Source organism: Sceloporus occidentalis, unplaced genomic scaffold (assembly GCF_023333645.1).
Source record: "Sceloporus occidentalis isolate IW3139 unplaced genomic scaffold, rSceOcc1.0.p SCAF_1, whole genome shotgun sequence".
NCBI lineage: Eukaryota > Metazoa > Chordata > Lepidosauria > Squamata > Phrynosomatidae > Sceloporus > Sceloporus occidentalis.
In genome coordinates, this window is record NW_028316981.1 from 90,323,948 (window position 1) to 90,468,126 (window position 144,179).

Below are 144,179 nucleotides of genomic sequence, written 5' to 3' on the forward strand. Positions count from 1 at the left end.
TAATGGGATGGAAAGGGATAATAATAACTGAATGAATACTGAATTACAGGTTAGATATCCATAAACTTTAGCACTCAAGAAAAAGATCCAGATTATCACACTGGAGCAATTTCAAAAAGAATTAAGCCAGATAGAACTGCGCTGTGCAAAGGAACACCAGCTTCTAGTTAGAAAGGTAAGAGCGAGGTCTTCAAAGAGACAAACCTGGCTGCAAATGTCTCCCCACTCCCTTGGTCAACCCTAGCAAGTAGGCTTCTGCCTTAAAGTAGTTCTGAAGCATGACATACAGTAGTAGTTTCACCATCACACATTCAAGGTGTAACATGGGTATAGTGAACTAGGATTACCATGATGTTTATCACACAGAGGTTTTTGCAGCTCAGATCCGGGGTGACTCCTGGTTCAGCTATGCGAATTCACGTCATAACGTGAATGTTTTATCACACCTGGTTGCCCCTTCCAAATCGAGGGGGAACTGAATCCAAGCCAAGTCACGTGATGCGGATTCACGCAAAGCGGAGTGAGTGCAAATTGCATTACCACACTGGTGCATACCATACGGATTCAACAATTTAAATTGGCACCCTTGCGCATGCTCAGTGGGAGTCTGAATGCATCGAGACCTTGTACGTTTCTGGGGTGAAAAGGGGTGCAAGCTCTTGCGTGATTGCGTGAATATTTGTCTCGTGAATATTTGTGTCTTCTTCATGCCCTTTTTTATTTTCCCTTCCATTTCAGCAATTTCAACACAGACAGACAGACAGACAGATCTGTATATTCACATTCACATACACATTCACATACACACATGTATATATTTCAAAAAAATGAGTTGCCCTGAAAGTTGCCCTGAAAGTTGCCCTGAAAGTGAAAGGATCTCTGAAAGGAAATGGGGGGAAATTGCAGTGCCGTATCATGGGATATTTGCAACCCGGGGGGGGGGTGCAGTGGTGTACCAGAGCAGAAGCAAAGTTGCATTCCACACCAGACCAATTCGGAGTGAAACTGAAGTGAACTTGGAAGCGATTTCTGTGAATTCGCTTGTTACCAATTTCACCAAAATGAGGTGTCACTTTGGAATCACTGTGGAAGCGCCACGGAAGGAGCCCCCATAGAAAGGAATTGCGTGTGATAACACCATGTTATCGGGTGAATTCACATTGTTGGACCCACAGTCACATTGGATTTCAGCCGCAAAAACCTCCGTGTGATAAACACCCATGTCTTTGAATCCTGGAAAAGTTCTCTGCTCCCCCCTTTGTTTTTTTGTTTTGTTTTTTTACTAAAACTCCCACAACCACCCCTAGCTGGGAAAGCCAAAAAAAACAGTGTTTCCAAACTCCAGTTTCCATGTCAGTGGCACATGGTCTGAGAGGGATGAGGCATCACAAAGTGGGCATGGGAAGATAAGGCAACACTTCCCACCTGCTCAGGACAACAGGTTGCCATGCCAGCCTTGTGGCATGCTACAAGAACACCTGTTCCCTTTCCCCCTTTGTTGCTCTAAGACAAGGACCATTCACCATAGTTAATCAAAGGCCAACAACCAAAAAAGTGAAGTGCAAGAGATGTGGAGATGGCAAGTACTTGGATTCCCAATTTCTATAGCATCCTATCAGATCATTGCGCCTAGTGGTGAAGTAGATGATGGCAGCATAACTCCCGCATGTTAAAAATGTACACATGTTCAGTACAATTTAGTGATTCAGATACTTCAACTGTTTAGATTCTCCCCACCCATATGTTTTATGCAAGGTAACCTTCCTGTAGGTTGTTTGCCCTCCAACTTCAAACTGTGGAAATTACAAATTTATGATAGTTTAAGAAAGGATGAAAAAAATAACCAGTTTCTAAAAGATCATTTTTTAATTTTTAAAGAGTCTTTTAAAAATATTTCCTTAAATAAAAAAAACAGCCTAAGCCATGAAAAATTACAAACATCAATATTATGTCCCAAAGTACCACAGGTACTAGTGCCAGAAAAAAGGACTTAGGTGCCTTATTATAAGGAGAGGAGAACTACTAATTGAAAGTCAAATATGCATCAGAGATGTGGACTGAACCATTTAGAGTTGATGCTCAGCCACCTGCTCTTCAACAAAAGAGAAATGAACTTTTCTTCTACCTTTCTGTTTTGCTTTCTAGATTAACATATGACATTTAACACCAAATCATACAAACCGAATGGCTTACATTCAATTGGGAAGATAAGGAAAATGTCCGTGAAGCTTGGTGGCATGTCAAAGGAGAAAATGTAGTCAAAAATGAAAAAGGGAAATTTCAATTTCCCTAAAATATTTTTATTTGCTTCTGTTAGTGCTGCAAATTGGAGACATGCATGCTCCAAATACCCTTTCCAATTCCATTTAGAGTGGATCTTGTTTCCGTGTCCTTTTCTGTTCTTTTTTTAACAGATTAATCCTTTCATTTGTTCTTTCTTTTTCACTCTTCCTTCCCATTTTCAACCACTGAAGAGCAGAAGCACTGAGATTGTGGTAAACTGAAGTGCAGGTGGTCAGTCTCCAGAGCTACACCCCAAAGAAGAGTCCAAATTTGGGTAGTTGAAAGTTATGGAATATCTACTATCCACCTCTCATTCCCAGCCACTGTGAGCATTGCAGCTAAACTCAGAGAGAACAGGGAAGCCTGGCAAAGGGTAGGGTGATAGGTAATATCTGGCACTTTCTTGGTAAGTCCTGACTCTATCATGACAGTTTGCAGAAAGGACATAGGTAGAACAGTGGTAAAACATGTATTTCGAACACAGAACAACCCAGGTTTGGCTGTTGCCATATCTGGGTAAAAAGGTCAGATATTAGGTGATGTATGTTCACAGTACCAGTTACACCCTGTGAGTGTATTTCTAGTCTGTGTGGCTGACACAATACGTGCATTGCTAACTATGCACTTAATGGCCATGTACAAGAAAAACCACTAATCATGGTTAGGGTTTCTAACCCTCTCTCCCTCCCAAGGCAGGGGTTCTCAGCCTTCATATGTTTTGAACCTCATTTCCTAGAATCTCTAAACATTGACCATGGTGGCTGGCAGGTATGAAAAGTTAAAAACTGAGGTTATTATTACTGCTCACCTGAATTCTTTGAAAATAAGTGTATATATATCAAAATCAAATATAGGCTAATAAAGTAAATCAAGATGGAATAAACAAATACCTTGTTGGGTCAGAATCTCATCAGTGTTTTAAACATCCTGGAAAAGCCATATTAGGAAATTACTGGATTGTTTTCCTAAATTCTACTGTTCCACATCTAGGAGCCAGTTGAAATGATCATTCTGGCTATGGGATTCTGGAAGCTATAGTCCAAAAAAGTAATGTGTCCAAATTCTTACAGAATGTGTTTCATGTTACTACTGGGGTCGACAAAAATATGATCCTGTGTGGTATATATGGACTCTTAAATCTCTTTTTTGAATTTTCTCTAAGAAACCATGCTGTCAGCCCACTTCCTTTCCCACCTGCTTTATTGTCTGATTCAGGGCTCCCTGCTTTCCCTTATACCTTGCATATAGTTGGGGCTTGGACATCTCTGTTCTGTTTTGCTCTTACCTACATTATTGTCTTTTTGAATGACTTTAATTCCTAGTGCTACAAATACCAAACAGAGCAACTGAAGCTTGGCCTCTTATGCAATCCAGCCAAGCTTCCATCATGGCTTGGATTTGGCCTCACAAACTCAATCCTGGCTCTTCCCTTCTGCGGCAGTTCTGCCCCAGTTCTGAGTGCTCAGTGTGGCCCAGGCTAGAGGCTGAGGAATAATCCTGGAACATTTCTTGCATACCCTCATTCTCTATTTCTTCCTGCTTCCTCCTGTGACCAAGCATTCAAGCAGGAAGTCTTTTCTTTAGATAAAAAATAAAATTAAGCCTTAAGAATGAGCCCATTAAATTTGTCCAGTGATATCATATAAAATAACATACTGGGTGTAAGGCAAGTGACTTTGGTTTAGCAGTGACAGCATTCCAGCTGGATAAGTCTCAAGAATCTGCCAACTAGTTTGGTTCTCATAGTTAATCCATATTTTTTTTCTACATAAGTTTATTTGCAGGTCAAAAGGAAGGAATGGACTTAAGGCATAAATTCTTCCTTGATAGTCATTGGTGATGAGGAAACCAGGTTGGTGGTACTGCTGCAGATGCCTCCAATTGGACCTGGAGTGCCAACAGCTGGAGGGGTGGGAGTGGTTGTACTGGCAGGCTGTGTTTGCTGCTGCATCTTCTTCTTGTTCACTTTCCTCTCCTTTGCTCTCCGATTCTGGAACCAGATTTTCACCTGCAGAAACAAAGGCAGGAAGAACCAAGCAGAAAAAAAATAGGCATGAACAAGAGGGAAAAAGTGAGAGGACAGAAAAACAAAAAGGGAAGAGTGTTTAAGGTGAGCTCACTCAAGTAAAAGAAAGATGGGAAGAGAGATGAAGCATACAATGGCCCAGAAAAGGCATGGATGAGAGAATTGGGGGTAAGAATGGGCAAAGCAAGATGCAGAATAAAAGTGGGTTTTGTCAAGGGCAGGGCAGGGCAAGAAGAAAAACCAGACACAGGGGCTGTACAGATAGCCCAAAAGGAGTGGCTCTGTGCCACCCCTGGATGCATGGGGTTGAAGACATGGCAACCGGATGCCACACCCCCAACCCGCTTGGAAAAGAAGCTCCAAAAAGGAACTTATTTTGCCAGAGCTACAGGAGTGCCATAAGGGTCACGTTGCACCCTCATGACACTCCCTGTGCATGGTGCCGTTTGTGCGCCATGCATGAGCGACATCATCATGGTGCACTCCATGTAAATGACGGCGTGCCAAGATGGCACCCACGGTGCCTGGTAGGCCTCGGGAGCATGCGGACACTCCACTCTACCAAGCCCTATTTTCGGCCCCAGGCTGGTGCAAAGCACCAGTCTGTACCAGGCCACAGTAACTGTTAGATTTTATTAGGCTGGGTTCTTTTTCGTGATACCTGCCTTCTGTAATCGGCCTTTCCAGGTACAGTGAGTTCTTATGCTTTCTATCTACTGTGTTGGCTCTCAGTTTCATATAAAATTTCATATAAAAGACTCAGCACTATGTTGGTCCTCAGTTTCATATAAAACTCAATTGCAGAGAAATAATAAATGTGTAGTCAGGTACATCACTTTCCCCCCTTTGCTTTATCCACAGTCTTTTATTTTGTTATTGTAACTATCACTCCCATAATTTGAAATATACCAAGGGGGGAGGAAATTGAGAACCAGTCTTGCTATACTTTTAGTATGCATATTTGTACAAAAGGAAGGCCACCATGTTCAGTGAGGCCACGTCATAAGTAAATATGTAAGCAGGGCTATGATCCATGCCTCTGACATTTGCACTGGTATAGGCCTGAGATGCCTGTGCAGCAGCCACTTTTAAGCTGTAATGATTTGCAACCCTGCCACACCACCAGACCCTGCAGCACCAACCTGTCGCTCAGTGAGTCCTAACGTTGCTGCCAGCTCTGCTTTCCGCCGGATGGTGATGTAGCGGCTGTAGTGAAATTCCTTCTCTAATTCCAAACGTTGGTGGTCTGTATACACAACACGATACTTGTCTTTTGTTCTGGTCTTCCCTAATAAACAATAAACAGGTACTGAATTAAAAGCCTGAGTGTGAAATATCTGGAACACATAGGCCCCATACAGACAGGCCAAAATAAAGCTGTTTCGGGTCACTTTGGAGGTATGCTGTTTAAATGATGCATGCGTACTAAGAGTGCAGAAGCCGTGCCAAAGCCACGATCTAGTAATAAGGATTGGAGTGCAGCTTTGGTGCAGCTTCTGAACTCTTAGTACGCATGCATCATTTAAACAGCATACCTCCAAAGTGACCCGAAGCAGCTTTATTTTGGCCTGTCTGTATGGGGCCATAGTATGATGGACTGCCATAGAAACATAGAAGACTGGAGTGATGGGGAAAGGAAGGACATGGGGTGGGCAAAGAATAGTGGCACACTCTCTGATTCCTGGTACTGACTTTTTCATCTTTGTGTTCAATTTCTATGAGACATTCAGGCTTCCATCTTAATACCTACAATTTTTAATTGCTCTGCAGCTCACTCGGTTCATCCTGTGCACATTTCAGCTCCATTACACAGTTGGATGTTTGACAATGATAACGATTAGCATTAGAAGTATTATTTCCATGGCCAGATTTAGTTTTAGAAAGAGCCTGCATCTATGAATCCCACGTAATTTGTGCAAGACAACACATACTTTCCTTAGAATCATAGAATCATAGAATTGGAAGAGACAGCAAGGGCCATCTAGTCCAACCCCCTGCCATGCAGGAAATCCAAACCAAATCATCCCCGACAGATGGCCATCTATCCTCTGTTTAAGGACCTCCACTACACTCCGAGGGAGTGTGTTCCACTGTCGGACAGCCCTTACTGTCAGGAAGCTCTTCCTAATGTTGAGGTGGAATCTCTTTTCTTGTAGCTTGCATCCATTGCTCCGGGTCCTAGTCTCTGGAGCAAGTGAAAACAAGTCAGCTCCCTCCTCAGTATGGCATCCCTTCAAGTATTTAAACAGGGCTATCATATCACGTCTTAATCTTCTCTTCTCCAGGCTAAACAGCCCCAGCTCCTTAAGTCGTTCCTCATAGAACATGGTTTCTAGACCTTCCACCATTTTACTTGCCCTCCTTTGGACATGTTCCAGTTTTTCAACATCCTTTTTAAATTGTGGCGCCCAGAACTGCACACAATATTCCAGGTGGGGCCTGACCAAAGCAGAATAGAGTGGCACAATTACTTCCCTTGATCTAGATACGATACTTGTACTGATGCAGCCTAAAATTGCATTGGCCTTTTTAGCTGCTGCATCACACTGTTCACTCATGTTCAGCTTGTGGTCTACTTGGACTCCCAGATCCCTTTCACACGTAGTCTCGTTCAGCCATGTGTCTCCCATCCTATATCTGTGCATTTTATTTTTCCACCCTAAGTGTGGTACCTTGCATTTCTCCCTGTTGAAGTTCATTTTGTTAGCTCTGGCTCAACTTTCTAGTTTATTCAGGTCATTTTGAATGTTGATCCTGTCCTCTGGAGTGTTAGCTATTCCTCCTAATTTGGTGTCATCTGCAAATTTGATAAGAATGCTCCCAATTCTGTCATCCAAGTCTTTGATAAAGATGTTGAATAGCACTGGGCCCAGGACAGAGCCCTGTGGGACCCCACTGGTCACTTCTCTCCAGAATGAAAAAGAGCCATTGTTGAAAACCCTTTGGGTTCGGCCAGTCAACCAATTACTAATCTATGTAACAGTTGCCTTGTCTAGTCCACATTTTACAAGCTTGTTTGCAAGAATGTCATGGGGAACTTTGTCAAAGGCCTTACTGAAATCAAGATATACTATATCCACAGCATTCCCTTCATCTATCAAGCTAGTAATTTTATCAAAGAAAGAGATTAGATTTGTCTGGCATGACTTCTTTCTCTGAAACCCATGTTCACTTTTTGTGATTATGGAATTAGCTTCTAGATGTTCACAGACTCTCTTTTTAATGATCTGCTCTAGAATCTTTCCTGGTATTGATGTCAGACTAACCGGACGATAATTGTTTGGATCCTCTCTTTTCCCCTTTTTGAAGATGGGGACAACGTTTGCCCTCCTCCAGTCTGCTGGCACTTCTCCTATTCTCCAGGAGTTCTCAAAGATTATTGCCAATGGCTCCAGTTCTTTTAATATCCTTGGATGTAGTTCATCTGGTCCTGGAGATTTATATTCGTTTAGATTAACAAAGTAGTCCTGTACTATCGCCTTACTTATTCTGTACTGAAATTCCCCTATTCTGTCCTCTGCTCCATTATGAAGTAAAGAAGGTGTTGAGTAATTCTGCCTTTTCTCTGCCTTCTGTTAGCATTTTGCCATCTTCTCCACGCAGTGGCCCTACCGTTTCCTTCTTCCTTTTGCTGCGGACATATCCAAAAAAGCCCTTTTTGTTGTTCTTAACCTCTCTAGCAAGCCTGAGTTCATTCTGCGCTTTAGCTTTTCTGACTTTACCCCTACATGTGCTTGCTATTTGTTTGAATTCCTCTTTAGTGATTTCCCCATTTTTCCATGTCTTATACATGTTCCGTTTCAAACTTAGTTCAGTTGAAGGTTGCTTAGTCATCCATTCTGGTTTCTTGAGACATCTCCCCTTTTTCTTTCTCACTGGAACTGTTTGAAATTGTGCCTTCAGTATTTCTCCTTTGAGAAACTCCCATCCATCCTAACTCCCTTCTCTTTTATAGGGACAGGATATGCCTAAGGTTGTAAACTTGTCTGCCCAGCTGTGTATTATCTCTGCTCTGTGTATTTTTCCTTATTCACAGGTTAGGGTTTTTCTATACAATTAAATTAAATATACCCCAATCACACTTTATCCCTTACAGGATGCTCTTTTCAGTCTCTCTCTCTGTTGGGGTGGGGGTTTAGAGTGGTGTGAAGCTAGCTTCAAGAGACAGATTCTGTTATTGTTGGGGACATCATCATGGACAGTGCTTATTTTTAAAAGTCTGAATGGGATTGGGCATTCCTTTGTAGGAATATGCTGCACTTAGACTATACTCCCTGCATTTAATTTATCTCTGGCATCACTGTCTACAGCACTATCCTAGATTACTAGAAATTACTGGATAACTATGCATCTGATAATGTGGTCTCAGTCCATGAAAGTACATGCTACAGTGCAGCAATTACAACAGTCAACAGTATTATTCCTCTCATGCAAAAGATGTTGCATTCATGGACACTTAGGCCTGGACTAACCCCAAGGAGAGAATGCAACAGTTTCTGGTTGCACAACCATTGCAGAACTGGTTGCACAAGGATCACAACCTATGCTTCTGCAACTGGAAAAACCAACAGAACTCTGCTTGTACACTGTTTTCCTTGGATAATACTGTGTTGGATTTAGGCCTCAGACTTTAGGGTTCCGCAGGCTTTTTTTCCCACAATAGGGAAGACCAAACAAAGCTAAATCTGACATGAGGCTTCTCCAGATCATACTTAATAACCTTCCTGCATAAACCAGCAAAACCTGTTTCCCTTCTATCCACATATCCACTGTCCCTAGTGATCTTATTAAAATAGGATTGCCAAGTGAAAACTGGAAAAGGTGCCTATGGTGGGTTACACACCACCAAAAAGTACATGCTCGGCACATACTAGGGTTAGGAAGGGGTGTCCTTTCCGGGCGCCCCTAACCCTAGTACGTGCTGAGCACGCACAAAATGGCAGCGCCCTATACACATGGGCGCCGCCATCTTGACGTCGCGGATGCTTAGCATCCGCATGTCGCGATGCAGAAATGATGCCGCAAGTGTGCCATTGGCGCCTTGCAGCGTCATTTCCATGCCACAAAAAGAACCCGCTATTTGTGGGTTCTTTTTGCTGTGCTGGGGTACCACAAGGTTTGTCCACTGTGGTTCCCTGGTGCAGCAAACACGGGCACTGGCAGAGCGCCCTTTTTGGGCGCTCTGTAAAGCGCCAATATTAAACAACCAAGTAATAATCAACACTTGCTAAACTTTGTAGTCTTGGACACCTGGCTGAACAAGACAACATGTGAAAGGGATCTAGGAGTCCAAGTAGACCATAAGTCGAACATGAGTCAACAGTGTGATGCGGCAGCTAACAAGGCCAATGCGATTTTAGGCTGCATCAATAGTAGTGTCTAGATCAAATGAATAACAGTGCCACTCTATTCTGCTTTGGTCAGGCCCTACCTGGAATACTGTGTCCAGCTCTGTGCACCACAATTTAAAAAGGACATTGAGAAACTGGAGTGTGTCCAAAGGAGGGCGACTAAAATGGTGAAGCGTCTGGAAACCATGCCCTATGAGGAACGACAAAGGGAGCTGGGGATGTTTAGCCTGGAGAAGAGAAGGTTTAGAGGTGATATGATAGCCCTGTTTAAATATTTGAAGGGATGTCATGTTGAGGAGGGAGCAAGCTTGTTTTCTGCTGTTCCAGAGACTAAAACGTGGAACAATGGGTGCAAACTATAGGAAAAGAGATTCCACCTGAACATTAGGAGGAACTTCCTGACAGTAAGGGCTGTTCGACAGTAGCACAAACTTCCTTGGAGTGTAGTGGAGTCTCCTTCCTTAAAGGTCTTCAAACAGAGGCTGGATGGCCATCTGTCGGGGATGCTTTGATTGTGATTTCCTGCATGGCAGGGGTTGGACTGGATGGTCCTTGTGGTCTCTTCCAACTCTACAATTCTATGATTTGCTTTTCCATACAACCATTAAACACACAGCTACCCTTTCCAGTCTTCATTCTGGCAACCCTAATTTAAAGATACACCAAACGAATCCAGAAATGCACTCTCATATACAGTCAGCCTTCCATATTGATGGATTCTTTTCCCACAAATTAAACTATCCATGACTTGAAAAATATTCCAAAAATACATAAATTCTAAAAATCAAGCCTTGTTTTTGCCATTTTATATAAGGGGTACCATTTTACTACTCATTGTATTTAATGGGATTTGAGCATCCACAGGTTTTGGTATGCATGGAGGATCCTGGAATCAAACCCCGAGGGTACAAGGGCCTACTGTAACTAGAATGAAATGACATGCAGCCTGTTTGCTATTTTTTTCACCCAAAGCTCCTTAACACATGGGGAGAATGGTGCTTTTCTACAGCATGGAGTCCTCTCTAGTTGTGTAGCCAACCCACAGAACCCAAATCCCAATAACAACCAACATGCTGAACATGAAAAACTATCTGCATATCATGCCATAGGTATTTTTAAAATCTTTTTAATGAAGAACCAGGTCACTGAGTCAAAGCTGCTGATTTTGATGGGATAAAGTAAACACTTCCATTTAAACGACTTCTAATGTCTTAATTTTAGCTATGGTGTTTAATTATTAGTATCATTGTGTTAAGAACACTCCTGTGAATTTAGAAATAGACTTGATTTCAAGCAGGCATACTCTTTTAATCTCTGAGATAGCCTCTTGATTTTTTGTGTGAGTCATTATTCTTTTAAATTAGGAAAGGCAGGAATGAGGAATGGGGAAAAAAGAAAACCTGAACATGGTTCCATCTGCATTCTGTTTCTCAGTTCTGTCTTGAATTCCATTTACAGACATATTGGATGGGATCTAAGAAATGCTTTCATACAGCAGCAACACAGCTAGAGTGAACTAGACCCGTATAATCCTTTTTGTCATCAGCATGACTGCCTCACAGATGTACAATATATGCTTTAATCCAATTGTTATTTCCATGGAAAGCAGACCTATCAAAGCAAAGTGATTTACATAAGTGTTGATTTACAGTCAAAAATTTATTCAGTGGTTTTACTTGGGTAGGAATAGCATTTGAATTTAGGCCATCCTGTACAGGCTCTGTCACACTCCCTTCTTCTTGAAGTTGACTAAAACAGACTAACACAGTGTCTCTCTGAAAGCTCATCTCCTCCATTGTGACAGCTCACAGTTACTTTGTTGGATTTGTTAGCATTTAAGACAAATTCACTTTAAATCCCCCACAAATGAACTGAACGAAGCTCTGAGTATAATCCTATATTAGCAACCTGGGTCCCAGCGTATTAATTGTGAGCCATGCACAGTATAAATCTTGTTAATGGCTAGATAGGGAACAAATACAAACGAAGCCTTATAAGCACCATGCAGCCACCCTTGCATTTAATTTTAAAATAATTTCCAATATTATATTTGCATCTTTTTATTCAAAAGAAATCACATGAAGAAAATAGAGGTTTATAAAGAATCAAGACAGCTCACAGAATAGGAACTGGTCCAAAGTAGAGCAAATGTCTTTGAGGTGGCTTTTCCTTACCCCCCACATGCATAAGATTGAAAGTTAAACAGTACACTCACCTCTCCACGTTTGTTGGGGTTAGGGGCACAGGACCCCTGTGAATGTGGAAAACTGACAAATAACAATAACATTATGTTTTTACCTTTAAGAACACCTCTCTAGGAATCTCTAGGTCCTCCAGTGCAACTCTGGCAGTCAACATCTGCCAGACACTGACCACAGAACTGTGCTGGAGGAGCCACTAATGCCTAGTGGAGTGTTCTCTCTAGGAATCTCTAGGTCCTTCAGTGACACTTTTGGTTAAAGTTGACCACAGATTTGTGCTGGAGGACCTAGATATTCCTAGAGAGAACATATTAATAAAATCCATGAATAATCAAAGATGCAAAAGTCAAAGCTCCAAATGTGGAGGGATGAATGTAATTCAACACATTCATCTCATTCATTTTGGTACTCTCTGTATTTAATTAAAATAAGTACAGTGGGCTCTTGGTTTCTGCTGGGGTTTGGTTCCAGGACCTCTTGTGGATGCCAAAATCCATGGATTGCCAAATCCCACTATATACAGTGACATAGTAAAATGGTGCTGCTTATATAAAATGACAAAATCAAGGTTTGCTTTTAAAGGCTGTGTGTGAATATTTTCAAGCTGTGGATAGAGGAATCTGTGGGTGCAAAATCCATGGATATGAAGGGCTGACTGTATAAAGTACTATAATCTTCACAAAATATAGTTCAGTTTTTAAGTCACTAAATAGTTACATAAAACAATGATAAAAAAAGCAATTAAAACAGTAAAATAAAAGCATAAGAACATAGGCAAATAAGAAAATTGTTGTCTGCATCTGAAAGAATCATGGCAGCTAATGTGGATAAGGCCGCCTTCTGCCTCTCCTTCTTTTGCAACCCTTCCATTCTTTCCCCCATTTTTCTTCTTTCCTCAGATGTTTTAAAGCAGTGGTCCCCAAACTGTGCCCTTTAAGAGATTTGGGACTTCAGCTCCCAGAAGCCTCAGCCATGTTGGCCAATAGTCTGGGATTCTGGGAGCTGAAGTCCAAAATTCACTTAAAGGCACAATTTGGGGACCACTGCTTTAAAGCCTGGGCCTTCTTCCTCATCATTGCCAGCAGAAACATTAAGGCACTGATGATTGTGGTACAAAAATCCACAAAGGGCTATGACAAGAAATTCCTCTCCCCAATTGTTGCCCGTAACATTTCAGATGGAATATACACTGAGTGGAGGAAAAAGTTAGTCAGTGGACAGGCAGGTTATTCCAAGAAAAAGCATTCGTTCAAGCATCTGTTTTCTCAAAACTCAAAGGGGAAGCACAAAAGGAACAGAAGCCACAGAATCTGTTTGAGCATCAGCAGTGTATGTTCCCAACACTGATCTGTTAATACAATCCGCTGGGTTTTGGTTCCAGAACTCCCCATGGATACCAAAATCAGTGAATGCTCCAGTCGCATTATATATAATGGCATAGTAAAATGGTGATCCTTATATAAAATGACAAAAATCAAGGTCCACTTTTTGGATTTTGTATATATTTTTAATATTTTCAAACTGTGGATGCTTGAATCCGTGGATAAAAGAATCAGTAGATATGGAGGGACCACTGTATCTTAGCAACTACAGTTTCTACAGACCACCCAAATGTACTGTGCTGGTGTTGATTTTAGGGTTAGGGGCTGCGCAGCAACCACACAGACCCTAACCCCAGTACGGCACGGTGGCATAATAATGACAGCGTCCCGTGTACAAGTGTCTATCCTGCACCTAACAGCATGAATAACCCACTTTTTATCTGGTGGCACTTTAATCTGTTGGAAGGTGCTCCACCGCCCTAAGATAACATGGCTCTAGTGACACAGCACATCCCCTGATTGTAAACCTGATCCTTCAGAAGGAATTTAGCTCTAACTAGAACAGGTTAAACAATATTAGTTTGGCCTCCACTCAGTGTCAGGAAAGTTACATATTTGGACTGTAGCTTCACGAATCAGACAGTTAACATGCATTCACTCAAAAAAGTAATCTTTCCAAGCTCTGTTGCTCCTCACAAAAGCTCTTTCAGGACCCTTATTCTGTATGCTTTATGCATTAAAGATCCCAGCTATAACCCCAGCATTTCAAGTTAAAAGGATCAGATAGAAAAAAATGGGAAAGGTCCCTGCTTGAGATCCTAAAGAGGCAATACCAGTCATAGCAGGTGTCATTGAACCATATATGGAACCAACAGTCTGACTCGGGAAATCATAATTTCTTACGAGATTAACTATTTTATGTACATTAACTACATTATTTCTGTGCTAAGAGGCATAACTCCACATGAGCCAACCTCACAAATACTTGAGAGACAACAAGAGACTTGTATCATTTGCTATTCTTACTTCCACAGCAGGAAATAAAACTATGTTATTTTAGGTTAAGAAAGCTTATCAGACCATTAAAGCTCATGATATGCTATTTAATACAAAGTATTTTGTGTAGGATATGTAAAAGTTATTAGTGGAGAAACGACCTCCATTCTTATTATTTGATTCACTCGGATTTAGGTGGATACATTTAGGTCAGTAATTTTGGAAGGTGCCAAAAGGCAGATGCTTGAGGAGCAGTGGTGTCACCTGGTGCAGCCCACATCCCCAGCACCCTTCAATGATGCCTTGGATATAGGTGGATACATTTCACTAGGGATTTGCAAAGGAGCATGCAAGGCTTTAAGCGTCTCCCAAAATCACTGACCTAAATAGAGTTGCACTACTGACGCAGGCTGTGTCATTATATTTTAAGCTGTACATTTCTCAAACAGGGGGATTCATTATTTTTCAGAGTTGACAGTCTTGGGCTTTTCCAGTAGTAGATACATTTTAAGCTACAAACCTAAAACTATTGTTCTGTGAGACAGCCCATGGATATTCAGTAGGACTTAATCCTGCAAATACTGTCTGTGTTATTCATATTTAAAAGTGAACTCAGAGTCCAAATACCCACTTCTTCTAACCTCAAGCTGAGCGCTCCTAAACAGGAACAGACTTGGTAGAGGCAATGAGGGAGAATTATCACTTCATCTGCTGCCCTGTCAGCTCCACTGGGTGAGATGAACATACTCTGAACAGCCATGTCCTATGTTCCTGTTCTGATAGACTATAATCCAATTTTCTGGGTAGGGCTATGAAACAATTCTATCTAAAACCTGGGAGAGACACTGCCAATTGACAATATTGAGCTAGCTAATCAATGGTCTAAATTTTTATTAATGTCCCTACAATGCCCCATCTACAATGCTATTTGTAAGCCGCCCTGAGATCTCCTGAAATAGGGCAGGGTAGAAGTATTTTAATGGATAAATAAATCTTGAAGTTTTATGGGAAAACTGCTGAGTGGGAAAACTGCTAAGGATGCAGAGAAGGTCTTCACCATAGCAAATCTCCTCCCCACACCAGGACTTCTCTATGTCAGAAGAGCATGTCCACTAGGCCATAACCAACCACATTGCACTCTGTCCTTCAGGCCATGGTGGTGCTGACTAGTTTTAGAGGAAATGGTTCTGGTAAAATATCGTGAAAGTATTGTATTGTGATAGTGATTAGTAATTCTTTACATTTTAGGAGAGGAGAAAGTCATGTAGAAAAACATTGGATACTTACTATTGAATCTCAAGGTCAATACAATAACTTTTCGAGGGTGAAATGATCAAGCCTCCTCCTAGTTGTCAGCATCACCATAATAAATATAAATGTCATTGGTATCCCTTATCTGGAATTCTCAAATCCAAAATGCTACAAAATCCAAAACTGTCCACATGGGTAGTTGAGATAGTGACACATTTACTATCTGGTTTAGTGTACAGAAACTTTGTTTCATTCGTAAAATTATTTAAAATATTGTGTATAATATTACCTTCATTATTATTATTATTATAGTTTATTTTTATAGTGCTATAAATGTATGTGTATAAGGTGTGCATTAAACATAAATTAATTTCATGTTTAAATTTATGTCCAATCTCCAAGATTTCTAATTATGTATATGCAAATATTCCTAAATCTGAAAAAAATTGAAAATCCCAACCATGTTGACATCTGGCATCCCTCAGGGTGCCATTCTGTCTCCCATGCTGTTTAACATTTACATGAAGCCGCTGGGAGAGGTCATCCAGAGACATGGGGCGGGGTGTTATCAGTACGCTGATGGCACCCAAATCTACTTCTCTATGTCTCCGACTGCTGCAGTGACCAAGGATGGCATCTCTCCTCTAAATGCCTGTCTTGCGTCGGTAATGGGCTGGATGAGGGAAAACAAACTCAAGTTGAATCCAGAGAAAACGGAGGTGCTTGCAATAGGTACTCCTGGTCCAGGGATGGAGATTTGTCAACCAGTCCTGGACGGGGTCACACTTTCCCTAAAGGACAAAGTTTGCAGTTTGGGAGTGCTCCTGGTCTTGTCTCTACAGCTGTCATCTCATGTGGAGGCGGTGGCCAGGAGCGCTTGGTACCAACTTTGGTTGATACGCAACTGCACCCCTACCTGGCCCAGAGGGACCTTGAAGCAGTAGTACATGTTCTGGTATCCTCTCGCTTAGACTTCTGTAATGCACTCTACATGGGGTTACCTTTGTACCAAGTTTGGAAGCTTCATTTAATTCAAAATGCTGTAGCCAGATTGGTCACAGGAACATCTAGATCAGACCATATCACTCTAATATTAAAATCTTTACATTGGCTGCCGTTCAGCTTCCAGGCGCAATACAAAGTGTTGGTCATTACCTTTAAAGCCCTACATGGCTTGGGTCCGAGTTACTTAGGGGAATGCCTCTCCCTTAAGTAACACAATCTGCCCCACACTCTTAGAATATCAGGGAAGAAACTACTGGAGTACATGAAAACCAGATTAGTTTTCCCATAAAGCTTTCACAGCCACAGCCCCTGAACTATGGAACAACTTGCCGGAAGAGATCCACCTTATTACTACACTGGAAGACTTTAAGAAGGCACTTAAGATGGATCTCGGTGTGCCTATCCATTTGATCTGCCATAATTGATCCTAAAGAACACCCCCTCAGCTGCTGGGGTCCAACAACCACTGTCAGCAACTCAAATGAGTCCTGTGGTTAAATCAGACCTTTGAGCAGAGCTAGCAATTTTCAGCAGAACCTTGGTTCCAAAGGTAGTTGAGATAACAGCAGCTGGATGTCTTCCAGGAACTGAAGCAATGCAGGAACCTCCGGAGACACTCAGCAAACCGATGCCAGACTTCTTCTGATAAACCACCAGAGAAGCTAAGTCTCCTGAAGTGCTCTTTATTCACAGTGCTATAATACAAATACAGATCTCTCCAAACCATACCAAACCAACTCCTACTACAAACCCACAAGCTATCAATTGAAACCCCTGGGTTTATATAGACTCCAGACCAGGGGTAGGCAACCTGCGGCCCGGCGAGGCCTTGGGACCGTCCCCAGCCTGGTCCTGCCGCCGATTGCCTCCGGGGCCTTTGGCCGCTCGCGCACAGGGGCAATTGTCTATATAAGCCTCAGAAACATGCATTTATATTAACATTTTTTAAAAATCAGCAAATTTTTTCGTGTGTCCTCCACTTATTTAAAAAAAGTGTCCACCATTTGAAAATTTTGTCCTACATTTGTCCCGGTTTATTTATTTATTTAAAAAAAATTAAATTATTTAATTATTTATTTTTTGGCTTCGGCCCCCCAGTTGTCTGAGGGACAGCAGCCCGGCCCCTGGCTCAAAAGGGTTGCCTACCCCTGCTCCAGACCATGTGGTCTCCCAAACCCAGTGAGTTCAGGTGTGTAACCATGACATGTGTCCCCTGTGTAATCCAGACACATGTTTCATCATCCATGGCTACGTGCACTTAGACACCAAAGTGTCCTTGAGCCAATGAGCATCAGCTGTGCTAATCAACCTTGTCCTTCTGCTGAATGCTCATGGTCAAACACACACACATCAAGCATTTCCCTGTGTGCTGTGTTTTAACCCTTGACACTCTGACACTTCCGACTCAATAGTATGGGAGCAGACGACGATTGGATATTTTAATGATTGGTAGCAGTATTGCTGACCATTTTATTGTTTGTATTTTTAGATAACATTGTATTTACATTTTGTATTGTTGAATTTTTTTGCTGTAATCCTGCCTCAATCCACAGGGAGAGGTGGAAAATATAAATAAAATTATTATTATTATTATTATTATTATTATTATTATTATTATTATTCTGTCTGGTCTCAAGCATTTTAGATATGGGAGACTCAACCTGTCCAAGCCTTGTTATGTAATTATTTAAAATATTTACTAGTACATCTCAAGAAATTGCTAGTAACTGAAAGGAATAGGTCAGTCTCATTTCATTTACCGATAAATGTCAGCATTTAAGGAAACAAACTGGATAATGCCTAAAACTGGGATGATATACCAGTATTTTAAAACATTTTTCTGCATAAATTGTGATTTCATTCAGTACCATTAATAAAAGAAGCAAAAGACCCCTTTAACAACAACTCGATTTAAATGTCAGTGAACTATCTGAATAACACAGTCTTTGCAGGTCAGTAGAAGGACAACAGAGAGCCTAACTTTCTTGACAGGAGGTTCTAAAGCTTGGGGAAGCTAGTAACAAATGCCCCTTTCTCCACTTACATCCTCACTGAACATGCCTCTATACTGGTGTTGGTCCAAGAAGATCTTAAAACCCAGGGATGCTCAAAAGGGAGAAAATAGTCTTTCAAAGCCTGGTAATCGAGGCTTTAAAAGCCCATAGTTAACACTTTGCATCATCCCAGAAATAGACAAGTAGCCAAGGTCCTGTCCTGGGGTCAGTGTTTTTCACTACATTGATGATGATGATGATGATGATGATGATGATGATGATGATGATGATGATACTTTTATTTGTATCCCACTTTTCTGCTGCAGGGCAATCAAAGCAGCTTACATGTTAAAACAGCACAAATATACAATACATGATATGTATACAATACAGTATCTAACCCCCCCCCCCTTGAAAAAGACACACATGTATGCATGAGAACAAAATGCAACCTCTTGTCTAGATTTCTGTAATGCGCTCTACATGGGGCTACCCTTGTACCAAGCCCGGAAGCTTCAGCTAGTGCAAAATATTGCAGCCAGATTGGTCACCGGAGCATCCAGGTTTGACCATATAACACCTATTCTGAAAGATCTTCACTGGCTGCCTATTTGCTTCTGAGCACAATACAAGGTGTTGGTTATCACCTATAAAGCCCTACATGGCTTGGGCCCGAGTTACTTGAGGGACCACATCTCCCCATATAATCCGCTCCGCACACTTAGGACATCTGGGAAGAACCTGTTGGAAATTCCATCTTCCAAATACGTTGTTACATCCCAGATGGCCTTTCCAGTGGCGGCCCCACAAATCTGGAATGGTCTTCCCGAGGAGCTCCGTCTTGTGACCCCCCTGGAAACATTTAAAAAGAGGCTTAAAACCTTCCTCTTCTGTCTAGCTTTCCCCACTGAAAAATAAAGTTGTGCACTCCCAATCCCATTGACTCTCTGTTTTACTCTCTTGAATGATTGTTTTTTAGATTTTATATAATTTGTATTTTGCATTTTATCTATTTTATGAAATGTTGTAATGGTTTTATTGGTCTGTAAACCGCTTTGATCTAAGGAAAAGTGGTATACAAATAAAAATTTATTATTATATTATTATTAAAATAAGAGGGCATGTTTCTTAGATTTGACACCAAACTGGGAGGACTACCTAATATCCCCAAGGTATTCAAAATGACTTCAACATATGGGAATACTGAGTCAAAAGTAACAAAATGTCATATGTTTCACTTAGCCAAGATGAATCAAATATATAATGGGTAACACCTGATTGTCAGCAGCATGCATGAATAGGATCTAGGGATCTTTGATTATCACAGTGGCTTTTATTCCCACACTAGGCACAGGATGTAAACCCATAAGGATGGATTCTATAGCATAGCTCCATCCCTGGGCAATACTTATTCCATACCTGATCCATGGTAGTAAAAGTGCTATACTATACATGGTACTTGCATTGTGTGATAGGGTTTCAGCACTATTTTCAGAATTTACCCCTGCAGAAAGGACCAGAGCTCCCTTTCAAAAAGTTGTCATTTAGCTGTGGGTTTTATACACTAAAACCATGTACTTGACCTTCATTATTTGAGCTTAGCCCATATTATAGCTTCAGATTTTCAATTTTCTCCTCACAGATCAGAAAATGGACAGGACTGAGAAAGTGCAATAACAAAAAACCAAAAGAGATCAGTATCAAATGTTGCTATTATTATTATTATCCCATGTTTCTGCCAAAACTGGAACACAAAGTGGCTTACATAACAATTTAAAAACATACAAAGGTGATACATTAAAATAGAATTAAATGATTACAATATTAAAACAGATTGCTCATTACAAGAATAATGCTAGGAACCAGCATGGTGTTTGTGGTTTGAGTGTTGGACTAGGACTCAGAGAAATCAGGATTCAAATCCCTGTTCAGCAATGGAAACCCACTTAGTGACCTCAGAAAGTCACACTTTTTTGGCTTTAGAGGCATGCAATGGTAAACCATTGAACAAATCTTGACAAGAAAACCCCAACATAGAGTCGCTTTAGGTTCATGATAATTCAAAAGCAACTTGGAGGCACACAACAACAGCAAGGTCAAAAAGCCATCTCTGCACTACATCAGGTTAGATAGTAGCTCAGAATCTACCTACTAATTAGAAAGGAAGTTCTCAGTATTTTAAGGTGCTGATTTAGATGCTGTCTTTCTTGAAAACCCCAAATCCCCATGATCTGTCTCATGGTATGTGAAGCAAGTTGTTCCTTCAACCTATGGAGCAATATGCTGCCCTTCAAATATGATTTCTCTGCCATGGGATATGGCAGAGTATGAAGATGACAGGCAAGGAACGAATCATGGCACAGCAAAGAAAAGGAGATTGAAAGAGTAAGAAGCTACTTTAGGAAGAAGCAAAATATTAGATGTTATTGGTGAGATGCTGTTTAATAGGTGTTATCTGTTGAAGACTAGGAGGTGAGATAGCTAGATGCATGAGAGATTCAAACCTCCAAAACTCTGGACTACCTATGGAAAGGATGAGCTCTGTATTTTCTATTCTGCTTGTCCGAGGTCTTGACCACTGTCTTTCTGGCACTCTTCTGGACTCTGCAGGCCGCATACTATACTCACAGAAGTTTCACTTTTTTGCCCTCCCTGCAAATTCTGTAAGTCAAAGGTTTTTGTGCTGTAAACCAGAAGGGGTTTTTCCTTCTATTCTTTTTTTTTTTTTGGATATCATTAAAGAAAACAAAATAAACAAGGGAGGGGTGCAATTAAATGTAAGAATGTCAATGACCCAGCTCTTTGTGCTAGCTTGTGCCCTGGTACAGAACTCTAGAAGGAGTGGGAAACTATGTGCCTACAGGAGAGCTAGAGTAGGTTGCCACACTGAGTGATTTATGATGAGCCCATGGGTGATAAAAACTTCAACAACAACAGGTGGCATGTAAGCACCTAGAAAAAACCCCAGAGTTACTTTCTAATTAACAACCAAGCCCAAGAGCCTACATTTGTATTTTCACTTCTGATCAATATGTGTGTGTGTGTGTGTGTGTGTGTGTGTATAAACTCATGCAGTATAAAGATTTATGTGTGACTCTGGTGTATACACACACACACACACACACACACACACACACACACATAGTGCATGTAAAATATCAAATGTCACCAAGACATGACTGTGTTGAGCTGGGGGTTTATCTCAACATATACATTTTCTGATTTGACTGGAGAATTTCTAATGCATAACAAATTACTGTTACATCCTCTTTTGCACTCTCAAACAAAAAAATACTATTAAAGAACACCTGGGGCAGACACACACTGACAGCTTGTTATTGTGCATCTTCAAGTCGTTTCCGATTTATGATTACTCTAAGGCAAATTTATTTTGGGTTTTCTTGGGAAGACATTCAGAGGAGGTTTCCATTGCCTTCCCCTGAAGCTGAGAGAGTGTGACTTGCTCAAGGTCCCCTAGTGGGTTTCATACCCAAACTGGGAATTGAACCCTGGTCTCCAGAATCATAACCACAACTCAAACCACTAAGCCACATTGGCTCTCTGAGATAGATAGATATATTTCAGTGCATGCATATTGCTTACTGGACATGTATGTCACATATTAGGCATCTCATATATACGTTTTCTGTATATATGCACATTGGATGCATATACCCATTTACATCAGGGTAAACACCACTGTAATAGACCTAAGTAGACTTGTGCAGAATTAGGTTAAGTGTTGCAAGTGTGTAGCTATGTTAGCCTGTTGCAGTAAACTAAATACAGAATCCTTCAGCAGCTTAGAGATCTAAATTGTGCACTGCACCTGCAGTCCATTAAAGCTTAATCACTTATTTATTCCAAAGAAAAGTTACTCATTATTATGTGTCATAAGTCATATTGGGTTTTTTACTGAAATTGTATAAACCATATAATTATTAACTCCCCAAGTACCTTCATTCTTTAAACAGATCCACTTCTCTTTTTGAGAGATCACTACATAAAATATTCTATTACCCATTTGTTTCTCAAGGTATGTATTGAGCAATAAATAACACATACAGTATAAATCAACCTGAATTTATTTATACATGCTACTGCTCCTTGAGGTTTCAGGGTAAGTCATGAATCCAGGGATGTAGACTGACTGACAATCCACAATGAACAACTGAACCAAACAACTGAAAGGTTTCCACTTTCAGATTTGAACAGCTGAACAGCAAATAGATTTTTAGACTGAATAAAGATGCATTCTTCTATTTCTAGTGCACACTCATCCTCTTTTCCGCAGCTTTTCATAGAATTAAGGGTTTACAAAATTTCATAAAATCATTGTGAAAACAACACCTGTGGTATTTGTTCTTGTTTGTGATGTTGTTAATGACACAACCAACCCATCAGAAAAAAAGGGGGAAAAAGGCATATCGAAAGAAACACAAGAAAAGAAAGGGGTCAAAACCTTGAGCTGAAAACAGGAAAACTATGTTTAGGTCAATATTTTCTGTCAGAAAACATTGTTTAGGTCAATGTTTTCTGACACCCACCTACCCTCTCAAGATGCTTGCAAATTGCAAAATTAATGGTGTTTGAGACTGCTTTAACTCTCATGGCCCCATCCTATGGAATCCTGGGATTTGAGGAATGTTGTGGCACCAGAGCACTCTGGCAGAAAAAGCTAAATATCTCATGTATCTATAAATCCCAGAATTCCATAGCATTGAGCCATGGCAGTTAAAAAGGAGTCAAAATGTACTGATTCTGCAGTATAGCTGCAGCCTCCGATACAGTCTGTCTATATGAACATGCTCTGAAAAATATCTGTTCCAACTTAAAGGTTATCTAACATGTTCCTAATGACATCATTTTCATTTCAAATGTTTCACGACCATTCCCCTTCACCCCCTAGTTCCCAGAAAATCCAGTTTGTTTTGCTAAACGATGTGCTTGATTTGTCATCAGTGACTCATCATTGTTAATTTGTTATCTGTTAGATTTGTTTTATCAGCCAACCAATTAAGAAGATGATAAACAGCTCCATCCCATGCAAATTTAGGCAGACCTAACCCTATTGGAATCAAGCTGCTTAAGGATCTCTTAACTGAAAACTGGATCAGGGCAGGCACACTTTAGAGATAAGAACCCACAAAAATACAGGCTTTAATGTTGATTAGCTGAATTGCTCATGCAGTTCTGACTACTATCAAATATACATGTAGAATTCAGAAGTGCAAGTGATTCCTGAAACAGAAGGAAGAAAAACAACATAATCTAAGGAGACAATGCTCACAAAGTTTTGTGCATCTTTTTGTCCTTCACAGGAGTTTGCAGGGTGGGGAGAGAGCTACTCAAAATAAAATAAAATGGAAAATGTCACACATAGATAGTTAATATGTGACATTTTCTGACATACTTGTTAAATATACAGATGTTGACCAGGGGAAAAAACAACTGGGGGGGGGGGGCGGAATTAGACATTATTTTCCAGCATGGCCCTCTATTGTCCATTAACCATGGGTTTTGTTATCATGGGATATTTTTTTTATTGATATACCAGTGATCCTGATAATGCCCTTTACTGGCTACTACTCGATTAAAAGCTCTGTTTGTCACCTATAAGTGAAACCCACATGACTTGGGTCTAGTCCAGTGATTCCCAAGCTCAGGTCCTCCAGGTTTTTTGGAGTTCAGCACCCAAAAGACTCAGGGGCTGTACAGTCTACAGACCATCCCTAAGGGGCAGCCTGCAACTCCCTGTATCTGCACCAGTCTGGGGCCGTGGCAACTGCATCCCGTGGCCCCAATCTCTCCTTTCCACAGCGCAAAAAGGAGCCACAAAAAAGCTGTTCCTTTTTTAACCCTGGCAAGGGTGCCATAGCCACCGGTGACCAACTTATCCATACTCCTTTGCCACTGCGTCATGTAGATGTTGAGCCAGTGTTGTGACTCTTTGTGCCGTGTGGAATGGCATGCATCATCACACCAGCCTGGGACAAAGTTGGGGCATGCATCATGTGGACACCACACCCTGCCTCAATTTTGGCCAATGGTATGGGATTCTGTGAACTGAAGTTCCAAACACCTGGGCCAGAGTTTGGGAATCACTGGTCTAGGCCATTTGACAGACCATACCTCCTACACATGCATGCCCACATGAGATATATGGGGAGGTCCTTGTCATGGTCCTGCCACCCCATGCTGGTACATTTGATGGAGGCATGCAACAGCTTTCTTAAGGGTTGTTCCATGTTCTGGAACCTCACTCCATGGGAGGCTAATCTGATACACACCCCTCCCTGATGTCCATCCACTACTAGACAAAAACCTTTTCATCCTGGCAGTAGTAGCTACCTGGCTTTTAAAGCAGGTCAACTGTGTTGTAATGTTGTCAGAATGAATACTAGAGATGGTTCCTGTACCATTAATTACTGCACACTAGGAATTTTAACAGGTATTGGTTGTTACCTTGTTCTATGACAAGCAACACCTGTTGAAGTTCCCTCTTTTATACAACTATATAAGGGAGCTCTCTCAAATTATCACTCTGGCAACAATGGTTATAGTATCTTATTGAATGTTAGCTGTATCTGAATTTTAACTATGCAGTGATGTACACTAAGTCCCAGTCTTGGGAGGAAGACAAGATATAGTATTCATGTTAAATACCTACCTATACCATCTAACTGATTAAATGAGCAAGTCAACTCCTACTAAGTATTCAAGAACCCCTACTAAAGGCAAATAAAGAGTATGGGCCCAGAAAACTATTTCATGTATTTTTGAAAAACATATATCAAATCAAATTTAAATCAAATTTAAACAATGGTCAACATTTTTAAATATATGTATTTTAAATATGTGACTATCTGAGTTAACAATTGCATGTGGTCATTTCTTCCTGTGATGCAAGGAATAGTGAAGGCAGTAGACCTGCTCCTCAAATCCTGTTGTTTCTTGTTGATAACTGCCTTCAAGTTGATCTCGACTCATAGTGACCCTGTGAATGAGACACCTCCAAGACACCCTGTTCTCAACAGTTCTGCTCTGCCCTTGCAGACTTAGGCCCATGTCCTCTTATGGAGTCTATCTATCTGGTGTGTGGTCTTCCTACTGCCTTCTAACTTTCCAAGCACTATCATCTTTTCTGGTAAGTTATGTCTTCCCATGATGTGGCCAAAGTATAATGCCCTGTTTAGTCGTCTTGGTTTCTAGGGAGAATTCTGACTTGATTTTTTCCATGACCCATTTGTTTGTCTTTTTAGCCATCCACAGTACCCACAGAACTCTTCTCCAGCACCACGTCTCAAATGAATTGATTTTCTTTCTATCTGCTTTCTTCATCCTACATATAATTTGTTCTCTGAACAAAGCTGCAGGTACACTGATCACAACGACAAGTTCAGGACTTTACAAATATTTTTGAAAGGAAGCAAACCTTAAGAAGTGTTTGCTACCATTTTACTATTGCTTGTTCTTTTTTGTAGATGTCTGAAATACCATCAGAATTAAATTGCTTTCTGAACACTTTTAACAAATGAGTCTGCTGGTTCAAGTTGGAACTCATAACTAGATGCTTAAGGACATGAACTACCTTGTGTTCATGACTTCAAAGACAGCCTCCTACTATATTTGTTTTCGATTTAAATCCTGTTCTTTATTCATTAAACCAGTCTTTCCTGAGAGCAAGTCTCAAGCCTGTCATTGTTTTAATATTTGAAAACTTTATTACCAGTTATCTTCAGATAAGTCAGGCTCGCTTATTTGATCCCCCATCCCATCTTGTCACACATATGAGGTACATGACCTCCTTGATCAGCCCAAGTAAACCCACCGATGAGGCCAAAAGCAAGGAGTTCAAATTGAGGAATAATGTCACTATGGAGGGAAGCTATCTCTGCCTTTGTTAATGAGTAACCCTAATTAGTGCTCAACTTAGCTATCATTAGATAAGGGAGCTGCTTTAATATGCTGAATGAACTACAAAAGGAATCACCTCTGAGTATATGCAGAGGTATGGGTGCACACTGGTACCCATTCAAGTTCTTTTACCTATGGCAATTCATGACGAAGTACTGATATGTGCCAAGGTCAAAGGTATATTCTACTGTTCTGAGCCCACAACTTATTCCAGTTAAGAGATCTGAAATAAATTACCCTTCACTGTACCCGTGCCTTTAAAAACTAAACAGATCAAATTCATGGCTCTTTGATGACACATCAGGGTACAAGTCAATAATATCAAAACCAGAACAGATCATGGCAGTCCAAAGAAACTGACTATAATTGTGCTGATCCAAATATTTTCACTCTAGTTAAATGCTCTGACCTGTCATTCTGTTTGCATTCACATTTAACTAGGAGCAAAAATGTTTGAATTTCTCCAGACCAGTTTCTTTGGATCTCTGTGATCTATTCAATTATCTGAGTGATTGCTCCCATGGAGAAGATGGAACATCTTTTCCCTCCCTTCTCCCAATTCAATTGTGTACAGTTGACTAGATGAGTCAGGATGTGCATAGAGAAGCATGTCTGGATGCTCCAAGTGTACATTCCATTAAATGTAATGTAGTGTACACAAATGACATCCCCATTTACATGGACACTCCCCATAAGTGAGTCAGGCCTTTAAAAACTACTTTGGTGGATATAACTCCTAGCATGGCCAGTACTATGAAAACTGCCAGCACAATTTAGCACGGCACTAGTTCATATAATGTAAATTGGGAATAAAATGTCCAAAATGTGACATTTTCAGTCTGAAAATGGTCCTTGGTAAATACAAATTCGTGGCAACAAGATGCAAGGCATATCAGTTAGAGAATATATGACTACAACTGCACATCTTTCTAAAACAGAATTAGGGAAATTTTTACCCTTTAAATGCTTTGGACATTGTCCCCCATAACCTCTGGCCACAGGTTAGGCAGGTCTGATAGAAGCTGATGTCAAAAACATGAGGGCCATAGCTTCTCTACCTGTCCCAAAAGTTAGCAATACCAATATGAAAAAAATACACTGACAAAGACTGCAAGTAGGGTTGCCATATCCCGCCTGGGGGCGGGACTTTCCCGGTTTGGGGCGAGTCCGCACGTTCCCGCCCCGGTTTGGCCCCGCCCCCGGGATTCCCCCCCCCAGCGAGGCTCTGGAGGCGGCTCCGCGATCGCGGAGTCCTCCGAGGCCTGGCTGGGGCTTGGGAGACGCTGTCTCCCAGGCCCCAGCCAGGCCCGGGCAGCGGCTCCGCGATCACGGAGTCCTCCAAGGCCTTGCTGGGGCTTGGGAGACGCTGTCTCCCAGGCCCCAGCGAGGCCTTGGACAAGGTTTAAAAACGTAGGACCATTTTTTTTTTGCCAGGGGGGAAAAAGGTCCTACATTTTTAAACCTTGTCCTACATTTTTCCCGGTTTGGAGGTCCTCAGGGATGGCAACCCTAATGCAAGTCAATGAGATTTTTTTTCTCCTCGAAGCAGCTTAAGGATCTTTAACCCCCACCCCCACCCCACCCCCCACACACACAGTGTTTCAAAAGTCATTTGCCTTGTGGCATGGGACTAAGCAGGCAGATAAGGAGTCCTTTTACTTCTTGGTCATCTACTCACAGTTCCGGGTAGTTAGCAAAACAGTGTCACATGCATGTGAGTTCATCATCTCTGACCAAAAATAAAAGCTGTACAGCAGTGGCATCCCTAGGGCTGGTGTCACCCGGTTCGGGAACCCATGGTTTCAAACACACACACCACCACCACCATTGACCTCCTCCCATTTCACAGCATACAGAATCCTTAGCAATGCTTTTTTGCACAAATGTTATCCATAAATTTGCTAGACAGATTAGTTCACCCAACACCTGAAATTAATGCTAGGTAAAGGTGTGTGGAATAGAATTGATTTGGAAACAAAGAGAGAAAAAAGAGCAAATTCTCAGCTAAAATAGTCATTAATCAGAGTATGCAACAAAAGGGATGGCATTGTGAGTTGGCAGGGTGGGGAACAAGGACAAAGAAAGTGGGATCACTGATAAGTGTTGTTGTGTACCTTCAAGTCATTTCTGACTTATGATGACTCTAAGGCAGACCTATCATGGAGTTTCCTTGGCAGGGTTTGTTCAGATAGGGTTTTCCCATTGCCTCCCCCTGAAACTGAGAGATTGTGACTTGCTCAAGGCCACCCAGACTGTTTTCGTGATTGAGGCAGGATTCGAACCCTGATCTCCAGAGTCATAGTCTAACACTCAATTCACTACACCACTATGGAAAATATGCAAGGTCTGTTCCCTGTGCCTTTGAAGTGATCACAACTCAAACCACTACAAATTTCCCCATATTACATAACAGAGGAAAAACAGCCATCTTCTCAGTTGTGAATTCTAAAATACATAGTAAAGCTGTCTGGTATAATGAGCAGTATTAGCATGCTTTAATCTGTATTGTGCTGCAACAGAACTCGATCAGAGGGGCTAGGGAAAGTATAGGTTCTTTAATTCCTGAATCCACAGGGCCAGACAGGAGACTAGAGCGTAGGCTCATTTACTGTAGCCTTGCAAGCCACTATTGGCCTATGAGCTCCCTTCAGTAGAGACTAAGTAAGTATGCAGTAAGTAAAAAAAAAAATCTAATTATGGAATGTGAGACCATTTTGATCAGGTTGACCATGATGTATTCTGTACTGAAAACCAACACGTTGTTTATCATTTATCATTGTTTATCATGTTTATCATTGTGGAAAACCCACAATGAAATAAAATGTAAGGATATACAGATGAAAAATCAGCCTATTAAATAATCCACTCATACTTTGAGATGAACTATGCAGCAGCATTTGGATACTAACACATTCCCATCTGCCAAGATCTGAATGAAATTTGCACAGAAACATAGCACGAAAATGTGTCTGAGAATATTAATTTGGATTCTAATCAAATGTTTTCTTCATGAGAACATTGGTTTGTCCCTAATCTTCAAACTCTCCATTGCTTAGCAACAGCAAAATTAGAATCAGATGATTATAACTCTACCCCTAAGCAATGTAAAAGAAGAGGAAGAAAAGCATTCTTCAAAAGCTAAAGACTACTATACAAACCAAGTTTCTTAAAAGCAAAAGGCAAGGTGCAATATACTGTTTTAATGGCCCATAGGAAACTCCACAGAGATGAAGCCAGCCTACCTGGTTTCTTTTCACAGAGAGGTTCACCATTGTAGTGCTGCTAAAGAGAAAAACCTGTTTCATATATTCACCTAGATTCAGTCTGGTGAGACAGAGCAGGGACTCTGTTGCAGTTCTCCACTTCCAAACAGGATCACACAGAGGGAGGCAATATCATGGCCCCAACTGGTTTAGGGCTTTGTAAGTCAACACTGGCACCTTCAATTGAGTTCAGAAACAAATGGAAAGCCAGTGCAGTTGGTTCAAGACCAGGGATGTAGGCTTTCTAAAGTATGTCTAGAACACACAGTCTAGTCACCACATTTTGCACTGTAGCATCTGGAGATTTATTCAGTCTCATCACTTACAGCCTCATCTACAACAGATTATAGTAGTTAGATCAAATAACAAAACGTGTTCATGTATGTGCCGTCAGGTTACCTGTTGACCTATGATGACTCCATTAATTTCATAGGGCTTGCTTTGGGGAATAATACCTAGAGGTGGTTTGCAAAATTGCCATCGTCTTCCTCTGAAATATAGACTACAGCACCTGGTATTCTTTCTAAGTGCTAACCAGGACTGAGCCTGATTAGTTTCCAAGATGAGATGGGTCTGGTGTCCTCAGGGTATTTAGGATCAATAACAAAGGACCAGAGGTCATTCTTTTTGAAAAATTACCTGAATGATAGAGCCAAAAGTATTCAATGGAATTAATATAACAAGAGCCAGCATGATGTAGTGGTTGGAGCACTGGGCTATGACTCTGGAGATCAGAGTTCAAACCCTTGCTTGACCATGGAGACCCACTGGATGACCTTGGCAAGTCACATTCTCTCAGCCTCAGAAGAAAGAAAAGGCAAAAATCCCTCTGAACAAATTTTGCAAGTAAACTCTCAACTTAAGAGTTACCATAAGTCAGGATCAATTTGGAGGCATACAAGAAGATCATAATGTATGTAACTACCCAAAGATTAGTGAGTGTCAAAGCTTAAACATGCAACAAATTATTCATGGTCTATTTATAAAGGTGGGGGGGGGGGGGGGGAGCCAGAAGGAAATCTGTCAAAAATGGCAAATAGGAACTTTTAAACAAAGTTACGGAAATTCTATATACATTAAAAAGCAAATACGAAACAATAATTGCAGAAATGTATTTTGTTCCTTCAGTTCAACATTTATATATGTGCAATCCAGTAAAAGTTGGTTGCAGCTAAATCTTCTGGTTGGTAATGGCGCCTCATTGAGATGGACTCCGGAGGGCTCCGATGAGACGTCTTTTAGGTGCGGGAGATCTGGCCTCTGAAGTGCTTTCAGAGGTCAGAAAATCCCTCCTAGGCATAGGGGGTTAGAGGAGGCTCAGTGGAGGATCCAAACCTGTACCCAGGGCTGAGAACTCAGAAGTATTTTTGACCTGGTTAAAGGATCAAGAAGAAACGCTAGAACCGGGGGTCCGGAGAGCAATCCACACCCGTTCCAAAGAGCAGTGAGGATTTGTTCATACAGAAGCACCACCAGCAATTTTAATTTGTAAGTGGAAAGATTATTAAAGAAGAAGGGCTATAGACATTCCTAAAATAACTACAATAATCTTTAAAATCGGGAAGAAAAGGTGGTCAGGATTGTGTTGGAATAAAGAAGAGGTTTGATGAAATAAAAGGGGAATTAACCTTAACAAAGGAAAATAAGGACTATTACTGTATTTCGGGACTACTAGTAGTGAATTAAGAAGTATATTCTGGTCTGATTTGGATTTGGACAAAATTAAATATAATTGCTCCCATTTTCCCACTTCCTCAGAGGAAAGAAATTAGAAATTATAAGCTTCTTCCTCGCTTTATACTTGGACAATTGGATCCTACTTTGGAAAATACTTTAGCTTTTCTAAAAATATGGCAAAAGGTGAGAGTGAGTTAGTTTTAGTCATGAAACTCCTATCCATACATATCCTATCACACACTATTGCATGTAGAATTGCAACAGGGGTGCAATTAAAATATTAAAAAGTTCAGCTACTTTTCTTCTTCCTGTTTCCTGCCCTTAGCTGATATATCAAGCTTTTAAAATCTCCAAACTGATGTTTTCTTCCTTAATTATGAATTACCAACGGGGAGGAAAGAGAATTTGAATTTAGGGGTGATCTCACTGGGAAAGGAGGAACTCTGTTTCCCTCTTTCAGATACTTCCCCCAAGTTGCTATTTGCTTTGCATGACAAGTAGCATACATAAGGGCAGGGTGATTTCAACTGGGAAAAATAGCAGGAAATGGGTTAAAATCTCTAAATTCTCCTCCCTTAGCACCATAGTCCTAATCTAGATCATTATTAACATTAAAAAAAAAACCTGCAGGAGTTAATTTTCACAGATCTCCCACATTGTATCTACTTTAGCCCTGATGTGCAATTTTTCAAGTGTGAAAAAGAACACCACAATTTTAAAAAGACGTTTTATACTGATCTCATTTATTTCTAGATTAAATTAAATTATGTGCTGCTTAATGTCTTCTGGAAGGGGCAAGTACACTGTTTCAGAATACTTGTACCAGCATTGGTCTTAATGTTAGTACTGTACTGCCCATTGCTGAGAATATCCCACATCACTAGAAGTTGGCCACAGGTGTCCTTCTGGCTGGGATCTTGCTTCAGTGTCTGGATAACCTTTCATCTCTAGATTACTGAGAAGATCTGCTCTGTGTGGGGTCACAGGTATAGTTCAGAAATGTTACAGTCTCAGCAGAGCATCCTCTACTTTATAAGGCAAATTGGGGTGCAAGGTAAGGAGGGAGAAAAAAAGTCCTATTTCACAGACTTCTGCTCATGAAATGTCACCAGACTTACTTATAAGAAGAAGGCAATGAACCCATTAAATAAACTCTGGCTCAACTCTGTTTTGCTTTACCAATAAGCTTTAATATGAAGTTCAAGGGCTCTGGCTCTGAAAATCCCAAAAAAATTCTGGACCTGGTTTTTACAGAGGAATATCTTTATCTCTGTCTTTCTCCCTGTCTTGAATTTCTCAAGGGACAGCCTTGGTTACAATTACTGCAAACACACAGGCTGGTTTTGTAAGAAAATGGAATAGGAGAGCTTTTTCTACAGATGTACTTACTGCCTGGGAATCCCTTCACTGAATTTCTAAAGCTTTTCTTTTTAAGAGTGCATATCCTACAGCTGAGTCTTTTCATATATTGCTGAAGAAATTATAGTTTATGGTGAACAAATACTGATCTGTTCTGTATGGTTATGGTCTGGATTTTAAATATTATTGTAATAAGGAAGTTATATACTAATTCTTTGGTGTGGTACTATTCCTTTTAGCAAAGAATATGGTCTATAAGTGAGATTCAGTGTGGTGCAGTGGCTTGAACATTGGACTGTGACCCTGAGGACCAGTCCAGCATTGGAATCCTTGCTCAGCCATGGAAACCCACTAGATGACCTTGGACAAGTCACACTCTGAGAGGAAGGCAAATTCAATCCACTCTAACAAATCTTGCCAAGAATGCCACATGATAGGTTCACCTTAGGGTCACCATACATAGGAAATTACTTTTAAAAGGGTGTTGGGCCATATTAATAATGTTATCTTGGGTATCTTTAAAAAATCAAACTGTCTTTCAAGGTCTCTCTTGTTCCTGATTAAGGAGGCAGCCCTCATAATACTCCCTAGTAGCTATTTATTCAAGGAAAAACCAAGCAGAAGGTTTTAATTTACAAACCGCTGGTGTTGTTTTATAACTTGCATAATTAAACAGTCGATATTAATAAGACAAATGACAATTTCCTACCCCAGTTGCAGCATGATACCAAGTCTTAATCTATTCAGCTTGATTAGTTGTATGAGTACATCAAGTTACTTTTTGTTCATTAAAAAACTTGTGTTTGGCTTTGAAAGAACAACCAGTAACTAAAAGGCAGACAAAGGCAGTGTACAGACCACCCCTTTGGGGTGGCCTGTACCTGCCCCTTTCCCTGATGGATTGGGGCCTCAGCTGCCACAGCAGCAGCCCTGAGGCCCCGATCCACTGCTTTTCTGGGCCGCAGGGAAGCGGCAAAAGGCCGCTTCCTCGCGGCCTGGAAAGGGGTGTCCATGGGGCTTCAAGCCCCAAGGACACCCCAACAGTGGCGGGGAAAGGGAGAAAGGGGCCACTCAGCCCCTTTCTCCTTTGTGTCACTGGCGCAGCCACATAAAGGCTGTGCCAGTGACACAAACCCAAGAAGGAGCTCCAAAATGGAGCTCCTTCCGGCGCTGCGGAAAGGGTGCCACAGGCGCCCTTCCGCAGCGCCAGGACGTCATGTCCGCGCTGCCCCGTTTGGAGGTGGCGTGACCGTGACGTCATAATGGCGGCGCCCATGTAGAATGGGCATCACCATTACAACGTACTAAGGTTGTGGGGCGTCTGGAAAGGACGCCCCGAGTTAAAGTGCCAGTCTGTACAGGGCCAATAAGCCCAAACAGACTGGCCAAAATAAAGCTGTTTCTGGTCACTTTGGAGGTATGCTGTTTAAATGACACACACATCTTAAAAGGCCAGAAGCTGTGCAAAGCTGCGCTCTAGTCCTTAGGACTGGAGCATGGCTTTGGTGTGACTTCTGGCCTCTTAGGATGCATGCAGCATTTAAATAGCATACCTCCAAAGTGACCCAAAGCAGCTTTATTTTGGCCTGTCTGTTTGGGCCTATTGCCTTCATCTGAAATATAGTCTACAGCACCAGGTATTCCCTGATGGTCTCTCTTCCAAGTATTGATGAGGTTTGATCTTGCTTAGCTTCCAATATCAGACCTGATCTGATACCTGCAGGATATTTAGGCAGTACCTAGGACTGATAGGTGGGAATATTTCTTTTAGAACAAGGCACTTTTACCTCATTTGGATCTGTCTGGTGCTGGTCAAGCACTTCATATATAAGAGGTAAACTATTCTGTTTTGGCTTCTGTGTGTGCATGCGCTTTCAAGTGACCAGTTGACTTATGTGACGTCATGAATTTCATAAGGTTTTCTTATGCAAGGAATATTCAGAGAAGGTTTGCCGGTTCCTTCCTCTGAAACAGAGCCTAAAACACCTTGGCAGCTTCCCATCCAAGTACTAATCAAGGCTGACTTGAAAGTACATACAATTTATAATTGATTTAAAATTTAAAGATTTAAAATATGGAAGAATTCTACAATATATGATAAAAACAATCAAACTATTATATGCACAAAAATTGAAGGATTCTGCAGGGCCCACATAATATTACTTGTTATAACTGAGTGATTTGGCAAATATGGACAAATTAACAAACTTATTAAGGATAACATAATAGATATTTTTAAAGAAGAGTTGAATCTAGTCATTGAATATGTGGGTAAGATGTGGGGGGAAATAATAGTTAAGAGTAACAAGTAGAAGGGTATTTTTATTACTAATATTTTAATATCAACCATGCAGTGCTTTTTATTTGAATTAAAGCAAGTAGAACTATTAGTTAGTTATAATCATTAGCTGGCAAGTTCATAGTCATGCATTCCCCTTGTCTATGTCAATTAGCTTATTTACTACAAGTAGTAGTTTATAATTAGCAATTCAGGTTAGTTTGTTTGACCTTTACAATTGACCCTTGTATGTTGTTTTATATTATGTACATTTTGTGGGGTTTTTTAAAAAAAAAATGAGACAGAAGATAAAGCAGTAAAAGACTATAAAATAAGATGGGCACAAAATTCAAATGGAGATATGAGCAAAAATATGGATTAAGATTTTAAAATGTACTTTGTGTAGTAATTTAAAAGAAAATATGTGTAAGATGATCTTCAGATGGTAATCAACTCCAAATAAATTGTTGAAAATTCCAAGAATGCTTCAAATTAGAGTTGGGTCTGTCAAGATAAAGAAGGCTTTTTTCATATATGATGGACATTTAAGAAAACAAAAAGTTATTGGTCCAAGATATATGTTACTTCAAAAAATGTAAAGGCACAGTTTACAATGATACCAGAAATGTTTTTGTAGGGTATTATGGGTAAAGAATATAACATTGTTTTAAGTAAAACTTAGTGATATTTTTCATTTTGTGTTTCTTACTGCCATCAGCTAAAGCACCTTTTTCTTGCTGCAAAGATCTTAAAGTATTACCTGGTTCACATTTTGATAAATTTAAGGTGGTATTCCTTGGTCAAGTCACATGCTCTCAGCCTCAGGGGAAGGCAATGGCAAATCTCCTCAGAAGAAATCTTGCCAAGAAAATCCCATGATAATTTTGCCTTAGGGTCGCCATAAATTGGAAAAGACTTGAAGGCATGCAACAACAACAACAACAACCAAGTCAGAACTGGATTTTAATCCTGGTTGAAAGGAGTCCTGAGGATAACCACACAGATAACAAAAGTAAGATTCTCTATGTTATCCACCCAGCAGACTCTAGGGAAGTAAACAAATCACCAAAATGAAAGATAAAGGCTCCAAATCTGTGTCAATGGATCAGCATTATCAGTCTGAAAATGAACAGAAATGCCACTCTATCCAGTTATCATTACAGAAACTCCACTTTATTCATTTATCATTCTCTGATTTAGTAAATACCCTGTACATGGCTTCTTAAATCTAAAACCTTGTGGCCTTAAATACAGTAAACATGTTGTCTATGGGCTTCAATAGTGTTGCTTATATACTTTTAATGTGTGTTATGTGACCCCTCCACCAATACTGAGTGAGTTTTTTGCCTTCAAGTCATTTCTGACTTGTGGTGACACTAAGCCTTATCACACTAGACAAATCCCACTCAGAAATGGGATTTTAAAAGTAGGAAAAAACTGCAAATGTAGGATGTTTTTCAGACACATTTGCACCCAACAGCAATAACGCGAAAATAAAGCGAGCAGAAAGTCGACAAAAAACGACACCTTTTTAGAGGTTTTCTTAGCAGGTTTCTTCAGAGGGGGGGTTGCCATCCTCTGAGACTGAGAGAGTGTGATTAATATCCTGCCCATCTCCCAAATGACTTAACATCTGTTTTTGTGTGGGCGTGTTTGCTGTATTACCACATTATATCAAGAAGGCGAAGACCAGGCAAGTGAAACATTCTGAGGTCAATCCATTATGGCAGCAGTTGGAATCACAGGCTTGTCAGTGGCCACATTTGTGGTAAGTAAATATCCACCAAATGCCTTGCAAGGCAGAGATGGTGGTACAGTTGTTATGCTTGTTCCAGATGTTACTGGAGGAGAGACGCAAGCACCTGCACATCACAAAGCCACCCATTCCCATTCATGTTTGATTCCCAGCTCAGCCATGAAACCCATTGGGTGACCCTGAGCAAGTCACACACTCTCAACCTCAGAGAAAGCCAGTGGCAAACCTCCTCTGAACAAATCTTGCCAAGAAAAACCTGTGATGGGTTCACCTTAGGATGGCCTAACTCAGAAACGAAGGCACACAACAACATCAACAAAATGAGCTTTGGGTGAGCCCAAGCTGTGTGTTTTAGAATACAACTGCTTTCTATAAGCACATTTAGAACAGTTTTATTAAACAGATCTTCCACAAAGCTATTTTAGGATTTCTAAAGTTATCTAATAAACACAAGCCCAAATCACTCCTATCGGGAAGGGCAATGGGCCTTGGGGAAAATTTTGGCTAAACTAGGTCCTGAGGGCTTTGAAGGCTAAACTATACATTCCAGACATTTTTATAGATTTTGAAAGTCAATAGTTCCTGTTAAAGTTGAGTTTCAATGAAACAACCTCCCTCTGGATTTAACCTGCCTTTATGTCTGAGTAAAAAATGTTGCCACTTTATTGCATCCTCCATGGTAAAGTCTATGCCAGTCATGAGGCCATTTCCAAAAAATGGAAGGAGTGCAAAGGCAAGTGCCTTCTTCACATGGCTTGAACCTTGGCCAGGGTGACCAGATGTCCTAATCACAAAAGAGGACAAGGCACCACAACATGTAGGACATGACCAAATAAAAACTAAAAACACATAATATCAGGATGACCAGAGGCCCTCCTTTTCCAGGGCATGCCCTACATTTCTGCCTCCTGTCCAGGAGGAATTTCAAAATGTCCTCCATTTTGAGCATGATAAAGAAGCATGAAATTATATTTTCATGAATGTTTTTAGCTTTTATTTGGTAATGCCCTCTGTTTTTCTTCAATGTCCTCCATTTTGCGGTGCCTTGTTCTCACTTGCGTTTGTGACATCTGGTCACCTTGCTGAGTACAAATATAAATCCAAGCTTGTGAGTCCTGCTCTGAATGGAAGACATTTTGGAATTCCTCTTGAACAGTAGGCTAAAATGTAGGACAGGTCCTGGAAAAGGGGGCCCAAGTCTGGTCGCCCTGGCCTCAGAGCGGGAGCAAAACCGGCCTGTTTCCTTCAGCCCAAACTAAGGCCTGTTACAGACAGCCAAAATAAAGCTGCTTCAAGGCACAGTGGAGGTATGGTGTTTCAATGATGCCTTAGGGCTGGAGCATGGCTTTGGTGCGACTTCTGGACTCTTAGGACTCATGCATCATTGAAACACCATACCTCCACTGTGACTCGAAGCAGCTTTATTTTGGCTGTCTGTAACCGGCCTCAGACTGATAGAAGAGAGATCATGTAGCCTCTTTGAGACTGACTGAAAGTAAGGAGCTGGCAGCATGAGCTTTCCTAGACTCGAGTCTACTTCCTCAGATGCATATTAGTAGTAGTAGTAGTAATATTATCCAAAGAGATAGCTGTGTGAGTCTGTGGAACCAGTATGAAGAGAGATCTTGGGGCCCCTTTGAGACTGACTGAAAGTAAGAAGTGGGCAGCATGAGCTTTCCCAGACTGCTTCCTCATGCACTTGAGGGAGTGGGCTCAGTAGCCTGAAGCCTGAGGAAGCTGCTGCTGCCCTCTTCTTTCTTCCCGTGAGCCTCCAAGGTGCCTTCAGAAGGTCTCTCCCCAGAGTGGTCCCAGAGACCCTCAGGGGCTCCAGGCCTTGGAAGGAGAGGGGGGCCGCTTCCTCTGGAGGAGCTGCTGCTGCCTGGACTTCAAAGGGCGCTCTCTTTCCCGCCCCGAAAGCGCAGAACAAGGAGGCCGAGGAGGAGGAGGAGGCTCCTGGCTCTGCATGAGAAAGGGCCACCCTTCCCTTCCCCCCAGGCGCCCCCCGGAGCCTTTGCTCAGCTTCCCGCCCGACGCCGCCTTTGAACCAGGGCAGCAGCCCTGAGGAGGAGCCTTTCCCCTCAGCAGCCCCAGGGCCATTTGCCTTGCCCTGGCTGGGGACTGGGGAGAGACTTCCACTTTCCCACCGGGGAAAGGCAGCTTTAGCCAAAAACACACACACACACAGAGTTCAAGAGTTCAGCCAAAGCTCAGCTCCTAGGCCCAGCATCGCATGGCATTGGTCCCTCAAGTGCTCTCAACCCGGATTACGGCTTCAGTGCGGATGCACCTGAGGGATTGGTCCCCTTGGGTCACACTACTGAGAACATGCCACCACAAAGTGGAGGGCCTAGTCCGAGGACAATGTTTTTAGCCAAGAAAAAGCTGGAAACACTCTAGAACTATAAATGCTGTGGCTAAAGAATTCAAGAAAAATGGAGGGCATTATTACTGTATTACTACTACTAATAATAATATTACACAGTCGACTCTCCGTATACAGAGATTCGTTCTCCACTGATTCAACCATCCATGGCTTGAAAATATTTTTAAAATATATAGAAATTCCAAAAAGCAAAGTTTGATTTTGCTATTTTATATAAGGGACACCATTTTACTACGCCATTGTATTTAATGGGACTTGAGCATCCACGGATTTTGATATCCACGGGGGATCCTGGAACCAAACCCCAGGAGATATCAAGGGCTCACTACTACTACTGTTATTATTTGTACCCTGCGCATTCCCCAAAATTGGGGTTCAAAGCAGCTTGCGGTCTAAAAACACATTATATCTGAGAACCTACACAAGTTACAATTAACATGGAATTAAACTATCACAATATTAAAACAGATCATTTGTTTAAAAGCCGAATACAATTTAAAAAGATAAAAGCACTTAAAAAAAACATACACTTTATAACATAATACAATGACCTCCAGGACGTTCTTTAAAAACTTTCTGTTTTGAACGCCTTTCTGAACAGGGAGATTTTTAGCCGAAGAAAAGCCAAAGACAACACTCCTACTAGAAATATAAGTCCATGCTTCTGAGTCATGCTTAGTGTCTTCAAGAAAAATGGAGGACATAACCAAAGAAAAGCTTACAAAACCACAATATAATAATAAATTCATGCTTCTGAGTCCTGCTCAGAATGGAGGACTTTTTGGGATCCTTCCTGGACAGAAGGTGGAAAGGTAGGGCTGGTCTTGGAAAAGGAGGACCTGTGGTCAACCTGAGGACAAGGCACTGTAAAATGCAGGGCCTCCAAGAAAAGTGTGAGGTATTGCCAAGTAAAAGCTAAAAGCACTTAATATAAATATCGGTTCAGGCTTCTTAGCCCTGCTCAAAATGGAGGACATTTTGGACAGAAGTCTGGAATGTAGGACAGCTCCTGGAAAAGGAGGACGAAGGCTGTCCATGCGCCACAAGGACAATGGCAGCTTGGTGGGAAAGTTTGTAGGTGGCACTCTCGCCCTTTTCCTCCTTATGCAGCAACACACTTTTCAATATGTGGGCTGCCTTTTCACTGCAGATATCCCAATCCCACCGACAAATGCCACTGAATTAACAGTTTGTGTAGTTTGAGCATTGGACTACAACTCTGGAGGCCTGGGCTCAATTCCCAGCTCTCCTATGAAACCCGCCTTGGGTGAGTCACACTCTCTCAGCCTCAGAGGGAGGCAAGGGCTGGGAGAGTCCACACCACTCCACTATTATGCCAATATTTCCAATAATTGCGCTGTTACACAGCGCAGAACCTCCTGCCTCCCGCTCACCTGGCTGCCTGCATTTTTTTAAAGAAATATATATATTTATGGGAAGTCCTTTAGGAGAAACAACTCTCTCTAAATCCACCAAATGTCTCCCCAGAAGTAAGCTGAGTTGAATGAAGCTTACTCCCAAGTAGCTGGGCACAGTCTTGAACCCTTAATTCCATATATACATACTTTATGACTGAAGAAATTGCATTTGTCTTGTGGGAAATTATGACACAGTTTTTAAGTTAAACCAATTGTTAAGTTAAGGCATAAGCTTAAGCGGAACCATAGGACTCTGAAGTTTTATAGCTTGCAGGGATAAGTTGGTCATCCATTTTGTATAGTTCTTCCTAATTTCTGACAGAAAATATAACAGTTCTTCTATATTACAGACATATCATTCTCCCCCACTTTTGCTTTAATTACCACAGCGTAAGGTAAATTATAAGCATAAATTGAAAGATGGTGGCGAATAGGATAACTAATGTACATTATGATTTTAATGTTCTGGTCATTGACTGTATTAATAAATTCATTCATTCATTATGTGACTTTGAGGTATTTAACCACATAAATGTGCACACTTGATAGCACCAAATAGTTTGTTTCTTCTCTCCCCTCCCCAAAGGCATACATCAGATTCATTGCGTATCGCCATATGCATATGGACACATACTTAAGATATCCATATTTTCCATTCTTCTCATGTTTCCTTGTACACAAAACCATCCCACATCCAGCATATGTACTCCAGAGTACTTGCCAACTAAATAGTCCAAGGAGTTAGTGCTTTAACCTTTTATTCCTGAATTAGTAACGAAAGGATGGCGATAATGAAGATCATGGCTGATGTAACCTTAGTTTTCTCACATACTATCAGGATATGGGCTGAAGATGCATGATGCAATAACCATGCTGAAGGTAAATGATTTGGATGTAGTAAGCATTTGGGTCAGAAATTTCCTAGGAATCTTATATATGCTGTATTGAGAGAGTGTTGTTGTTGTTGTGTGCCTTCAAGTTGTTTCCAACTTATGGTGACCCCAACATGAACCTATCAGAGTTTTCTGGGGCTGAAAGTGTGACTTGCCCAAGGGCATTCAAGTGGGTTTCCATGGCCAAGCAGACCTCCAGAGCCATAGTCCAATGCTCAAACCACTACACCAGACTGGTGTATTCCTGAAAGGAATACATACATGTTGCAACCCACTCTTACATCTCAATGAGAACCAGCATAGTATAGTAGTTTCAGTTTTAGACTAATGGCTCTGGAGACCAGGGTTGAATCTCCACTCAGCCATGGAGACCCACTGGGTAATCTTGAGCAAGTCACACTCTCTCAGCCTCAGAGAGAAGGCAAAGGCAAGCCCTCTCTGAACAAATCTTGTAAAGGACCCCCTCCCCCACGATGGATTTTCCTTAGGGCCACCATAAGTTGAAAACCATTTGAAGGCACACAACAGCAACTCACATCTTATTCCTCCCACCCCCTTTTCATTTGCTAATACATTACATCTTCACTACTTCACATGATACTGCCAGTTCACGATTATTCAGCGGGGAATGAGCTTTTCACTTGCTTAATCCAGGTTCCAAATTTTACCTGGCATTTTCACACAGAATTAGAAAATGTCACTTGGTTATCTATTGGTCTAAGTTCAGCGGAAACTCCTAATTTGTCTTTCTCTTAAACTACCATTAGGAAAGGACAGAAAAGATTCTACAATTTGTATTCATAATACAACAGCCTCTGAATAAATTAATTAATTAAGATGCCAGCCACAGATGCTGGTGAAACGTCAGGAAGAAACTCTTCTAGAACATGGCCACATAGCCCAACAAATCCACAAAAAACTAATTAAATATATTTTTTTCCTGAAAGAGCATCTACATCTAATCTCAGAAAATGGCTAAATTGTGGAATTTCTAGTAATGGAATAAAAAGAAATGGGACAGTCAAGTTATACTCATCACTTGGCATTTTGTTATTTCTTGTGCAGGAGTTAAATGTGCACATCTTAGCAGGAGCAAAAGACAGAACCACTGCACACCTAGTAATACTCGAAAATTGTATATTTCAAAGGTATGTATAATGTTGCATGAAACTGGAAGATGGACACTTTTATGTCAAGAGTAAACATCTTTCAAAATACTGTGTTTGTCTCAGATACTGTGCTTAGAGGCTGAACTCTGGAGAGCCAGTATGATGTAGTGGTTTGAGCGCTGGACTATGACTCCGAAGACCAGAGTTCAAATCCCTGCTCAGCCATGGAAACCCACTGGGTGACTTTGAGCAAGTCACACTCTCTCAGCCTCAGATGGAGGCAATGGGAAACCTCTTTTGAACAAATCTTGCCCCAAAAACCCTATTACGTTGTCAGAAATGACTTGAAGCGACACAACAAGGCTGAACTCAAAAACAAATGTATTAAGCCGAGTGGAGTCAGCGACTGCACACTAAAAACATGAAGTACAAAATGCCAGGAAACCAGGGAAGCTTACAAACACAACATGCCATTCATTTTGGAACATAACATTTAAAAAGACATTTGTGCATACTTTCCTTTATACCATCATCTTCTTCATTTAAATAGTAAAATGGAAATTGGCCCTTTAGATATAGTAATACGTTGCTGTGGCAAGAAAGGATCCTTTACTATCCCTTCGCTTCTCTTGGAGAAATGGCTAAATCACTCACCCCAAACACTAGCTTTCCAAAAACTCAGAATAGCCCCCCCCCCCCCGCCCTGGTTTTCTTTTCTCTGCCACTGAAGGAAGGTATTTACCTGCCCAGAAGTTTTTGACAAGGTAGAGGTTTTTTAAAAATGCAGTCGGCTGCCGCTATACTAGACAAGAGAAAAATTAACTTGTGACTCAATGCCGGAATCTGGGTGAAGTGTTTGACAATCATATTGTAAACAACTTAACTAAAAGATAGTTCTTAGAAAGTTCTAATCATACTCCTGAGTGTAGAAGAGAAGGGGGGGAAGCATACACACAAACAGCTGAAATCTGTAAAGTACACTCAATTAATGTTACATGTTATTGTCACGACCATCTTGCTTCCCTAAAATTCTTCCTTGAATGCCTTTCTATACTGAAATGGTGGTAGCATTAAACTGATCATAGTACTATACCTGCTATGAATCTGGCTAGAACTTCAGCACAGAGTGCCTAGTTCAAGGTAAAGGTGTTTATAGTCCCTGTCAATAAGATTGACACATGATCCAAGGAAGGGTTATACACATGTAAGTCACACTGGCCCTAGTGGGTCTTAACTTGTGTTTCTCATAAATTGTGACCTGTGACCCTCAGTATGGATGTAGTGGAGATGATACAAAACATGCTCAAATCCCATTATATTTCTAGACAGTTTAAGAGTGGCACTGTAACAAACTTTGTTGTTGTTGTGCGCCTTCAAGTTATTTCCATCTTATGGCAACCCTAAGGTGAACCGATCATAGGGTTTTCTTGGCAGGTTTCTTCAGAGGGGGGTTGTCATTGCCATCCTCTGATGCTGAGGAAAAAACCCAGTGCATTTCCATGGCCAAGCTGGGATTTGAACCTCTGCCTCCCAGTATCTTAGTCCAATGCTCAAATCATTACATCACGCTGGCAATCTGTAACATTTTAATAAATGTGCAGTCTCTCCACATGAAGCAAACACATGCACAGGCTTTGAGAGGCTGTGGCCAGTCAGATTTGAACATATTAGGCAACCTTATACCAAATTGGGTCCGTCTAAATCCAGCATGGGGTGACTCATAGTAACTGCCTTATACTATTTCTCCATTTGTCTAGGATTATCTGCTCTGACACTCATGGTCCCAGCATAGCTCAACCTTTCCCATTCCCTGCTGCCTACCCTTGCAGCTGGAAATGCTTGGGCCTTGTTGTATGTAAGCATAACTCCTGCCACTGAATTGGGGTTAATCCCCAAAACAACACTGACACCTATGAACATGAAGTGTGCCACTCTGTTTACCACACACACAACTGTACACAAAGTACAGCATCATCCCAAATCCACAAAACTGTGATCCCCTGTTAGCCCAATGAAGGGAATCACTGTTTTGTAGATTTGGAATGATACTTCAACTTCCAAGTTGGTTCCTAGAGGGCTTTCCTGATTCAGAGCGGCCACTGTCACAGGGCTGAACTGGCCTTTCAGTAGCCAGACTGTGTGAAAACTCTTGTGCCTACAAGGGAAGGTGAGGAAGGGAATGAAAAGCAAAGCTTATAAATGTGAAGTTGAAGCCTTCACTGAAGATGCCAGCCCCACAGATGCCTGAGAAACGTCAGGAACAACCTCTTCTAGAGCATGGCCCCGTAGCCCCAAAACCCCCCAAAGCACTCCAGTTGCCCTGGGCTAACTGGGTCTCTAAGGTTGCTTTACACTGGAGAAATAATCTGATTTGGTACCACTTCCATTGCCATGGCTCAGCGCTATGGAATTGTGAACATGGCAGTTTGTTGTGGCCCCAGAGCGGAGCCATGCCATGCCCAGCATACCACAGCATGGAGCCAGGGCAGTTGAAGCGGTATCAAAGCGGATCATGAAGGAAGGGCCCTGACTTGAAGGGACATGGAGGCCCCCGAGGGCTCCTTACCGCTGCTGGCACCGCTGGCGGGGACGTTGCGCCGCATCCACTCGTAAGGGGTGCGGGGTCCCTGGGGGCCGGGGGAGATCTGGCCCACCGAGGAGGCGCCCATCGGGGGAGGCAGCAGCCCGGAGCCTGGGCCCTGGAGGGGGCTGAAATCCGCCGGGCCGTAGCCCAGCTGCCCGGGGTTGCCCACCGCAGCGGGGCCCCCTGCCCCATAGGCGTGCCAGTCCTCTTTCGGGGGCGGGTAGGGCGAGCCCCAAGGGCCGGAGGAGGGCTGCCCGTGGTGGGGCTCCCCGCCGCTCAGGCCCGGCGGCACGTGGTGGTAGCTGGCGAAGTCCGAGTACTGGGCCGGCACCGGGACGTAGTTCTGCGGCGGCAGGTTGAGGGCGGCGTGTCGGACCGGGTTGGGGTACATGGCGGGGGGGCTCTCCTTATCCAAGAGGTAGCCCACGTACATCCTCCCCGAGGGCCCCCGGGGGCATGCTGGGCCCTGGCTCCGCGGGCCTCCCTCGGCGGCGGCGGCGGTGGCTGCTCCGGCTGGCTCTCACCTGGAGCACCTCTGGGCCAGGTGCTGCCCTCCTCCTCCTCCTCCTCCTCCTGGCCCTTCTTCTTCTGCCCAAGGACCTCCCCAAGGCAAGGCTGGGCCCTCTCGCCTGGCTCTTGCATTATTGGGCCAACCTTCTGCCAGCATTTGCATGGGAAGGCCGCTCTGCATCTCAAAGGGCAGGGATGGATCCCCAGGGGACACAGCCCCCAGGGCACCTTAAGGGGCGACGCAACAAACTCCCAGTCCCAGACTTGCAGAGCATGGAGCCAGGGCGGCCCAAGCGGTGTCAAACCGGATCGTGGCTCCAATGTGCATGCAGCCAAAGGGACAAAAACGTTCTCAGAGAGGATTCTTTTCGGCCTTTCAGCTATTCATTCCCAGCTATTCTGCGCAGGCGGTGACACTTTCTCACCTGACAAAACAAAAGCCACATCTTGAGTTTTGGGTGGGTTTTTCGGGCTATGGCCATGTTCTAGAAGAGTTTCTTCCTGATGTTTCGCCAGCATCTGTGGCTGGCATCCGCAAGATGCCAGATGCCACAGATGCTGGTGAAACGTCAGGAAGAAACTCCTCTAGAACATGGCCATAGCCGGAAAAACCCACAAAAATCTATGGATGCCGGCCGTGAAAGCCTTCGACTTCCCAACAACCACATCTGCCCAGATGTGTGTCTCGTTGTCCGTCGCAATCCCGACCCTACTTTCCATGCTCCCTTTTCCGACACACAAGGGAACACCGGGCCGGGTTAGAAATGGCCGCCCTGGATTATTTTTAGACGGCAGAACAAACAAAATATCGAAGTATACTCTTCCTCTGCCAGAAACGTCGGCTTCGGAACAGAGGCGAGGATTTGACGGGGGCGGGAGACAGTATTGATCAGTATCAATTTATAAATTGCAACTCTCATCGCGAGATGGCTTTGCCTTTCTAGAAAGTCTCTCTTTTTATACTAAGCGAACAGGACTGAGCAGCGCCCAGCTGACATTTTCATCGCTAGCAAGAAATTCACTTCTTTAAAAGAAACCAAACTGCAAAAAGTTTAAGTCGGAGAAATGGAATCCGTTGTTTCGGAAGATTACAGTTAAAGAAAGTCAGTCTTGGTATGGGGGGGGGGGGGGGAGCAAATAGGAAAAACTCACACACACACACACACACACACACCCCTTGGCTATCGGAAATGCCCAAGGAATGAAGGCCGCTTGTAAAAAAGAAAAAAACCCAACCCTCTTCCTTTCCATCAGTCCTTTCAATGTATTGTCAAGAAAAGTCTGGTATTATTAGTTTTTATGTATGTTAGTGTTGTTATTTTTAAAAAAAAATTAAAAAAGAGAAATCTAGTGCTCATCCCAAACCCTAATAAGAGCCATCATAATCGATGATGAGGATGAGGATGAGGATGGGATGATAATTATGATGAGGACGATGGTGAGAATGATATGTCGCCTTTGTTCCAAAATTGGGACTCAGTGCGGTTTACAATTTCTTTCAAAAATTGTGTTATAGTTTGCAGTGACTGGTTTACTTTCCGCAATGCTTTCTACTTTCGACGTTGCTTTCTCCAGTGGTTTAACTACCGTCGTAGAAAGCAATACAAATCCAAATCGGTCAGGAAAAAAGAAGAGGGCATATGGAGTTCCGATTTCGCGGCCTCTGGATCGGATCCGCCCTCTCTGCTGCTGTCGAAAGGAGCAGGGACGGAAGTGGCGGCGTGGCTCCCAAAATGTCAGGGTTCCTGAGCTGCGGCTGGAGTGGTGCCTTCTTCCCCCGAGTGCAAGGATCCAACGCCCTCCTCCTTTAGCAGGTGTCCCTTGTCACCTGTAATAAAGGATGTCCCCCTGTTTAGATTTGGAAAGCTTTCCCTTCCATACAGAGTGAAGAAGATGCCAAAACGTCCCCCGTGGGGGCCCTTCATGACAGACAGAAATGTATGCATGTGAACAATGTGTGCATTCCACACAGAAAGCCATGAACTGAAGCGCCTGGTCCAAAACACACACGGCAGAAATAATCCACTTTGAGACCGCTTGAACTGCCCTGGCTCAGTGCTAGGGAGTCCTGGGAGTTGTGGCCCCGGAGCTCTCCGACAGAGAAGGCTCAATGTCGCACAACACTAGGATCCCATAGCATTGAGCCAGGGCAGCTCAAGCGGTCTCAAACTGGATTATTTCTGCCGTGCGTTTTGGACCAATCTTTTGTGTGTGTGTGTGTGTGTGTGTGTTTAGGTGGAACGCCGATGGGACATGGGATCATATGTAATTTTAATTTGTAAGACGCCTCGATTGTCATTGGCAGAGAGACAGGATATAAATAAAGTATTATTATTATTATTGTTATTGTTATTATTAGCTGTTCAACCCCATGACTTTCGACTGGCGCTTCTTGCTGTGTTGAAAACCCGCCAATGCACTCGCTTCGTGTGTCGTCCGTTTAGAATATGAGAGGCACAGATACAGACAGAAGCGGGGAGAGCCTTTCTTTCCGGTTTTAATCTGAAAGATCGGAAAATACCGGTCGGAAATTGACAGTATTTCTGTCCAGGCATAAGGCAGCCCGGGACACTGGCGTGTACCATCCCTTGGATCATAATGAATGTTTATTGGCGTGCAGTGGTTTCAGTGTCAAGACCAGAGTTCGAATCCTCGCTCTGTCCTGGAAACTGATTTTGGGCGAGTCACACTCTCTCAACCTCAGAGGATGGTCACGACAAACCCCCTCCGACCAAGCCTTGCCAGGAAAACCCCGTTATAGGTTTGCTTTAGGGTCGCCCTAAGTCAGAAAGGGCTTGAAGGCCCACAGCAACAAACAACATAGCACTCTTGAGACGAAGAGGCTTGAGACTTTAACTGAGCCATGGCAGTTAAAGTGATATCAAACCGGATTACTTCTGCAGTGTGGATGCAGCCAAGGACCCCTGCCATACAAGAATATACCATTAATACCCATCCCATCAGGGGCTGCTTGAGTAGGAAGGGGCCAGTCCCGAGGATTAAGGCTGACCCAAAGGGAACACGGACGGGGCCAGGACCGGGCTAGTCGGCAAGATCAGCTCGCAAAAGGGATCTTCTAGCACCGTCCTTCGGGGCTCTCTGAGCGAAAGGCGCTGTAGCACCAGCTTTCGTGGACTTGGTCTGCTTCCTCAGTCTGCCAAGGGATCTTGTAGTTGTGGCTTGAGTATGACTCTGGAGAACAGGGTTCAGATCCCGGCTCTGCCGTAAGAACCCACTGGGTGACCTTGGGCAAGTCACACTCTCTCAGCCTCAGAGGAGGGCCATGGCAAACCCTCTTTGAAGTGTTCCACTGAACTGAATGTGCCATCCTCTCTGCCTTCTCTATTCCAAAATCCGCCTTTCCCAAAAAATGACTCCTGTCTCATATATCATATTCTAAACCGACGTCGCATGAAGTGTGTTGCCAGGTTTATACACCGAGCAATAAGCGCCAGTCGAAATTCATGACATGCAAGGTCGACAGTCGGGAAATAGCTGTGAACAAGTTGGCATTCTATTTTGTATATTTAAATACAAAGGGAAACTATTGATTTCAGATAACCTAGCCATGTCTTTCTCTGTGAAATTTATATATTGCTCCCATTCATACATTACATGCTCATGATGGCTCACCCATTTCTGTCTTTGATGAAGGACCCACACCCCAAAGGAGAGGGTTTGTTTGGGCATCTTCTTCAGTCGGTCTGGAGAAGGAAAAGCTTTCCAACCCTAAGACAGGTATACAGGTAATAAGGGATACTTTTATCTATATGGTGGAAGCACTTCTAGTGGTTGAAGTGTTGGACCAGGACTCTGGGAGATCAGTGTCCAAATCCCTGCTCAGCCCCCTGAGACTTATTGGGGAGGATTTTGTGAAAGTCACACTCTCTCAGCCTCAGAGGAAGGCGAGGGCAAACCTCCTCTGGACAAACGTTGCGAAGACAAACCCCTGTGATAAGTTCTCCTTAGGGCTGCCATAAGTCGGAAGTGACTTGAAGGCATACAACAACAACAGATCTCTATATCTATTTCCCCCTTATAAGAGTGTCTGGTGGGAGTACAGTGTTCCCATCCCAGTTGTATCAACACTACTTAGGAGTCCGATCTATTCCTGGCTTTCTTCGTAGCTCTCCTGGCGAGATTTACTTCGGTTTTGGTTCCAGTAACCTTTCTTTTCGTGGAGAGAGAAAACTCCGAAAAAGTATACCTGCGCTCATTTACTTTCAGTATTATAAATACCTTTCTCTCTGGTGACAGCAAGTAAATATTCTAATCGTGGAGTAAAGGGAGAAAGTGTAGAGGCACCTCTAAAATATTATACATACATAGAGATAATTTTCATGGGATTTTCCCAGGAGGATCCTCTTTCCCCCCCAATGAGAGCTTTAGCTCTCTCTTTCTCTCTTTTAAAGCAATGAGACCAGCAGAAATCCTTGACTTTGATGGAGTGTGCAACATCCTTCTAACTGCAAATCATGCAGTATCCCCGTTTTTTAAAAATTATTATTTTATGGGGGGCTTTGCAGAAGACAAAACCAAAAAGAAAGATCTTGTAGCACCTTTGAGACGAAACGAAAGAAAGAAATTGGCAGCATGAGCTTTCATAGACTTCAGCCGACTTCCTCAGATGCATGAAATGAATTGTTTAGAAGTGGCTTTTAAAGGGGCTTTTTAAATGTTTTTTGGTGGCTGTCAAGACTAGACTCCAGACAAAAATTCAAACATTTCTCTCTTTAAACATCAAAGCATTTTAAAGTGATTTTTTTTAAAAAAAATTGAAATTACAATACAAAGTGTTCTGATTATAACTCTGTGTCCTTTTAAAAAAAAAATCAGTTGTGTTAGTCTTTGCAGGCGGCAGTAATCGCTATCATGAACACCAACACTACTGGATTGTTGGCATTATATATGTTGAAACAATACATGTACTTAAAGAGAATTATTATATATAGATTATTGTCTATTCAGGACAATAGAATATTGGATTAGTACTAAGATATGCACATGAAGTAACACCCCAGTTTAAGCAGTAAAGCAAAAGACACTTTGCACTTTTTCTCACTACCTGTGAATTCCCAATGCGCCCCCACTATCCTTGCCACTGCCACTGAGGTGAAACATGGACAGCTGAATGTTTTCACACTTTCTGTGGAAAGGGTTATGCTATAAAATTTAATTCAAAGCCACGTTTCCTAAAACCAACAATTTGCGACCAAAGCCTTTCACAACAAATTGACCCAACGCTACAGGTAGCCAGAGGTAACTATGGGAAATTCGTAATGAAGTGAGTCACCCAGCAGCACAACAGCAGCGACAGATAACAGGGGCTCTGAAAAACAGCCCAGCACCCCTGAAGGCTGTGCCTTTTTTGGCTGAAGGGAGAACATGCTGCTTAGGGACTACAGATTGCAACAGAAACCTCTCCAACGAGAAGATTAGACCAGAAACTCAAGGGGAGGGAGGAGAGAATGAAGGTGATTAATATGCTCTCTGTCGTGACATACTATGAGGCTCAAATGACTTTTAGCATCTGTGCTGCTGCATTCATTGAGATGAGAGACTACGCTTTGTATTCCAAAATAAAGTAATCTAAGGAAGTTCATAGAAGGAACATTTCCAGACACTTCAGCCCTACAAGCAGCTCCTTGGTTCCCCACTGAACTATCACCCCCAAAAACTTTTCCTGAGTAATTGGGGGGGGGTCTGTAATGAGAGAATTGCTGGGGGCATCTTGGATTGTAAACTAAATTAACCTGAGGAAAATCACAGAAGTAAAGTTTCCCATTCTCCTCTCCCATCTCACCCTCTATAATTCAGGAAAAACTCCTCACCTTCCAGCAAGAGTCCCCCCCCCCCCCCGCAAGGATCACTGGCAGCTGCAAGTGGAGAGGAAATGATAGGACCCTTTGCTTCCATGGACTTCCTTGCCCATGCTTATCTTGTGATTCATATCACTAGGAACAGGTGGGAAGCACACTCAAGATGTGTGTGCTACAGTCAACAGACAAACAACAAAGGAAATACCGTTGCTTTGATTTGGATTTCCTGCATGGCAGGTGGTTGGACTGGATGGCCCTTGCGGTCTCTTCCAACTCTATGATTCTATGAGTTAGGAAAGGGCTTGGAATGATTCCCTCATCCAGAATGCTTGAGGTCGTTTGAAACTTTTCAGTGCAGGAAAAATATTGATAAAATATAATTTTATCAAAAATATAAATAGTATGGAAGGAATTGATCTCTCCTAACACTGTCAGTTAACTAAGGAAAATGATTGGCATGAGACGTTCAGGACTGAGAAAATGAAGTATTTGTTCAAATTATGTATAACTTATATATAGGTGAGATGTACTATTGGCTAGTAGCTTAGGATTTAAAATGTCCTAATAGAAGTGTATGGGTACTTTCAAGTTGCCTGTTGACCTAGGGCAACTTCATGAATTTCATAGGGTTTTCTCAGGCAAGGAGTACTCAGAGGTGATTTGCCATTGCTTTCCTCTGGAATATAGCCCAGTCAATAGCTTTAAGCCTTACTCGCAAAGTACTACTTCCTTGTTTGGGGACAGTATGCCTCTGAATTAATGCACAAGCACTAAAATGACTTGAAATGTTCTCAGTGCTAATTGTTCTCCAGCCATATCTCTGTGCAACAAGTTTAGGATCAACTACGATGCAATGCACACTTTTATACTGTAAACTACAAATGAGGAATCTGTATACAAGTACGGTGGCAAATGTTTGCAATTAGCAAGTATTTTATTAGCTTTTGCTTACACACACACACACACACAAAGGCTTCCGTGTTGGAGGGAAATTTTCAGGATTGTCAAGACCTAATGTTTCTTTAACTTGATGAGAGGGCTTCTCCATCTGATCAACACTTCCCAAGCTTTCTATTAAAGTGCCACCATTCAATGAGGCTATAAACTAGATTTGCACTATTTATGACTCACCAAGCTGCATGGAGCCAGTCAGGTTGAATTGTCCCACCAAGGGCTCAGATGTTTTGGGTTTTGATGTGTGCTAAGGGCTGTAACCCCCCCCCCCCTTTTTTTCAGGTGGCTGTCAAGTACAAGGTAGGCCACAATGGCTGGCTGATGGGATACATCCAGCTTAATGGATCACAAGTTACTCAGCCCTTCTAAAGGTATTCTTTGAAAGCCAATAAAGAAGATCTAGGAATAAAGCCTCACTTAAAAATGTAAACATTAAATGATGATGGTGGTGGTGGTGCAAGTTATCTTGAATTGCCTCTTGACCCACCAGTGCCCCTGCAGCAACGATAATAATCATAATCAAAACCGTGATAAAAGGAGTTTATGCCAGATCTGGGGAATGTGTGGTACTCTAGATGCTATCAGACAGTTGCTGTCCACAACCCCAGCAAGCAGTCATTGGTGAGGGATGATGGGAGTTGTAGTCCATCAGCATATGCAGAGTTAGACATTTTCCACTGCTGGTTTAAAGGAGTGCATATTTCAGATGTTCCTGGCACTGAAGTTAGTATATCTGCATTATAGCACTCTACAGTCCATTGTTCTTGATTTTGTTGTTGTTCTATTCATTTATATTCCACCTTTCTCCCAATAATGGAATTCAAGGCAGCTAACACCATATTCAAAAACAATAAAGATTAAAAACTGCACAAAACTTTGATAAAAACATAAATATACAAGTTATTTGAAAAGGAATTAATTAATTTATAAAATGTAAACATTAAAAAACAATTAAAGTTAATTTAAAGACTATGGACCATAAAACAGCACATCATTAAAAACACATAAGAGTTTATAAAAACTTATGGCATTAACATGTTTTAACTTGCCAACAGAAGGAGAACAAGGAGGGAGCCATCTTGGCTTTCCCCTAAAAGGGGGGGGGGGGTTGACACCACTGCTTCTCAAACGCCTGTATTTTGACAGAAACTGTATTTGATTTTTGATTTTTTTTAAAAAAAACTTATTTTTTTAACATTTTGTTTAAAAACGTTACATTTTAATCAAATCTTCACTATGTATATGTAAACACAGATATGTTCTGCCTATGATACTGTAAGTTGAGGGTATAATTTTAATTTTGCTAGTAGTTTAAGTCACAGCTATCAGCATTACATTCAGTGGTATTTGGGAATTATGATTTATGAATAGAATCATAGAATCATAGAATCGTAGAGTTGGAAGAGACCACTAGGGCCATCCAGTCCAACCCCCTGCCATGCAGGAAATCACAATCAAAGCATCCCTGACAGATGGCCATCCAGCCTCTGTTTAAAGACCTCCAAGGAAGGAGACTCCATCACCCTCCGAGGAAGTGCATTCCACTGCCGAACAGCCCTTACTGTCAGGAAGTTCCTCCTAATGTTGAGGTGGAATCTCTTTTCCTGCAGCTTGCATCCATTGCTCCGGGTCCTAGTCTCTGGAGCAGAAGAAAACAAGCTTGTTCCCTCCTCAATATGACATCCCTTCAAGTATTTAAACAGGGCTATCATATCACCTCTTAATCTTCTCTTCTCCAGGCTAAACATCCCCAGCTCCCTAAGTCGTTCCTCATAGGGCATGGTTTCCAGACCTTTCACCATTTTTGTCGCCCTCCTTTGGACACGCTCCAGTTTCTCAATGTCCTTTCTGAATTGTGGCGCCCAGAACTGGACACAATATTCCAGGTGGGGCCTGACCAAAGCAGAATACAGTGGCACTATTACTTCTCTTGATCTAGACACTATACTTTTATTGATGCAGCCTAAAATTGCATTGGCCTTTTTAGCTGCCGCATCACACTGTTGACTCATGTTCAACTTGTGGTCTACTTGGACTCCTAGATCCCTTTCACATGTAGTTTCATTCAGCCAGGCATCCCCAATCCTATATTTGTGCATTTTATTTTTTCGCCCTAAGTGCAATACCTTACATTTCTCTGTGCTGAATTTCATTTTGTTAGCTGTGGCCCAGCTTTCTAGTCTATTCAGGTCATTTTGAATCTTGATCTTGTCCTCTGGGGTGTTAGCTATTCCTCCTAATTTGGTGTCATCTGCAAATTTGATAAGTATGCTCCCAATTCTGTCATCCAGGTCATTGATAAAGATGTTGAATAACACTGGGCCCAGGACAGAGCCCTGTGGGACCCCACTGGTCACTTCTCTCCAGGATGAAAAGGAGCCATTGTTAGTAACATTAGTGCAAAAAAGTATTACTAAGGATTCTGCATAGTTTGAAATGGGAGGAAGTCAATGGGAGGGGGGGTGACACCATGAGTTACCACACCGGGTGACACCAACCCTAAGGACGCCACTGCCTTCAGGCCCAACTGTGCTATACATTCCTAGTTATACAATATTTTATTTTCTTTTATATGCCACCTTTTTCCTGTAGTGAAACCTAAGGCAGCTCACAGAAGCTATACAACCTAACACTATTCCAAACTAAGCCCTCCACTATCCATTTATCCAACAAATGATCAGCAGTGTGTATTGCCTCCTTTTTATTGTCTACAGTAGACTCAATCAAAGTACTGTAGTACCTTACCTTACAATATATCCTTCACCCCTTGCCCAAATAACCTTCTTCTATAAGGGGAGATGGCAGCTACATCATCAAGAGGTGCTCAACTCAGCTACCTTTACTGTAATCTACAATTATACAAACTGGAAAGAACATTTTACTAGTATAGTGTATGTTACAATTGTACATAGAATATGTAGAGGTTTCAGACATTTTTTTCACCAAAGGAACTTCAAAATATTTCAAACACATAATATTCAAGATCCAAACAGTCAAAGAAGATGCAAATAGTGTAGACCCAAATACAACTGTAGTGATTGTTTTTTTTCTTTTGTAGCAATGTATGCTGCTGGCTAAATACATTGATCTGATAGTAAACCTCTTTGGGCACAAATGGGGATTGCACTGTTGTTCCCCACATTTCTGTGTTCTTTCAAGATCTCACTCTGCAACTGGCATAAAACTGAGTGGAAATATTTTGGGGGCTTGGAAACACATTTGTTGTGTTTTGGCTTTCCCTCCTCCTCTCCCTCCTTCTCAACACTTTCCCTCTGACTCAGGATGAGTTGCTTATTGTATTCCCCTCGTAGTTGGGTGAAAGGTCCAATCTGAGACTGTGCAGGAAAGGAGAACAAGATAAAGGAATAATTCTAAAAGAAGAGTAAAAGAAGAGCAGTATTTCAGCAAAACTGCAGTTGGCAATGAAGAAAATAAAGAAAATGCAGGAAGAATTGAAATACCTTTGGACAAGATCTTTGGACAAGATCACTGCACATAAAAGTTAAATTTAAGCCTGACTAAACACAGAATAGCAAACACTGAGGTCTTGGGGCCAAAAGATTAACCTGATCAAAACATTTAAAACTGCTGTCTTTCCTGATACACCTTAGCTGTACTGCTTTATGGTGCATCATTTCCATCCACCAAGACGCAAGTATCTTTTGCAGAGGCATAACAGGAATTTTTTTCCAACCACCCAGTTCTACACGTCCAGCTCTAATGTTGTGTAAATCAAGTAGATACATAAATGATACCTGTAATATGACAAGACTGCTAGGTAATAAATGGCGAGGGGGGGGGTCACAAAAATCATGGGAGCAGATGGAATATAGAGTATGAAAGCCAAAACAACAGGGTATGTGTAAAGCAGCTGCAGGAGGTGTGAGATTAAATGGAGCCCCTGATTTTTGGGTCCTTTCACATTATACTATTCTAGCACAATGATTCCACTCTATAGCTCCACTATATGGAATCCTAGGTTTTGAAGATTAGGGAAGCACTAGAGCTTTCTAGTGGACAGTTTCAAATGCCCCTCCCTAAACTGCAAATCCCAGGATTTCAAAGAATGAACCCATGGCAATTCAAGTGGAATCAAAATGCTATAATATGAAAGCGTCCTTTGCATATCTTGCTGCTGCTCCCCACCCTCCAGAGATAAAATCTGCAGTTCCTCATATTTTTCATGGGGAGGGAAAGTTAGGGCAGAGTTCCTCCTGCCCCAGGAATCAAGACTGACTGTGATCATGGAAATCCATAGTTCCAATCTTACCACAGCTGTAGATTTAGTAAGTGGTCTTAGGCAAGACACCATTACCTTCCAGACCCCACTGCAAAATGCAAATAATATTATTGTATTGTTTTAGATTAATGAGATTATTAGCTTAATTTATTAATTTCTGAAAGACCTCACTGACAAATCTCTCTTGTTTGGGAACTGTAGAAATGAGAATATAAATCCACAAGGAATTCAAGAGAAGTATATATAAAAAGCCAAATTATTCACCCCCAGATATGATCATGGCTGAGATATCACCTGATGCTGGTAAAAGGTACAACAGAAGCAGCTTGGGCTTCTAATGACAATAGATTCAAGAGCATTCTCAAGTCACAAAACTGGCCCTTCAGGGGCAGTGCAACCCACTAAAGAACTGCGGCACAGCCACAGAAAGTATCTCTGGCTTGAACCTCTATGTACTTGCCTGGATTGAGTCTCACTTTGCTGGCCTGCACACAGACCATTTCAATAGCCAATCACAATACTGCCCTTGCCACATCTGGCTCTGAAAATGAGCTTAATTTCTTCTGTTTTCTGATGATTACACAACCCTCATGCTCAAATGACCTTATCTGATACTTTGTAGTTACTGAATAGTGTGAAGGGTAAGCTGGAAGCATTTGGGAGCCTGAAGCAAAGATGCCATAGTGTTGACCAGCAAAACCCAATGCAATCTTCTAGAAATGACTATCCAAGAACCTCACCAATTTTACCGGAGGATACACCGGCTGATGTATTGAAAGCTGCAAAAAGATCTGATGATGATTAAGAAAAAATTGTAACATGCCTCATCATCAGGCTGCTTTCTTTCTGCCCAATAGTCTAAAGTGTGTCCTGCTACATGTGTTGAACCAATGACACATTTTGACAGTCCAATGGTTGTCATGGCTGCCATCAAGTTCTGACCTGCCCTGGATCAGACCAATCTCTTCCGCAGAAATGGTTTCTTCTAATTAAGAAGTTTAACAAAGAGTTTGGGAATTTTTGGAGTCATCTTACTATAGAGATTTGTAGTCTTTTCACTTGTTTAGCATGTGTTCTATCTCTAATTCTCTTCAGGCAAATTAGCAGGCCTTCTTATTTGTTCATAAGAGCTACTTTATATGAAAATATTCCTATATCTGGTACATTTTGCTGAGCTTATTGGCTGTGTTTGCTCCAGAGGGGTAGACATATTAGTTTATTTCAGTGGAAAAAATAAATAAAACATATGGCACTCCAATGACTATGGCACAAGCCTTCCTAGACCATGGTCCATTTAATCAAGTGTGTGATATGGGAATGTAGAGTGTCAGATATACACACAAAAAAGAAGAGGTCATACTTTGGTCTTGCTTATTGTAATCCTCTTCTTACTGGCCTTGCATTATCTTGTCTTAGTCCCTGGTTTCTATTCAACATTGTTTTGCTAAGTTTATCATTTTGGACCATTTTTTTCATAGAATCATAGAGTTGGAAGAGACCACAAGGGCCATCCAGTCTAACCCCCTACTATCCAGGAAGACACAATCAAAATATTCCCAATGGATGGCCATCCAGCCTGTTTAAAAGCCTCCAAAGAAGGAGACTCCACAACTCTTCAAGGCAGCATATTCCATTGTTGAACAGCAGGAAGCTCTTCCTAATGTTTACAGGGAAATCTCTTTTCTATTGCTTGAACCTATTGCTCTGTGTCATTGGCTGCATCCACACTGCAGAAATAATCCAATATGACACCCTTTAACTGCCATGGCTCAATGCTATGGAATTCTGGGAGTGGCAGCTTGTTGTGGCACCAGAGCTCTCTGACACAGAAGGCTAAATGTCTACAATTCCCAGAATTCCATAGCATTGAGTCATGGCAGTTAAAGGGGTATCAAACTGGATTATTTCTATAGTGCAGATGCAGCCCCAGTCTCTGGAGCAGCAGAAAACAAGCTCGCTCCTTCTTCCATATGACACCATTTTAAATACTTAAACATGGTTATCATGCCACTTCTTAACTTTCTCTTCCTCAGGCTAACATACTCAATTAAGGCATTCCTAATTTGCCCAGGTCCTCCATGGCCATTTTCTTAATTCAGAAAACTCCCAGATCCAAAAGAGCTGCAAGGAATGCTCCTAGAATTGGAGATGGACCCAGGCTGTATCCGGGCAGCAAATTAGGTGGCAAAACCCTTGCAATAATATCAGGATGCCGCCCAAATTAAGATTTAATATGAGTAGAGCTATTAAACCATGGGATAAAAATGTAAAATATATATTCAGAGACATGGCCCATTTCCAGGTGGTGATGAATTGGCAAAGATTGATGAGGCCTGTTACAGACAGCCAAAATAAAGCTGCTTCGAGTCACAGTGAAGGTATGGTGTTTCAATGATGTATGCGTCCTAAGAGTCCAGAAGTCGCACCAAAGCCACGCTCCAGACTGGAGCGTGGCTTTGGTGCGGCTTCTGGACTCTTAGGGCGCATGCATCATTGAAACACCATACCTCCAAAGTGACTCGAAGCAGCTTTATTTTGGCTGTCTGTAACAGGCCTGAGTAATGTATAAACGTCTAATAACAGACTGTTAAGAAACAAGAATCTTGCACAACAAGAGTCTTAACACCTAACCCACACTTGCTATAGCTTCAGCTATTGTTGATTACAGTTGAAATCACCTTTTTATACCTCACCTTTTCCACAAGACTCTCTGTGCATGTGTACAAAAGAGAGAGACAGAAACAAAACAAAACAGTGGGACTCAAGTGGCAGTGAAATGCCCCCCTCCCAAAGAAAACCACACAAACAGTTTGTTACAATTTAGTTAAAACATAAAATGCATGCAAAATAAACCCAGTGACTACTTGCCAAACTAGTTTTAGTGATAACAAAACCATCCTATCATTCCTAAGATAGTGGGACAGGAAACTATTGTCTCTATTCATACCCAAACAGATGGTATCAAACTTTTTGATAAGTTCTATTCAGCAGTTTCATACTAGAGTTTCACTTTAAGGGTCCTTATTTTCTGTCAACATTTCTGAGTGGGTAGGGAAGCCTTGTTCATCTGTTGTGACAAAAACACAGCATAGAAGCTAGTAGCAGAGAGGATCTAGAAACACTTGGAAGATTAATATTTGGCATAAGGCTTCTGTGAAAGCTTTTGCCAGATCAAACCTATCTACTAGACCCTTCACTGATATTTTCCATAATGAGCACCAGCACATCTACACTTGACAATGAAACCCATATGCACCAGCATATGCCCCACTCCATAGGCTGTGAGAGACACTCTCCCAAACATATACAGTTGGCTCTCTTTATCCATGAATTCTTCATCCATGGATTCAAGCCACCACAACTTGAAAATATTAAATAAGTAAAGAGATAGTACAGGAATTCCTTGTTAATCTAACTGAATTTAAGTCGCCAGGACCAGATGAACTACATCCAAGGGTATTAAAAGAACTGGCAAATGTAATATCGGAGCCATTGGCAATAATCTTTGAAAACTCCTGGAGAACAGGAGAAGTCCCAGCAGACTGGAGGAGGGCTAGCGTTGTCCGCAACTTCAAAAAGGGGAAGAAAGAGGATCCAAACAATTATCGGCCAGTTAGTCTGACATCAATACCAGGAAAGATTCTAGAGCAGATAATTAAACAGAGAGTCTGTGAACATCTAGAAGGCAATGCCATAATCACAAAAACTCAACATGGGTTTCAGAGAAACAGGTCATGCCAGACAAATCTAATCTCTTTCTTTGATAAAATTACTAGCTTGGTAGATGAAGGGAATGCTGTGGATATAGTATATCTTGATTTCAGTAAGGCCTTTGACAGGGTTCCCCATGACATTCTTGCAAACAAGCTTGTAAAATGTGGGCTAGACAAGGCAACTGTTACGTCGATTTGTAATTGGTTGACCGGCCGAATTCAAAGGGTGCTCAACAATGACACCTTTTCATCCTGGAGAGAAGTAACCAGTGGTGTTCCACAGGGCTCTGTCCTGGGCCCAGTACTGTTCAACATCTTTATCAATGACTTGGAGGAAAAAATTGGGGGAATACTTATCAAATTTGCAGATGACACCAAATTAGGAGGAATAGCTAATACTCCAAAGAACAGGATCAAAATTCAAAACGACCTGAATAGACTAGAAAGCTGGGCCACAGCTAACAAAATGAACTTCAACAGGGAGAAATGTAAGGTACTGCACTTAGGGCGAAAAAATGAAATGCACAGATATAGGATGGGGGACACCTGGCTGAATGAAACTACATGTGAAAGGGATCTAGGAGTCCAAGTAGACCACAAGTTGAACATGAGTCAACAGTGCGATGCGGCAGCTAACAAGGCCAATGCAATTTTAGGCTGCATCAATAGAAGTATAGTGTCTAGATCAAGGGAAGTAATAGTGCCACTATATTCTGCTCTGGTCAGGCCCCACCTGGAATATTGTGTCCAATTCTGGGCACCACAATTTAAAAAGGACATTGAGAAACTGGAGCGTGTCCAAAGGAGGGTGACTAAAATGGTGAAGGGTCTGGAAACCTTGCCCTATGAGGAACGACTTAGGGAGCTGGGGATGTTTAGCCTGGAGAAAAGAAGGTTAAGAGGTGATATGATAGCTCTGTTTAAATATTTGAAGGGATGTCATATTGAGGAGGGAGCAAGCTTGTTTTCTGCTGCTCCAGAGACTAGGACCCGGAGCAATGGATGCAAGCTGCAGGAAAAGAGATTCCAGTTCAACATTAGGAGGAACTTCCTGACAGTAAGGGCTGTTCGACAGTGGAACACACTTCCTCGGAGTGTAGTGGAGTCTCCCTCCTTGGAGGTCTTCAAACGGAGGCTGGATGGCCATCTGTCGGGGATGCTTTGATTTGGATTTCCTGCATGGCAGGGGGTTGGACTGGATGGCCCTAGTGGTCTCTTCCAACTCTATGATTCTATGATTCTATGAAATATATATACACTCATCCCTCCGCAATCACTGGGGTTAGGGGCACAGGACCCCCACGAATGTGGAAAAACTGCAAATAAAAGGAGCCCTGGTGGTGCAGTGGTTAAATGCCTGTACTGCAGCCATTCACTCAAAACCACAAGGTTGCAAGTTCAAGACCAGCAAAAGGGCCCAAGCTCAACTCAGGCTTGCATCCTTCCGAGGTCGCTAAAATGAGTACCCAGACTGTTGGGGGCAAATTAGCTTACTTGCTAATTAGCTTACTTGCTGTTCACCGCTATGATCTTTGGAATAGCGGTATATAAATAAAACAAATTAATTAATTAAAAAAATTATGCTTTCACTGGAGAGAACACATCTCTGGGAATCTCTAGGTCCCCCAGGGAAACTCTATGGCAGTGGTTCCCAACCTTCCTAATGCCATGACCCCTTAATACAGTTCCTCATGTTGTGGTGACCCAAACCCATGAAATTATTTTTGTTGCTACTTCATAACTGTAATTAAATAGGTGCTTTCCAATGGTCTTAGGTGACCCCCATGAAAGGGTCATTTGACCCCCAAAGGGGTCCCGACCCACAGGTTGGGAACCACTCCTCTATGGTCAACATCTGCCAGACATTGACCAAAGAACTGCACTGGAGGAGATAGAAATGCCTAGTGGAGTGTTCTCTCTAGGAATCTCTATGTCCTTCAGTGCGACTTTTGGTTAAAGTTGACCACAGAGTTGCACTGGAGGACCTAGATATTCCTGGAGAGAACATATTAATAAAATAAGTGAATAATCAAATCTTCAAATGTCAAAGATGAAAATGAGGAAGGATGAGTGTATACAGAAATTCCAAATAGCAAAGCTTGAATTTGCCTTTTTTTAAAGGGACACAATTTTTACTATCCATTGTTTTTAATGGGACTTGAGTATCCTCAGATTCTGATATCCACAGAGTGTCCTAGAACTAAACCCCAGCTGATACCCAGGGCCCACTGTAAATAGCATGGAATACCAGTTCTACTCTTATCTCTTGCAAGTACCACAGAAATAACTCTTGGTACCACAAGGGGCAGTCATTCTCATAACATCAAAAATGTCCACATTCTCCAAGATAAGGAGAAGGAAAAGGGAAACCAAATAGCCAATAGATAACAGATATTTCGACTCCTCTTCTCCACCCTTGCCACACCTCCTGTGGGAAAACTGCAACAAGGGTTAAGCATACCATGTGCAAGTCATCATAGGAATTTGCCTGTGTATCACCAGGGTATGGTCACATTCCAGTCATGTTTATTTTAGACTAGTAATCCCTTTATTCTAACCTGAATCTCTACCTTTCTCAAAGCACAGACCAGTGGAAAAACCAAGAGAGGAGAGAGTATCAGCAAAAGTACAGGCCTTGCACTGAGGATAAAGTTATCAGTCTCTACTTGATGTGATGACTATATATTTTCTCCAGCATCAGAATTAGCATGGCTCTCAATGCCATGCATGCATTGGAGGGAAGGATTGTGAAGGGTGCTACTACACTCATCTTATGCTTGGCTTCTGGTCAACCACTGGGGGAACAGAATGCTGGACCAGAGAGGCCATTGGTCTAATTCAGTTTGGCTCTTCTATTCCAGGGGCTAGAAGGCCACATGAGTAAAAGATAGTAAGATCTGTTTGACAGCGGAACACACTCCCTCAGAGGATGGCAGAGTTTCCTTCTTTGGAAGTTTTTAAGCCAAGGTTGGATGGCCATCTGTCTGCAGTGCTGTGATTGTGTATTCCTGCATGACAGGAAAGGGTTGGACTGGATGGCCATTGGGGTCTCTTCTAACTCTATGATTCTATGAGTCTGCACAGGAAACACTGGATGGCTGCACCTCTCTATAATCAATCAATCAATCAATCAAATTTTGCCTTCAAATATTGCCAGGTGCCCTCTGTAGGTTTGGGGGGCATTTTTACCATGTTTATGGGCATTCCTGAAGAATTGAAGAATACTTTGCCCAGCATGCCCTACGGAGCTCTGCAGTTACGGAGCTCTGCAACTTTTAAGCTTTCAAAAACAATTTTTAAAATTTCAAGGCTGCAGAGTGCCAAAATTGTGCAAAACAAAAAATTAAAACAAAGTGAGGGGGAGGAGGGGACAATGATACCACATGACTGTCAATCATACGAATGCCCTATTTCACACCTGCAGTATTGGACATTGGCAATTCATTCATGGGTTTCCTCTGAAAAGTAATGTGTCTGGGATGGAACAGCTATGAGAGGGAAGTGGTGCCATGTGATCATTGTCACTGATGCTGCTTCCTTCCCGTGGGAATTGCAGTTCAAAAGCCATGTGTGATAAAGCCCTGAGTGATTGAATGAGGGGGCAGAGCTAATGTTTCCTGGGATGGAGTTTCACAAATGAGATGTAATAAATATAGAATGTCATGTCTCATACCAACTCCTTAATCTCAGCTATACATGACAGAAAGCAAGGCATACCTTGTTTATTGCAAAGCCCTCAGATACCCAGCTTCCAAGTTGTTCAGGGCTTAAAGTGGCAGAAGACTTTGACCAGGTTTAATGACTTAGGTCCAAAACACATTGCAGAAATAATCCAGTTTGAGACCGCTTTAACTGCCCTGGCTCAGTGTTAGGGAACACGGGGAATTGTAGTTCATTGTGGCACCAGAGTTCCCTGATAGAGAAGGCTAAATGTCACACAGAACTAGAATTCCCAGAATTCCCAATCCTTGGGCCAGGGCAGTTAAAGCGGCCTCAAAATGGATTATTTCCACAGTGTGTTTTGGACCTTAGTGTTTTTTGTTTTGTTTTTTTCAGGATTGGAATCCTCTTCTTGCTGTTTTTGTGAACAGGTAGCCTGCAGCATTATACATTACTTTCAGCTGCTAAATCATTTTCAAGGATGGTCCCACATAACATGTGTTTTAGTAGTCAGTCTGGGATGTTACTAGAGCACATGTCACTGAGGTTTAGCTATCCCAGTTCAGGAACAGTCACAGTTGGCAACAAGTAGCCCCTCAGTTTTTAGGCATCGTGAAAATTTCTATGGTACAAGGCTTTTTTAGTCTGCTTTTTCATACCCTAATTGCTTCTGATATTGTACTTGGTAACTGTACAATATTTTGTAAACCACCTAGAGAAGAATATACATTGTGAAGCACTCAAGCAGAATTCTAGAAATACTGATAGAAAAGCAAATGGCAGAAAATGCATTAGTTGTATAAAATATAAAATATCTTGAGCACTGAATGATAGAGGATGGCACACAACCCTGAAGAAAAGAAATCAAGAAAATACAAGACTGCTAAATAGTTGGCATAAAAGGAGGATGTGTCTTAAAAACAGATCTTTGGAAAGAATGGTAATACCTAATTAAACAGGATGGAAATATCACATACGCTAAGCCTCCCAAATCTGAGTTGAACCACAGTTTCCAAAAACTTGGAGGAAGGGAGAAAGGAAAAGCAAACTGTTACCACATTTCTATAAATGCTCAGGCAAGGTTTTTGACAAGGTTCCAGATAGAGACAATCACAGTTGTGGGGCAACCACCAATCATGTCCCTGTATACCTCTCACTGTCTTATCATTCGGGGCATTCAAATTATCAGCCACAATTGCAGAGAATTCAGTTATTTTCAGACTTTCATGTGCCCAAAAGGACACACTCAACATCATGTCACAAAAAGCTTCCCTTGGAGGCATAGGGAGCTTTAAAGCCCTATAGCCGACCCCACACCCCAACTTGGTGTTTTCCAGAATAGCTGGACACAATGTCCATCATCGTCAGCGCATCTATGCTGGTTGTTGATCATTTCAGTTGTAATCAGTCTCATCTAGGAGACATCAAGTTGGTAAAGTTCAGATATCCTGTACAAAGAATTTCATACCAGGAGCAATAGCCTTCTCTCATGTCAAGAGAAGTAAGATAAAATGTAAAATGTAGTATCCAGTTGCCAGCTGCTTGCTTATGGACTCTCCCTCCATGGCTTAAGTGAATTCTTTCTGTGGTGAAAGTTTACTTTGGAGGGAAGGGTTAGATGGGACAAGAGAGATGAGATGGAAACACAATAGAGCCATAAAGATCTACTGATAAAATTTCCTTTTGGTCTCCTTTATGACAGAAGAGAGAATTATGTTTGGAAAAGTTTGTTCATGAAAAACATATATACCCTTTGTGATTCTACAACAGAACATCTCAGATTATCATCACCCCCCTAGAAAAGGCTCCACAAAGCTAAGGGTAGCCATTTTGTAACTTTCCCTTCCTGGTTGGATGAAACAGCTCCGCCACAGAGTTCTTTTAGAAGCAGCCCGACATCCAACCACACTTTCTTGATGTAGGAAAACATTAATAATCGTCACAAAAACATCAATGTTTGCTAGATTGGGGACATGCTGTTATTCAATTGTCATTCTAGGTTTGAGATGTAATTACAGTCAGCCCTTCTTATACACAGATTTTTTTATACAAGGATTCAAGCATCCACGGTTTGAAAATGTTCAAGAAACGTATAAATTTCAAATATCAAACCTTGATTTTCAATTTTTATAAGGGACACCATTTTGCTATGTCATTATATTTAATGGGACTTGAGCATCCACGGATTTTGTTATCCACGGGGGTCTTGGAACCAAACCCCAGCGTATAACAAGGGTCCACTGTCCAGGGAGCTTTTAAAATCCCTAATATTTCTGTGGCACATAGAGTTGCTGTCACTTTCTGACCCTGTTGTAGTACTCATGTGATCAGCAGTGGGAAAGTCTAAAATGCTTCTAACTTCACTTCCAGATAGGATTTATTTATATACTACCCTATGACACACAATCGTAAGGCGGTGTACAATTAAAGCAGTTTTAACCAAGTTAAAACTGTAACAGGAAGAAATACTTTAAACAGACTTAAAGCATATAAACCAATCTGAGAAGTTAAAAGAGGACAATTAGTGTCTGTTAAAAGAGGTTTTAAAACTAAATCATATGTGCAGATTTAGATAAACCCAATTAGGCCTCAAGGGCCTTAATAAAACACACACACACACACACACACACACACACACACATTGGTGCCAATCAGGTCTTTAAGGGGAGCATATTCTACAACTGGTTTATGAGATCTGTAAGTTAAGAGAAGAGTGCCTGGTCGGCTATGGACCTTTACAGCTGCCCCGTATATCCAGGCAAGTAGTATAGGCCAAGTAGCAGTACAGCCAGAGTATGTAGGCAGGCTCTCAAAAATGGTTTAGCTTCCTTTCTTTTTCGTTCTTCCCTGAAGCTCCTTACACACTAATAGTGTTTCTTCTTACATAGAGCTTAGGTATTTAGGAGCAAAGGCTCTTAATAGGTTTCCATACAAGGTGTCTGATCTTGATTATAATAAGCCTTGCTTCTGATACACTGAAATACTGCATTTACTTCAAGCATAGCAGCAGAACACATACAAAATGACATTTCTGCTAGATCATTCCCACCAACAATTTGTATAATATCCTGGGGAAAAGAGAGATTTTATACAATGGTGTCACTAGGGTTGGTGTCACCCAGGGCAGTAACTCATGGTATGATACACACACACCACTGACCTCCTCCCATTCCATTTCATAATAAATCCTTAGTAATGTGGGTTTTGGTTTGTTTTTTTAACTAATGTTAAACATAAACTGCAATTTCCATATGTCAGTGGAGGTAATGGCAATAATTGTGACTTAAACAACTAGCAACATTTAAAATTTGACCTTTAAATTAAAATAGCATACAAACAGCTTAAATGTATTTACATGTGCAAGGTTTCATGTGGTTAAAGTGAACATTTGCTAAGATAATATTTTTATTTCTCAACCCTGGCAATCAATGGGGTGACACATATCGCAGCCAGATCGCCCTCACATCCAAAAAAATCAAAATTTACAAAAAATCAAAATTTGCGTGAAAATTTCTTGAAAATGGAGTGAAGGTGGCACTTGACTCTGGTCAGGTTGGCCAAGATTTATAAAATTAACAATTCTATCTGTTGGAAATGTCAAAAACGTTATGGCTCATGGTATCATACCTGGTGGACATGCCCTGTAACAGCAAAATTCTGGGGAAATCTCCATGTCACAATTTGTGAAATTTTGAATATTTCTTTTGAATGTACTACAGAACTATATTTTCTAAATATGTTACAAAATATGCAAATCATAGATCGGAAAAGACTATGGAGAATAATTTTGTATATGATTACATGTCAAGGATTGCGCTGGTACAAATGTGGAAAACTATTGAAGTCCCCTCTATAGATGATTGGTTATATAAAATGATTGAAATAGCTCAAATGGAAAAAACTTCAGGAAAAAATTTGAAGGAAAATCTTACAGTAAAAACGAGGAAAGTTGGAATATCCTTTATACATATTGTGATAAATTATGGTGCAAATAATCCTAAAAGAGTATTTAGAGCTGTAGACAATCAAGATAACATATTTCTTTAGGAATTCTTAAAAGATAAAATGTATGTGTTGACTTTTAAGTATTGAACTAATTGAAGTTGCTAATGCTACAGAGCATAAAGATGGATCAAACGGAAGTACGGAACCTAAAGACAATGAAGACCCTGTACAAATAGCAAATGCTTATGTATATAGTTTGGGGGAGAGGGGATGTAAGAATAGTTAACAAACAGATACGACCTCTTTATATTGCTTATGATTTTATTGTGCAACAGTTCTTTTTCACTCTTTTTAATCAATAAAAATAATAAAAAAATTTTTTTTAAAAAAAATTAAATCTCTCTTTAAAAAAGGGGGGCTCCCCTTTCTCCTTCCACTGAGATTCACCCCACTCACACTATCTTTTCCACTGAGCCCCAGCATTTTAAAGGAATGCAGGGAAATGCCCCAGCTCATTTTGGCCAAAAGGCAGATGTTTGGGGAGCAGTGGTGTCACCCCACCTTAGGAAGTCACCCAGTGCGCTTGCAGTTTCCACACACACCTAATGACACTCCTGGTTTTACATAACATACAAAAGAATTCCAGATTCTCAAGTGGAAAAATAGCAGGATTTGCCAAGTAGAGGCCCTCTAGTGGAGGTGCTGTGAAGCAGACCGGTTAAATAATAAGCAGATATTAGCTGTAGTTATTAGGCATCTCAAGAACACATTAATCTTGCCCTTAACTATTTGTTTGAGTTCTGTGCAGAGTTTGGAGGCACATGTAAGTCACCCACATCATGTATCTCTGCTGTTGCACCATTTTGGTATTGGTTTTCATGGGAGGAGATATCTTTCATACCTTCCAAAATGTTGCAAAATGCACTATGGCAGAGGGCTAGAATGGAGAAAAAGAGGTTTTTGCCCCCCTCCCCCTTCCCAACCTCCTTTTTGTGACTGACTCAGCTCAGATCCATGTGTGTATTTGAACTGAGGGGGATGAAAGTTCTTTGCTGCATTCCATCATACTGCAAATGCGCTTTACTCTCAGTACTTTTCCAGTGGTATGGTCATGGCAGATTCAGTGCAAAGCCTAGCCTTTCTACAAACCCCACCGCAAACAATGTCTGCTTTGGAATACCCTTCAAAAGTCCTTGAACAACTCTCTTCCCTATTCCTATCTGGGCCACTTGATTACAGCTAACTGAATCAAGAGAGTAGGAAGCTAAGTAGTTTATTGTCCTCAAGTCAGCTGCATCAGACCTTAATCTTTTATAGCCAGTCAAGGGCAGATTAAAGAAGAATTTTGGAGCCTTTGGTTCTGTAATCCTTTGCAGACTACATGAGCAAAGATCAAAGCAAGCACCAGAATAAAGAAAGGAAAGGCAGGGATGTGTGTTTGTTTGTTCTGAGTTACTTATAACCCACATCTAAAAGAGTCATCACAATGGTTCACCAAACAAAATTAAAATAGGTTAACATTAAAACACAGGAAGTAACAAATACTAATGCATGAAAAGAAATTATCTAAGTTAAATGGCACTAATTCAATCAAAATGCCTTCTGGAATAAAGACATTTTCAACCTATAGAAAAACAGGAATGAGGGACCATTCTGGATCTCCTCAGAGAGACAATTCCAGAGAGATGGTGCAGCTACTGAAAAGGCCATGTCTCTCTTGCCTCCCAATTGGATAAGTGTAAAGCCAATCCAACAAGTAGGCCTCCAGTGGCAATCCCAAGGCCTGGGAGTTTGACTGTTGCTGGCAGAACTTTAAATCAAGGCCAAAACAAACTGGAAGTTGTAATATGCCTCTACCATTTTGCTTCTACCAGGATTTCTATGGCTTTATTTAGGACCAACTACTTTTCCTAACCATCTTTTAAGGCAGACTTACATAAAGAGCATTACAGAGATCCATTCTAAAACTAAAATGAGTGTGACTGGCATTCTTCAGGTAAGGCTGCAATTATGAATGGAACTAAAGATGGTAAAAGATGCTCCTAGCCAGTTAGATCCTGATCAAGATGCAGCACAGTTTCAAGCCCAGTTCCATCCCCCTAATGTGTAAAATCCATTTAGTACAGACTGGAGGGAGGGATCTTCTTCTTCAAGCTAGCCCTGATGGAGCTCGGCCTGCCTGATGAATTCCCTTGCAGGCCGGAGGATGACAGATATGGAAGGAGGAGTTATGTTAACCCAGCAAGAAATGAACTAATGAAAACAGTGGATAAAATATCCCCAGTACTTAATGGTCTTCCAAGGAGATAATTTCAAGGCAAAGTGTAGGAATTTTGAGAACCCAGCAGAAACAACACTCTCTGCACACACAGGTCTTGGACAAAAACTATTCATTTGCCACAATGATTGCATCCAGCCAATCCAAACCCTTTATACTGATTTCTTTTCTCAGATATGTTATTGTTATGGGCAGCAGATTCAATCCTATGTGTATTATTAGAGTTGCCAGAGTGAAAACGAGAGGATATTAATGCCTGTGCAGAAAGGAGAATTTTAGCAGGTACTGGTTGTTACCTGACTGTATGGCAAACAGTAATTCCTTCTTCTATAGAACTGTTAAATGTACTGGAGTCCTCTCCTGTTTTCACTTGGATCATTTTGATTCTTGCATAGCATTTCTTTTGTTAGATTTAGAAAAGAGAAAGAGTGGGAAGTAATCTGGTAAATGGCAGTCCTGGCTCCTGAATTACACACAAAGCTCCAAGGAGAATAAAGTAATAAAATCATTAGACTACAGAATGAAATAGGTCCAGCAAGGTATACCACTCTATCTTCCTGCAATTAAGGGATCTTCTGTTATCTCTGATATAACAGTGCCATCTTGTGGGATAAGAGAACAATTTTTTTCTGATTCCATGCTTGATGATGGGTGATACATGGAATGAAGATGCTGAAAATAGCAAGGAAGTCATTAGTTCAGTATTGCAACAGCTGTCACGGAATTACATTCCCTCCCTGAAATCTGTTCAGGGTTTTTTTTTTTTTCTCCCCGGTAAAATGAGCTGCACAACAAAAGGTATGAAGCTTATTCCACCTAATACTATGTATGTTTGTTTGAAAATTATGTTCTGTTATTGTTCAGTTTATGTAAATATCTAAAGTAGTTTGTTAGTAAAATTAGTAAAAACACATTTAAAGATCAATCCTATTTACCTGACCTCAGACATAGGCCTCACTGAGTTAAACAGGACTTTTGTTGTTGTTAATTGACTTCAGTTTATAGCTACCCTATCAATGGGAGACCTTAAGTCACCCTTCATCAAATATTTTTGTCTTGCTCAGGTCTTGCAGACTCAGGGGCTGTGGCTTGATTGCATCTATCCATCTGTAAGAGTCTATCAATCCTCTTTTCTGCTTTTCTTACTACCTGATTTGCTTCCAGTATAGGACCCAAGGCAGCTCACAATTTGAGTTCAAATCAAATACAAACTGAGTTGCCCTTATCCAAAATGCTTGGGATCAGAAGTGTTTGGATTTTGGAATTTTTCAGATTTTGGAATAGTTGCATATACCTAATGAGATATCTTGGAAATGGGGCCCAAGTCTAAACATGTAAATCATTTATGTTTTGTGTACATCTTATAAACATAGCCTGAACATAATATTACATGCAATTTTTTTAAAAAGGTATTTTTGTGCATGAAACAAAGTTTGTGTACACTGAACCATCAGAAAACAAAGGTGTCACTGGCTCAACCACCCATGTGAACAATTTTGGATTTTGAATATTTTGCATTTCAGAATTCCAGATAAAGGAGACTCAATCTGTACAGTTAAAACAACAAACAATAGAAAAGTTAAAAAGCAGTTAAATAAACAGCCATATTAAAAAAATATTAACTTAAAACATTTTAAGTGGTAGTTAAAACTTCATAATAATGGTAAGCTTTTATCAAGTGCAAAGTGGTGGGGTGCCTAAGCAATGCAAGGCACAGGGTCAAGAAAAGACCATGGCAAAGAGCAAGAAAAGGTCAGAGTTGCTTCATTAATCAAAATGGAGAAATGAGTTCTATACAGACTAATCCTGACAGTGGAGTGATTCTGTTATCCGTGAGTTATCTCTCAGCCTCCAAAAGCTGCTCCTGCCTGGCAAAGGCACCTGTACTTACATTCTGAAATCAGCAGGTGGTGCTGGGTGGAAGGATTTCACACTTGACCACTTTATACATAAAGCTGAACAGGAAACTACAGGCAGATACTCAACAGTCATTCATTCTAATTATGTTTAGTTATTAAGGGCAGCCAGAAAAGCTACAGAAGACCCTAAAGAGTAAAGATATACAACTGAGCACTAACGTTAGAATCATACAAGGCATGGTATCCCCAAATAAGAAGAAGATGACTAGGAATGGGAAGGGCAGCTACAAAAGAACTGGACAACATACTGAAGAGCAAAGACATACAACTGAGAACTAAAGTCAGAATCATCCAGGTCACCATATTCCCAATTACCATGTACAGATGTGAGAGCTGGACAGTGAAGGAAGCAGACAGAAAGAAAATCAACTCATTTGAAATGTGGTGCTGGAGAAGAGTACTGAGGCCAGGTACAGACAGGCCTCATGGCACATCTTGATGATGTGCTAGGGTTGCCTCGGGGCATTGCTTACAGATGCCCCATAATCCTAGCACATATTCTGTACGTCAAAATGGCAGAGCCCTGTACAGATGGGCACCACCATTTTGTCGTGACAGATGCTTAGCATCCGCATGTCGCAGCGCCTTTATGATGTCACGAGCACACCTGCTTTTTGCAGGTTCTTTTTGCTCCTCAGGAAAGTCCCGCAGTCTGGAGGCTGCGGCTTCCCCGCAGAGCAAAACCAGGTGCTGGTAGACCACTTTTTTTGGCGGTCTGTACCGGGCCTTAGATACAGTGGACAGCCAAGAAGACAAACAAATGGGTTCTTGAACAAATCAGACTAGACCTCTCCTTGGAAGCTAAGATGATCAAGTTGAAACTGTCATACAGTGCGCCTGTGTCATAAGCGGGCGCGCCATACGCGGCCTTGAGCATACGCGCTCAAGCCGCGGGGTGCGCGCGGGGCGGAAGGGGCGGCGTGTCCCATTCAATTGAACTGCTCTGTGTCCACCTTCTGGCTAGAAGCAAGTAGGCTAGATTAAATATTTCTTATCCCATCTCCCAAAGTAAGTGAGAGAGAATGTTCCCCTTATTTCGCCTTGATCTAGAGAAAGACCTTTAGCTAATATTTCCAAACAGGAAACTATGGGGCAAAACAGACTGGCAGTAAGGGCCAGGTTGGGGGTGGCATTTGAATGTGGTGTTCAGATGCCACATGCTCTGACGGCACCCCCACACCTTCGGGAAGCCGCACTGCTGACCACACGTGCAGTGGCTTCACAGCATCTTGGTGGCAGCAAAGCCACCCTTTTCCACCCTGAAAAGGAGCGGCATTCTGCCACTTCTTTTGGGGGCAGAAAAATGCTGGATTGGGGCTGCGGTATGCAGTTGTTGCAGCCCTGATCCGTCACACAAAGGGGCAGTGAGACACTGTCCCTTTAGGGCCATCTGTTTCGTCCCTAAGTTAGTGTGTGTGTTTTGGAAAGACAACCTTTGAATGAATGTGGTTGGTATTTAATGCATAATGCTTATTGACACCACAAGAAACCACCCATAAGTCTCAAGTTTTGGCCCAGAAACCTCAAGACTTGGGACAATTCTAATCAGGGGTATTACTGTTACTGTTAGCACTGTCTATGACCGTCACCTTTGTGCCCATGAAGAAAGGCCATCAGTACTACCAGCAGAGCGGTTTGTGTGTGTGTGTGTGTGTGTGTGTGTGTGTGTGTGTGTGTGTTAGTTTTTCCTAGGTAGGTTTATGGACCTCATGTTAGTGGAAATCTGAAAGGAATGTAATGGCCACAATTGCACCAATGTCACTGTTGATGTAATAATAATAATAATAATAATAATAATAATAAATTTTATTTGCATACTGCTTTCCCACAGATCAAAGCGGTTTACAACCATAGAAAACCATTACAACCATTAAAAAAACCGTTACAAAACATCTCTAGATAAAAACCAATTATACAAAATTTAAAACACAGTCATACAGCAAGGTAAGGCAGGGAATCAATGGCATCAACATACACAGCTTCATTTATCAGGGGGAGGGGAGGCTTGACAAAAAAGGAAGGTTTTAAGCCTTTTTTTAAATGTTTCTAGGGGGGTCGTCAAATGGAGCTCCTTGGGAAGGGTATTCCAGATTCACGGGGTCGCCACTGAAAAGGCCATCTGGGATGTAGAAACATATTTGGAAGGTGGAATTTCCATAAGATTCTTCCCGGATGTTCTGAGTGTGCGGGGCGGATTATATGGGGAGATGCGGTCCCTCAAGTAACTCGGGCCCAAGCCATGTAGGGCTTTATGGGTAATAACCAACACCTTGTATTGCGCTCGGAAGCGAATAGGCAGCCAGTGAAGATCTTTTAAAACAGGTGTTATATGGTCAAACCTAGATGTACCGGTGACCAGTCTGGCTGCCATATTTTGTACTAACTGAAGTTTCCGGGCTTGGTACAAGGGTAGCCCCATGTAGAGCTCATTACAGAAATCTAGACAAGAGGTTACCAGAGCATGTACCACAGTTTCAAGGTCCCTGTGGCCCAGGTAGGGTCGCAGTTGGCGTATCAACCGAAGTTGATAGCAAGCACATGTAGCCGCCTCCATGTGCAAGGTCCCCACATAGGTGAGGCATGGCATATTGGCTGTGAACACACTGACATATAAATGGGGGGCAATGTGTTTTAAGAGCATCTGTGGTAGTTATTTTTAAATATACCTCATAATAGCTACAGAGATGTCACTGTTTCTGTGTTCTAATCACATCTGATCAGACATTCCTGTGTAAATGCCACCAAACATGAGAGGAACGTTATTTATTTATTTATTTATTTATTTATTTATTTATTTATTTGTTACATTTACTTCAGTGAGCTCAACGTAGTTGTCTGCTCCAACTTTTCTCACAATCCTGTGAGATAGGTCAGGCTGAAGGAGGATAGAGGGTCTCAAGACCACCCAGTGAGTTTCCAGGCTCAAGGGGGACTTGTACCTTGACCTCCCAAATTCCAATCCAACACTGTAACCATTACACTATGCTGGCTTTTCTCTTTCCTTTCCCCTGTATGTCCCAATCTGTCCAAAGCCAGCAGCTGGTGGCACAGTTGTTTGATGTGACATTTTAAGACCATTATTTTTGTCACGTACAGTCAGCAGACTAGTAGTACCTTGCAAAGAAATAAGCTGCATGATTGATTTCTGAACCACAAATGTACTGGTGACATAACAGATTTCTTAACATTAACAGATAAAATCATCATTACTATCCCCTCCACCATTTATATTAATCACATGCCCTATCCTTGTAGTTGTAGCTGTAGCACACAACTGGAGCTCTTCAAACTTTTCTCCCAAACTGATGTTTTTGCTTTTGGTATGAGCCTGAAAATTAAGAAATTCAGCTGGGGGGAGAGAGAGAGAATAGAGATAGTTTATTTGTTCATTCCAAGCATTTTCTTCATATGCAGGCTTAGATGAAGAAATACAGGGGATGAAGGGGAAAGGAGAGAGATAAGCCGACAGAATGCAATAATATCCTGATGAACTTCCAGTGTTTGGTCTCATTGCCTGGATTTTAGATTGGTGGGAGCCTCTGTCCCATGCCAACACATTCCAAGGCCTGCTGACAAACAGTTTGTCCCCATGATGTGCGGGCGGCCATCACGGATGCAGCATTTCAACCTCAGCTGAAGTAATGCCAAGTATTTAGAGCACATTGTTTTCATTCCTGAGAACAAGCCTGATGAACCCTTTCTGTCCTTATTCTTAAGGGAATCAAAGCTAGTAAGAGACAGCCAGAAGGCAAGTTTGATGCCCCTTCTTAAAATCTATCATTTCCAAGAACCTGTAGACATTTAATTATTTATTTGTTCATTTGTTTGTTTAATGTGTGCCTCGTCTTTCTCCCACAAATGAAACTCAAGGCAGTTTGCAATAAAATGGTGCAAATGGGAGGGGGGGGAACACTGGTGACTTTTTTAAAAAAACTAAAAATGGATTCGGGATGGGAGGATACTATGGAGCAGTAAGAAATGATACTGACCAGCTGGTCCACTGCTCTACATCTCCCTGCATGCATTTCAAATCCTACAAAGGGGCTGTCTGGGATGGGGGAGAGGTGCCAGGCAGGTAAAGCATAAAATACCCCCAGAACTTAGAAAAAGTTACTCTTCTGGATGAAAACTTCCCCAGGCTTCTCAGCCAGAATGGCTAGTGCCCACACTGGACAGGGGACTGTGGGAGTTTTAATCCAACAAGTGACTTTTCCTAACCTCTGAATATCCCCTCCCCCCCCCCCCCCCACACACACACCTTTTCACTCAAAATCTCCCTTTTTCAAATTAATTTTCTTTTTAAAACAGGCAGGAGTAAGTCACCCTCTCATCCATCCTTCCAGCTTCTTTCCTAGGACCCACCTAGCTCTTACTTCCTATCACCATATGATCAAAAATGAGACCCCTTAGATGTTCAGCAATGAGAAGGGCTTCCTGTTTTAGTGCTGAGTGGCAAAATCAGCTCACCTTCTCAGCTGATCTGTATGGGTCAGTGACTAAGAAGATGGGGTAGTGTGTATGTATGTATGAAAGAGAGGTGTGTCTTTATGAATATTGTGTGAGCTCTGACTGATCTCCTTGGATTCTGTCCAGACATGCAGATCCTTCTGGAGATTTCCCAGGTTGCAATCTGACTCGTAGATCCAAAAAGAGGTTCACCTCACCACACACAACTTTTAGAATAAAGGTGTGCTAGAGTTTTGTTACCTGTTTGAAAGTGTAGGTCGCATTTCTGAGGTCACCAATGCAATGAATCCTTTCCAAGGTTTGGATGAACCTTAAAGGAACTATCCAGTGTTCTGAACATTATTTGCTGAATGGGTTCAGAACTTTGGATAGCTCAACTAATGTTAAAACTAAAGCCAAGAGAGGATTCCTTGCTCCATTGACATGAGGTCCACCAGCCACCCCTGGTTATGCAGACAGAAAATCTTGTTGCATTCCAAAATGGCATTCCAAATACTCCAGATACAATGGCTAGCTGCTATGTGATCTATAAATCTATATAAACAATATAATTCAATAAGGCACAGAAAGGAAACCACCCTTCTTTCCCAGCTGTAGCTCCCAGAGGAAAGATACAAACAAAGCATCCTATGGCACAGTGTATAGCCTGGATAATGTGTTATTGCAGGAACTTTCATAGAATCATGTTTCATGCGTAAAATGGACCTACTTTATCAGAAGCATGAAGGCAACTGTGAAGATGCTAGATATTACAGTATATACACATACAGAGCCTGTAGGGCTTGGGGTGGGAACATTATTGTATGTGCTAACCTTTGGCTGGAAGGTGAAGGCAATTTTATTAGACATTTTATGTATGGGCTTTTGGTCCCAAACAGCCTTGTAAATATGCTGTAGTTAGATTTAACTGGTTGCTTTTATTGGTGTTTACTTGCCTTGTGTGTGTATGTATATATACATTTACTTTGTATTTTATTGCTATTTTATTAGGTGATACAATCCAATGCTCTGCAAATAGAATTCATACAGCAGAACTTTCCCTCCCCACCCCATCCCTACAAAATTGAGTCCCTCTACCTTCTGGAGCAGATTTGGGGGTAGGGCCAGAGGTCCCAGGGTTTGAAGGGAATGGGGTCTGTTCCACTGATGGATGCTGGAAAGCATTAGTTGGATACATACCACTCCATGTATTTTATTGCATTTTCATTATTTCAGTTAGTTGCCTTGTAAAGCATTTGATCAAAAGGCAGGATCCAGAGGTAAAAATCCAATATCCTTGGAAGAGATTGACAGAATAATGGAATAAACCATGGCTCCGTTCAGAAGTCACAAAATTCAAGCACTGCACCAGAGTTTGGAGACTGAGAAGGTATGAACTCTCCTACTTCCATTCCTGCCTTCCCCTGCCACCCAACACTCCTTTTATAAACTTTGAGATGCAATATTTTTTTAAAAAAATACACACAACTTGGCTCCTCTGAGTTCCTGTCTGTCTAATGTAACTGGACATATATCTGAAATGAGAAAAGTAGTGTATGATGCCTGCCATAATCTTCCATGCTGAGTTTGCATGAAGCTTCAGCAGCTTTAGCTAGCAAATGGTTAAATATGCCCAGAATGGTAAGTGGCTCCAGATGTGCTAAAATGACTGGGTGACCGGAAGGCTACTATTATTATTTGCACCAAAGTTGGCTTGTTGCCTCTGAGAATGTGGATTCTCCCACCAAGTTTGTTATGAAAAATTCTCAAGTGAAGAAAAGTTAAGGAAGCAGAGGAGTCCAGAGGAGGGTGGAATGCCAGTCGATTTTGTAGTTGTTGTTGTTGTTGTTGTTGTAATAAATAATATCACTGTGGAAGCATAGCATATTTATATTCTCTGCTGGGGTGTGATTCATATCTTTGGAGCATTCATAGTCTAATCAGACAGAATGATCCCTTCCTCTTACCTTCCAGCTCACAAAAGGAAACAGAAGTCAATAAACTGCCTATAAACTGTCCTATCTGGACAGATACTCTCCCAAAGGTCAGCTTTGTTAGCCAGTTAGAGCAAAAATGACAAAATGTCTGTGGCACAAGCATGTTCATTCAGGAGAGGCCAGTGGCACAAATATCAGAGCCAGGGCAAGTCTGTTCTGGGTTTCAGTCCAAACTTTAAGGGAACTAGTCAAGGCGAAGAATTCCCTATCTGCCCTTTCTAATGGCTCAGTTCCTTGGGGAGTTTAAACAAAAACAAAAACCAAACAAAAGAATCTGATTGTTTTATGTTTTCTCTGGTAGACTCCCACTTATAGCAACTGTAGCACAGAGTTTTCAAGATTCATAGCATTGGTAAGATTTATTCAGAGGAGGTTTGCCTTTGCCTTCCACTTTTAGACTAAAAAAGTGTCACTTGCCCAAGGTCACCCCAGGTGTTTCTATTTCTGAGCAGATTTGAACCCTGGTCTCCCAGAGCACTTGTCCAACACTCAAACCACTATACACACTGACTCTTTATGTCATGGACTATCAGCTCGTAATCATTTGCTATTGGCCATACTGGCTAGGGCTTCTGGGAGCTGAATTTCAAAACAGCTGGAAATCCAGAAAGTTCCACATTCTTGCATTACTCCATCACTTGCAAGGGAGGTGCATCAGGATGTGAATTCAAATGTTCATTTCTATTATGTCTGAACTTGTCATGTGTTAACTATGCACAAGTAGAGCTAGGCTCATGCACATTCCTTGCTTTTCTGTGAAGAAACCCCCAGTGCAATGCAACAAAGCAGGGAGTGCTCTCACAGTTACCTGAACAATAGGGTTATAATTTGTCTTTACTGTCATTTTGTCTTGCACACAATTTTGTAGTAGGATCTCCCATGCTGAAATAGTGTTCACTGATGCCTGATCAGGTCTGATCTTACGCTGCAGTAACAACAGATCAAAACAAACAAAAATGTTGCAAATCCATGTGAGAAGATGTGTGAAAGAGTAGAAATCCAGGGTCACATGCACACATACTGCTTTCATACCAAAAACTGAATTTGGCAGAGCACAAAACAAAATACTATTGTACCTTCTATATTGCAAATTACAGTATGTGGTGAAATTGATACAATGTCCTGTCATGAAGCATATGAGTAAAACCAAACATCCTCAATCAGTGTTAAATAGAAACCTTCATGGTCATAAAAATAAATGTCTACAACCCTTTTAAAGGTGTGCTTAGGGCTACATAATCTTGTAAACACAATGCACAATGGTTTTAATGGATACCTCAGTTTCATAAATTGTTATTACAAACCTGTAATCAGCTCATGTTTTATTCAATGTTATCTTTTAAGGTCTGCATAATATATAAAACCTGTTCAAATTACCCCCATGTCTACTGGTTTTACATAAAATGTTTGCAGTTGAATGAGAATTGGGCTCAACTGAGAGTTTATTCTATCAAATTTTCATTCTGGTAATAATGAAATTGTGATGCTGATGACGATTCATCATCATTTCTTAAGCTTCAGATACTGAATAGAGATATTTCCTTCGCAAGGACAGTACAAACCCACAGTAAGGAATGAGGGAGTAAGGAAGGAAATAGAGGAAATGATGCATTAAGACATACATTAAGTTAAACAGTGTTATATGTGTCCCAGAAGACTGACTACCTTTTTACTTGTTGATGATAGAGGTAAAATAGATGCATCTACAGTATTAATTTTATATCCAAAGGCCAGTTTACATGATCTTTGCATGATAGCTGACCCTCACAGTGAATCAGTTTTCTCCAGTGTTCTGTCACGAGTACAAACCACAGTTTGGCATAATAAGCCTGAAAGCTTTGGGTTGGCTGACTGCCTAAATGTAAATTGTGTCTATGGGAAGGAGTTCAAAAGCACACACACACAACTGGAGTACAAAGCATGACTTCAAGTGTGCCATAAGCCCTGGAATTTCAAATCTCAAAAATGACTATGGCCCCAAACAGACGGGGCAAAATAAAGCTGCTTTGGGTCACTTTGGAGGTATGCTCTTTAAATTATGCATGCGTCCTAAGAGGTCAGAAGTCACGCCAAAGCCACACTCCAGTCCTAAGGACTGAAGCGCGGCTTTGGTGCAGCTTCTGGCCTCTTAAGATGTGTGTGTCATTTAAACAGCATGCCTCCAAAGTGACCCAAAGCAGCTTTATTTTGTTGCTGTCTGTTCGGGCCCCATTTATCCTTAATAGATGGTGCCAAATAATTAAAGCCAGTTGCTATTCCCAACTAGACTTAGACCTATTGAATGAATGGCATTTATGTAAGTATTGACTTTTCATTCAGCAGCTGATTCAGTAAAGTTTGCTTAACGTGGGACTAGCAACTGGATTTGGGCTTCAGTCATTGATTTTGGATGGCTTTGCTCTGATCCATACAGAACAAGTGTCAGCAACTGTAACCTTCCAGATGTTTTTGGCAAACAGTTCCTATCTCTCCTAGTCAGCATAATTTATAGTGATGGATTCTGGGAGCTGCAGTCAAAAAACATCTGGAGGGCCACACAATTTCTGCCCTGCTTTAGAACATTTAAAAAAGCAGTGCTCTCCTTAAAAAAAGAAGAAGATAATGCTCTCAGCTGTACAAAATTGTATAATCTTAGAAATGTATAATATAAGAAAGTCTTCAAGTGAGCCCTGTGCCACTCAGTGCAGGGTCTGCAGATTTTCAGTCTTTCTCTTCTTAAAAGAGGAAGGGTCCAGGATAGCCACAGGCTTCAGGGAGGGCTCTATGGAGCAGTTACTCACTGCTGAGATATGTGATATCTCCCGACATCATTCCAGAACTTCCTGCCTCTCTCTGGGCTCCATTTCAGAATTTGCTGCTATCGCAGCAGATAAAATAAACCACTTTCATCTGGGGACCATATTGCGTGCATTTCCAGTCTGCTAAAATGGTTCAAGATGCATTAATCTCAGTGGTCCTAAAGGCACCATGCTCTAGCAACATGAATTCTCCTTCCGAAGCCAACAACAACAACAACAAAAAAAAAACCCTCCCTTTGCCTCTAGCCCACTGCTTCCCTTCCCAGTAGAGTTATTGTTGTACTCCCTGTTGTTGCTGTTTGAGATGCCATCCAAGTGCAATCATAGTCATTCATATACTGAACCAATGATATGTCCTATTTAGGATTCTTACCCTGTAAATCCATAAACTCTTCTTCCACTTAGCATTTTAAATAATGTCAGCACTTTCATGGCATACGCATCCTATACAGTAAAATGAGCAGAATTTCTATTTTTCTCTGTGTCCTTCAATATTACCCCCATCCTCAGCTCTGCTATCTTTTTACAGCAAGATGGACAATGGATATGTGGTAGCTGTGGTCTTGAAACAATTTTACTTGGCCTCTAGTGGCTTCACTGAAAATGTCTTCAAGGTGTAAAAAATAGATTCCACACATCCCTGTTACATCATTTTTACACTTGCATGTAATATGTAAATATTTTTGTTTTTGTATAATGTTGAGCATGGGTACATACACTTGTGTTGCTATGAGGCTTTTATTGCTAGTAAATGACAACTTCTAACATGTCTTAACCAGAGAGCACAGTGATTTAAAAAAAAAAAACAATAGCATATATATTTTTCATATATATTGAAAAAAACTGGATATGCACCTACTTACAAAAGTGGAGATGCCACTTAATTCTCTACACTTGGATATCTGTGGGTTTATATTTGTCTGGTGCAATCACATGAAGACAATGGCAAGCAGTAAACTTAAAGTACACATGTACATACAATAACAATTGCTGCGATGGCCTCAGTATGTAGAGAGATCTTGTAGCACCTTTGAGATTAACTGAAAGAAAGAAGTTTCCAGCATGAGCTTTTGTAGACCTAAATCTACTTCCTCAGATGCATTTGAAAATGGCCTCAGAGATTGCCAGTAGATTATGTCATCTTTTTAATTGACTTTCTTTCTTACCATCTCTATCAGCAGCACTGGAATCATTTGTCACTCTTTTCCTTATTTTAACCCAAATCCCACAATCCAAGGCCTGGACACACATACCAAGGCCAACCAAAGAGAGGCATGCTTAATCTTAGGGGACCAAGACCTCTCTGGACAACGACAACGTTGCCAAGTGAGCACATGTGACAAGACTCAGTTCATAAGTGTCAATGCTGCTTGATAAGAAGAAGAACAGAAGAGTGACCAGGCCAAATCCAGTATTCATACTACCATTTGAGCCGCCGCCTGTTCAGCCTAGTTTACCAGATAATACTGAAAGGGGCTCATTATTCTTTTGCATGGTGGCAGATGTACTATTCATCCAAGTGTCAACTGAACAGCTTAGCGCACAGCAAAATAAAGTGATTTACCGCTCCTGGATTCAAGCCAAATTCAGGCTGCCCCCTGGTTTTATCGCATGGCTTTTGTCATGAAAACCGCCATCCGGTTACAGCCCAGTTCCAATACTGGTCCCTAAACTCTTTTTGGTGGCCATTTTTCAAAGTCAGGAGCTTTCCGACTTTGAAAAATGTCTGCCGAAGTGTATCAGGGTTTTTAGTTTTTAATTGTTGTTTTTATGCTTTGATATTGTGTTTTTAATAAGTTATATTGTTTAATACTGTCTTAAGGGGGGGAGGGATAAAGTGTTTTTAATTGTTATATTTTATATTTTACTGTTGTCAACCGCCCGGATTGGTTTGCCATAGGGCGGTATACAAATAAATATTATTATTATTATTATTATTATTATTATTATTCGAATGTACCCACTGTACCCAGATGGCGGTTTTGGGGGCAAATGCCATGCGATAAAACCAGGGGGCAGCCCATATTTGGCTTGAATCTGGAAGTAGTAAGTTGATTTATTATGCTGTGCGCTAATATTATGCTGTGCGCTCAGCTGTGGAAAAGCTGGGGGAATACATGGGACCTTAGGAAGACTCCACAGACCTAATAATGCCACTGTGGATTGTCCTAGAGACATTTGAGAACTTTCACCTTGGAAAAATGACAGTATCCATGCGTAAATAGATACCCATACATTTGTGGTTCATCCAGTTTCCCTTAGGGTGTCCTTCAGATTTGGCAGCAGTTCCTTTGGACCAGTTTGGGTGCTTTCTGAAGTGAAATGGGCTTCTTCCCCAGGTAAATCGAGTGTGTTTACCTGACCCTGAAGGCCAAGGACAGTCTGGGGATTCTGTTGGTCTACCGTCCACCCCGTGGCCTAACAGACTCCCTGGCTGAGCTGACACAACTGGTCTCGGAACTGGTGTTGGAGTCCCCCAGGCTCCTTGTCCTGGGGGACCTCAACATCCCCTTCAAGGCTGACGTATCAGATACAACAGGTGTGGCTCGGTTGTTCATGGAATTCATGACAGCCATGGGCCTGTCCCAATTGGTCATGGGTCCTACACATTGTGTAGGTAACACACTTGATGTAGTATTCAGTATGGACCGAGAACATCCATGGGTGGATATAAAAGACATCTTCCCCCTGTCATGGACAGATCATTTCCTGGTCAAGGTAAGACTAAAAGTCACGACCCAAAAATCCCTCAGGGGTGGTGGGCCTATTAGAATGGTCCGCCCTCGAAAGCTGATGGAACCCAAAAGGTTCCAAGAAGCTCTAGAGGGTATTATATTTGGGAACGATGGTGATTCTGCCAAAACCCTGGTCGACAATTGGAATATGAACCTCACCGGGGCAATAGACAGTATCGCTCCCGAGCGCCCTTGCCAGCTTGCTCCAAATAAAAGACCCTGGTACACAAAAGATCTTCACCAGATGAAGCGGGCTGCGCAACGACTAGAGTGTTACTGGAGGAAACATGGGAACTTATCTGACAAGACTCTCCATGAGAAGATGTTGCGTTCCTACGGAGAGGCAATCAATGCAGCAAAGAACTCGTTCTGTGCTGCACGGATTGCATCAGCAGAGTCTTGTCCAGCAGAGCTGTTTAGGGTGGTTAGGGAACTAACACAACCCCCGGCCACCCTGAACCCTTTATTAAAGCCAACTATAGCCTGCTGTGACGCTTTTAATGACTTTTTTGTTGATAAAATCTCTCAGATAAGGGCCGATCTTGACACCAGTCCTTTGACAGATCCTAAAGTAGAGGCGTCCAGTGACTCTGGAAACAAGGTTATTCTGGATCGATTTGAGTCTGTTAGTACCGAGGACGTGGACAAGCTCCTTGGTCAGGTGAATAGGACGATGTGCCCTCTCGGCCCTTGTCCTTCATGGTTGACCGTCCAGGGGGGAGATGCTACAAAAACTGCACTACACCTTACAGTAAATGCATCTCTTTGGGAGGGAGTATTTCCACTGCCCTTAAAGCAGGCAGTGGTGAAACCTCTTTTGAAGAAACCCTCCCTTGATCCCCTGTTAATGACTAACTACAGACCAGTCTCCCTATTACCATTCTTGGGCAAGGTGATCGAGAGGGCAGTCGCCTTTCAGCTCTAAGCAGTCTTGGATGAAACTGATTATCTAGACCCATTTCAAACTGGCTTCAGGGCAGGACACGGAGTCAAGACTGCCATGGTCGCCTTAGTCGATGATCTCCGTCTGAGCATTGACAGGGGAAATGTGACCCTGTTGGTGCTCTTAGACATCTCAGCGGCCTTCGATACCATCGACCATGGTATCCTTCTGGAACGCCTGGGAGAGTTGGGTATCGGGGGCATTGCGCTCCAGTGGTTCCGGTCCTACCTCTCGGGAAGGTTCCAGTCGGTGAGGCTGGGGGATAGCTGCTCCCGTAAAAGGGAGCTGACATCTGGTGTTCCACTGGGCGCCATTCTATCCCCCATGCTATTTAATATTTACATGAAGCTGCTGGGAGAGATCATCCGGAAGCATGGAACTCAGTGTTATCAGTATGCTGATGACACCCAGATCTATCTCTCCATGTCGCCGACTGATACAGTGACTAAGGATGGCACCTCCCCTCTGGACCCCTGCCTGGAGTCAGTAATGGGCTGGATGAGGAAAAACAGACTCAAGCTGAATCCAGAGAAAACAGAGGTACTCATGATAGGCACCCCGAATCCAGATATGGAAATTTGTCATCCTATCCTTGACGGGGTTAAGCTCCCCCTAAAGAATAAAGTTTGCAGTTTGGGAGTACTCCTGGATCCATCTCTACAATTATCATCTCAAGTAGATGCGATGGCCAGGAGTGCTTGGTACCAGCTTCGGCTGATATGCCAACTGCGCCCGTCTGTATCGAAAGGACCTTGAAACTGTAGTACACGCACTGGTAACCTCTCGTTTGGATTTCTATAATGCGCTCTACATAGGGCTACCTTTGTACCAGGTTCGGAAGCTTCAGTTAGTTCAGAACGCCGCAGCCAGATTGGTCACAGGTACCCGAAGATCGGACCATATAACACCTATATTAAAATCTCTCCACTGGTTGCCTATTAGCTTCCGGGCGCAATACAAAGTGTTGGTTGTTACCTTTAAAGCCCTACATGGCTTGGGCCCGAGTTACTTGAGGGAGCGCCTCTCCCTGCATAATCCCCCCCGCACCCTCAGAACATCTGGGACATATTTACTTGAATACCCCAGGGTAAAATTAGTAAAAACTTATCAGACAGCCTACACGGTGACAGCTCCTGCTCATTGGAATGCTCTCCCTGAAAAGATCCGGCTGTGTTCCACGCTGGAAGCCTTTAAGAAAGCTTTGAAAACGCATCTTTTTCAGATGGCATACCCCCCTGATTCCCTTTAGAGATAGAATACCCTAATTAAGATCCGGATATCCAACCACAACCGATTGTTTTTAAATTGATTTGTATTTGTTATGAGACTTTTATTGAATTGTGTAATATTGTTGATGTAATTGATGTTATATTGTATTGCTTGATTATTGTACTGCCTTGTATTGTACTATATGGTACTGTGAACCGCTTTGATCAGACGGAAAAGCGGTATACAAATAAAATTATTATTATTATTATTATTATTATTATTATTATTATTAAATCTGGACTACACTGAAGCTTCTATCATAAGATGTTTGTGGATTTCCCCCTCCTTCCCCATACAGATTGCCCCCAAATGTGGTGCACTAACAAACAGGAAGCAAATTACTTCCCTCCCCCACATTTTTAGTATTGTCTGCTGCGCGTCCCCTTCTGAAATGTTTCAGGTTTCTTCTTAGGGTACTTTAATGTTGTTTGTGATAAGAATGGTACAGAAGGAAGGTAATTAAATTAAGTTCTCTCTTTCTAAATTAGCTTTATCCTTTTCTGTGTACATGGAAAAACTACTCTTGGTCAAACATCCCTGCATGATCTTCAGAAGAGTAGTAGTCTTGATCCTCAGAAGAGGCAACTTTTCCTCTAAATTCCTTCCATTTTTGGCAAGAAATAAGGAGGTTTGGGGCAAATTTATTTTTTAAAAATCAACATATTTTAGAGCTGTGTAGCACAAACATATATGCACCTTTGTGGCTGTGACTTGCCAGCACAATCCCTTTCAGGCTTGCCATTTTTATTCAGTTATGAGAAAGAGGGTTGGGAGGGAAGAGGGGCTATGATAGCCAAAAAAGAAGCTGGAACCTTTGGATTTCTGGATCTCAGTTCAGGCTCAGGACTTAGGTTGGAGCAAACTGGCACCAAAGGACAAACAAGCCATATTTGGAAACACCAAAATGGAACTTAGATTGAATGGAGGGGTTGGTTGCATCCCTTGTTTTTATGTGAATGTAGACAAAATTAATACCAAGGGCATTATGTATGCCAAATTCAGTAGTCCAACACCACTGCATTTTACAAGAGTTGCCATAATTTGAATTCCGTCAGTCACATGTATGCCTGTATGTCATATATTTCTTTCTGCAATCTGTTGGAGACTGACATGAACTGAGAACATTTGTATGTAAATAACCTTCCAGTGCTCCTATGTGTGACACTGATGTCTATTATTAGCATGTCTCTTATTACTAGTAACAATGCATGTGTATATTTTATATACACATGTACTTCTGCTCTGATTTATTGCAGCTCTGATTTATTGCAATATTCTTTCTTTCTTTCTTTCTTTCTTTCTTTCTTTCTTCTATTTATCTATTTTCTCCAGACTTGAAATACTAAAAACTAGAAAACTAAATTCAGACACAGAATCCCCTAAGGCTTTCATACTGATTCTTGTTTCCTTCCCTCCTCAGACATCATGGCCCCAAGGTATTTTGGTTTTTTGTGACCTTGTTCTGGTGCTGCTGAAAGCAGACTGTTCCCTAAAGATGCCTCTGGGGACTAAAACAATTTTCAAAATGAGTAAATTTGTAATATTGTTTATACCCATAAAAAGACTCAACTTTAGCTGAGTTCAACATTTGCTTCAGAAAGTGACACCAGTTCTGCAACAAAGCCATTGCATCCACTCATAACCATCTTAGAAGAAACAGTCATCATAGCAAGGTTACTCCACCTTTGGCCACATATAAAAGACTAAAGAGAAATTGCATCAGAAGTAGGGAAAGTGAGATCCAAGGCTGATACCCTCCCATCCTTTTCTGGGGTGGGGAGGGTGGGCAAAAAGGAAGAGGATTAAATTGTCTTTCCTGGTACTTCCAGGAGCAGCACTTTACTTTTTCTCCAGGTTGCATCTTCCCCTGAACTGTTGTTGTGTGCCTTCAATAAGGAAAAAGTGGAACTTGGAGTGTCACTTCCAACACTTCAAAAATAAAGCTGTTTAACACCACTTTTACTTACATGGCTCAATGCTACGGAATTCTGGGATTTGTAGTTTGATGGGGGCACCAGAGCTCACTGACAGACCATGCTGAATGTCTTACAAAACTACAAATCTCAGAATTCCATAGCATTGCATCATGGCAGTTAAAGGCTGCATCCACATGGCAGAAATAATCCAGTTCGACACCACTTGAAATACAATGCCTCAGTGCTATGGAATCCTAGGATTTGTAGTTTGTTGTAGCACCAGCGCTCTCTGCCAGAGGTTAAATGTCTCACAAAACTACAATTCCCATAATTCCATAGCATTGAGCCATAGTAGTTCAAGTGGTGGCAAACTGGAAACCCATTGCATGACCTTGGGCAAGTCCCACTCTCCAATGGCTATTTCTGCAATGTGGATGCAACCAAAGTGGTGACAAACAGCTTTGTTTCTGCAGTGGGACAGCATCCCCTATGACAAAATTTTCTTGGGATGATTTGTTCAGAGGGGTTTGCTTTTGCCTTTCTGCAAGGCTCAGAGAGTCTGACTTGCCCAACGTCATGCAGTGGGTTTCCATGGCTTCGAAACCTGGTCACCAGACTCCAAATACGTAGTCAAATGCTCAAACAACTACACCATGATGGCTCTCCTCCCCTGTTTTGATTAAATATTGCCTGTTTTTCAAAACCAGAAGTGGACATCTAGCCTCTTGAGTTTCTTTCTTTCATTTGAAGTCCATGATGACTCAATGGTAGAACAGTCCACAGCCCCACTGAAGCCCCCCCCCCATTGTCTTTGCAAACAATAGAGTTGAGGGGGGGATTACCCCCAAAAAAAGTTTATGATACTGTTAGAGAATGGTGTCCCTCTACGTGCTCCTTCTGTGACAGTTATAGTGTGGGGATGTTGCCAAATATGTTCAGGGTCTTTCCAAGTGGAAACTTTGTTCCTTGATGAATATATATTTAACACAGATCCGGCAAGAGCTTAGTTTGAATGAGTAATCAAACATTTCAGGTTCAGTACTTTTAGCTCACTGGACATCAGTGAAAGGCTTTTTCCAGAAGAGAAGGGGGGGAACTCTTCATTCCCCCCCCCCCAATATTAACACAATTAACATGACTGGTGCCAAACCCTGCACATATAGAAAGGGCAGTAGCATTCGTGTGCACCAATTTGCCTATTCTCTAAAACTTGTCATCAAGTTGTTTGTGGTTCTTGAAATTGTCTTCAAGTCATTTCCAGCTTATGACAACCCTAAGTTGTCTTATGGCAAACTTAAGTATCACAGGGTTTTCTGGGGCTGAGAGTATGTGACTCGGCCAAGGTCACCCAGATTTCCATGGCTGAGCAGGGAACTGAACCTTGATCTCTAGAGTTGCAGTCCAACACTCAAATCACTAAACCATGCTGGCTCTCAACCACTTTTCATACACACTGCCAAATTGCAATTGTTCCACTAAGCTTGGCAAAACAAAACAAAGCAAAAACCAGCACATTCCCTCCAAGTGATGAGTTACCTCCCATGGTTTTCAAAGTCCTTATTCCTGGTAATAACTTGATTAGGCCAAATGAAAAGGTACTAAATTCTCTTTCACAATACACATTTCTTCATCAGGCAAGGATGGTTTAAAAAACATGCTGGGGAGAGAGGGAAGGGAAGCAGCAAAGGTTCATGCAATTGTCATGTTGTTTTGAGATGGTGTGGAGGAAGGGTCTGCAGACTATCAAAGTCACAGTCTCACCAGGGCACACCCCAATGACCCCTGAAGCTCACTAGGGAACAATAAAGGCAATAAAAGCAGAGCAATAAAATTTGGTTGACTATTTGAAAAGGCCAGCCTTCCCACCCCTTTGAGAGTCTAGCCTGTCTCTATCCCAGGGAGAGGAAAGTGTGGCCTACAAGTCCCACATAGTCCCTGGGACCCATTTAAGGGGCCTCCATCCCTTCAGGAGAGGTCCCAAATCTCCCAGACTATCCCAAATGTAAGAAAACATTTTTCAGTGCAGATAGTCTGGGAGATTTTCCTCTCAAAACCATCTCATTTGGCCTCCCCAACCCCAAAATAGCAAAAATGGCAGAAAAATTAGCCCAAGATAAGATGAAGCAAAATGGGGGAAAATGTAGCATGGATTTCTGTTGAGTGGTGGTGTGCCTTGTGGAGAGGGAATGCCTCATTTTTGCCCGCCTCTGCTTTACCCAGTGTAGTGTTGCCAGGCTTTTAAAACCAGAATAAGGAATGGGCAAAATTCGTGACCTGCAGGGTTCCAATTAGGAAATAGCTATAGCTAATAGTTTGTGTTCTGCCTAAATACTAAATAAAAGTATTGATTACAGTGGGCCATTAGTATCCATGGGGGGGGGGGTATCCATGGAGAGGGGTACTACTAGCAGAAAACATCACAGACTTGGAACAATCACTAAAGAAAGTCAAAGAAGAAAAGACAAAGGCAGGCCGAATGTTCAACATAAAGAAAACAAAAATAATAACCACAGGGGATTTACATAAAAAAGGAAATTTAAATAGTTAAAGATTTCCCATACCTCGGAATAAACATTGATCAAAATGGAGACTGCAGCCAAGAAATCAGAAGACTAGGAATGGGAAGGGCAGTTGGGCTTTGGCCACATCATCTGAAGGCAGAACTCATTAGAAAGACCATAATGGTGGGGAAGGTAGAGGGCAGTAAAAAGAAAGGAAGGCTTCATGCCAGATGGATGGACTCAGTCAGGGAGACCATGGGCCTGAGCCTGAGAGGACCTGAGCAGAGAAATAGAGGATAGGGGAACTTGGAGGGGTCTCATGAGTCACCAAGAGCCAAGATCAACTTAAAGGTGGCCAACAACAAACAAATTTAATAAAATACAGCATATGTAATATAGCTGTAAATAAACCAGATGAAACAATTTTATATTTATATTAATGGGTCTAACTTTTATTTTGTAATGTCCTGCATTTTTCTTGAATGTCCTACTTTTTGCGGTGTCTTACATTTTGTAGTGCCTTGTCCTCCTTTGCTATTGTGACATTTGGTCACCTTGCATGTATTTCTTTGCAAAATGAACATATTGCCTACACGCAATATGTGGTGCACACATCTCCGTCTGTATGAAAGACCAGTGCCCCCAAAATGTGGGTTTTTTGGGGGGAGTATCTCATTCAATCTATGTAAAAGTAAAAGCGTCCCAAACCTCAAATAGGGGACATTCCTTATAATAAGGGGCACTTGCCAGCCCTATGAGGGACAAGCTTTCAGGCCCTCTAGGAAGGTGTGTACCACGCAAAGGAGCTTATCCCATTAACAAATAAGCCAGCTGCCCTCTTCTGCCTTGAATTCAGGATCTAAGATGCCCCTGGATGTCATCATACCTAAATTGATGTATCCTGGGTTGAAGCCTCATTCATCTGGCCAATTTTTGAAGATGGAAGCTCCCCAGCTTCAAAAAAGCACTGGCCGAGTGAGGCTACACATTTGTTAATGGGATAAACTTATAGTAAAGGACACCTGACAACTCTAATTTCAGTGCAAAGTTCACACAAGACCCTTTGTAGGAAGGGAGCAGTGAGTTCCTCAGGAAATAGACAACGAGCTAATATTTCTAGTAATTGTCTTAATACTGTGATTTTATTGGATATATGTAATATGTATGTTTTTATCTTATGCTGTGATCCCTCCTTGATCTGCAGGGAGAGGCGGGAAATATAAATAATTATTTATTATTATTATTATTATTATTATTATTACATCAGGGCTGGACAAGGCAAAGCTTGTTGTAGCTTTAGCTTTGGATGGAGGGAATAAACTATCAAAAACTGAAGTATCCAGCTTAATTAATACATAATTAAATATTAATTCTTCTTTCCTGAATGTAATATCCATGACCATTATGCAGACTCTATCAGCACTGCAGAAACAACTCAGTTTGACAGTGCATTTACTGCCATGGCTCAATGCTATGGAATCCTGGGATTTGTCATTTGTTGTGGCATTAGACCACTCTGACAAAGAAAGTTAAATATTTCACAAAACCACAAATCCCAAAATTCTGTAGCATTGAGTCATGGCAGTCAAAGCGGTGTCAAACTGCACTATTTTTGTAGTGTAGATGCAGCCCCAGACCGTTATGTTTTGAGCACACAACCTGCCAAATGGAAGTGCTTCATGGCTCCCAGTGTGCAAGTGAGCAACAACATTCCTCATTAAAAAAAAAGTCAACCCTTAAAGTCCCCTGAGGGTTTTTATAAATAAGTCACTTTGCTGAATAATATCTCAAATGTGCAGTAAAAAGACTAAAATGCCAGAAAGGAGTCCCAAGACACCTTTAAAACGGTTCATAAAGTTTTCCAAGCAATAATACTTTCTTCTTCTCTGATACAAAATAAAGAAAACTGTAAGCCAAAATGTGTGACTTTTATGCCAAGTCTAAGGTCCAGCAAAAGAGCAGAGGTATGGGAGGGATTGACAGCTGCTATTACCCACCCCTCCTTTAAAGGACAAAAAATTCCAGGGAATTCAGTAGTCTCTGACATTAAGTTGGTCATAGCTGCCTTACTGTAGATTTTGGACTGTTGTGTGCTTTCAAGTCATTTCCAACTTATGGCAACCCTATCATGGGTTTTTCTTGGCAAGATTTCTTCAAAGGGAGTTTGCTATTGCTGAGAGAGCGTGGCTTTTCCAAGGTCCATTACAATGAGTTTATCCCAAACATCAAATGGTTTTGTTGGGGGGGGGGGGGGATGATTCATCCATAGGGATGATTTGTTACATGCAAATATGATAAACTGATACCTTACTGAAACAAAGGTGTGACATTGGTTTTCATTATTTCAAAATCAACTTTTCAAGTTGGTCAGTACACCACGTCCTGTTAAGCCAGTTTCTTTGGGACTGGTTGTTCATCTCTTGGTGATCGCCCATCATTCCTTATTATTGGATGAGGTGAAAGGGAGTTGAGGCCCAGTTGTATCTAGAGGCTATAAGTCACCATTTCAACACACATGATTCAGTACACATGAACACACGCGAACACCATAGTGGCAGAATTCAAAAATATAGCCATGTTAGTCTGTAGTATCAGTATGTGGGGAGATCTTGTAGCACTGCTAACACCATGAATCTCAAAGGTCTTGGTGACTGCCAGAATGGAGATAGGACGTTATCACATGGGGCAAATTTGGAAGTGTAGTCTAGTGGTTTGACTGCTGGATTACAACTCTGGAGACCAGAGTACAAATCCCGGCTGAGCCATGAAGACCCACTAGGTGACCTTGGGGACGTCACACTCTCTCAGCCTCAGAGGATGGCAACGGCAAGCCCCCTCTGAAGAAATCTTGCCAAGAAAACCCCATGAGAGGGCCGCCTTGAGCCAGAAGTGACTTGAAAAGGCACACCACCACAACCACAACTTAAACCTCTACCCCACACTGGCTCCTGGATGGAGCTACGGCCCGTAAAGTGGTGCCAACGCACCCTGAGAAACAGCCTCCACTTGGCCTCCGACTGACGGGAAACACAGGGCTTGGGACCCTTTCCCTCAGAGCCCTATTGTTCGAGGGGGAGAATGCCGCCTCTTTGAAAGAGCTTGGTAAACACCGCCCGCTCCCTGCAAAGCCAAGCCGCCCCTTTGGCTCCAAGCCTTATCATCCCTGGCGATAAGGAGCGGCAGCAGGGACAGGGGGCCCGGAGGAGCTCCCCGCAAAATGGAGGACCTCTGAGAAAAGCGGAGGACACGAGTCAACCAAAGCTCACAACACTCTTCCCAATGGAAGACCTGTTGGACTTCCTTCTGGAGAAGAAGGTGAGACTCAATAGAGGGCAGGCCCTGACTGAGACGTCTGGTCGCCCTGAGGAGGACGAGGCACTGCAAAACGGAGGACCTCCAAGAAAAAGGGAGGCTAGGGCCACAGAGAAGCTCCAAACCCTCCTAAGCTGTAACTTCCTGTCGTGCTCCCAGTGGAGGACATTTTGGGATCCCTCCTGGACGGAAGGAAGGTTGACATGTAAAACAGGTCCTGGAAAAGGAGGACGCCTGGAGGGGGGCAGGAGGCAGGCAGGCAGCCGGCGGCGTCGAGTGAAGGCCTCCCGAGTCCCGCGTCTTCTCTTGAATACAGCCGCCCTCATGAGTCAGAGGCTGGCGTGGGCAGCGGATTTTCTGGCCACCATCCCCTCATATCCTGAGAAAGGGGGAGGAGGAGGAGGGGAGAGGGAGGCTCCAGGCTGAGGGCAGCGGGCAACGGAGGGCTCTCAAGGGAAACCGAGGAGGAGGAGGAGGAGGAGGGCCAAAGGAACAGCCACAAACAAAGGCAACCTTTCTTAAGTCAGGCTCCCAATGGAGGGCATTTTGTCATTCCTCCCGGACAGAAGGTTGGCATGGAGGACACTTTCTGGAAAAGGAGGACGCCTGGTCCCCCTTAGGAGAAGGGATGCTGGGGATGAAGCAGGCGCCTTGGACTGAGGGCGGCAGGGAAGGAGGGAGGGAGAGCAGCACTCTTGAGGGAAACGCGGGAGCCCAAGTATTCATTCCTCTCGCGGAGTGGTTAGAGTATTACGACTCCGGAGACCAAGGTTTGGGCCATGAAGACCCACTGGGTGACCTTGGCCAAGTCACACTCTCTCAGCCTCCTCAGGGGAAAGGCCATGGCGAACCTGAACAAATCTTGCCAAGATAAACCCCATGACAGGGTCGCCTTAGGGTTGCCATAAGTCGGAAACGACCTGAAGGCGCCCAGCGTTGGGTTCTGGAGAGTAGTGCTGCATCCACACTAACCCGGTTTGGGGCCGCTTTAACTTGTTGTCTGGCTCAAGGCTATGGAAATTCTGGGAGTTGGAGTTTGTTGTGGGCCCAGAGCGGAGTTAAAGCGGTGCCAAACCGGGTTATCTCTCCAGTGTGGATGCAGCCTTAGGGGTGCATCCTCTGAGGGGCCCTAAATGCAGGCAAGGAGGCCCTAAGAAAGAAGGCTCATTGGGGCAGCAGCCTTTCCTCTGCCCCCCTCCTTCCCCCCATCCCCGTCCCGCCTTTCGCAGCGCCGTCCCGCCTCTCTGGCTGCAGCCTGGAGCCCGGGCTCTCCCTCCTCTCCTTCCTCCTCCTCCACTTTTTGGAAAGGGCTGCCCAACTCCGCCGCCGAAGGCAAGGCTGGCCGAGGGAGGCGAGGGCACCGGAGGAACTCCGCAGGGGAGCCCAAAGAAGGGCTGCCGAAGTCCAAGTTGGGGGCCCTTGGGGGCGAAAGCGGCTCCGCTGAGGAAGGTAAGCCCCCCGAGAGTCTCCCTTTCTGCTTTGCTGCTCCGACCAGTTCGCCTCCTCTTTCGCTTTTCCGACCTGAGAGAGCCAGCTGCCAATGGAAAGTCTCTCTTGAACAAATCCAGATGTGGAGAGCGCCGTCCCTTTTCCGTGTCAGCTTCCAAAAGGCGAAGCCCAACCAGTTTCCTTTGGGGTCTTTCTTTTCTTTTCATCCTTTCCAAAAGGGGATTCGGGATCCTTCGCTGTTTGTAGGGCTGCTTCCGAAGCGACTTCCCAAAGGAATGGGGCAGAAGAGTTAAGGCTGCATCCCCACTGCAGAAATAAGGCAGTTTGACACCGCTTTAGGAGCCATCCTCTGGGACCTTGGAGTCTGTAGAGCTCTCTTGTAGCTCACAAAACCACGCATTCCATAGCAGTTCAAGTGGTGTCAAACTGGATTACTTCTGGAGTGCAGCCTAAAAGGTCCCTACCTTAAGCCTGATCTAACTTGATGAAGACAGTTTGAGAGACCGAACTGGGATTTTCCCTCCCTTGCTGCGCTGCCATGCCTGCTTCTGAGAAATGCCCCTCCAAGAAGCAACGGGTGGCGCTGAAAGAGAAGGTTCTCAATCACAGCATCCCCTTGGCTCCAGAAAATAGCACTTGAAGGGGAGGCTGGGAAGGGAGCTTCGTGCCAGGGCTTGAGCACAAGAGCAAACCGGGCTCTCTCTGGCCTCTCCCTCTATGGACCATCCGGGTGGCAGCAGAGTACCTCTAGTCTAGAAGATGAAGGAGGAGACCAAGAGCTATTATTCCATCTGCTGTTCTGAATCAAAAGATAACTCTCATCATCCAGGTGTGTGTGAGAATAACTCTCTGAAGCTCCAAACTTAAGCATCACCAAAAGAAACTCCTATCAATCATACATGCTACTTCCATGCAGTCACTGCAAACTGGACAGAGGGTTTCGTGGGCTTTTTGAGCTATGTGGCCATGTTCTAGAAGAGTTTATTCCTGACATTTTACCAGCATCTGTGGCTGGCATCTTCAGGTCAATATACCTGTATTGACCCTGCCTTGACCATTCAACAACAGACCAACATAGAGATTAACATGTAAATCACATGCTCTCAACCAAGGATCACACAGTATATATATATCTATATCTATATAGATATATATACCCCACTCACTCGCATGCCAGCATTCCCTGAAGATGCCAGCCACAGATGCTGGCGAAATGTCAGAAATAAACTCTTCTAGAACATAGCCACATAGCCCCCAAAACCCACAAAAAACTATGGATGCCAGCCTGTCGTTTCACATTTCCCATTTTCTGCTGGTGGTTTAATATACAGTCAGCCTTCCATAGCCACAGATTTTTTTTATCCATGGATTCAATCATCCACAGCTTAAAAATATCTTTAAAATGTGTAATTTCCAAAAAAAGCAAGATTTTGCCATTTTATGTTGCAGAACCATTGTATTTAATGGGACTTGGGCATCTACTGATTTTGGTATCTAGGGGGGCTGTCCTGGAACCAAACCCCAAAAACACAAGAAGGAGAGCTAGTGTGATGTAGTGGTTTGAGCATGGGACTTTGACTCTGAAGATCAGGATTTGATTCCTGCTTGGCCATGGAAACCCATTGGTTGACCTTGGGCAAGTCACAAACCCCTTGATAGGTTCACCTTAGGGTTGTCATAAGTCAGAAATAACTTGAAGGCACACAACAACAAAACCCAGGAAGCTACCTAATACTAGATTATACTATTTGTTCACCTAAGTGGCTGTCAGTGAGGCTCAGTTTTGCGCACCACATACAACCTGATTGCCCGTTCTTCTTTCTTATTCCTGATGTTTCGCCAGCATCTGTGGATGGCATCTTTAGAGAACATGGCCACATAGCCTGAAAAACCCACAAAAAACTGAGGTCCTAGGCTCTCTCCATGTTCTTGTCACAGCTTTTGATTCCTGTAGACTTCCTGGACTGACCATATTCTGCCCTCTGCAAAGGGTAAATTGCCTCTTCTGGAAGCCTCAGGAATGAAAGTTCATCTTTAAAATATGTTGACAGCCCCTCTGCACTCTTTCACATTTTTTTTCCAAAACTGAAAGGATGATGTGGGGTTGGATCCCAGGAGCAGTAAACTGGCCCCAAACTAACTACAGTTGCTTGTGATCACTGGAGGAAGCTTATATCTCACATAGGAGTTTATCACACTGGGACTAATTTCGGTATTAGAGATTAAAGATCATTTAAAGGATCCTGCAAATAAAGCGAAAATGGCAAGTAATTGCGCAAAAGGTTATCATACGCAATTGTGCAAATCAAGTGATATCAGAAATGCATAGTCGCTGAAATCTTGAAAGTAAAAAGATGTGCGTTAATGCTTCTTTGTGATCACTTTAATGGCGGGTTTTGTGCAACGTCGTGTGAAATCGTTTCATGTAATTATGCGATTTTTCTGGGATATTAATGGGAAAGTAGACCCCCCCAGCCCCCAAGGGATGTGTGGTTGGGTCCCAGGGGCAGTAAACTGGCCCCAGACTAACTGCAATTGCCCCAGTGTACATTCTTACCTTTTGTCTTATTCCATTTTCTCCTCATTCTGCAACTGGAGAAATCTTATCCACTTGTGCAATATTATGGTACTATATGCAGCAAAATACAAAGTACACAAAAGAGCAACACTTTTAGTGGTTAACCAAAATGCAGAAACACATATCATTGCAAGCTTTCCAATCTTTACTAGCTTCTCCACAACATGAAAAATCATAGAGGAGAAGAAATGTTGACAAGAGGGAGCTAACAGACTGGGACTTAGTTCTTTGAGGTTTTTACCACCAACAAAAGTAAAAACTCTTTCATTTGGAATACAAGTGGCAAGTTTTACCTACATGGCACCTAAAAGTTTTTCCAGATGTAACAAACAGTAAAGGGTAACAGTACAGGGTCTTCTTGAGAAATTCAACCTTCTCTAAAGGGGCAGTTTGCTTCACACAGGACAGGGGCAGCTTGGATCATGAGGGAAGTTACTTTTCTGTTGCTAGTGTTAGAATAATTCTCTGCCATAGAACCAAGACAAAAGTATACAGGACTGGATTGGCCTGATTATTGACAAAAAAAAAACTGTTAAAATACTGCATTTTGACATTTTATAGTATATTTAATTAGTTTAAAGTTTCTTGGCAAATCTCCAAAATTGGTATTTGTATTGTCTTCCCCAAATGAATAATCAACCTCAGTTCCCCCCCCCCCGCCCCCAATCCAATAAATCCTCCCCTCAATCTCTGGTTCTTCCAACTTCTTGTCCCAGTCCTTACCCTCCTTGAGAGGTAGGAAGGCAAAGGAGGGAAGCAAAGCAGCTTGCTGCTACCCAGTGAGGCTAGGAACTGCAACAATACATGGGAGAGGATGGTCTGTGTAGCCCCAGACATATATGTAAATATATTGTCAGGAATCCCCAAGACTGAATGTTTATTTGTACTTCTGTGCTGGTTTTAATTTGGTTTCCTCCCTGTTGCCATTCAGCTGGCCATCAAAGGCATTTAACAAAAAAGGCTGGCAGGCTTTTCACAATTGGCTGGTTGCTGAGGAAGAAGCTTGTTACTAGCTGGGTGCTTTATTTTAATGATCTGTTTTCAAATTGAACTTTAAATTGTATTGAATTGTTTTAATTTGATTCTATTTTAACTTTGGTCTTGTTTTGAGTATTAATTCTTTTTTTAAATTCAGTATTACAATAAGCTTCTTTAAATGCCGTTTTTAGAAGAAAGTCAGGATATAAATCCAATAAACATATAACATATAAACATATAAAATCATTAATTCTCATTCTTGCAAATCCAGACATGCCTGCACTTTGACTGTGATTGCTGACTGATACCCCAAAATTACTCATTGCAGCTTGAGTAGTTTGGAAGTGAGCCTCTCAGAGGGTTTTAAACCCCTTTCTCCTCCTACCTGGTGAGGAAGGAAGGCTTCAAAAGGGCTGGCAGAGTATAAGGGACCCTCTGCTACTTTTGCAGCTGCTTTGAAATGAAGTGCCCTCACACTACCTATCCTTAGGCTCAAGCAGAGTAGCCACACACTCACAAGGCCTCCTGGGACCAGAGTCTCCATTCATGGCTGGCCTCCTGGTCTGTAAAGGGCCATAGTCATTTTTCTTCTCCTGTATGATTTTTATATAGAGCCAGTGTGGCGTAGTGGTTTGGGTGCTGGACTATGACTCTGGAGTCCAGGGTTTGATTCCCATGAAACCGCTGGGTGACCTTGTGCAAGTCTCATGCTCTCAGCCTCAGGGAAAGGCAGTGCCAACCCTTCTCTGAACAACTCTTGCCAAGAAAACCCTGTGATAAGTCCGGCTTAGCTTGCCATAAGTTGGAAACAGTTTGAAAGCACACAACAACAACGTGATTTTAACACCTTTGCCTGAAGAAGAAGCTAATGAAACTCTGAATGCTTCAATAATGATTTTGTGGGATGTTTTTGTTTTGTTTTGTTTTGTTTTTTGCATTTTGGCTGGCCTATAAATATATCTCTTTTTTGTGGATTTTGATATTTACTGCCTTTATACTCTTCAGTTCAAAAGAGATCCTTTTTTGCACTAGAAAACTGAGTGGTGATTTGCATATCATCTTAAGTGATACTAGCATTGTTTGAGATAGAAACTATTGTGATCTTTATCAGAAACAGACTTGCTTCTGCCAGATGCCTGTAGGGTGTATGTCACAATGTTTCAGGCACAGAAATATTATCAGTCATATTCTGAGGTTCCCCATCTTCAAATCATGAAAATAAAGAAAAGACTAATGTTGTTTACTGTTTCTAAGCATTCTTAGGAGCAGTGGCAACATGGAAGTGGTAACCAATTGGTGCTCCTGTTGTATGAAGTCCTCAGAATTGCAGCTGTGGACATAAGTAAGCCAAATTGCATGTTTACATGGAGAATGACCAATATACAGTGTAGCATCCACAAAGCTACTCATGGTAGTAAGGCTCTAAAACTGTTGGATAGAAAGAATCCAGTTCATAAGTTGAAAAGCAGATAGGTTTTAAATACCTAAAGGCTTTGGTATGTGTGCCAGTATGTGGCTTCAAATCTCATGTTGACTTATGACAATCCCATGCATTTAATAGGATTTTCTCCAGCAAGAAATATTCAGAGATCTTTTTGCCAGTTCCTTCCTCTGAAATGTAGCCTACAGGCTTTGGAGAAGACAATAAAAGTTCAGGTTATTCTGTTATTCACTTTTGCCACTCTAACAGAGACCCCCAGTAGTGTTGTTATGTTGCCTCTTAGGAATATAGAGAGATGCCTTATACTGGTTCATCTGGTCCATTGTTGTCAACTCTAAATGTCAGCCAGGTCTGCCCAAAGTTTCAGGCAGGATTTTTCTGTCAGGTCTAATTGAAGATCCTTGGTATTCCCTGATAGTCCATACCAGGCAGCTTTTGAAAATGATTGGTTGTATTCAGAGTGATATGGCGTAAAGTTGTCCCCAGGTTTCACTTCATGTTTTCCATTATTCCCATGGAAACGCACAGAGAATCAGACCACCCCACATCCATGGCTGGGGATGCTGGGGGCCTACTCTGCTCCAATTTCCATTTGCTTGTTGTCACTAGCAATGCCCAGCACTTAGGCTTGAGTTGTAGCATTCTTCTTGTGATTTTGTACAGTGTTGGGGAGACCCCAGCAGTCTCAGCTACATGCCATGAATGTGTAATTCAAAGGATCAGATGTCTCTGGCAAACTAGGTACATGAGCATGTGTTTCTGCTTGTTTCCAGAGAAGTTGCATGAAAAATGAAATGACTGCTCCTTGGGCATTTGAAGCTTCTGTTCGTGTGATGATATGGCAGTAGGTTAGCAGTGGCAGCAAAGTTGCTAACTTACCTTTATATAAGTGTTTTTACTAAATTAAGAAAGGTAGATTCCCCCTGCCTTTCCAGTATTGGACATACAAGACAGTAAAGATTCAGTTGGACAGCACTTGAAATACTGCAGTGTCCTGTATGAAAAATGTACCCATCTGTTTTTCCAAAGCCACTAACAGGAGGTCTTCAGGTCAGACTCGATATTATTAGCATTTTTTTCCCTGAGGTGCTCCCCCAAGGGCTGAAGGATATCTGTTTGTCATAGCACATGTTTTTCCTCAACAGCATATCTTGCATTTTGTGTGCCTAATTTTGTGATTAATCATGGAAGATGAACACAAGGTTAATTTGCAAATCTGATGGCTGCTTCTTTTTGTTGTTGTTAACTGCCATCAAGTCAACTTCTACTTATAGCACCAGTATAAATGAGAGACCTCCAAGGCACCTTATCATCAACAGCCCTGCTCAGGTCTTGCATACTCAGGGCTGTGGCTTTCTTGATTGAATCTATCTATCTGTAATACAGTCCTTCTCTTCTCCTAATGCCTTCTACCATACCAAGAATTCTTGTCTTTTCTAGTGAGTCATGTCTTTTCATGACATGAACAAAATACAATAATCTCAGTTTACTCACCTTGGCTTCTAAGGAGAGTTCGGGCTTGATTTGCTCTAAGACCCATGTGGTGCTGGAGAATTCGTCTCCAGCACCACATCTCAAATGAGTTAATTTTCTTCATATCAGCTTTCTCCATTGTCCTGCTTTCGCAACCATACATTGAAATGGGAAATATGATGGCATGGACAATCTGAAGCTTAGCATTCTTGTCAATGACAGATCAGAGAGCTGGACCAAAAGTAACAAAATTAATTTTAACAGGAAGAAATATAAGGTACTACATTTAGGGAGAAAAAAGCCAGTGCAATTCTTGGATTTATTGATAGGAGTTAACTGTCTAGATCAAGGGAAATAATAGTACCACTCTGGGATACTGTGTCCAGTTCAGGGCATCATAGAATCATAAAATCATAGAGACCACAGGGGCCTTCCAGTCTAATGCCTTGCCATGTAGGATAACTGATCAAAGCACCCCCAACAGATGACTATCTAGTCTGGAGAGAAGTGACCAGTGAGGTCCCACAGGGCTCTGTCCTGGGCCCAGTGTTATTCAACATCTTTATCAATGACCTGGATGACAGGATTGGGGGCATATCAAATTTGCAGATGACACCACATTAGGAGGAATAGCTAATACCCCAGGGGACAGGATCAAAATTCAAAACAACCTGAATAGACTAGAAAGCTGGGCCAAAACTAATAAAATGAAATTCAACACGGAGAAATGTAAGGTACTGCACTTAGGGTGGAAAAACGAAATGCACAGATATAGGATGGGGGACACCTGGCTGAACAAGACTACATGTGAAAGGGATCTAGGAGTCCAAGTAGACCACAAGTTGAAAATGAGTCAATAGTGTGATGCGGCAGCTAAAAAGGCCAATGCAATTTTAGGATTCATCAATAAAAGTATAGTGTCTAGATCAAGAGAAGTAATAGTGCCACTATATTCTGCTTTGGTCAGGCCCCACCTGGAATATTGTGTCCAGTTCTGGGCACCACAATTCAAAAAGGATGTGGAGAAACTGGAGCGTGTCCAAAGGAGGGCGACTACAATGGTGAAGGGTGTGGAAACCATGCCCTATGAGGAATGACTTAGGGAGCTGGGGATGTTTAGCCTGGAGAAAAGAAGGTTAAGAGGTGATATGATAGCCCTGTTTAAATATTTGAAAGGATGTCAAATTGAGGAGGGAGCAAGCTTGTTTTCTGCTGCTCCAGAGAACAAAACCCGGAGCAATGGATGCAAGCTGCAGGAAAAGAGATTCCACCTCAACATTAGGAAGAACTTCCTGACAGTAAGGGCTGTTTGACAGTGGAACACACTCTCTTGGAATGTAGTGGAGTCTCCCTCCTTGGAGGTCTTTAAGCAGAGGCTGGATGGCCATCTGTCAGGGATGCTTTGATTGAGAGTTCCTGCATGGCAGGGGGTTGGACTGGATGGCCCTTGTGGTCTCTTCCAACTGTACGATTCTATGATTCTATGATTCTAGCCTCTGTTTAAAAACCTCCAAAGAAGGAGACTCCACAATGTCCCAAGGATGTTCAGTTTTATATGGTTCTTCCTTGAATGAATTTGGTATAATTTCATCCCTTTTATATAGTTCTTCCATGTGTTGTTTCCATTTTTTTTTTATTTCTGTTTGGTCATGTAATGTGTTTCCTTGCTGGTCATAGAACATCCCCACTCTTGTTTTAAATTTTCCTTTGATTTCTCAGATCTTGTGGAAGAGGTCTCTAGTTCTTTCTTTTTTGTTGTCATCTTCTACTTCTCTGTATTGATTATTACACTATTTCTCTTGTCTTGGCACACAAATCATCCAGCATTTACATTCAGGGTTCTGACTCTGTTTCTGTTACCTGTCACCTCTTGCCTCTTGTCTGTCCTTAACTGCTTAAAGAGTTTAATCTCTAATCCATTGAGACTTTTCTTTCTTTTTGATTATAGATAGTGTCTTTTTGTATTCCTCCCTGGCAGTGTCCCTGGCCTCAGTCCAGAGTTCTTCTGGCTCCCACTTAATTAGGCTTACTGTATTTTCCGGTGTATAAGATAACTGGGCATATAAGACGACCCCCAACTTTTCCAGTTAAAATATAGAGTTTGGTGTATACTCGCCATATAAGACTACCCCTCTTCCAAAGCACACCAAATAAAATTTAAAAAAAAAAAACCATCAGATTTGATTTCAGTATGGTACTTTTAATTCAAATGCTTATGACATGCAGGTACTTAGCAGGAAAACTTGTTGTATACAAAGCCTGCTTGGATTGGTCAGCTCTCTCTGCCTACCCAGTCCTCCCTGTCTCAGAGCGGTAGTGCAAACACAGCTCTTTTTTCCATGCCCTGCAGCCGTTTTTGAGCTCCCTCATGCCCCACCATATGTGGCGACCGCAGATGCTCCAGTCTGGCTCGGAAGTTTTAGCACCTGCCCTATAAGACCGCCTCTCTCCGTACAATCCGCCCCGCACACTCAGATCAACAGGGCAGCACTTATTAAGAGTCCCAGAGGTTAGATTAGTTAACACCTCTAGAAGGGCCTTTTCCATCTCGGCCCCCATCCTCTGGAACTCGCTGCCCACCAAACTCCGCTCAGCTACCTCCTTGGCCCAATTTAAGAAGGGGTTGAAAACATTTTTCTTTGAGCAGGCCTACACCTGACTCCTCCCCCCTGAATGCCCCTCCCCCGCTTTGCCAGCAGCACTGATGACCTGGCATGAGTTTTAATTTAATTGCACTGTTGTTGTTGTTGTTCCTTGCCCTGTTATTTTATGTATATGTATTTTGCTCTGCTGTAAACCGCCCTGATGTTTTCGAAGGGCGGTATATAAATAAAGCTTTTATTATTATTATTATTATTATTATAAGACGACCCCTGACTTTTGAGAAGATTTTCCTGGGTTAAAAAGTAGTCTTATATGCCAGAAAATACAATAATAGTGCAAATATATTTTTCACATAATCTTTTAATTTTACGGGACTGTTTTTCCGTTCTATTTTGGCATGATGGTTGATTTAGAGCAGTTACTCTAATTTTTGATATTACAGTGGAGACCCCGTGTAAGGGAAAATCCATGTATGCTCATGCCCCATAGGAAACAATGGGGCGTGTGCATGCGGTGGTGTGATGGCGTGCGCGCCATTGTTTACATTGTCGCGCGTAAGTAGGAAGCCGGGTGTAGTGCGCCTGCATATAGCGCGGATGCACTGTATTAGTTCATGCTCTGTTTCACAGTCTGGTCCTGGTCTTGTTTTTGCAGAGAAAATGGAACTTCTCCATCTTCTGCTTCCAATTATGTAGTCTGTCTGTTTTCTATATTGCCTATCAGGTGAAGTCCATGTATAGAGTCAATTCTTGGGTTGCTTGAAGAATGTGATGAACAAACTATTGGCCTCACAATATTCAGTCAGTCAGTCTCCTTCATTTTTTGATCCTAGGCCAGATTTTCCTACAATCTTTGATTCTGCTCTGTTTCCTGCTTTTGCATTCCAATTGTCTATGATCAACAAAAAGTCCTGTTTTATTGTGTAATCAATTTTCTCCTCGACTCCCACATAAAATCTTTCAATTTCATCATTGCTGCTGTAGTTGGAATATAAACTTGCATTAAAGTTGTATTGATAGGCTTTCCCTGAAGTCTTATTGACATGATTCAATCATACTTTTCATTATATCCTTTGGCTGCTTATGCTACATCTCTCCTCACTAGAAATGCCACCCCATTTCTTCTATATTTTTACTTCCTGAGTAAAGCACTGCCTAATTATCTGACATAAAGCACCCCATTCGTGCCCATTTTAATTCACTCATGGAAAGTATTGCAATGTTTATAGGTTCCATTTCTTGTTTCCATATGTCTAGCTTTCCCTGATTCATGCTTCTCATGTTCCATGTTCCTATAATATGTTTTGTGCAGCTCTGGACTTTCCTTTCTCCTCCGAGCACATCAACAGCTGAACATCCTTTTGGCTTTTGCATCATTAGCCACAGTGCTACTTGCAGTTATCCTCTGCTCTACCCAGTTCCATGTTGAGTGCCAGACAACCTAGGAGCTCCTCCACCAGTGTTACCCCCCACTGCTGCTTCTGCTGCCCAGTAGCTGTTTAGCTCAATTAGGCTGGCTCTGCAACAAAAGCCTATCTGACATGAGAGAGCCTACTAGCAGCACTGCTGCCATTAGTATAGTCTCTTGTCTCACAGGAGCATGCAATCCCAAGGAGTACCATTGGTTGCCTTTTTCACTCTGTAAATCATCTCTGCTGGTATGGAAAGTGGTTAAATAGAGGATATATGGACTCCCTTTAATATCTAGTTTGTCCCTATGTCTTAGGGGAAGGAATATCCTCTAGGCTGCAATTACAACACGAACTGGTTGATATAAACCATGAACTGGTCCATATAAAGCCTTTATAGCCGAGCCATCTTGCATTCCAGTATGAGTGAAATCATTGAACCAGATACAGAGTTCAGTTCTCCCAGTAGTCCATTGCAGGCTTGGAACTTAACCTTCTAGTTGGTTCTGCCTTTACACTATTCTCTGGACTATTATTCCGTATCTAATGCTTGATTTCCTGCTAACTCTGACCACTTCTCCTTTCGTTCTGATTGCTGTCTACCTGTGCTTTAATGGACCCCAGTTTCAGTCCATGTCTTTTTTACACCCTCATGCACACACACTTTTACCTATAACAGGGAAAGGTATTCAAGATCACTTGGCATGGATAGGTTATCCCACCACATGTACTGTTAGATACCAGAATTTAGCAAAACTAATCTGTGCATTAAAAAAAAGAGGCTTCAGTAAGCGGATAGCGAAAGCACTTCTGTATTGAGCCCCATGTATCAAAGAACAAAGAATTAAATAATTAAAAACATGTTGCTGAGTAAAACACACAGTGTTGCATATGTATACATTTAATACATTTTAAATTTTAATGTGTAATGTTAATTTTTTTAAATTGTTTAATTGATTTTAAAATTTTGTATCTACATTTTAATGCTTGTATTGTTTTTAACTTGCACTGTTTGAAATTCTTGTTAGACACCATAAGTCCCTATATCGGGAGAAAGGTGGGATATCATCGTTGTCGTCATCATACTCAGCACTCCATGTTATATCAGAACCTGTAAGTGTTTTTTTATACAAATTACTCCTGTCAAATCTGATGGAGATATTGTCAGTTTTAAAGCTGGAAAGAATAATTGATTCTAGGTCCTCTGGTAGTGTCACTCATCTATTCAGAGGGGAAATTATCTTCATGCTTCGCAGCAGCATACATGTGATTCTTACATGAAGACCTCAAATTTATGACCGGAGTATTGTTCAAAGCATTGAAATAAACCCTAGTGTTAATTTAACATGGTTTGGGTTCTTTTCAGAAATGACAAGTTATTTTCAGCCATTTTTGAAAGATCATTTCCCACAATTCAAAGCACATTCTATTATCTATTCTACTGTTATATGATAGAGTTGCCATATTCAATGCCAAGTCTGTCTTGACATAATTCAATCAGTCATTTCTAAAAGCTGTATTCCATCTTTTCAGTAAAAGATTCAAAGCAGTTTACATTTCAAAGCATTTTTAAAAAAAATCACTTACCTACAAACACTAGGACTTTAAGATTATCTCACTGGAAGAAATAATAGGAGAGAAAATAAACGGAGTGAACAGAGGAAATAATTAATTTGCATTGCAGTGTACACTGCCAACTGAGGTGGCAAGGTGCATTAATGCAACATAATGTGATGACATGCAGGAAAATAATAAGGTACTGCAAGTAAACCTTCCACTGAGGTCAGAGGCCTAAATCCAGTTACTAATCCCAACTAAAATGGTTCCATCAAATGAATAAGTTAAGTCACATCAGTTCAATTGATTTATTGGCTCTACTCCAGTTGAAACTAACAACTGGATTTAGGACAGAATATAAGATTATTATTATTATTATTATTATTATTATTATTATTATTGGTAAGCTGGTAAGTGTCTGTGTGGACCTTGAAATCACGGGATGTATAGCAACTGCATGAATTTAATAGGGTTTTCTTAGGCAAGAAAAAAACACAGGTAGTTTTGCCAGTTCCCACCTCTGAAATATAGCCTACAGCACCTGGTATTCATTGGTGGTCTCCCATCCAAATACTAACCAAAGCTGACCCTGCTTTGCTTCCAAGATCAGAGATCTTTGGGTATTTAGGCCCTGCAGAGTAAAAAAAAAATCCAACTAAAGGGCTGCGGTAGGGCGGAGTGTTCACACGCTCCGAAATCCTACCGCGTGACCTGGACACCATTTTGGTATGCGCCTGTCCATATGGGGTGCGCTGTGATGATGCATGTGTGTCACAGTGCCCAAATGGCGAAGGCCGGAAGGGGTGTCATGATGCCACACAGCTTACAATAGCTTTTTTTTTTTTGCTCCCAATAGGGAGCAGATTGTTGCCATGCTGTGCGGTTGCTGCGGCAACGATCCGGGGCCCGCCCATCTGTCGAGCCCCTAAATTTACAAAACTGAGGTTCTTATCATTTCACCATTAAACTTTCTTTTAACATTTTTAAATCTCATTCAACCAGTTTTCATAGTGGAATTGAAAATGGAAAAATGTTTTATTTTAAACAACTGATTTAAAGTGTGGCACATTTTCTTTATCCTTTTACTCCATGCTTGAGAATGAAGTAGAAAATAAATCTCATTGATGTACATGAAAAACTCAAGGTAGAAGTTATTCTAGTTTAAGAATTAATAAACACATGGTGGACATTTGTGTGGTATAAAGCCGTTCTTAACATTCCAGGTGAGTTGGATTCCTATCACAAGTTGGCAAAGTGTGGGCCTTATGGATGTTGTGGGACTGCAACTCCCCTCAGGCCTAGCAAGCATAGTAATAAGAAATTCTGGGACTGTAGTCCAACAACATCTAGCAAGACACATTTAGACCATCTGTTGTTTATGTCAGGGTGGACAAAGTTGGACCCTACGTACTAGCTATACTGTCCAATATCATCTGGAGGGCTGTGTATTCTTCAGGCTTGGCCCAAATGGCCACATGCTCACAGAAAAAAAAAGATATGTGATCATGGATGTGGTCTGAAACATTCTCTGTGGCAGCACTGTTCTTTGCAATCATGATAGCAGGAATTGCCATGGGCTGTTTTGTGGTCTGGTATTTCATGCGTCACTTGTCTTCATGCACATGCATGTTGTGCTAAATATGTTGCACTTTATAATTAGAAGAAGACTTATTTGTTTCATAATGTTCATGAGACTTTTTCCCAAATGAGTTGACTGTGCACTGGTTGCTCTGTTGACTCTAGTGTGACTCTGACTTTCTGTCTCTAGTGTGAAAGTTCACATGATTTTATAGTCCCTGTACAGCTGTTAAACATTGCTTCCCTCATGTTCTCAAAATGGAAAGGCCAAGTGTGATACTATGACCTGAGAGTTGTGGTTTGCATCCTTCCTCCCTATTACAGTTTCTGATAATGTTCTCATTGATTTAATAGATGCAGGCTTTGTTCAAACTTTGGAATGGCTGTGAGCCAGCTTGTCCCAAGAAACAACATGGAGGCAAATGCTGCTAGGATTTTGTTTTGTTTAAGCAAGGGGTAGGAGAAATCAAAGAGATTTTTGGAAGGGAGCTATGAATTGTGAATTGATTTTTGAGAAAAAAACTGTACTGGAACAACCATTTCTGAACATAATTTTGTAGTTTTTATATTATTTCAATATCTCAGAAGTGGTAGAATTCAAAGATATAGCCATGTTAGTTTGTAGAATTAGTATGTAGAGAGCTCTTGACGTTATCACACAGGGCAAAATTGGAAGTTTAAAGAGGTGGCAATGCAGGGTAAACCAGGGTTCAGGGACCAATTTGCAGCTGCTTTTCACATGATGCTGCAGCCAATCAGAGGAGAATCCAGGGAGAATGTGAGGTCAATCAGGAAATAAGTAAATTTCCAAAACTACAAGATTTACTTTTCCATTTTCCTTGCGAATTGGCTGCTCTCACGTAATGGCTGCTGTGTGAAAATGCAAGCCTCCAAATGCGTCCGGTTTCCTGATTTCGCAAGCTGTCTTGCTGTCCCTGGGAGAAACTTCTTAAAGGGATACACATAGACTTCCCTCACTCTCCCCGTTCTCTCCTCCTCTAATGGAGCCTCTCATGAAGGGCAGAGCGGCTGGTGGGAGAAGGCGGCGCTTTGGAAGTCCTCCTGGACAGGAGGGAGAAAGGGAGTACATGCCCTGGAAAAGGAGGGCATCGGGGAGTATCAGCCCTCACTGGAACCAGGCAGGTTTATGGAACCAGCCCCCTCCTCTCTCTCTCTCTCATGTGTGTGTGTGTGTGCACCTTTGTGTGGGGTTTTAGGAGTTTGCAAAGGGCAGCCTCTTTCTACCTTTCTCTGAAACACCTTTTGGGGCTTCTGTGGCAAAGAGGATCCCCCCCGCGCTATCCCCTCCCCTCCCTGGAGCATGTGTGTGTGTGCGTGCACTTGTGGAAATGACACTTTGGAGCATGCCCAGAAAATGTATTTATATGCTTGCAATGAGGATTTGTTTGTCTCCCTTTGATAGCCAAATTCGCATTGGGCCCACTTTAATGTGCTGTTAACCCCTTATTGTGCTCTGTGTGTGATAACCAATAGCAAATGGGCTTGCTTTTCTGGGATGCCACCACTTTAACCATTTTTGGGATGCAAGCACATAGGATCTACGTATGATAGACCTTTTGGAGGACTACGGAGAGGCGATACGAGCAGCTAAGAACTCGTTCTATGCTGCTCGTGTCGCGTCCGCGGAGTCGCGTCCAGCAGAGTTATTCAGGGTGGTCAGGGAGCTAACTCAGCTCCCTCCCGCCCCGAACCAGATCCTTGAACCTTCTAAGGCCTGCTGTGACCAATTTAACAACTTCTTCGCGGATAAAACCTCTCGGATAAGCGAAGGTCTTAACGCTGGCATTGGAGCAGAACCTAGGGTAGAGGCATCCAGAGCCTCCGTGGACTCCATTAAACTGGATCAGTTTGAGTTGGTAAGTACCGATGATGTGGACAAGATCCTCGGAAGTGTTCGGAAGACAACCTGCTCTCTCGATCCCTGTCCCTCATGGCTAGCAGCGCAGGGGGGACTGGCAGTAACTCTGTTACTGCAACGGATTATTAATACATCTCTGAGGGAAGGGCAATTTCCATCTGAGTTAAAATTGGCCATTGTAAAACCTTTATTAAAAAAGCCCTCCCTCGACCCCCTGGTATATAACAATTATCGGCCAGTCTCGCTGCTGCCATTTTTGGGGAAGGTGATCGAGAGGGCGGTTGCAATCCAGCTTCAGTCGGTCTTGGATGAAACGGATTATCTGGACCCATTTCAAACTGGCTTTCGGGCGGGTTACGGGGTTGAGACGGCCATGGTCGCCTTGGTTGATGATCTCCGTCTGGGCATTGACAGGGGAAGCGTGTCCCTGTTGGTGCTCTTGGATATCTCAGCGGCTTTCGATACCATAGACCATGGTATCCTTCTGGAACGCCTGGCAGAGGTGGGAATCGGGGGCACTGCGCTCCAGTGGTTCCGGTCCTACCTCTCTGGGAGGTTCCAGATGGTGCAGCTGGGAGACGAGTGCTCCGATAAGAGGGCCCTCACAACCGGGGTCCCTCAAGGAGCCATTCTGTCTCCCATGCTATTTAACATTTACATGAAACCGCTGGGAGAGATCATCCGGAGACATGGGGCGCGGGGTTATCAGTACGCTGATGACACCCAGATAGTCTTCTCTATGTCTCCGACTGATGCAGTGACCGAGGATGGCGTCTCTCCTCTCGTGGCATGCCTGGAGTCAGTAATGGGCTGGATGAGGAAAAACCGACTCAGCCTGAATCCAGAGAAAACGAAGGTACTCGTGATAGGTTCCCCTGGTCCAGGAATGGTGGTGGTTCCACCTGTCCTGAACGGGATCACGCTTCCTGTGAAGGACTCCGTGCGCAGTCTGGGGGTGCTTCTTGATTCGTCGCTTCACCTAACATCTCAGGTGAATGCGACGGTCAGGAACACCTGTTATCAGCTTCGGCTCATTCGCCAGCTGCGCCCATACCTGGCCCAGAGGGACTTTGAAACGGTGGTACATGCTCTGGTAACCTCTACATTGGATTTCTGCAATGCGCTCTACATGGGGCAACCCTTGTATCACACTCGGAAGCTACAGTTGGTACAGAATATGGCGGCCAGGCTGGTCACTGGTACTTCCAGGACCAGCCATATTACACCAGTGCTTAAAGAGCTGCACTGGCTGCCTATTCGCTTCCGGGCACAGTACAAGGTGTTGGTGATTACCTATAAAGCCCTACATGGCTTGGGCCCAGGATACCTGAAGGACCGCCTCTCCCCATACATTCCGCCCCACACCCTCAGAACTTCTGGGCAGCAATTACTTAGGGTCCCTGGGGCCAAACTCTCCTCTACTATGAGGAGGACATACTCCATCGTTGCCCCGACCCTTTGGAACACGCTGCCCACAGAGCTCCGCTTGGCCACCTCCCTGGCCCAGTTTAGAAGGGATTTAAAAACCCTTCTATTTCAAACTGCATTCCCCGAGTGAAGTCCCAGATGGCCTCCCTCTCTCCGCTGACGGCAAGACAGACGGCTGACCGGGGTTTTTTATATTGTTTTAAATTGTCTTATGTATGTATTGTTTTTACCATGTTGTTCACCGCCCTGATCAATGGAAGGGCGGTATATAAATAAAAGTTTTATTTATTTATTATTTATTATAAAGTCCTTTGAAGCTAACTGAAATAAAGAAGTTGGCAGTATGAGCTTTCGTAGACTTCAGTCTACTTCCTCAGATATAGTGGAGTGGAAACCAGGGACAGACATATATATGCCATTGGTATGTGAGAATGTCAGTTCAAATTCAGAATCCTTTGTGGCTGTTAGTGAACAAAGACATTGTGAACTGTCCAATATGTATGGAAATGAACTACAAAGGTAGACTGGAAAGAGGAACAGTAGATCTGGAATTCATCCATAAATTACAGTCCCTCAGCAGTAGATTGAACAGGGATAATGGCTTCATGACTCACTACACACATTTCAACACTATCTGACCCCATCCCCAGGGTGGGGGTGAGGGTGGTGTATGTAGGTCCTACACTCATCTATTCTTTTCACCTACAGTCCAGTTTCCAATGCCAAACTGGCCTTGCCTCTTTATTTCCATACACATTGGCCAGTTCTCAATGTCTTTGTTCACTAATGACCATAGTTAAAACTGGACTTGCTACTTCATTTCCATACACAAAGGATTTTGAATTTGAATTGACATGCTCACATACCAATGGCATATAGATGTCTGTCCCTAGTTTCCACTCCACTATATGCATCTGAGGAAGTAGACTGAAGTCTATGAAAGCTCATGCTGTCAACTTCTTTCTTTCAGTTAGTCTCAAAGGTGCTACAAGATCTTTCTACATATTAATATCTCAAAAGGTTTTTGAAACTGTAGCTCAGCTCTTTGGATGTCTCGTGTGTATGTTAATATTTCTAACCATGAATATATATCCTATGTAACTCAAAGAACCATTTGTAAAATCATGCCTTCCCACTGTAAAAGTGGCATGTGGGGCAGCGCAAATCACTGTATCTGGAAGAGGAAATTGCAGCAGCTTTTATGATCAAACTGGAATGTTTGCATGTCCACGGAGATTTGGATCCTAGTATTGTTCACAGATTGTTTAAATGTTTTATATAAAGAAAGAAAATGTATGTTCAATAATAATAATAATAATAATAATAAATTTTATTTGTATACCATTTTCCCTAGATCAAAACAGTTTACAGACTATCAGACTATAAAACTATTAAAAACATCTCATAAAAATAGATAAAAACAAGTAATACAATTATACAAATACAATCATTCATAGGGTAAGGCAGAGAATCGATAAAGTGCCTAGTATTCAGAAAGTTCAGGTACTATATATATCAGAAATGCTGGATTTACACACAAGAAAATTAAGGTACAGTGTACAGGTTCAGATTATGAAGGATTTTAAAATAATATATACAAAAATATGTTAGAATAATTTAATGCTTTGGGGCCTCTTGAAAAAATTTAAGACAAAAGTGGGTAAATTAAAGCCCTCCAAATGCTGTTGGATTGCAGTTGCTATCAGTCCTAGCTGAGAACTGCAGTCCAACAGCATATGGTAAATCACACAGACCATCCCAGGTTTAGGGCCTCTGCCTGTATTTCAGTATCCATTTCAGCTTTGGTTGTCTGTTTATCACTTCTTGATTTTGTGTTGTTGACCTTCCCTCAGAGGCCCCCAAGACTTTTCTCTTGTTTCGTCCTGTCAGTTTTCGACTCAAGCAGATTAAATGGCAATGGGCAGACCCAGCCAGCCAGCCAGCCTTTGCTTTGGTTTCTGTTGTGTGGCTGCAATGAGGAGGTGGGCTTGAGCAACCTTCATGCCTTCATGGATCCCCTGTGATGACATCACAGAGCTCCACAGATTAAGAACCACAGGAATAGAGAACAGGCCAAATTCCAATATACATTTAAAAAGCTTCTAACCCCCCCCCCCCAAAAAAAAAAAAAAGTTATTCAATATTAAGATTTGTTTCTATAAGGGATCAGAGCTGTCACTCTAGTTTCTGTTCTGAGGAGATGTCAGAATAGAGAACTTTTCACTGGAATGGAACAAGTACTAGCTAATTGTTGATTCTTGTAACACCTTGCAGTGTTCTGGCTTCCATGCTTGGATAAGCCTTTCCTCTTGTATCTGCTTGTGTGGTGGGAACCATAGTCAGCAGATATAGTGCCAGCCTAATAGTGCTAATTGTTTGTACAGCACCATGTTTCTGAGTACTACCTTCATTTTCTTCATGCATGCAGGATTTTAAGGAGCTGTGACTGAATTCTTAATGCTACCGAGACACAGTAATTGGCACCAATTAAATTGCTACATTCATGTTTGAATTGCTTTAACTGGCGCGACACACTGTCTTATTTATACTGAAAGTATGTTTGCTTGTGGTTTGCTTTGAATCAGGGCCAGGAGAAACTAAACCATCTTGAGCCTCTTTCTCTGAAAGCATCATTCAAACATTTGCAAACTGGGCACCTTCTCAATTTCAGGGTACTGATCTTTAAAAAATGTATTATTATTTTTTTGGCCCAGGACAAGCTGTAAAATAGAAGACCTGCTTGTCTTAGACTTGGGAATGCATTTTTATGCCTTTTTTATTTTTATGCTGCCCCCATTCCTTAAGATTTTTCTTTTCCAGACCTGGGAACTTTCCAAGACATAGTTGCAGCAAGGAGAATAATTCTTTAATTTGGGGAAACCAAGACATTAACTGTTTAGTCCCTAGAGATCCAGATATCAGAGCTTGATTTAAAATCTCCAATTCTAATATAGTGCATTTAGTGGATTAGGGGGAAAAGTGTAACTTGATATCTGATTGGCTGTAGATTATGTTCCAGGTAAGCATTGAGAGGCAAACCAGGTTTTGTTCCTCTAGTCTAGGCATACCATATGAGCAGATTAACAAGAACTGTTGCTGACCTGTACTTATGTGTAGTTGATAAAAGGTGGAAGTCACATGGCCTGTGGCAACTGAAGGGTAAACTGTATTAAGTAGCCTTGAGCCCCATACAATAAAAGGCAGGCAATAAATAAACTGATAATAAGAATAATAAACAGTATCTGTAGTACCCCTCCTTTCCAAGTTTAAAGGCTTTTACTTCTGATAGACCATTCTCTACCCCTCTCCCCAACCCAATTTCCCTGTCCCTCCTTGGCTTTCTCTAGTTTTACAAGATTTTTCTGTTTCTGGATGTTTTGTTGTGATTGTTTTGCTGCCTGCCCGTTTTGGGATAGAATCCAAAGTTAAGTTCATGTTGTGTTGTGCTATTTCTTTGTCAATTTCCCCATGACTCTTCCAAAGTATTTTCTCCCTTGAATAATTAGTATTCATGTCAGTTTGGAGCAGAGTTGCACTTCTGCTTCAAATTCCCATTCAAAATCATTCCCAGAGCTACTTCCATATATACCTAAGGGAAAACAGACAGGTATTATCTAGTTACTGTGTCCCATTAGTTTGATTGCAGTTTAGTGCAAAACATAACAAAGTATTCTGTTTGACATTTTACAAGAAAGCTAGAATTTCTGTGAGTGTGGCTGATGGTATGCCAGGCTTGGAATAAGTATGACTTGGCTTGTTTCCCGTCTTTTCTTCTTGTGGTTTTCATTTCCCTGAAAGATTGAGAGGCTTGTGGAACTAACAGAATTTTCTTTGTGTAGTGCCTTGGAGGCGCTCACGTGCACACACATACACACACACACAGAGTGACTGTTATTGCTGCTATAGAGAACTGAGCTTTGATGAGAATGCAGCTGCTAACAAAGTGGTTATTTCAGCAGTATTTGCATTTTCTGTGTCGCACAGACACAGACACACAGACAAACACACAAAGCAAAGGCACTTACATTTGTTTCCAGAAGTAAGTCAGGTGTTACGATGGAGATCCCTTGTTTATCCTGTATGATAGATATACCCAGTTCTAATAAGGTAAGCCTGAAAGCTGTAGGATGGAAGAAAGAGAGAAGAATGAAGTATATACAGTTCTCCCTCCATATTCACAGGGGTTAGGGGAATGAGACCCCCGCGAATATGGAAAAATAGTGAAGAACTCCACCCCCACTTAGAAGCCAGTTAAAGGGAAGGGTGAGCGGGGGAAGGGGAGCAGCACTGTGCACTTCTTCCCCCCCCTCCTGTTCCTTTAATTGGTTCCCTGCCCTTTCTCCTCCCCATCCTTTCCCTGGGCATCCCAAGGAGAGGATGGGGAAGAGAAGGCAAGAGGTGCCTTGGCCCCTCGGAGACCCTTCTCCTTCCCAACTCTCTCCTAGGTCAGTCTAGGGAGACTATCGGTCAAGAGAAGGCAAGAGGTGCCTTGGCCTCTCCGAGACCCTTCTGCTCTCAGATCCTCTCCTCGGGCTGCCTAGGCAAAGGATTGGGGAGGAGAAGGGTCATGGAGGGGGGCAAGGCACCTCCTGCCTTCACCTCCCCGATCTCTCCCTGCACTTCCCAAGGAGAGATTGGGCAGAAAAAGGACAGAGGAATGCTGGCATTAGTGGCCTTGACCTTGCAAATAATCAAAATCACGAGTTTTAAGGCCATGAATATGGAGAGCCAACTATATTACTTATTTATACAATAGAAAAGTGAAACAAGAATCCCCAAAGCCAGTGTAGAACCGATTTCACCTATCTTTGTCCACATTTATATGGACCATAGCAACTAATAAAAAAGGATGTCTGTTGGCACCATGGATAATCTATGGTTCTTTCAAGAGAGTTCTGAAAATAAATCCTTGCCATAAATAAAAAAAAGATGAACATTGTGGTGCATTTCCCAATGCATTGTCAGTGAATGGTTTTATAATTTTTAATTAAAAATATCTCCGTATGTTGGAAATAACAAACAATAAACAAAAAAAGTTGTATCTGTTAACATCAGCTTTAGAAGGCTTGCCCTCTCACTGTTAAAGTGGAGCTAGAGACTCTGAACGCAGGTCGAGAATTTGAATATGTGTTTGTTGTGTGTGTTGTGCATTTGTGTGTGTGTGTGTGTGCACGCGCAAACAAAAAGGGATAGTACCTGCCACTGGGAACTCACAATAACAGAACAGGGAGAAGTTATATGCCAATTGCCCAGACAGTGCGACAGTCAGGCAGGCTGGGAGCCCAAGATGATGCCTGAGCCAAAATTAGCTCATGCTTGAGCTGGGTTGGCCAGACCATAAAAGACTGTGCAGGTGGGCCAGTCACAGCTGCCCAAGCTTGTGGAGTCCACCTCCCTCCCACAACCAAACCTGGAAAAGTCAACTCTACACCAGGGCTTCCCCTTGTTATTTTAGAGTGTTCCAGTCATCTTCATACCTGCTAGTTGTGACAAATCAGCATGTAAGAAGTCTGACCACAAGGAGTGGATCCTCTTACAATAAAACAAAGAATGGGGCACTTGTCAACATAGAAGTGAGAAGAAAAGAAAAACCAGGAAGGATTAAAAACTATACCATGATAACAAAGATAAAATTTCTTACCCCCAAATGGGCAACAGGCATGTGCCTGGGAAAGTACAGGTTGGGTCTCTATTATCTGAAATGTTCTGGACTAGAAGTACATATATGTACACAATGATATATCTTGGATATGGGACCCAAGTCTAAACACAAAATTCATTTATGTTTCATATACAGTGGACCCTTGTTATACACTGGGGTTTGGTTCCAAGATTCCCCGTGGATAACAAAATCCGTGGATGCTCAAGTCCCATTAAATATAATGACATAGCAAAATGATGTCCCTTATAAAAAATGGAAAATCAAGGTTTGGTATTTGAAATTTATACTTTTTTTGAACATTTTCAAACTGTGGATGCTTGAATCTGTGTATAAAAAATCCGTCTATAAGAAGCGCTGACTGTACACCTTATGCACATAGCTTGAAGGTATGCCATGAGTCACTCATTCTGAGATCAGAACGAACATCCTTGACCATATAGCCGGACACTTTGTTCTGACCTCAGAGTGAGTGATTTGCCTCTGTCACTCTGGCCATGGCAAGCAGTACAGTCAAACACATTTTAAACAGCTGCCTGAATTTGGGATGGAGGGCTCCCGATCTTCCAAGAAGATTCAGAGCAAACAGTGAGTTTTAAAAATATGTTTTCAGAGGAATATACCCCAGGTTTGGCACTGAATAGGTGGGATGTCATCTGGACGGTTTGTGCCAGACCCAGGTATTGGACCTTGCATCGTCCAGATGCCATGCCAAGAGGAAGAAGGGAGGCCAGTTTATTTGACCCATGAAGATAGGGCCTTAGTTTGCAACACATACAAAGAGCTTGCACGGGACCTTTCTTTTATAGGATTCCCAGCTGCAAAGACAGAGTGCAAGACATGCATAATTTATGCACACATAGCCTCTCTTTAGAATCTACTTATCTAGTAGAAGTGGTAGGGCTGATATGCACTGTCTTCCTCCCACATGGACACTGTTGGAATTTGCTCGTAGTTAAGTCTTCAGTCTTTAGTTGCAAAACTTAAGTGATCATACCAAGTACATAAAGAAAACATCACTCCTACTCACTCCTTCTCACCAATTGGTCTCCCCCCACTCAAGTATTTCTTAGGAAAACATTGTTCTTTAATTAATCAAGGATGATGGATCACAGCCTCCTAGCAGCATCTTACAGCATGAAAAAAATTGTTATCCTTTAAAAAGCCTTCTCCTTACATTTATATGAACTCATTTTTCTATCCAAATTTATAATTTTTTTCTTTCTCTCTTTTTTAAAAAAGAGAGAAAAAAGTAAAAAAGTTTTTCTCCCAATCAAATGAATTTGACTCAAAGCCCCTTTCCCCCACAGATGAAAATGCATTGGGAGCTTCCTCATGGTTCAGGATGGTTCTTGTTTGTTTGCATGTAAATAACTGTCTCCATTGATATAAAGTTATTGTCTTGCTGCCTGCTGCTGTTCACTTGGTGGCTGCCTTTTGTCAGACTTTTGTGAATGCTGCCAAGCAAAATCACAGGTGATTTGGGCTTGGGCCAATACATCTTGAGGCAAAAGTGTCATAATGAGTAAAGGTGCATGGTTGTACTTTTAGATCAGTCATTGGTGCCTGATGCGATGCTGAAAATCCCACAAGAAGCATTCCTTATCTCTGGCAGTATACAAACAAGAGTATTCAGTTAAGTGATTAACAGTCTGCTACCCTTCCATGCCATCCTCATGAAGGGTTGGCTCAGGATAGTGTGCAAACTGGCAGGAAAAGAGCTCCAGACCAATGCCAATCTATGTGGACTCATAGGTGGAGGTGTAGGAAACGCACATTCATTTCTGAAAATCAAAGGATAAGAGATAAGTTTTATGTTAGAAGTTAGGAGTTGTAGATGAGCTGCATGCATGCTAGGAAGGAGAAGGAGAACAAGAGGTTGGTCATGGGCACACACCTCTAGAAGCTTCATGTGGGTGGATTCTAAGAGCAGAAGCCTCTGTGCTGTGAGAAGATCAATCTAGTTCTTGCTTCTTATTTTGTTCTCCCTGCTCTGTCTTCAGATACATTGGTCCACATCCTCTGTGCTTGTACCTTCCAGATACACAGAGCTATTTTCCCACGAGCAGTTCCAAGTTTTCTTGCTATTAAGAAGCAACCAGAATGCACCATGGGGCTGTTCTTTAATATGAAACTGGGGGCAGAGGAAGCAAGTGCAGTTACTGGGGTGAATAGTCTAAGACTTATTTATAGCACTGGCACTTTGCCAAACAGATGTTTTGTTTTATTTTTAACTCAACGTTGGGAGCTTCTTTTTTTCCTGATTCGTCCACATACCCCCAAGTAGGATTGTTGTGAGGTGATGGGCACAAGGGAGCATGCTATGACTTGACCGTATATCCTCCTTTCAAAGCTGGGAATAGAGATGCTTTGTGTTCCCCTAAAGAAATCTGGTGAATAGACTTATCAGCACATTCTCAGGGGATCATACATGACTCTGTCCATTCACAAACCCAGCTGTGTTCACAGGCCCTCCTTCCCTCCCTCTGTAAGTCACAAACCAGATTTGGGATGCTGACCAGGGTTGTAGGCTATGGAGTGGTGGCAATGACAAAATGAGATCATTATCACCTCCAACAACAGTTATAGTTCTCCAAATGAAATTTTCCTCCAGGGCCCAAATTATCAGCATTGCTGCAATATAATGCTTCAATCAAGCATTTAGAAATATAGTTTAGCATTCAAAAAGTTCAAGTTAAAGTAACTAAGGGAATGTGAATTCAGCAAATGCAAGGGTTCTGAGTGGGAACAATTTTCAATGCCTCACTCGCCACAGTGCTAGAAATTTGGAGAAAATTTCATAGGAGAGGGAAGAATTCTTTTGGGGGGGCAGTTACCTCCCCCCATAGCTACACCCCCCCTCTTGACCTGCAATATGACACTGATATGTCTAAAAGCAGAAGAATTTAAAAAGATGACTCTGTATACACAAATTTATAGTGAACCATTGTGAACCTCAGAGACAGACTGTTTTGTTATGAGAAAATAATTAAAATCAGAAGTGCTGAGTCACACAACTGGGGTAATGCATACTACAGAAAAGCATCCATAATTGTTTCCAATAGTCATTTCCTCTATTGTAACTGTGTTGCTTATTACTAGCATTTTCCAAGCATTTTGAAAGGTCAGACACCCTGCAGTGAGCAATGAACATCTGGAAAACGACAGCTGTTTCACATAGCGATCCCTTCATATAGCATGTGAATGCATGTGTCCACATAGAGTCTCTCCAAATGGCATGTGGATGTTCACTTCTACTATGTCTGTGGCTCATTAAAACTGTGGCTATCGATTACTGTAGTCAAACTTCAGAAGTATGCTTCATTTCTGAACAGGCCATGTGGTTGCCTGAACTACATCTTGTTTTGATAGGAGAGTATCTTCTACCCTACCACCAGATTAGGAGGGAAAGGTGAGACTGTGTGGAGTGCATGACTATTTTCAGCAGAAGGGAATGTCCTAGCCAACTGGAGAGGAGCAGCCCAGGATAAAGGCAGTTGTTCCGCTCTGCCCAATGGTTGGGCCAGACCTGCTGCAGGGCTGTCTGTCCAAAGTAATACATACCAGGATGTGGCACAGGACTTTTTTTTTAATGGAACTGATTTCCTGAAGAACCCTGATTCCATGAGGCATGAAGTGTTTTTCCCACAGTAAATCAAATGAAAACCCATCTTGGCTACATATCCTTGTGTCACTAATAGGAATGGAGAGAATGAAGAAGGAGAGGTAGTTTGTGTCAATCCAGATTTTTCTTTTATTGCTCTAAATATCAGAGAGAGAATTTGGTGAGAAAGCAGACAGACAGACATATTGTGGGCTTGATCCACAGTTTCTTACTGCCAGCAAAACCTGTTATGGGCACAGTACAAGAGATTATCTATCAGCCAGCACATTCTTGTGCAGTATGAAAGCCTCTCAGTCCTCATGATTGATCACCATGTTTAGTGCAAGAAACAAAGTTCTTTCTTTTGTTTCCACTGCTAGCCTTTGTCTATAGTTATGGCTGTTATTTTATATTCTAGGCATCACTTACATTTGCTGTAATTTTTTTTACTACTGCATTATATAATATATCCAAATGATGTGAAGAAATGAGTTTCAAACAAGAGCAAGATTCAGTCTGGTGCTTGACAGGGGTGAGGGGAAATCACCTTTCTATGTCACCGTTCTTTTTACCAATGTTTAAGTCAAGAACTATCAAGCTGTTATCTGCTTATCAAGCTGCTCTCCCCACAGTCTTTCTTATTCCTTCTATTCTTTTTCCCTCCCTTCCCTAGCTCTTTCTGCTCCTTTTCATTCTCATGTTTTTTTCTTTCCATCCACCTCCACATCAGTGGCATGACTGTGTGTGTGTGTGTGTGTGTGTGTGTGCGCGTGCGTGTGTGTGCAGTGGTGTAGCCTGCATTGGGTGACACCCTAGAAATGGGGTGACACCCCGTTGGGACCTCCCCTTACGCTCCCCCCTTGCACCATCCTCTTGCACATTCCCACCCTTACTGGGCTCCCCTGTGTGCAATCCCACCCTCCCCGCACTTTCCTGCACTCACCCTTGTGTGCTTCCACTCTCTACATACTGTCCTATGTGTGCTGTCCCCATGCTGTTTGAAACTAGGTGGCATGGGGGGAATACTCCCCCCCAGAAACCTTGCCCCTGGAAGCCTCGCCCCCTGCACCAGGTGGCATGTGGTGCAAGGATACCACTGCTCTCCATATCTCCTCATTCTCCTCTCCCCATGTATCAGGCAGCAGGAATTCTCCCCCCTCTCTCTCTTTCTCTCCCTGTCTCTGAACTGTTTGAAGAGTAATGGTTTCTGCAGAAGAATGTAGAACCTGGAGTTGTCTATAGGCTCTATGCAGAAATTAATCTCTAAAACCTAATGTCTAAAGAGAGTGTGCTGGCTATAGATAGATTTTAATGTACTACTATTTATTAAATCCTTGCTTAAAATAACCTTGAGATGTAAACCCTGGGATTCCCAAAATTCTCTCACACAATTTTACATGGTTAGTTTTCTTAGACTTGCAATTATGGTGGAAACATGTACACACTTTTCATTAGCATGGAAGATGTTTTAAAACTTTTATGGAGTTTATCACACGAGAGAAATTTCTCTTAATTTCGAATGAAAAGAAAGTGGGGCCAGAATGCATTCACGTGAATTCACTAGTTCAGCGAATTTACGTGAATTTGAATTGTGTTCGAACTGACTTCCCATTACCTGAAATTGTGTGAGATCACCGCTCATGCAATAACGTGAAACCCCATGATTGCGTTTGGATTGCCATTGGATTACCCTTCCAATTTCCCTTGTCTGATAACGTCCATAGTCTTTCCTTGCTGGTGCAAAAGCACTACTCTTTATAAATGACAGTTTCATTTAAACTAAAGCACAGTGAGATATAAAACCAGAACATTGGCTGGAATTCTGCTTGTTACTCCCAGCTAGAGTAGGGCCATTGAATAAATTATTGAATGATGAGTCAACATATAGGATAAATCCAGTTGATTCAAAGGGTCTAGTCTAGTCGGAGCTAACAATGAGATTTAGGACATTATCACATGTGGCTTTTAAACCATGTTTAGAGCTGGAGAAAACTGGCTTTGGTGATACTTATCATATACTTATCATATAACCACACCTCTGATCCATACCTGCTATACTCCCAAAGTGCAGTTACAGCTTCTCTTTACACTAATGGAGGAAACCCATCAGAGCTCACTATCATGCTAATCCCAAAGTGTGCTAGGGCAGTTGCAATATTGGCAGTTGCATAGTGTCAATGTATCCTCATCTTCCCCTGTTCTCCCTCGCTCTGTATTCCTACACAGGCTGATGCCCTGTACTTATTTTTCTGTTTCTTTTCTTTTTAAAAAAGCTTAATTTGGAAAAGTAGAGTTCCAGAATTGTGTGAAAAAGTTAAATTAAAAAAAATAATAATTAAAAAACTCTGAAAGGCATCCTGAGTAGGGTATAGGACAGGGAGGGGGTTAAGGGAAACTTAGGATGAGACTGCCATGGCAGAAGCAGCCCCAGTCGTATGATTGAGAAGATGGGCAATAATTGCTCACAAATAGATTTAATTAGGTTTTATTTGATAAGCATGATTGTGACAAGAATGGGGCTCATGCAGTAATGTACTTAGGCATGTAATCTATTAAACCTTTAAGCAAAAAACTAAAAAAAAATAGGGAAGAGCACAAGCCTGACTTCATGGGCTTTATGGGTGTTCCATAAACTGGGTATAGATACTGACAGTGCCCTCTGTCTTGTTTCATTCATATATGCTTTCACCCGAGATGGGATACAAAAAATAACATTTCCAGATTTTGGAGATTTTGAAGAGTGAGCAGGATGATATGAAAAGGGTTGTTCCAGATCTCTCCTGTGCTTAATCTGTCTAGGACTTTATGACCAAAAACTTTAAATTGTGTCTGAAAACTGATTAGCAAAACTCCAGTGGTTCACGCTCCAGGGAACGGTGTACCTTACCTCTTCACTTAATGGTAAACCATTCTCCCCACTTCTAGACCACCAGGTTTCCCTGGCATAGTATGCCTAAACAATTGTGTCCTGGAGAAACTGAAGTTTAAGAAGATAATTCTAATATAGGTATAATTCAACCTGTATTCAACTAAGACTTCTGTTACTGTGGCCAACACTAATGTTTCCTCTTTCAAGAGAATTGATGGCATGGCAGAATAGGTCTCTTTAACAAGTTCATAATCATAGAATCATAGAGTTCGAAGAGACCGCATGGGCCATCTAGTCCAACCCCCTCCCATGCAGGAAATCCAAATCAAAGCATCCCCAGCAGACGGCCATCTAGCCTCTGCTTAAAGACCTCCAAGGAAGGAAACTCCACTACACTCCGAGGGAGTGTGTTCCACTGATGAACAGCCCTTACTGTCAGGAAGTTCTTCCTAATGTTGAGGTGGAATCTCTTTTCCTGTAGCTTGCATCCATTGTTCCGGGTCCTGTTCTCTGGAGCAGCAGAAAACAAGCTTGCTCCCTCCACAATATGACATCCTTTAAAATATTTAAACAGGGCTATCATATCACCTCTTAACCTTCTCTTCTCCAGGCTAAACATCCCCAGCTCCCTGAGTCGTTCCTCATAGGGCAAGGTTTCCAGACCTTTCACCATTTTAGTCGCCCTCCTCTGGACACGCTCCATTTTCTCAATGTCCTTTTTGAATTGTGGTGCCCAGAACTGGACACAATATTCTAGGTGGGGCCTGACCAGAGCAGAATACAGTGGCACTATTACTTCTCTTGGTCTAGACACTATACTTTTATTGATGCAGCCTAAAATTGCATTGGCCTTTTTAGCTGCCACATCGCACTGTTGACTCATGTTCAACTTGTGGTCTACTTGGACTCCCAGATCCCTTTCACATGTAGTTTCATTCAGCCAGGTGTCCCCCATCCTATATCTGTGCATTTTATTTTTCTGCCCTAAGTGCAGTACCTTACATTTCTCTGTGTTGAATTTCATTTTGTTAGCTTTGGCCCAGCTTTCTAGTCTATTCAGATCATTTTGAATGTTCATCCTGTCCTCTGGAGTATTAGCTATTCCTCCCAATTTGGTGTCATCTGCAAATTTGATAAGTATGCTCCCAATTCTGTCATCCAGGTCATTGATAAAGATATTGAATAACAATGGGCCCAGGACAGAGCCCTGTGGGACCCCACTGGTCACTTCTCTCCAGGCTGAAAAAGAGCCATTGTTGAGCACCCTTTGGGTTCGGCCGGTCAACCAATTACAGATCCATTTAACAGTTACTTTGTCTAGCCCACATTTTAGAAGCTTGTTTGCAAGAATGTCATGGGAAACCTTGTCAAAGGCCTTACTGAAATCAAGATATACTATATCCACAGCATTTCCTTCATCTACCAAGCTGGTAATTTTATCAAAGAAAGAGATCAGATTTGTCTGGCATGACTTGTTTCTCTGAAACCTGTGTTGACTTTTTGAGATTATGACATTGCCTTCTAGATGTTCACAGACTCTCTGTTTAATGATCTGCTCTAGAATCTTTCCTGGTATTGATGTCAGACTAACTGGACGATAATTGTTGGGATCCTCTTTTTTCCCCTTTTTGAAGATGGGGACAACGTTTGCCCTCCTCCAGTCTGCTGGGATTTCTCCTGTTTTCCAGGAGTTTTCAAATATTATTACCAATGGCTCCGATATTACATTTGCCAGTTCTTTTAGTACCCTTGGATGTAGTTCATCTGGTCCTGGAGACTTAAATTCATTTAGATTAACAAGGTATTCCTCTACTATCTCTTTACTTATTCTGTGCTGAAATTCCCCTATTCTGTCCTCTGCTTCATTATCCTCAGGTTGAGCACCCTTTGCCTTTTCTGAGAAGACTGAGGCAAAGAAGGTGTTGAGTAATTCTGCCTTTTCTCTGTCTTCTGTTAGCATTTTGCCATCTTCTCCACTCAGTGGCCCTACCATTTCCTTCTTCTTCCTTTTGCTGCAGACATATCCAAAAAATCTCTTTTTATTCTTTTTAAATTCTCTAGGAAGCCTGAGTTCATTCTGCGCTTTAGCTTTTCTGACTTTACCCCTACAAATGCCTGCTATTTCTTTGAATTCCTTTTTTATGATTTCCCCCTTTTTCCATTTCTTGTACATGTTCCGTTTCAAACTTAGCTCGGTTGAAAGTTCCTTAGTCATCCACCCTGGTTTCTTGAGACACCTCCCATTTTTCTTTCTCACTGGAACTGTTTGAAATTGTGCCTTCAGTATCTGTCGTTTGAGAAACTCCCATCCATCTTGAACGCCCTTCCCTTTTAGTATTTCTGACCACGGGATCACCCTCAATACTTCTCTAAGTTTACTGAAATCCGCTCTCCTAAAGTCTAGAATGTGTGTTTGACTATGCCTGGCTTCTCCTTTCCATTGTATAACAAACTCCAGGAGAACATGGTCACTTCCACCTAATGATCCCACCACTTGCACCCCATTAACCAAGTCATCCTTGTTGGTTAGGATCAGATCCAAAATAGCTGACCCCCTTGTTGCCTCTTCCACCTTTTGGACCATGAAATAGTCTTCCAGGCAAGTGAGGAATGTGCAAGACCTTGAGGATTTTGCTGAGTTTGACTTCCAGCAACTATCAGGATAGTTGAAGTCGCCCATCACTACTACATCTCTCTTTTCTGACTGTGTGGTCATCTGTTCTAGAAAGATATCATCCAATTCCTCAGTCTGACTTGCGGGTCTGTAGTAGACTCCCACCATAACATCCTTGTTGTTTCCCTCCCCTTTAATTTTATCCAGATGCTCTCCACCTGGCTTCCATGACTGATGTCCTGGATCTCTTCACTGGTGTAAATATCTCTGACATATAGTGCTATTCCTCCTCCTTTCCTGTTTGGCCTATTTCTCTTAAAAAGGTTATACCCCTCTATTTCCACATTCCAATCATGAGACTCATCCCACCAGGTTTCAGTGAGGCCTATTATATCATATTTGCTTTGCTGTACTAGGAGTTCAAGTTCATCTTACTTATTTCTCATGCTCTGTGCATTAGTGTAGAGGCATCGCAGACCACGGGTCCCATTTACTTGCTGCTTGTGCAAGTTTTTTTGCCTCCCACTGTTGGGTCCTTGCACTTTTTTTTCTTGTTTCCTCTATGTCTGTTTGACTATTTTCTCCAGCCCTTTCGCCTTCCTTAATATTCTCTCCCTTCCCCACGGAACTCAGTTTAAAGCCCTCCTGATCAAGTTCTTGAGACTGTTGGCAAAAACATTTCTTCCAACTGGCGTGAGATGCAACCCGTCCATTGCAAGCAGTCCCTCCTCATTGAATCGCAGCCCATGATCAAAGAATCCAAATCATTCTCGGCGGCACCATCTGCAAAGCCAGTTGTTCACATCCACTATTTTCCTCTCCCTTCCTGGACCGTGCCCTTCAACTGGCAGAAGAGACGAGATGACAACCTGTACATCCATTCCTTTCAGTTTCCTACCAGTTGTAATCCCTTTTGATGTTCTGCAGGCTGTGTCTTGCAGTATCATTGGTTCCCACGTGGACCAAATGGAAGGGGCATTGGTCAGTAGGCTTGACCAGTCTTGTCAGCCTCTCTGTCACATCACGGATCTTTGCCCCTGGAAGACAACACACCTCTCGAGACATCTTGTCAGGCCTACAAATCACTGCTTCTGTAACCCTCAGCAAGGAGTCCCCCACTACGACCACACGCCTCCTATGAGGTTTAGCAGCAGCTGTTCCCTTGGGTGGGACTCTCAGGCTTGCCTGCTCTGTCCCTGAAGTCTGTCCGTGCTGCTCTTCTTCATCCTCCTTGATAAGGGAAAGAACTTCGAATCGATTCTCTAGTTGCAAGCTCCCCGAACAATCCCTTCTTGGCCTACTTCTCTGTGTAACATTCCCCCAGCTGTCTGCCTCCTGTGTATGTGAAGTGACCTCCTCGGCTCCAGCATCTTCCTCTGCGTGGTATTCGTCCAGGATTGTTAGTTCTGTTGTGTCCAGGAAATCCTCCTGCTCCCTAATATGCTGAAGTGTAGCTACTCTGGACTCCAACTGCTGCACTTTCTCCTCCAAGAGGGCTACCAACTTGCACTTGGGGCATGTGAAGTTCTACACTTCTGTAGGCAAGAAGACAAACATCCCACAAGTGTTGCAGGTGACTGCCGTGGTTCCGTTAGTGTCCATACTGAAAAGTCTTAGGAAATTACTGGAACAGGACTGTGGGCTTTCTCCTGAAAAAAAATAAATCCTCCAGAAAACACCAACGTTAAAGCTCCTGATGTTTCAACAATTTGTGGCAGTGAGTTCAATCAACTCTGCCTCTGCTGTAGATTTCCTTGGATGAAAAAAAATGAAATCAAAATAGAATTAAAAATTAAAATTTTGGCGCGCGGCTCTGGGAGGAGTAATATAGAGCTAGTCTGCTAGCTCCGCCCCCTAGTGACTCACAGATGTGACTCATTGAAGATGTGACTACAAGCACACTCTTCCTAGAGTTAAAAAAAAAATTAAACTGTCACCACTTAAAATGGCTGCCCAGCTACCTCTCTCTTCCTCCTCTCTGTAGCAGGAACTGAGCTGGCATTATTCTTACAGCTATTTGCATAGTGTACTATCTCCCTAAAACTGAAATTAAAGTAGGGACCCTGGGTCTCCTCTACCCCTGGCTCTTCACCAGTTCTGCTCCTGCTCCTGGCACTAAGTTCACCAATTTCCCCCCTTTAAAACAAGGTCCATGTTCCCTGATTGGCTTGTTTGCAAGTAATTCTGTTTTTAGAAGTCTCTAAGAAAATACAGTTCCACATTTAAACTAGGTGTATACTGAGCCTGCAGGTTTGCACAGGGTCAGATGGTTCTACAGTAGACCAATACAATACCATAGCCAACAGGCAACTAAACCAACCCCTCCAACAATGTAGGAGAGTTGAAAATTATTAAAGCTAACCTATACCTAAATACCCTAAAGGCACGTGATCCTCTCTGATCTCAACCCTGGTTAGTACAGTTGGCCCTTCTTATACACAGATTTTTTTTATACATGGATTCAAGCATCCATGGTTTGAAAATGTTCAAAAAAAGTACAAATTTCAATTATCAAACCTTGATTTTCCATTTTTTTATAAGGGACATAATTTTGCTATGTTATTATATTTAATAGGACTTGAGCATACACAGATTTTGTTATCCACGGGGGATTTTGGAACCAAACCCCAACGTATAACAACAGTCCATTGTACTAGGAAGGGAGACTGCCAACAGCTACCAGGTGCTGTAGGCTGTACTTCAGAGGAAGGGGCTGGCAAAACCACTTCTGAGTATTCCTTGCCCAAGGAAACCCTATGAAATACATGTGGTTGTCATAAGATGACAGGCAGCTTGAAGGCACATATACATATTCACAGCCCTTTTACTAATCTCGGTTTATGTTGGCACTATGATTCTGGCTTGATTTGCCTCCTCTGCCTTTGTTCCTGAATTTCATTGCCAGTTTCTCTCCCCCCCCCCCCCCCGCCCTCTATGTTTCACGATGACATGTCTTAACCATCAGAACAGTTGTGTCACTAGATCTCTGAGATCAGCTTATGGGAAAAAGTTCTGCCAGCAACAGGGGATTCTATTGGCAGAATGGGATTTTGGTGCCTAGTCCTCCATACAGCTGACACATATTTGAGTTAGAATGTACTCGCTTCTGGTTGAGGCAGATGAAATTCTTGACCAATTCCAAAAGTTAAAAATTAATGTGGGAATTTCACATAATGATTTGGTCTGATTTCCTCTGTTCTCTTCTTTTGCCTGCAGCTCCACAAGTATGTCATACATACACAGTGGGTGGAAACTTCATTAAGCCCAGATGGCAGCATTTTCCTCTTTTTGAGGCTGCATAGGGCCCCAAGATAAGTAAGATAAGAAGTTGAAGCTAACTAGAGAAAGCATCCCAAGGCATTGTGCTTCAGTACATGCATGTATAGAGACCGCCAGTCCGGGCCTGGTTTTAGATTTCAGGCTTCTGTGTTTTATCATCATTGTTTATGCAGTTTCAAAGTCACCCATATGTGTGCGCGCACTCTTTTTGACTTCAACTAAGGGATGGGAAAATTGCTTTCTAATGATAATCTGGGCTGTGAGTAAACATGGTGTCATGGGACTCTGGAGACTCTTGAAGAGAGATGTTGCAATAACGGATGTTTCCAGCTTGAGAGAGAGGGAGGGAGAGAGAAGAATGCTTTGATTTATTTAGATTATAGAATGGAAAATAGATGGACTCACAGAGACCAGGTTGACAGGAAGAGGGATGATTGGTGCTCATTCCAAAGGCAGATCCTTATATTAAGGGATTTTTACAGTTTGCCTTGGCATATTCCAGGAAGATTAATTTGTCTCCCAAAGGTGTAAAATGCATACAACTTCATAATCAAACCAGAACCTCATTTGAATTCTTGGTATATGCCAAAATAATACTAGAGTTCCTGCAATGCTTCCTTATTACACATAGGCATCTATGATCTCACTTAATGACTTAGATCCAATTTTTTGAAAGGAGAAATAAAATTTATTTTTATTTTCCCCTAATTTGCCACAGCTGTGCTTTGCTTGCTTGGCAGAGTTTCAGTCTAGCAAAGCATTGTGGGATACCTTGAAAGCACAGGCTGGCTGAACCTTCATAAAACAAGGAAAGGGCCATAGTAGAGAACAAAGTACAGAAAAACTTTAGTGTGAAATATTTGACTTGCTAGAAATCTTTTAGAAATAATATTCTATGATCTCTAATTATTGATGTTCTTTCCCTGCTTTGTTTCTGTTGAAAATATTCACTTAATTTCCGTAGCCTTCATTTCAAATCAATGTGATAAAAGGAAGATAATCCTACCTCCTTTTGTAACAGAAAACAGAGTTACCAAACATTGTACACTTGAGAAGATGGGTGGATCAAAGTTCAGCATTTTGGCTAGCTGATTCCATTTGTTCCTGGCTTCTGCAGTTGTAAGAGCTGAACCTATGAAACATGCAAGGTTATTAAAGGAGCCCACATATGGGAGAGGGGACTAGGGCACACTTTATTGGACTCCAGAGGGGTTTATTATCCCAGAAGTACATATCCCCAGAAGTACATATCCACATTATGGGGGGGGGGGTAAGGTAAACTATCAAACATGCCTGCAGATATTTATGGAAATTTCCTCCTTATATCACTGTATCTGTTATCTAAATCTTGTGAGATTTGCTAGAGTCAGTCAAGAGTAATGTCAAAGTAATCTCAAGCAAGGTTCTGAATCACTGGACTCCTTGGCAAGCCTCAGATTGAAGCCCTTATGTTGTGTTCTTGTGTAACTAAACTAGGATTCTGTGTGGCTGTAAGAAAGAGAGATCTGTTTTTCTTTATTTGACATGGGTTGCAATCATGCATGTCTCAATGTAGCATAGTAGTTCCATGAGTGGATCTATGCTAGTCATGCTCACAGTCATGAGAAGGTATGAAATAAGGATTGTACACCACTGTTTATTTTCCAAGTATCAGACAAATAATTCCAGGTTGTCTCCTCCTCCTCCTCCTCCTTCTTAATATTTATTTATATCCCACTTTCTCTCCCCATCAAAAAATTGGGACTCAAAGCAGTTTAAAAGAACAATTAAAACATACCAAAAGAGAGCATTAAAATAGCATCGAACTATTTGCAGAATTAAACCAGCCATTCAATAAAAAAATAAAATACAATTAAAAATAAAAGGTTATTTAAACAGTTCAGTTAAGCATTACAGCACCCCTTAGCCCATTCTTTAAAAGCTTTCTGTTTTAAGAGTTTGTCCGAATAAAAATTGTTTTAGCCTGCTAACGGAAGGATAAAAAGGAGAGGGCCATTCTGACCTCCCTGGGCAGCGAGTTCCAGAGTCTAGGAGCAGCCACTAAGAAGACCCTCTTTTGTGTCCACACCAGCAGTGCTTGCAGTGGTGGTGGGACTGAGAGAATGGCCTCTCCTGATGATCTAAGAGCCCAGGCCAGTTTGTACAAGGATGTATGGTCTGCCAGATATCCTGACCCTGACCCACTTTGTGGATCTTAACCAGCACTACACATATTGCATAGAAGGTTATATAGCTGCACATGCCACATGGAAGAAGCTATGGAGTAGGGGAATTCATAACACAAAGTACATTTTTATTTATTATGCCTGAACCAGTTGCAATTGGATTTGGAGTTATGTCACTCATGTTGATCCTACTAATCCCCCAGTCTGCCATTTGGCTAGCAGGGAGAAATACAGTGTTTGGCCACTAAAGGATAAACACAAGGAACTAGCAATGTTTTCACTTGGCTTAGAGGTGTCAGGCAAGCTAAATCAGCATACCTGATATTTGGAAGTACTTCTGCTGGGAAGTGCCTTTCAAGTGAATTTACATTAGTCCTTCTCCTTCCAACTGCAAGTTAACTTTTTCAGCCACTTCACTTCTACTACACATACACATATCAGAATTGTTAGGAGTTGAGCCAGTGCTCAAACTCTGCATGAATCCATATTTATAAACCTTTAATTTTCTTGGTCTTGGGAACAATTGCTCAAAAGAAGACTCCACACTGAACCATTTAAAAATTCTGGAATGCAGATGAATGCCAAACAGAAGATAGTTGAAAAGAATGGCCTTTGTCAGAGGATTAATCTAATGTAAGGCTCACACTTTTCCATTTGTGTAAACATTGTATAGTCTGAGGAAGGCAGATCTAGATTTGCATTTGTTGTGTCAATCCTGACCTCTGATGTGGGCTTAAATTGTTCTTAGACAATTAACTGGCCATAGACAATGAAGATTAGTGAAGCAGATATAATATTAGCCTCATAGAGCTGTGACTAGTATGGAGTAGAAAGGTATGGTGGACTAACATGCTGTTAAAATGTCAGCTACATGGATATGTGTATGACATAGTAAATTGCAATGTACACACTCAGAACAAAACCACTTTGAACAATGTGATTATCGCATATCGAAGCATTCTGTTACAGAATGCAATTATGAATTAATACTGGATGTTATTAAAACAGAAAATAAGCATCAGAGGTCTAGCAAAGCCAATATTATTCCCATTACATGTCACATAGCAGAAATATTTTGTCTGTTGTCCCTAAACTTACAGCACTTGTTTCGAGCATTATTGTAGATCGTATAGAAGATCACTAAGGGTCCTACGCATTGTGCGGGTAATACTCTCGATTTGGTCTTCTGTTCGGAGGCGGAGAATCCGTGGGTGGAAATAGCTAATGTTTCCCCCCTGTCATGGACGGATCATTTCCTGGTAGAGGCGAAAATCAAGGTCTCTACCCAGATCCCCCCCGGGGGTGGCGGACCAGTTAGGATGGTCCACCCTCGAAGGCTGATGGAACCCAAAAGGTTCCAGGAAGCCTTAGAGGGGTCCATGGTTGGAAGCGACGGCGACTCTGTTGATGCCCTCACCGCTATCTGGAATACCGGTCTTTCAAGGGCTATATACAGTATCGCTCCTAAGCGCCCTCTCAGGCCCGCTTCCAAATGCAAGCCCTGGTATACGGAAGATCTCCGGGCAAGGAAGCGGTCACTGCGACGGCTAGAGTACCGTTGGCGGAAACACCTTTGCTTAGACGACAAGGCTCTCCTAGACCAACTGTTAGAGGACTACGGAGAGGCAATACGAGCAGCAAAGAATTTGTTCTATGGTGCTCGTATTGCGTCCGCAGAGTCGCGTCCGGCAGAGTTGTTCAGGGTGGTCAGGGAGCTAACTCAGCTCCCTCCCGCTCAGAACCAGATCCTTGAACCTACTAAGGCCTGCTGTGACTTATTTAACGACTTTTTTGCGGATAAAACCTCTCGGATAAGCGAAGGTCTGAACGCCGACATTTTAGCAGAACCTAAGGTAGAGGTGTCCGGAGCCTCCGTGGACTTTATTAAACTAGATCGGTTTGAGTCGGTAAGTACCGAGGATGTGGACTAGATCCTCGGAAGTGTTCGGAAGACAACCTGCTCTCTCGATCCCTGTCCCTCGTGGTTAGCGGCCCAGGGGGGATCGGCGGTAACAACTTTGTTACGCCAGATAGTTAATACATCTTTGAGGGATGGGCAATTTCCATCACAACTGAAATTGGCCATAGTAAAACCTATTCTAAAAAAGCCCTCCCTCGACCCCCTGGTTCATAATAATTATCGGCCTGTTTCACTGCTACCATTTTTGGGAAAGGTGATCGAGAGAGCGGCTGCAATCCAGCTTCAGGCGGTCTTGGATGAAACGGATTATCTAGACCCATTTCAAACTGGCTTCCGGGCGGGCTACGGGGTTGAGACAGCCATGGTCGCCTTGGTCGATGATCTCCGTCTGGGCATTGACAGGGGAAGCGTGTCCCTGTTGGTGCTCTTGGACATCTCAGCGGCTTTCGATACCATAGACCATGGTATCCTTCTGGGACGCCTGGCAGAGGTGGGAATCGGGGGCACTGCGCTGCAGTGGTTCCGGTCCTACCTCTCTGGGAGGTCCCAGATGGTGCAGCTGGGAGACGTGTGCTCCGACGAGAGGCCCCTTAAAACCGGGGTCCCTCAAGGGGCCATTCTGTCTCCCATGCTATTTAACATTTACATGAAACCGCTGGGAGAGATCATCCGGAGACATGGGGCGCGGGGTTATCAGTACGCTGATGACACCCAAATCATTTTCTCTATGTCTCCGACTGATGCAGTGACTGGGGATGGGGTCTCTCCTCTCGTGGCGTGCCTGGAGTCAGTAATGGGCTAGATGAGGGAAAACCGACTCAAATTGAATCCAGAGAAAACGGAGGTACTAGTTATAGGTTCCCCTGGTCCAGGAATGGCGGTGGTTCCACCTGTCCTGAACGGGGTCACGCTCCCTGTGAAGGACTCCGTGCGCAGTCTGGGGGTGCTTCTTGACTCGTCGCTTCACCTGACTGCTCAGGTGAATGCGACGGTCAAGAGCACCTGTTATCAGCTTCGGCTGATTCGCCAGCTGCGCCCATACCTGGCCCAGAGGTACCTAGAAACTGTTGTACATGCTCTGGTAACCTCGAGATTGGATTTCCGCAATGTACTCTACATGGGGCAACCCTTATATCAAACTCGGAAGCTGCAAATGGTTCAGAACATGGCAGCCCGGCTGGTCACTGGTGCTCCCAGGACCAGCCATATAACACCGGTATTGAAAGATCTCCATTGGTTGCCTATCCGCTTCCGGGCCCAATATAAGGCGTTGGTTATTACCTATAAAGCCCTAAATGGCTTGGGTCCAGGTTACCTAAAGGACCGCCTCTCCCCGTACATTCCGCCTCGCACCCTCAGGACATCTGGGCAGCAGCTACTGAAGGTGCCTGGGGCTAGATTGTCCTCCACCACAAGGAGGACATTTTCCACTGCTGCCCCAGCCCTTTGGAATACGCTGCCCACTGAGCTCCGCTCGACTACCACCCTGGCCCAATTCAGGAAGGATTTGAAGACCTTCCTGTTCCAACAGGCATTCCCCGATTAAAAATCCTGTGGGCCTCCCTCCTCTTTCGTGGCCAAGAGGAAGGGCTTTGGGGCTTTTTTGCCTGTATTTTTTATTATTGTTTATATGTGATGTATTTTGGATTTTATTGTATGTATTGTTGTTTGAAATTTTATACTGTAAGCCGCCCTGATCGAAGGAAGGTGCGGGATATAAATAAAAACTTTATTTATTATTATTATTATTACTATAATCAGCAGGGATTGATAGATGGTTCAGTTGGTGCATGTAATACATCAGTATTATTTTAAAAGTAAGAAGTGGGAAAAGAGGAAATGTGGCAGCACCTTTAAGACTGTTTTTGATTTTTTGCATGAACTTTTGTTGATATAAACCCACTTCTTTGGATGCAGTACTGAGTGCAGTACTGAGTTTCTTCTTTCTTTTTATGCTGCAAGAGACTAACACAGCTACTTCTTTGAAAACTATCGGTATTATTTAGTGAAAATAACTTTTTTTTTTTATTTATTTTGATAAAAGTTTATATATGGCTTTTCTAATATTTAATGTGTTACTCAAAATGTAACAGTTAAAATATCAAATGTCAAGAGAACCGTATCAATATAAATGTAACATGCACAGGAGATTTAAAAGGATAGAACATCTACTGGATAAGGCAAAAGCCTGCAAAATAAATAAATAAATAAATAAATACGAAGCCTTCTTTAATCAGTGAGAACTAGTTAGAGATGAGTCTCCATGATCATAGTTCACAAAGCACTCTATTATATTAGATCTAGTGCAGACATGGAGAATCCCTTTTTCCTTGTTCCAGCTGTGGGATGGATTGGCTGGATTTGGATGTCCCAACATGCCAAGGTTGCCTGTGGCTTACTGTGTACGTGCAGCATGCTAATGCACATTTGAATTGAGAGAGGTTCTGCTATGGGAGTGTGGGAGAATGAGACAGTGTTGGTGGACACTGGCTAATTGTTGACAACTGTAGTCTTCAGCCTTTATTCTTATGTCCAAATCCAGAAGAAGCCATATCTCTGTTTCATTCCCTCTCCAAATCAGAGAACCACAAAGCTTTATTTATTTATTTATTTATTTATTTATTTATTTATTTATTTATCTCTCTCTCTCTCTCTCTCTCTCTCTCTTTGCTTTTATTCCAATTGCTGCTCACATAATGGTTATTTCTTTGGCTTTTGGGATATAAAGGCAAGCCAGAGTGCTAGATCCTGCTGCAAGTTGGGTGATCTTTGGCCAGTCAGAATACTGTGGCACTTGGCCTTTTCATGATAGCTTAATCAAACGAGCATTCTAATTGTTGTTAATTAAGATGAATCAGACTAATATAGGTAGAGGTAATAGCTGTCCTTGAAGCTTTAACAGTGGGATCAGAAAAATTATCTGATGGAGAAGAAGGCTTGTTCAGGAACATGCAGAGTTAAGTGTGTGGCTCAGAGAGATGTTCTGACATTTGAGTTTAGGACTTTAATCTCCTGAGTAGATATATCCAAGGAATTATTTCAGCATAGTTATAATGTGTAACTGTGGTGTGAGTAGTGTGCCACATAAACAAAAATGAAATGCAAAAAATGAGCTTCATGTGCTCAGCATATGCCCACCCTTCGCCTACTTTGAATCAGAATAATCTGTCCTTTGTTTACATGAGTGTTGTGTGGGGAAGCTGTTTGCAAGCAAAAGCATTCACACATCCCATCTTTCACATCCTCCACCTCTTGTTCTCCATATACAGCTTACAAATGGGCATTATTTATTAGAGGGAAAACGTTCCTGAATGGTTTGTCTCTTTATCATATTTGTTTACATATCACCTATATATGTAAATTATGCATGACAGACTGATAATAACATTAGAAAATTGTAGTTATTGTAAAATCATGGGAGGAATTGTGGTTCACGTTCATATTTTTGTCCTGGTACAGTATATGTGTCTGAGAGTCAGCCCGCTTTGAGTGTTGGAACACAGTTCTGGAGATGAGGATTCAAACTCCCACTTGACCATGGAAAACCACTGGGTGATCTTGGCCAAGTCATATTATCTTAGCCTCAGAGGAAGGCAAAGGCAAACCCCCTCTGAACAAATCTTGCCAAGAAAGCCCCATGGTAGATTTGCCTTAGGGTCACAAAAAGTCCAAAATTACTCAAAGGCACACAACAACAACAACAACAACAACAACAACAGGTTATGTGGTGCCATTCCAAAGTCTCCAATGAGCATCTTTGGAATCTGTAAGTGCTTTTGGGGAATCCACTTTAATAAAAGGAAATTCTTAAGAATATGTCTTTCATTGTTCCATTGATATATGTGAACATTTGATAATGTCTGTAAATACATGTAAAGAAAGCTGGAAGAAAGTAAGAAAAAATAACAATGAAGTTTAATTTATTTATATTCTTGTTTCATTTATATCTCATTTATACTAAAGTCAGGATTGTCTGTGCCATAACATTTCCAATTTCTATGTATGGTTGTGAAAGCTGGACAGCGAGGAAAACTGATAGGAAGAGAATCAACCCATTTGAAATGTGGTGCTGGAGGAGAGTTACACTGAACTACTAAAAGACAAATAAATGGATCCTAGAGCAAATCAAGCAAATCAAACCTGAACTCTCCCTAGAAACCAGGATGACTTGAAGGTATCTCCTTCAGTGTTGCACAAAATCAACAATATGGTGCAACACAACCATGTGTGGCTAAAACTTCAGTTGTCCCAAGTTTTCTTCCCGCTGTATAACATTTGGGTTGCACAGCTTTCAAATCAGCAAAAGATGCAGCCACAATGTGGAACACTTCATGACACTGTTTATATAGAGGTATAGTATGCAATTTAATTTCACAGTTTCTGCATTTCCCCCAAGGATACAGTGAAAAACAATGTAAGTGGGTGAGGGCTTTTCCCCCTTAGGAAGTTGTACATAGTTTTATGTGCATAGCAAGAAAGACTGTGAGTGTAGGTTTTGACTGCAAAGCTGTGTAGTTTCTCAGACTCTGGTGCAGTTCTTAGAAACTGCTCAGTTTGTGTTGTGCTAAGAACAAAATAAAAAGTTCTTACAATCTGTGGGAACACTTGGCACGCCATTTTTCTTATCTGCCTGTTTCTCAAGGGGCCAGGACCTCCAAATTCAGCCCCAGTTAAGCAATTGATGAGTTTTCCTACATCCCTACAACATAGCTGTATCTGATATCTCCAGGAATCAACACAGCACTTTAACAGTGCAAATGGACTATTGTTGCTGGGCAGATCTTGTCCTCTAGCAGTGGTGTCATTAGGGGGTGCTGGGATGTGGAGCACACCAGGTAGCACCTCAGAGAAGTAGCGATACCTGGTTGGGCCCTTGTCCTGTTGCAGTGTGTGTCCATGCTGGTGCTGACTGACACCTGCCCTAGCTTCTCAGCTGCCCAAGCTCTCTCGCTGAGGAGGGAGCCAAGGCAGAAGAGGAGAAGGGGCAGTAGGCACCCCTTCTGTCCCTTTCCACTACTTCACTTGCCTGGATGCCAACTACAGTAGACCGGTGGAATCAATGAATTTCTGTAAAACTTGACTCACACAACAAAATTTACAGTGCTGTTATTCCATTTAAATTGCCATGGTTCCATCCTATGGGATCCTGGGATTTGCAATTTAGGGAGAGGGCCATGGAAACCCACTGGGTGACCCTGTGTAAACCACACACTCTCAGCCCCAGAAAACCTTGTGATAGATACATCTTAGAGTCACTATAAATTGAAAATGACTTGAAGGGACACAACAGCAACACAGCTTAAAATTCTCAGCCAGAGAGTTCCTGTGCCTCTGGCCAAGCTACAGTCCCAAAATTACACACAGTGCAGCAATGGCAGTTAAAGTGGAATCATGGCACTATAAATGCAGAGTGTGAATGGGCCTCAGATAAACTGGAAGGCACTCGGTGAGACTAACAGTTGGATTTTGGCCAGTATTGTCAAGTGTTACATACTGAGCTACCATAGGTCCACTATCATGTTCATCCAGTATCATACGTTAGTTTCAATGTATAACGGAGAAATGGTAATCCTGTTAATGATGTATTCCTCACTGCCAAATCAAAAGGATCCTAGTATAAAAATGTGACTAAGGAGATTACTGCATGAAGGTGCTTTTGCACAGTACTCATGCAATTTCTTTAACACGATTACAATGGTAGCAATAACACTATTAATGTGTTACCTTTCAATAGCATGACAGTCCTTGTTTTGTGATGAATGTTCCAGTCTCTGGTTTCTGCACAACGTTCATGACCCTAGCTTCCACTACCTTTTCTTCCTGCTAAATGTGTGCATTTTTAAACAGTATTATTTTGAAGAAGGTTGAAAACCAAACAGATTGTTGCAACACATTTGAATCTCATATGCTGGCAGAGACAACAGCAACAAAAACTAAATACCAAATCTAGTTATTGCAACACAAACACTGTTTTTTGGACTATGATAATTACCAGAAATATATTCATAAATAAGTAAATTAACACCTCAAGAATTCAGTGAAACCAGCCACCTTCTTTACTGAACTGGAAGGTCCATGACATAACAGAAGCAGGAAGAGGGGGTTTATGACATGCCCACTCGCACCACATTGACCTCTCAACACCACTGTAGCACTAGAACAATCTGCACCTGCACAATCTCATGGATATAACAATGGATCAGTGACTGATCAATGACAATGTCTTGAGAAAAGGAGAGGAATCATAGGTTGTAATTCCACTTTAACTACATCATTAGTATCTTGTACAGTAATCTCCTAAAATCTGTATCTAAGTTGTTTATTTGACGCCCAGCCTGCAAGGCAGGATTTTAAAAACAACAACACTTTTATTGATTTTATGCTGTAACATCCATAACACACACACACACACACACACCTTGAAACATTGCTACATAAAGTAACATCGAGCTTCAAAGTACACAGTCAACCAACCTGGCACAATGTTTATAAACAGTGTGCAAACTAGGCTTGTGGCATGCAATCAATATGCTGGCTGTGGAATTCTGTGAGTTTTAGTCCAAAAATAACTTTTTCTAAGCTTTGGTATGATTGCAGAAGGAGAAATGTTGAATGCTGCTCTTGCTAAGATGGTGCAAAATGGATCTGAGAATTATAACACCAGCCTGTTCTCCTGCCACAATCACACCAGTTTAAGAATGGAAGCATATCAGTTTGGCATAATTTCTTATCACACTTTTCTCCATGCTAGAGCTTTGGCAACCCATGGTCGCATGATCATTTTCCATGTTGCCAAACATCACCTTCAGGAGTAAGGGTGGGAACAAGCAATCATGGCTGCCAACCATCTCTCAAAGCTGGTTTCTTTGTGAATATGCACACAGCAGTCAACATCAGGAGGCAGTTGGCAGCATAGGGCTGGTGTGTGCACATTCACACAGCAGTCTCACACAAGGATTGCAGCTGCCAACCTCCTCCCTAAACCAACTGCTGTGTGCACATTCACACAGCAGCCAACTTTGGGAGGCAGTTGGCAGCTGTAATTCCTCCTCCCCCTGATCCAGAAACATGGGGCTGCTGTATGCACATTCAACAGCAGTCTCTTGCTGAATGTGCTCACACCAACCGGCTTTGGGAAGCTGTTGGCCGGCACAATGACTGCAAAGGAGAGGGAGAGAGTAGGAGAGGAGCAGAATCACACCCACTCACACCACATGATTGCCTGAACTGCAGCAGAAAGGACCGGTTGCACAAAGACAGTAATACAATAACAGATATAATAATAGAATAACAATAATATTATATACACACACACATAGAGTTGGCCCTTCTTATACACGGATTTTTTATACACGGATTCAAGCATACATGGTTTGAAAATGTTCCAAAAAAGTATAAATTTCAAATATCAAATCTGGATTTTCCATTATTTATAAGGGACACCATTTTTCTGTGTCATTATATTTAATGGGACTTGACCATACACGGATTTTGTTATACACGGGGATCTTGGAAACAAACCCCAGCGTATAACAAGGGTCCACTCTGTGTGTGTGTGTGTGTGTGTGTAAACAGTAACATAATAACCAACTGAGAGCCTAGTGAAGGATTTTAAATTAAATCAAGAGGTCATTCACACATCATTTTGTTGTAGTGGAATAATGCGAATAACCTAAACCATGCATTCTATGTTTGTTGTTCACACCATGGAATGGCATCAATCCATATCTCTTCACGTTTGGAGCAGGAGCCGGCAGCTGAGACAGGGCAGGGGGTTCCCCATTGCTAGGCCTGTGCTTGGCCTCTGTGGTCTGGGGGTGGGGACACCTCTGGGAAGCCCCTGAAAGGCAGCCTGTAGCAATGGGTGTGCAGAGAAAGAGGAGGAGGAGGAGTGTCTCTTCATAAAGCTGTCTAGGAAGAGCCTTGTCACCTCAAGGAGTCGATGATGTGATTGTCTTTGAAACACATTCAAGGTATGCTGAGTTTAAGACAGGTCTGTTTGTATCATTATTCACACGGCTGACTTTGCAATTAAAAAAAAAACACCTCTGGAAAAGAGCCGGTATTGATTATCCTGGGTTAAGTGGGCTTTTTGATCACCTCCCCCAAACTGAATTGGGTCCCTTTGTGCGGAGGGTGAATAACAAAGATTCAACCTAGATTATTTTCATTGTGTGAATAAACCCTAAAAGGTGCACTACACTAACAAATGTAATTCAAGGCAGCAGCTGGGCAAAATTATGTTGTGTGATAAGTACTGTCCAAAGACCTTTTTATCCTGTTAAAATTCCTAAGTCATTTGTAGCAGTTACATTTGCCATGGTGGTTTTCAGAGACAGAAGTGCTGTGTTTCCCTTTCAGATCAGTCTGTACCACAGTGAAGTGACCTCTTCTCTTCTAGCCTTATTCCTTAACAATTCCTTTTTAAAAAATCTGGGTGCTTTGTTGTTTTTTTAAAGTGTTTCCCATGATAGCCTGCTATTTCTCATTGTTCAGACCTGTAGCAGAGGCTAAAAAGGAGACAGTCTGTCTTTATCAGAAATGTTTCTGTTGCAGTGTTATAAATCCTGCAGGAATAGTAGTAATGTGGTATAAGAGAGAAAATGTGCAAGTATCTCTGGACTAGGGTATGGACTTAGCCAAGATTTTGAAACTTCATTTTGATTTTATTTGGATGTCATTGTAGGTTTTACTGCAATGTGTGATGAAGAAAGTGATATTTACTTGCATAAAGTATAATTTTTAAGAAGGAAGAAGCTGAAAAGATGGTGTAAATAGGTGTCTCTAGATATCACTATTCAATATGCTTGTCAGGGAGGAAGGCAGTTGGGCACACAAATATTCACTCAAGCCCCTGTTTTAATTATCCAGATGAGTACTTTTCTAGGTTTAATTCTTTTGTTAGGGATGATTCAGAAAATTCTGTTGAACTTAAAGTTTTTAAACAACACATTTATCCAATTTATGGTTTACATGACTGTGATGGAAGTGAGTGCATATTTTTTGGTTTTCCTCATTGGGAGGAAACAATGCATGTCAAATTCGCCTTCTCTCACAAAAGAATTATGAGCAAATAAACACACACATGTAAACATTAACATGTTTGAAAAATACATCTGAACGCACACTTTGGTCAGTGTGTTGTTTTTGTTGTTGTTATATGCCTTCAGATTAGTTGAGATGTCACTATGTATGAGAGCTCTTCAAGAGTCCCAGAGTACAGTAGCTCTGTTCAGGTCTGTTCAGATATGGCCATGGATTTCTTGATTGAGTCAATCCACCTATAATGTATATAGAGAGATCTTGTAGCACCTTTGAGACTAATTGAGAGAAAGTGAGTCTCAGAGATGCTACAAGATCTCTCTGCATACTAATTCCATAGTCTAACATGGTTATATCTTTGACTTCTACCACCTATAACGTAAGTCTCACTCTTTTCCTCTACCTTCAGTTTTATGGAGTGTTTATCTTTGCCAGTGAATCATGCTGTCTCATGATGCCTGAGATGTTGGTTAATCTCAGCTAGAGTACATCCATTCAATACTTAGTCAATACTTAAGTAAATCCCATTGAGTCTGTTCTAATGAGGACTAACAAAAAGATTTAGGCTGAAGTGTCCAAAGTATGATAGTTTAGTCATCTTGTCTACTAATGAGATCTTAGGCCTGATTTGT

The 144,179-nt window shown here is 42.1% G+C and overlaps 2 protein-coding genes across 2 annotated transcripts in view; one reads left to right on the forward strand and one right to left on the reverse strand.

The window, feature by feature from the left end:
• Positions 1-4,087: 4,087 nt before the first annotated feature.
• Positions 4,088-45,499, reverse strand: CDX1 (caudal type homeobox 1). The gene is made up of 3 exons (XM_089502287.1): positions 45,049-45,499; positions 5,452-5,597; positions 4,088-4,291 (listed from the first exon to the last, which is right to left on the reverse strand). The coding sequence occupies exons 1-3, from the start codon at positions 45,497-45,499 to the stop codon at positions 4,088-4,090; spliced, it is 801 nt and encodes a 266-aa protein (XP_089358413.1).
• A 49,873-nt stretch (positions 45,500-95,372) lies between these two features.
• LOC149321797 (platelet-derived growth factor receptor beta-like) overlaps positions 95,373-144,179 on the forward strand; it is a 119,446-nt gene continuing 70,639 nt past the window's right edge. The window contains exons 1-2 of the mRNA XM_089528697.1: positions 95,373-95,470; positions 106,981-107,065. The gene's annotated coding sequence lies outside the window, so the exon portion shown is untranslated. The remainder of the gene's footprint in view (positions 95,471-106,980; positions 107,066-144,179) is intronic.

Excerpts from the sequence above, each read along its gene's own strand:
- CDX1 (XM_089502287.1), bottom strand. The coding sequence starts at position 45,499 with ATGTACGTGGGCTACCTCTTGGATAAGGAGAGCCCCCCCGCCATGTAC. Across the intron at positions 5,598-45,048 it reads CGCCAGCGGTGCCAGCAGCG|GGAAGACCAGAACAAAAGAC; the intron begins GTAAGGAGCCCT and ends ATTGTTTATTAG. Across the intron at positions 4,292-5,451 it reads TAGGACTCACTGAGCGACAG|GTGAAAATCTGGTTCCAGAA; the intron begins GTTGGTGCTGCA and ends TTGTTTCTGCAG.